General features: G+C 36.8%; 1 protein-coding gene and 1 long non-coding RNA gene across 4 annotated transcripts in view; one reads left to right on the forward strand and one right to left on the reverse strand.

Moving 5' to 3' along the window:
• LOC149771718 (uncharacterized) overlaps positions 1 to 2,510 on the forward strand; it is a 51,893-nt gene extending 49,383 nt beyond the window's left edge. Inside the window, exon 4 of the long non-coding RNA XR_016418162.1 lies at positions 1 to 2,510. This exon is cut by the window's left edge and continues 1,339 nt beyond it. This is a non-coding gene — a long non-coding RNA (uncharacterized LOC149771718).
• A 49,965-nt stretch (positions 2,511 to 52,475) lies between these two features.
• Positions 52,476 to 102,039, reverse strand: LOC149771719 (uncharacterized). 3 transcript variants are annotated; one of them, XM_089948184.1, is made up of 2 exons: positions 101,256 to 101,976; positions 52,476 to 53,834 (listed from the first exon to the last, which is right to left on the reverse strand). In XM_089948184.1, exons 1-2 carry the CDS (start codon positions 101,833 to 101,835, stop codon positions 53,407 to 53,409), a joined length of 1,008 nt encoding a protein of 335 aa, XP_089804310.1. In that variant the 5' UTR covers positions 101,836 to 101,976; the 3' UTR covers positions 52,476 to 53,406. The 3 variants fall into 3 exon arrangements, with proteins under 3 accessions (XP_089804310.1, XP_089804309.1, XP_089804311.1); XM_089948183.1 differs by lacking the exon at positions 52,476 to 53,834 and adding an exon at positions 85,549 to 86,129 and having other exon boundaries at positions 101,256 to 102,025; XM_089948185.1 differs by lacking the exon at positions 52,476 to 53,834 and adding an exon at positions 93,399 to 93,919 and having other exon boundaries at positions 101,256 to 102,039.
• Positions 102,040 to 144,179: the final 42,140 nt, after the last annotated feature.

Below are 144,179 nucleotides of genomic sequence, written 5' to 3' on the forward strand. Positions count from 1 at the left end.
CTGCAAATTATGCATCACACGTACATTATTAGCTACAGTGTCTTTTGATTGAGTGTACGGAATATTAACATCGTCTTAACTTTCGTATTTCTTGCGGTGTGAGGAATAACGAATTTATTTCCCTTCGTGTTCCACACCCCCTTCCCCAACATTACAATAAATGAAAACATTTTTTTTTCTTTCTGAACTGGTGGCAAATCATTTGTCATATTGATAAAGCAGACGATATCTTCTAGAGCTACTTCGCGTCGACGTAATGTTGCATTGAAGTCACAAGAGAATATTTGGATCAGCGTAAGTTATGTTGAAAACAATCGAAAATATTACAGATATAAATATAAAATAGAGGGAGTGAATATGGACTTTTACTTTATATTTACGCCGTTGCCATTAACGCTCTTTGTATGTTACATTATTTTTATTGTGTTTAATAAAACAACTGCAAATATAGAAACTGATGTATTGACCATTCACATGCCTAGAAAGGAATACAAAGACCACATAGACACGTTTGGTTAAAACGGGCACTGCAAATTGATTTTTTATTTTATTTTTTACCCCTGACCCCTACCGTAAACCCTAGAGGACAAAACCTATAATATCTTGCACAGGGCTCCTTTACGGAGAAATAATGTGTCAGATCTGGAGAAATTTGACCTAGTGATTTAGGATGAGATAGAGTTGACGACAAGCGTATGAACAGATGGGCGGAAATAAGATGGGTATCACAAATTCATCAACGACAAATGTATGTATGTATGTATGTATGTATGTATGTATGTGTATGTAAGCGTGTGTGTGTGCGTGTGTGTGTAGGTAGGTAGGTTTGGTCAAACCTGCCCTGAATGTTAACCTTTGTGAATGGTAACCTTTGTTAAGCAACCACCAGTCTGACACGCTTACTTGTTTGTATTCCGAAGTCAAATTATCTTAGGATTTTATTTCTTCTGCATAATCACTTGTATTGGAAATTTTTTGTCATATTTCTATCAGGTGACATATTTTTTTGAACGCCATTCTTCATACTTCCCAAAGGTAACTGTCCAGAGCTTGGAGAAATTTAGGCTCCATAGTAAACCCTTTCTTTGTATTCATCTTGTTACAGTTGAAAATGTTCATTATTTAGCAATGCATCTGTCTCTCCTGCCAGGTGATATATTTATGAAATAATGGATGGAGATTAACCCAGATTTAAAGTTAGATTATTCATTTGTAAGCGAAAGTCTGCTTTGATGATGAATACGTTAATTTCAATTTTTAAAAACAATATCATTATACATGTGTATTTTGTGTTACAATTCGAAATAAAGCAACATGTCGTACTAGTTAGTAATTCAGTTGAAATTGTTTAAATCATTTGTAATATTAGAATAAATAATGACTAGACATCGATCATCAAAATATCATGTAATTAATACTCAGTTTTTTCTTCGTTAGACAATCTCGGTGTCTCAGGCGTAATGGGTTTATGTCGCTTTTTACCATGAAATATTTTTTCCGTTACAGATACGGTGTTCTGATATGTTATTTCGTAACTCAAATTATTATTTCTCAAATTATGTGTACTATTTCTAATTAAACTTTTGATTTTATACTAAGTACAGATCAAAGCGTGATATTAATGACAATACAAATTACTATGAATAATTTAAAGGATTAATATAGACCAAGCCACTTTTAATTTCTTGTCTCGACGAGTCTTTTCGTTGTTTTAAAAAGTGTTTAGAAATATCCCCCCCCCAGCAAACGATAACCACCCAAAACATAAAAAGACAAACAAGCAACCAAGCAGTATAGCTTTGAGCTGGTAAATGTGTTACGACATCTCAAAGTGTACAAGTATTATCAGACACATGTGAGCGAGACATCTTCCGGTAAATAAGCAGGTTTGTGTGTCACAATATACTAGTGTTTGTTATCTCCCTTACAACGATCGTCTCGTTAGATGAGTGGTTGTCTGAGTCTTTAGTTTACTCACCACCAAATTAAAGTCACTGCAGCTATGTTAGGTCCAAAACTGGATGATTGCAGGAGTTATAGTGTTTTCACCTCAACCGAATGAAGTATGAGTTATAATACCAATACAGTCACCGACAGAAACTTATCTTTATTGCTTCTCTTCCTTCTTTCTTTTGACGTATGTATGTTATTTTTTTCTTGAGAGTAGAAGAGTTTTCTCCAACTTTCATACACGTGTATAGTCATTTAAAGAAAACTGTAAATCGTCTACCAATATGACAACTTTCAATACATTTTTCAATATAGCCTTTTTTATCCTTTTGATGTTTAGAAATAAGTTGTTATGAATATATTTACAATATAGCCGTGGTTGGTCATTTGATGTTTAGAAATTAGTACAACTATTCAGAAAAACATTTGAAGTTCTATATTAAAATAAATTTTCTGCAGATAGAATAAAAGGAAACAACGGATGCAATTATATAATAATACAATTCCAGTATATGTATTATGTAGGCATCATTTAAAGGTTAAATAAAGAATAATATTTATTGCCGTGTTCGTTTTCTACTTTCTTTCCTGTTAGCTTCTTATGTGCTACCAATGATGCAAGTGTTGAGTCGATCGAAGATTTTCGTGTTCAACTGAAGATATATTTTATATCTCAAATCTTGCAATTTTAACAGTAAAAAAATAACTTGAGCTATTCTCGATGGGCGCCAAGTAAAGGGTCCCACTTGCTACAATTTTATACAATGAATCTTAACCAGAGGAATCTTGTGGAAACAAAAGGGGCATTTATATTGCAATAATTGGGCACAGTGCTACAAATTGATGACGTAAAAAGCAGGCAGTAGCATTCCAAAAAAGTTCGACAATTTAAAGCCGGACATAGAATTCACTTGAAATATCCTGGATGACCTTGGTGCAAAAATAGAAATAGGAACATATGGGTAATGATTCCATTCATGTATATTATCGTAATATTACATAGAATTTAATGGAATGCAAAGATCTAATAGTTACTTCATCTGCTATGTCGTCGATAGAAAGCTGCATATCGAATTTGGTCGAAATCTGACAATCTTAGGTTTAGTTTTCGTGAGGAAACCAAAGCTAAGGAGTACGTGCAAGCAAGGACCATAACTCCTGTAAATGATGGCGTGGAACGCCGGAAATGGGTCTTGTCATCAATATGCAACCGCATGCCATATGCCATTGAAATCACTCAAAACGTTAAGAAAGTTATGTCTGGAAACCAAAATGAAAAAAAAAAAAATGGACAATCACAGTCCCAGTGTACTTTATGTCAAAAAGGACTTTCTGTGCATAAGCATCAGATAAATAGTGCTCAAAGTTAGCCAGGTCTTTTCATGGAACGCGTCTTGGAGAACGTTCATAATTTGTACTAATGAATCCAATGTTCTTGTCGTTGCTTATGAGTAGCGTTCGTACAGCAGTAGCAAGGCAATGGTTGGAATAATAATAATACATTCATCTATTGAGATTCTAGTCTCTGCGAGTAAACTGCATGGACGTTGTCCCATGATTCATAAAATGTTAGCTCCGTAGTCTTGTTGCTTTATTTACAATGTAACTAGATTCCACAAACGATAATATCAAAGGCATTTGTAATCGATGTTTCCCATATGTCAAGGAATCGGGTGAGTATAATGTAGCTAAACCGCACATTTGAAGAAAATCACTGTGTGTACAAATCCCAAGTCAAACTAAGTCACTATTCTTAAGTCAAACATAAAGAAAATGTTTCATCTGTAACCAGTCTCAAAAGCAAACAATAAATAAAGAAATAAATAAGAACAGAACAAACGCATTTGTTGATTTACACGGACAAATTGTACTCTTTTTCTCTGAGAAGAAATGGAGTTGGCCTAAAAGACTAACTACGCTTAATCACATCTTTGGGAAGAGATGACTTCGTCAGAACTATTTGGTCTGCGCGACATTATGCCATCAGTCTCCTGAATTATTAAGAACAAGAATATAATAATTCATATAATAATCGGAAATAGAAACCAAATACGTCTCATGTCGCTTAATATCATGGAGGGACTGCTGCATCGGGTTTAATGGGGATCTTTTTATCGGAAACTAAAGAGAAGATAGCGTAACTGACGAAAAGACGGAGACAATCACAGCATAGCAGACTCTTTTTCGAAACGCGTAGTAATATATACTTTTCTTTCTCCTTTTTTCTTCCATGAGCAGTTCAATCAAATTCTTTAACGATTATAGTTTAGGTCAACTTATTACAGTAGTATGAAAATAGTATAAAGATCAGTGCTATTTAACTTTCCTTTTTACTCGTGCACGTGTGTCTCTGTCTGTCTGTCTGTCTGTCTGTCTCTCTCTCTCTCTCTCTCTCTCTCTCTATATATATATATATATATATATATATATATATATATATATATATATATATATATATATATATAGTCACGTGTCAATAAAGAATAATATAAATAATATTCCTTATCATTGATACATGGATGGATGGATGGATGGATGGATGGATGGATACATAGATAGATAGATATACTAAACTATGTGTGAAAATGTAAATGTAATGTCGTGTATCAGCTAAGCAATATTTAAAACTTATTCATCATTTCTCATGAGATAAGCTTGACTTTCCGTTTAAATAATAATGTTTGATTTGTCCCCCATCTGACCATATGGCATTCCATTTAACTATGGCCTTGTTGTCTCTCCACCCAAGCATGACACTGCATGTAAGTACTGCCAGTGTTGTCTCTACATCTTAACCTATGACATTCCGGATAACTACTGCCCGTCTTGTCTCCGTATCTCAAAAAATGACGTTTTGTTTAACCATGTCCTTTTTTCTACCATCTAAACATATGATATTCCATTTAACGTATAACCATATCGATTCCCAATAAAATGAAGCCGGAGAATGACGTGCATGAATTTCTACATATGTACGTTCCGCAGTTTTCCTGCATCAGATTATCAGAAGCTGACTGACTGTCGACAAAAATGTTGAATAGGCACACTAGCTTCATGCCATACTTGACTAATGAGAGATAAGCTTGTGGTCACTTGGCTGGTGCCCTGCTGTTTCTGCTCTAACTGAAAAGTAGTACGTTCTTCCAAATATGAATATAAATATACTAGTTATGAGACCTTATATATACATATTTGGACTTTAGCAATATTTTATGACAGACATATTAAGCAATACATACTCAAAGAGCATACTTGTTTTTTCGATTAAGTCAGTTCAAATCATCTTCCTATATGTTTATCTAAATCGCAATATTGCTTACAAAAATTAACTTTTGACAAGATTCTTTCAAAGGTTTTGATGCACAAAACTAAACCAACATAGACCAACAAATGGCCGACTTTCTCTTATTGTAAGGCATTGAAAAGCATGACTGATACTTGTAATTTCTAATTCAGTCTTCTTTGTGCTGAAGACTCACACATGTTTACGGTTGCGAAGAAAATATCTCCTGTCAGAGCAAAGGGACTATGCAGGTAGGGACATCATATATAGAAAACAAGCAGTTATACGTTTGTCGAAGGCCATGTCTCTATATCGTTAATTGGGCAATAAACCTTTTACGTTGAAATGTTTACCCATTCGGGGGATTGACTTTTGAAGAGAGTAGTGATAGGGGACACCCTAGGGACTAGGGGACTTCCATGTTAAAAAGGGTATATCCACTCTAGGTACTATGTAAAATTTAACATAGGAGAAAAAAATATCCACTCTGGGGACTAGGTAATTTAACATGGGAGAAAAAAATATCCATTCTATGGACCAGGGGAATTTAACATGGGAATAGAGTGTGGGTCTATCTAGGGACAAGGGGAAATGGAACAGGGTCGGGACCCTATTTTAATAGGGTCCCGACCTGATGGGTCTATGGAAAGGGAACAGGTGAAAACTGAAACAGGGAGGGGTCTCTATTTTTAAAAAAAAAAAAAAAAAAAAAAAAAAAAAAAAAAAAAATGGGGTAGGCAATTGAAAGTCGATCTCTTTTCGAGAGATTGGAGTGGCCCTGAAAAGGGCCTTGGGTTTATGTTAATGTATCCATTAACATAAGGGGCACCGCATTGGTCTTCTTCTTGTACTTAGGCTGCGTCTCACTGTAGGACCGTAAATCAGGACTCTTTTGAGGCATCCTTGTCTTTCTACGTAGATCCTACGTATCCACAGACTGGTGTCTGTCCTATGGACAACTGTCCAGTTGGATCGGACATACATGGGTATGTCCGTCCGGAACATCATCGTTGACACAAGGGTGGAAGAGTGTACGTCGGTCCACATGTTGAGGCGCCGAGAACAGGTGAATCAATGCAGTGAACTGCGCTTATTTATAGGTAGAGGTAGGATTGAAACGGATTGAGTTTGTTGACCAATTCAAACACGCGTTACAAAATTCACTCAGCCCGCATCCAATCCGAAGAGAGCAGTCTGTGACGTCACGTGGTCTATATAGATTCGCTAGCGCCTGTGTGCAGTCAATCTATGCAACAGTTATTCAACATGACGGAAACTCAGAAAACGATCAATTGGGGTGCACCAGCAGTGGAGACCACCCAAGGGAACCCGGACTTACTTTCAGAAAAGGTGAATTGGGATTTTGTGGATTTTCTTACCTAGCAAGAATTTGTTCCGGAACCTTCGTCTCCTTCATTACCGCACGTGGAGAATTTTAGACAGAGACAGAAAGAAGAATTGGATAAATTTATACAACAGCAAAAGGAAGCGGAACAAGCTTTTCTCCTACAGCAACAACAGCAAGAAGAAGAGGTAAGAGAAAAACAACAACAAGAAGCAGCAGCAAAGAAACAAGGGTGTGAAAATCAAACGGTCACGGTATTGTTAGACATTTTAGCTGAGTTAAGAAGTCTGAAACAAATGTATCAGACTTCTTTATTACCACCGAAGAGAATACGACCTTCCCGAGCTAAACACTCCAACCCTGTGACTAAGCCTACCGTGCCACCCTTAGTGATTTCAACCAAATCATCATCATCATCAACAGTACGCAGTCCAGAAGTAGGCCTTGGCCGTGGCAAAGGCTTACGGCAGTTAAAGTTGATTGCTTAAACTCACCCCTACACCAAAAAAGGCCCTTTTCAGGGCCACCCACATTTCTCGAAAAGAGATAGACTTTCAATTGCCAATAAAAAAAAATAAAAAAAAAATAAAAAATTACCCCTATAGTACGTATTTATGAGTGTGTGAGTGTACGTTCTTATTTTAAAATCAAAACCCAAAGACACTTACCTTTTTATACCTAATTTATTCTTTTATAAATATTTACAATCCAATTCACAATTCACAACATAGCACTTTAAAAAGTTCATAGACTTCTTCTGTCTCATTGTTTAGTCTCTCTGTTTTTTAAATTTCTTCACCGTCACATTCTTTTCCTCCTCTTCCTCCTCACTTTCTTCCCTTCTTCTTTTCTTCTCCTGTTTCTTTTTCTTTACCTGGCTGCTTTCTTCCTCTGAAGAATCCCTCTCTTCTTCTGAAGAATCCCTCTTTTCTTCTGACTCCTCTTGTTTCTTTTTTGGGCAATCTGGGGACCAATGTCCTTTTTCTTGGCAATAATAACCGGTATCTTGACTTTTGTCTTTTCAAGCCCCCTTTTATTCTTTTTTGACGGTCTGGACACTCTGAAGACCAATGCCCTTTCTTCTGACAGATATAGCAAGTATCTTGACTTTTATTTCGCAAGGAAGGAGAGTAGTCCGTCGGCTGGTCTGAAGAGAATTTTCTAATGACCCCTCGCAAAGCTCTGATGAAATGTTCGATTTGTGTAGTCTGTTCCATCGTTGTGCTCGGTTTGAGAGTGAAATGAATAGTGAAAGGACAAGACACACACCCTTTTATATACGTTGGTCTGCCATGACTATAAATTAGTCTATGGTGTTTAAACTTTAGTCATTTGACGTTTTGCTATCAAGATGAAACGATCCAATTCATTTGAGAAGAAAGAAGAAGAAAGTAAGAGGCAGAAACATGATCTATCGCCTTGTACCAGGGCTGAAGTCTTGGCACAAATTCATGCCAGTGATTTTGAAGAGGACATGAGTGAACCAGAATCCAAACCCTCTAAACAAAGTTCACCACCCTTAGTCAACCCTGAAAAGTACTATTCCATTCGAGAGACGGAAAAGCGCTCCTCTAGAAAATTTAGAACCACGGCTTACAAATACACGGTGAAGTTTAAAGATTTCAAGGCTGAAGTACCGTTAGAGAAAGCAGAAGGGTTCATCAGCGGGGTGTGGGATTCTTTACTCACCACACTCAAGCGACAATGTCAACCCAAAGAAGACGATCGCTTGAGACTTTCCATACAACACGACGGTTTGAAATCCCCTGTTTGGATCGAGTGTAGCAGCCCTGCAGAATTGACCGGTTCCAATGTCATGGACAAGATTCAACACGTACAACAATCCAATGACCAGTTTGACATCACCGATGGAAAAGCCACACTGGACATGACCCACGTCTCTCCTCCTCAAGGGACTGGCCGCAAAAAGGTCTTATTGGTGGACGGCCTTCGTAACACCAAAACAAGCCTCGTCCGAATTAACAACCCTCAAGACCAGATATGTTTAGCCAGGGCTATCGTGGTGGGACGAACCTATGCCAACAAGAACGACACGGCAGAATGGAAAAAAGAATGGGAGAACATCCGAAAATCGAACCGAGCCAAACAACGAAACGAAGCAGAACTTCTGTTACAACAAACAGGCCTGTCCAAAGACTCACCCTGTGGCATTCCTGAGATGCAAAAATTGCAAGATACCCTAGCTCCACGCTACACCTTGAAAGTGCACCCTCAAGAAGTGCGTGGGCCTCTGTTGTTTCGAGGCCAAGATTTTAAGGACGGAAAATACATTCACCTTTATCATCACGATGAACATTTCGATACCATTATCAGTATCACTGGATTCCTGGGATACAAATATTACTGTGAGAAATGTGACCGTGGTTATAATAATCGAGAACAACACAAACATTGTGGATCGAAATGCTCAGGATGTTTGGCCTCTCAACCCTGTCTGAGCGAAGGGCAAGAACCAATGCATTGTCCTGCTTGTCTGCGCACGTTTGTCAGCCCTGCCTGTTACCAACAACATCTGAAGACGCAAGATTCACAGAAGAAATGTGCTTGTCAACTGCTGAGATTGTGCCTCACGTGTGGACAAGGCATACGTACCAATAGTGCCAAGGCACACGTATGTCGAGGAAAGAACAAATGTCACATTTGTCATCACATCGTGGACTTGGAACACCAATGTTACGTGCAAAAATACCAACCCCAACCAGAGAATGCGGACGATCACAAGAAGAAAGACAATTTCATCTTTTTCGATTTCGAATGCATGCAAGAGACTGGCATTCACATTCCTAATTTCTGCGTGGCTCATCGAGCGTGCGAGAAGTGCATTCAAGAACCTATCTTCAGTCATTGCCCTCACTGCAGCAAAATTCCTGGAGGGCGTGAAAAAATCTTTCGAGGACCAAAGACGCTAGATGATTTTGCCAAATGGGTCTTAGACCCCATCGACAAGACGTGGAGCCAAGAGGACATCGAACGTTACGGAGATTGTCATCGTCATGCCACGGTGATGGCTCACAATTTCTCCGGATACGATGGACAGTTTCTTCTCAGATACTATAAGGAACAAGGCACCGAGCGTCCTAAAGTCACTTTGAACGGAGCCAAAACCATTTTCATGCAAGTGGAACAAGTACAGTTTAAAGATTCGATGAGCTAATTGGCCATGCCTTTGAGCCGAATGCCTAAAACATTTGGAATGACAAAAATGGCTAAAGAGTATTTTCCTCACTTTTTCAATACCGAAGCCAATCAACACGCCGTTCTACCCCATTTACCTGAGGCTCACTATTACGACCCCGACAACATGCGTACCGAACAACGAGACGCTTTCTACGCTTGGTACCAGGCTCACGCCTCGGACCCTTTCGACTTTCAGGAAGAAATGCTAAAGTATTGTCGTTCCGACTTGGACATTTTACGGCGTTGCTGTGGAAAATCTCGAGAACTGTTCATGGAACACGGAGGGGTCGATCCTTTGAAAGAAGCTTGCACCATTGTCAAAGCGTGTTCCTTAGTGTACCGCCAACGATTCATGCCTGAAAACACCGTGGCTGTCATCAGTCCTCAAACGACCAACTATGTTAAACGTCAATACTCGGTCAAAGCCCTACGCTGGTTACATTACTTGTGCGACAAGGAAGACAAGTGGATTCAGCATGCCCGCAACGGAGGGGCGAAAAGACCATCGGAACGCATTCGGTCGATGGCTGGGACTTAGAAAACCCCAAGATCGTGTACGAGTTTAACGGTTGCTTATTTCACGGATGCTCCGTCTGTTACCCTGATCGTAGCACTAAAAATCAGTTTTTACAACGAGGTTAGGATACCAAGTGGTGGAAATGTGGGAACACGAATACGATCACCGTTTGAAAATCGATCCCGAGTTTAAACGCCTCGTGGAAAGCTACCAGTTCATGGACCACCTGAACCCGAGGGATAGTTTGTACGGAGGAAGGACCAATGCCACCTGTTTGCTGTACCAAGCCAACGAAGAGAAAGGAGAAGAAATCAAATACTTGGACGTGTGTTCGCTGTATCCCTACGTGTGCAAATATTGTCGCTTTCCTGCAGGACACCTGCAATTGTTCACCGAACACATCGACCTGAAAAACATTCGACGGGACGTGGGTCAGCGTAGACTTTTTCAAAGCTTTGGACATGGGATACCAACTGTTAGAAGTGTACGAAATTTGTCACTTTCCCAAGACACAACAATACCACAAGGGTGACCCCACGCAGAAAGGCATTTTCGCAGACTACGTGGATGGCTTTTTGAAACTGAAACTAGAAGCCAGTGGCTATCCTTCCTGGTGTCACACTCCCGAAGACCAAAAGACATTCAAAGAGAAATACTGGGCACAAGAAGGCATCACTTTAGATCACATCGAAAAAAACGAAGGCAGGCGATCGTTTGCCAAAGTGATGTTAAATTGCTTGTGGGGCAAAATGGCACAACGACCGTGTTTACCCAAGACGGAATATTTGACAGAACCTTCCCTCTACTTCCAGATGATTCTCGACAAAACCAAATTCATGAAACACGTGGACGTCGTTCGCGAGGATTTGATCTTAGTGAATTACGAAGAAGATCTGGACTTTGTACAAGACGACCCCTTTGGAAATGTCATCATTGCTTCTTACGTGACAGCTCATGCTCGCTTAAAATTGTACGAAGCTTTAGAACTGTTAGGGGAACGCGTCCTGTACTTTGACACGGACAGTTGCATTTACATCGATCACCCGAGTCAACAGCACCCTGACATCGAAGGAGACCGTTTAGGAGCCTGGACAGACGAGCACATCGACGACAAGATTCTAAGTTTCGCCAGTGGTGGTCCTAAAAATTACGGTTACGAATACCGAGACAAACAAGGAGAAGTGCACACGACGTGTAAAGTGAAAGGATTGACTCTGAATTATCGTACCAGTCGAGTGGCGAACTTTGGCGTATTGAAAGAAGCTTTGCAGTCTAGAGAAGATGAACACTTTAAAGTGACCACCTATCAACCCAACAAGATTGTACGTTTACCCACTCACCACATCGTCAGTCGACCCTTAGAAAAAGTCTATCAAATCGTGTACCAGAAGCGAGTGAGACTTCCCAATCATTTTACTTTACCGTATGGACACGTCGGTATTGGTCTGTATATAAAAAGGAACCCTCGGCAAGATCGATAGTTCATTGTGACTACCAAGACCAAGCGAACAAGATGAATACTTTCAGAGAAACACAAAACAAGTTCAGACAGGCACAATTCAAGTTTGGGGCTTCTGAAGTGGAATGCGATTGTGAGCCTTGCGATGGGAACGATGCTGTATGCTGTGACCTTAGCGATGCCGTAAAGCATCTTGGGAACTTTGTTCTCACTGCCCCTATCATGGAAAGTGATGCTGTGCGTGTCAAACCTGAGGGATGCGAAAGCGATGCCGCTCGTCCTCTTGGACACTTTACTGGGTTTCGTTTTAGAGGTGAATGTCGACCTTCACGTTTATCTCCCTACGGATGTCATCCAGCCCTGAGCAAACTCCTGTCCATGTCACCCAACCCTCATCGAAACGAACCTGTGAAAGACGAATATTCGTTCCCTGTGCGTTTGTCGGAATACTGCGACTTTGGAAATCGTCTTCAATCGTTCAAAGGAAAATGGCCTAAGTAACCGGGAGGACCGACCCCCGAAGAATTAGCCAGAGCCGGATTTTTCTACTTGGGCGAAGGAGATAAAGTCAAGTGCTTCAGTTGCGGTGTGTCACTTCACCACTGGGAACCGCAAGATTCGGCCTACCTAGAACATGCTCGTTGGTCACCGAATTGTCATTACTTACCCTTAGTGGGACCGAGACATTGAAGTAACTTACCATGTCGTTGACGAAGAAGAAACCAGATTGGCTAGGAATCAAATGTTGGACATCACCGAGACCGGTATTTAAACTTCGTTTTTAAAACGATATTGAATCATTACCTAAAGAACTGCAAGAGACGATTTACAAGGAAGTTTGGCAGGGGTTTGCCAGTGTGAAATCTCAATGGGTGACTGTAGAACTTTTGTGCCGAGAAATTCACAAGAGGAAAGTGAAAAAAGTCAACCAGTGTGTGTTAGATTTCTCTGGATCAAGTGTGCATTCGTCCTATTATATTACTCTAGACCGTTTACATCAAAAGAGTTCAATGAGATTCTTGGACGTTACCCTGAATGGCAGTGGCCAGAAATTACTCACTATGTGGATTACTTTTGCTCTAGGAGAAGATTGTGAATTGTACGGACTGACCTATTCATGGATACTTTACAAGGGAACATTCGTGCTTTGCCTGTGGAGTTGAGAGAACGCATTTACCGAGATCTGGTCAAAATACAAGTCAAACGTAAAGAACAATTGCATCCGTTACGTCACCAGATCTTTAACCACTGGTACCTGAATGGTATAAGAGGACTGATTCGTCAGAAATTGTTTCAGTGGTCAGACCTTGTTCATCACTTTCAGTTAGTGAATGAACTAAATGTTCGTAATTTTGGTTACTTCGAGATTCACCTAGAGCAACGTATTGAGGAAGACGAGTTAAAGGATTACCAACATATTTTACGTGGAATCTGCTTAGCGGAAGACGAAACATCTAGACAAACTCTGAAGTGTAGGTTACAGTATGCAAGATCTAGATTCCCTACTGGAGAACGAAGATGCCTAGTTAGAAAGTACCTTTATTGCTTCCGAAATAAAGAGACTATAAAATCAGGAATCCATGCCACGGTTTATGTCACAAGTGATTGAACAGATTCCGTGGAAGGAACTCAATGACCATATTCAAACCGTGGATCATTACCATCAATTATTACAAGAACTGTATCCATTCAATTTGGGTCGACAAGTGGTGTGTGTCTTAGTGACTTGTTTTCTGGGATTTCGTTTACCAGCCGATTCCTTTTGGACTCTTTACGAACAGTACTTACCACTCCAATGGCCTTAAATGGTCACGAAAGGCTCCTTTTGCTCAAAGCCTTGCGTTTTCATCTGGATACTTCTCGACCTCAACAGGAAAAAAAGATTCGTCAACTTTTAGCTACCCAAGACGTGTATGACGATGTGTGTGTATGACTTACACCCCCATTGGACAGATGTCCGTGACTGGAAAAAAGGGGGTTTTGAGGCTTGGACCCAAGAAGTGGCCCAGTATGCACGAGAGTTGTTCAAGGAAAAAAGTTACTTTTCAACCTGTGTTAGTGACAGTGCCAGAAGAACACGTCACCCAGGACAGGACTGTCGTGGACATGCCTGAAAGACCCTTTCGGGAGGACACTTGTGTGACCTTACCCCCTATAGAACCGGTCAGAACATTACCCAAAACATGTTGTACAGACACTTGTGTTTATTCCACGTTGATGGTTATCATGTGCCTTTTATCGTTGTACTTAAGCCTTTGGCTTTTATGTATTTTTGTCTTTCGTGTTCATGTTTTAAACATTCAATAAACGTGTCCTGAAAAAAGTATATAAACTCTTGTCTTGTTTGTTTTCGTGTCACAAGTGACATTCCTGACGCAATGGCTACTTCTGCTGTCTCTGCGCCCTCTTCCTCTACTGTCAAAGTCATCGACGAACACTTAGATCGAGCCAGTTGGGAGGCTTTATATCTTCGCCATCCCTTTAACATGCTCATTGCTGGACCTAGCGGTACAGGCAAAACCGAATTTGTCAAACGTTTGATCGAACATAAACATCATTTGATCGATCGTCCACCTCCACGCATCGTGTGGTGTTACAAAGAGTGGCAATCGGCGTACAGCCTCTTGCGAGAAAGTCAAGGCGATTCCATCGTGTTTGTGGAAGGCATTCCTAAAGAAGACGACGGCATCGTCTCTGACTCCCGTCAAACCCATTTGGTCATTTTTGACGACATGTTAGGAGAAGACGAAGAAGAAATTAAACTGTGGTTCACGCGCAAAGGGCATCATCGTAATGCAAGTGTCGTTTACATCACCCAAAATTTGTTTCAACAAAGTAAAGCCCATCGCACCATCAGCCTCAATGCACATTACGTGGTCTTGTTTAAAAGCCCTCGAGATAAATCGCAAGTGCAAGTCTTAGCCAAACAGTTAGGGACACCTTCGCTGACTCAGGCGTACGACGATGCCACTCAGACTCCACACGCCTATTTACTCGTCGATTTGAAACCTACGACCCCCGATGATTTGCGATTTCGTACCCACTTGTTTCACCACTGGTGCCAAGACGGAGGGCCTGTCCTGTACACGTCTCCGTCCTCGACTTAATTTCATTCGACAAAAAAAATCGATAAAAACCTCAGACACTTTTCGTATGTCTCACACAGTTTGAACATGACGTCCCTTCAGTCGCATCTTCCCGTCAAATTGATTCGTGCCTTGTATGGCATCAGTCGAGAAAATAATCCACAAACACGAGCTCGTGTCTTAGAAACTAGTCTCAAAGAAGTCTTACGATGGTTCACGGTGACGGCACGTCAATTACTACAAGGGATCATTCAGATTCCTCATCAAACCAAACGCTTTTTTGATCGAAACAAAGTCGCTTTGACCCAAATGGCCGATCCTCCCATCGACACCCAAACCAAAAAAACAAATCATTTTGAAACCTGGAGGGAGCGGTACTCTAGGAGGGGTCATCATTAGCTCTGTCTTAAGATGGGATCCTAATGCCCCCAAAGTTCTCCCCAAGAAAAAAGGTAAACGAAGCTTCAAGAAGAAGAAAAAGACCAGGTCCCCAAGGAGACGCGTGTCTCCAAGAACTTCTCCACTGGCGGGACACTCCTCTTACCAGACACCACCCCGGAAAAAGAAAAGAATCCCCCAGAAAAAGAAACAGAGAAAAAGCCCCCAGAAAAAGAAAAGTCCACAGAAGAAAACTAGTCGCAAGAGAGGCACTTCGGCCAGGACGCAACCTTACACTCGCAAACCACGACCTGCCACGGCGGTGACCGCGTCTCCGGTAGCCTCAGGTTCATTCACTTCTCCGTTGATGTCACCAAGAACTGAAGAGTACTTGGAGACGTTGATCACACCACGAACTTCTCCGTTGATGACCACAAGAACTTCTCCAGTGGTAGGACCCTCCAATTTAGTGGCAGTGGCCGCTGCTAACAAAGTACATTCTCCCAAAATCAAAGTCCAAGAAAAATCGGGCATGTTACAAAGTTTACTGGATTTGTCCAAGCAAGAACTGGCTCGATTTAGTCCGTTACGTACCCCTGCACGACGTGCCATACCTGTCCTGAAGTTAATACGACGTAAAGACAATCAGTGGCGACGCGTTCCAGTATAAAACAAAGGTGTGTGACCGACTAAGGGTATCAGTGTTTTGCTGTTCCTGAAGATGTCACCCTCCAGAAAACATCCCTCTTCTAAACAACCCCAAGGAAAGAAAAGGAAAGGACTACCTCCACGTTTAGTCAAACATGGGGACATGTTATCTGTCCTGTCCAAAGCTTCTCCACCTCTACGAAAAAAACTCATTCAATCAGCTTCCAAAGAGGTCATCGATACCGTGTGCGAATGTTGTTTGAACGTGTTCAAAGGCACGATCCCTTTGTCCAAACACCAGAAACAATCCTTAGGCAAACATCGTCACGTTCTTCGCCAAATGGTTCAAAAAAAAATTCCCATTCGTCAAAAGAAGATGTTGGTCCAACGTGGAGGCATTTTACCCCTCTTGCTAGGCCCATTGCTGAAAGGAGTCTTGGGAACCATGTTGGGAGGACTGGTGGGAGCAAGATAAAAAGGCCCTCTGAAGTCCCAAGATCTCAGAATCGACCCCTGACAACCCCATGGCAGGACGAAAACTAGCTTTAGTGCCTTACAAACGATGGATGGAATACCATCGTTGGCAAGAACAACGACCCCCTCATTTACCTTATAATCCCCATTTGAGCGAAATGTCCCAGTTACAACACGAATTGCAGTCCTTGATGGATCGCCAAGATTTATCCGAAACAGAAAAATCGCAAAAGTACGGTCAACTCTTGCAACGACTGCAACTCTTTCACCAGAAAGCCTCAGACGAAACAGCTCTTTCCACTCTGAAAGATTTTAAGACCTTGATGAAAAGTCCAGCACCATCACCAGTACCACCACCACCACTACCAGTGACCAAGACAGAAAAAGGAGAAGAAGAAGAAGGGTTTCAGACTCCACCAGAAAAAGTATGCAATTTAACATTACCACCTACCTCCAGAATTGGATGGATTAAAAAGATGATGGCCACCCCTTCTTCATCACAAGAGAAAAAGAAAGTGAAGACAGAAGTGAAACAAGAACCGATATCCCCTGTTCCGACATCCTCCTCTTCGACACCCATTGCTGGTCGCACACGCAAAGCATTGCAATCCAAGAAAGTACCCCAAGAGAAAAAGAGTAGCATCTTCCAAGAGTGGGTGCCTTATTAACACACAAACAAAAAATGGAAAAAGTCTTAGCCAGCATTTACTACGATCCCTCCCATCCTGCAGGTTACGCAGGAGTTCAAAAATTGTATCGTGCTGCCAAAACTCGACTGAAAAGTCTCCGTTTACCTCAAGTGCAACGATGGTTACAAGAACAAGCTACCTACACTTTAGACAAACCCATTCGACGCAAGTTTTCCAGAAGTCGCACCCAAGTGGAAGGCATCGATCATCAATGGCAAGCCGATTTAGCCGATGTCTCTCATTTGGCCAGCTACAATCGCGGCTACAAATATTTGTTTTGTGTCATCGACGTCTTTTCCAAATTTGCCTGGGTCGTACCCTTTACTTCCAAATCGAGCAGTGAGTTAGTGCGAGCCCTGCAACGAGTGTTGAAACAAAGTGGTCGTCACCCTCTTCGATGGCAAACGGACAAAGGCACCGAATTTCCGAACCAAGCTTTCCAAAAAGAATTAAAGAAACGTGACATTCATTTTTATACCACCGAGAATCCTGAAACCAAAGCCAACATCGTGGAACGTTTTCAACGCACTTTGAAAGAACGCATGTGGAAATATTTTACGCATCACCACACTCTGAAGTACATCGACATCTTACCGCACCTGGTTCAAGCGTACAACCAATCTTACCATCGAAGCATTGGACGTGCCCCGCAAGAAGTGACTCCCGAGAACGAAGTGCTGGTGTTTGAGCGCCTGTTTGGTACGTCCCCGACGAGGGCTGTCCCCAAGAAAAGTGGAGTGTTGGCCGTAGGAGATTCGGTAAGCATTGGCAAAACCAAACGCACTTTTGACAAAGGTTACTTACCTAACTGGACGACCGAATTGTTTCGTGTCACTGGACGAGTGCATGGCCATCATCCTGCCGTCTATAAATTAGAAGAAATGAACAGAGAAGTGCTCAAAGGAACGTTTTATTTGTCCGAGTTACAACGTGTCACCAAAAAAGAAGACAACGTGTACGACATCGAAAGCATTCTCGAACGCAGAACCCGTGAAGTGGGCAAACGACGTGTCAAAGAAGTCAAAGTACGTTGGAAAGGATATCCACCCAGTTTTGATTCTTGGATCGACGCTTCGCAAGTCATCGACTATAAAAAGAAGTGACCATCATGCCCTTTCACACAGACGCAGCTACGTCGACCACTCCTTCACCCAGTTCTTCTCTGCAAGATTTACAGAAACAACCCTTGTGGGTGTGGTGTGGAGAACGTGTGCCTAAAATGCAAATCGTCTTTTTCTGCCAAATCTTCGTGTTGTATTGTGTCATCGGTGCACCCATTGCCAATTTGAGTTTGCAACAAGGAGACAAACAATTGTGGACCATTTTGTTGAACAGTTGCATCGGTTACCTGCTTCCCAATCCCTCCCTGAAATTCTCTTCCAACGGGAACAACGGGAACCTTGTGTCCAGTGCTAGTGTCAGTCACCACTCCAATAACAACAACAACCCTATTTTGGGCGGAGACACGCCTTTGACTTCCAGTAACCCCTCGGACAGCCACAGAACTCTGGAATTATGAGTCACCAAAACCAATTTTACTTAACCTTACCAAGTGACAGTTCCATGGAGGTGTTTTCCAAGAACACGTTGTGCTGTTACACGGCCAAATTACCTCAGACCATCCCATTAGATCACGAAGCCCATTTGGGAAGTGGATTTAGTAGAAATCATTCACCCAACCCAAGTCCTCAATGTCCTTCCCAATCAAAATAAATTTTGATGTGGAAGTTCATGACGAACAATTGCAGAGTACTTGGATCCCTATGGCAAATATGACAAGAAAACCCCTGGCACAAAAAATCAAAAGTACACCACCCATCACTTGTTCGTTCCCCCAGGCTATTATTTTAGTGGTCAACATTTGGTGGGCACCATAACCTCCAGATTTAATGTCGTGTTTCTGAAAGCTTTGGAAAGTGTCAAAAAAAGTGTCACCATGGAATACCACAAATCAGCTCGTCGCTTCTTGATGAAATTTGACGGGAGTAAAATCGTGTCCATTTTATTTTGTCCTGAATTGTTTGACATGTTCGGCGGAGACATGGACATGAGAATGGCCATGCTCAAGAAAAACGAATTACCAATCATTTACGACAACGAGCCTTTAGCAAGTTATTTCGTGCCCCGGTAGAACTGAACCAAGGACTGAATTTGATGTTTGTGTACTCCGATGTGGTGGAGTATAACGTGGTGGGACACACCTCCGTACCGTTACTGCGTGTCATTCCTTTCAAAGTGCCACGAACGCTGACGAGGAAGGTGGAAACACTTACCACGTTCACCGCGAATTTGTACATCCTCACTATTTGCCTGTCAGCAAGTCGTATTTGGACACGGTCAACATTGCTATAAAAGGAGATCTGGGACAAAATATTTCATTCACCAAAGGAAAGGTCACGGTGAAACTCCATTTTCGAAAACGGTTCTCTCACTACTCGTAAGTCATGTATCCAGTGTACCGAGGGGTTGCTCGACAGCGAGGACACGGTTTAGGAGATATGCTGAAATCGGCCTTTCGTTCGGTGGCCCCGGTGTTGAAACCGATGGTGACACACGGATTGCACGCCTTGAAAGATGCGGCACTGACGCAAGGCAAAGAATTTCTCCAAAATGTCATCATCGACAAACAAAACCCTAAAGAAGCCTTCATGAGGGCAGGCAAAAATGTCTTGCTGCAAACGGGCAAAGACCTTTTGGGCCGACTAGAAACACCTATAAATGCCCTGCATGCTGCCGAGTCAGGCATTCAGCAAGGACAAGGCAGAAAGAGACGACGAAGAAAACACCCTTTCACCAGACTTCACACGTCTAAAGCTAGAAAGGCAAAGAAAAGAAGAACAGTTCGAGACTTAGACGTTTTCGATTATTGAGAAAGAGAAAAAAATGATGCACCGAGAGTCTTGCGCCTGTTCCAAGTCGGAACTGGATCTGTTTGCCATGCCCCCCACGATGATGACCATGTAAGAATCCCAGTGGGTGGAATTTCATCCCGTTTCCTCTTTGACGGATTCCGCTCCCATCGAGTTTGAAATCAAAGGACAACCCGAAGATTACATCGATCTGAATAGGAGTTACCTGTATTTGAAAGTGAAAGTGATCAAAACAGACAACACCAATCCAGGAGGCGATGCTAGAGTACCTCCTGTCAACAATTTCATGCATTCCTTTTTCAGCGAAGTGGACTTGTACTTGAATAACACACTGGTCGGCAGCAGCATGGATACTTACCCATATCGTGCTTACCTGGGAAATCTCTTGACGTACGGAAAAGAAGCCAAGAATACTCATCTGGATGCTTGCGTGGTATGGAAACCTGACACGGCAGGTGTAGCCACGTTTAGCAACACAGTCCTGACAGAAGATGACAATCCTCACAATGTGGGGTTTAACGACCGTCGTAAGAAAATTCTGCAAGGGCGAAGTTTAGAACTGATGGATCGTTTGCATTTGGACATGTGGTTACAAGAAAAGTATTTGCTGAACGGGGTGGGTATCCGTCTGAGACTGAATCGTAGCAGTGCCGCTTTCCATTTGATGGCCCATGCCAATGAATACAAAACTATCATTCAAGAAGCCCGACTTTACGTGCGTCGTGTGGAAGTGTTACCTAAAGTGGGAAACGACGTCAGTCAGACGTTGAGCAGAACGACTGCCAAGCATCCGATACGACGCGTAGAAGTGAAAACGTTCACCATTCCCGCTGGACAGCGATCTATGATCGAAGATCATCTGTTCCAAGGACAGTTACCCAAACGTTTGATTGTTGGTATCGTCAGGAATTCAGCCTTCAACGGAACCCACGATCAAAATCCTTTTGAGTTTCAACATTACAATGTGTCCAACATCGAAGTCAGTCGCGACGGCAAGACCTTGTGTACCCGACCCTTTGAGCCTAACTTTGGTGTCGCGAAGACTTATTTGAGATCGTACTTGTCCCTGTACGAAGCCACGGGACAGTTAGGAACCAACACCAGTCACGGTATTTCGTACGACGATTATGCAGGAGGCTATGCTTTGTGGGGTTTTGATTTCACTCCAGACCAAGGCAGCGACGAGGGACATTTCCACCCTATAAAATCGGGTCAGATTCGGGTGGAACTTCAGTTTGCAAATCCACCTCCAGATCACACAGTGAACGTCCTCCTGTATGCAGAATTTGACAATACCATAGAAATCAACAGTTTGAGAGAAGTCATTCTTGACTATTAGAAGCCATGGAAGACTGTTATCTGTCTTTGCCTAGTGGAGAAACTTTGGAGATGGAATGTGAGGAGACCGGGGAAGAAGAAGAATCCCAAGAGGAAGAAGTTATCATGATGAAGTCAAGATGGCCAGAACAAGAAGCCCATTTAGTCCCCTGTTTTGCCAAACACTTGGTCGAAAAAATGACGGAATTCATCAAGAAAGAGTGCTATGGAGTGCTATGGATGTCAAAACGATCATCCCAGTCAAATTCAACACGATAAATGCCTGATGCTGAGTCAAGAAGAAAAATTGAACGAGTATCTGGACGAAGCTTGGAGTCTCATCTCGGATGAAGTCGTGTTGCATCAGTGGTATAAAGACTTGCGTGAACATTCTTGTCCACCATTAACCACTCAAGAGATCCATCGTATCGAAGCTGTTCTGAATCAGAGTGGGGAGACGAAGCTAAACGCCTTTTACTTGTCAGACATTTTCAAGCAAAAAGTCAGGATCGAATTGATCACTTATCATTACCTGTGAAGAAGAAGAAAAAAAAACCACACAAAACATGGATACCTGGGAACTTTATTACCTTTTGAACCACAGCTCGTACACGGCTTCTTGGAATCCTGTCGCCTGTGCTAAAGATGAACTCCCTCATCGCAAACCTCAAGACCATCTAGCTTATGTCATCAACACGGACGACAGTCATCTCCCAGGAACCCACTGGGTAGCCGTCTACTTTCCTCAAGAAGTATGTGTGGAATATTTCGATTCGTATGGATTGCCCCCTTTGGAAGACGATATCATTGACTTTATGAGAAGAAATGCTCAGACCACCCGATTCAATAATGTGAAATTACAAGGCACAGATTCCTTGGTGTGTGGACAGTACTGTGTGTATTTTCTGCATCATCGCAGTCTGGGTTATTCCTTAGAACATTTAGTGACTCATTTTGATCCTCGTTCTTCTTCTAGAAACGATGTGAAAGTAGATCAATGTTTTTGTGACCATTATGCTTATCTTTTGTCTCAAGCTAGGAAACGTAGTGTCCATCAATGGCCTAATGACTTCCAACAGTGGAAATCACAATTTCATTCACAACGTTGTCAGCCCTGTCCAAAATAATGTGTAAGTTGCAAAAAAAGGTTTGTCATTTGAAAAAATGTTTGATGTCATATTGTTGGATTATTGTTAAAAATGTTAGAGTTGTTTGTTAGTGTTAAGTGATTTTGAATAAAAAAATGTTGTGTTTTGAAAAAATGCCTTTGTCTTTTGTTTGGCTATAGGAATTTTGATTCATGCTCTTTGACTTCTTACTATCCCTCTCATGACACTCATTGAACGGTCCGACTCGAAAACCGTGTGGGGATGTTTTCCTTCACGTCCGCGCTTTGACTTTAAAAACCGGGGTAATTTCCAGTCTAACCATCCATTGTCGACTCATCCTCCTACGAAGATGTGCTCCAAACTAGCTAAGCTAAACGAAGCCTACGTGAATTTGCATAGGGTCAGACACAGTCTGATACCGAAGCCAGAAGAGACAGAGAATTTGAGAATGTTAAAAGTCACTGAAGACCTGATAGAAGAGCTCTTCAGAGAAGAAGTGAACAGAGAAAAAGAAGAATGGACAGAGAAGTACAGACTTCAGAAACAGCAGAGAGAGCAGCAAGAGCAGCAACAACAGCAGCAGGAACCTGAACCTGACAGAGGCTTTGTCGGTTGTCGTATCGACACCAAAGAGTTCTTCTTCTCTTTCCGAAGAAGCAGACCTATCGTCAGAAAGTCTATCCTGAGAGGACGTCACATTCTTAGAAACTAAAAGATTGCCATAGCAAACAAAAAAAAACAGCCCTTTTCAGGGCTACCCAATACTCTAGAAAAGAAATAACAATTGATTTGCCAATGTATGTATGTAGAGTAGTGTGAATATAAACACTGACTCTTTTCTGGTGTGAGTGTATGTGTTTGTGTGGATAGTAGATAATGATAGTGGTTTTTTTTGCTGTTTGAGGTGTGTGGAGAGTAAATTTGGGGTTTGATTGGATTGCTTTGCGTATGTGGATAGTATATTGAAGTGATTAATGAAAATTTTTAAATTAGTAATGGATAGTAAAAAAGTGAGTGAGTGTTTCTTTTAGGTCCGCGCGTTGTTTGGTCATGATCTAGGTAAGATCAATTTTGTTTTAGGGGATGTTTTCCTTCACGTCCGCGCTTTTAGTATAAATTGAAAATCGCTCGGCAGTCTAGCTACCTTTGTTGATTGATCAAGAGAATGAACACCAGACTAGCAAAACTGCTTGAACTTAATGTACACCTGGAATATGCCAGGCGTATAGTGAATGAGCTGGCTGCAGAGGCCATAATAGAAGAGGGAAGAATGAAAGAGGAGGAGAGAAGAAACAAAGAAGAGGAGGAGAGAAGAAAGAGAGAAGAGGAAGAAAAGGAGAGAGGAAATATCAGAATCCCAGAGACAGAAGATTGGGATTCTGAAGCTACTTATCCCGCCTCTGCTCTCCCCTCAAAAAGAGTGAAAGGAGACTGGGAAAGAAGATGTGTGTGTGGTGCCAGGCCTGAAAGGTGCCATCATTAACCAGGTATCACTGGAGTTCAAAAAACAAACAGCCCTTTTCAGGGCTATCCAATACTCTAGAAAAGAAATAGTAATCGATTTGCCAATGTGTGTATGTAGATTAGTGTGAATATAAACACTGACTCTTTTTTCTTGTGTGTGTGTGTGTGTGTGTGTGTTTATTTGTAAGCGCTCATGTACGTTTGTGTGAATAGTAGATTATTGGGTTTCATTATAATGTTTTGCGTGTGTGGATAGTAGATTTGGGGTTTGTTTATTGCTGTTTCACTTATGTGGATAGTATATTATATGAAATGAGAAAAGTAGGGGATGTTTTCCTTCACGTCCGCGCGTTTTAAGTGATAATCTAGGTAATATCAATTTTGTTTTAGGGGGATGTTTTCCTTCACGTCCGCACTTTAACTATAAGAACCCACAGTGTTCGTCGATCGCACCATTCTACGGAATAAAAAAAGAAGATGGAAGTGTCCCAACTGTTTAATGATTTAAGGTATGTTTATTTTTGGATGGTGGATGGTGAATATGGAGTTGAAAGGATTGAAAGAGATTGGAGGTTAAGAACAAGTGTGCACTACGTGAACGAACTAAAATTAGCCAGGGAGATGATAGAGAGATTAATTGAAGAAGAAGTGAAGAGATTGAGAGGGCTAATAAATCCCCCTTATGTCAGAGTGGGGACATTAAAAGAGGCAATGGAGAAGGTAGAAGAAGTAAGAAGGTTTTTGGAAGAGATAGAAAAAAGGTCAGAGTGGCCCTTTATTAAAAGGAGTGTTGAAAGATTGAAAAAAGGAGAAGAAAGATGAGAGGTAATAGATGAAGAAGTGGAGAAAATAAAGGACAGGTGGGCAAAAGATAGAAAAGAAGAAGAAAATAGAAAGAAAAAGGAAGAACTAGAGAAACTGAATGCTAACTGGATGAAAATCCAACAGAAGTTCCGAGCCATGGGTCACCTGGACTGGATACCGGAAAATGAAAAGAAGAAGAAGAAGAAAGGAATGATGGAAAAAATAAGGGGATGGATAAAGAAGTTGAGGAGTTAGAAGAAGAAGAAACCCAAAGGCCCTTTTCAGGGCCACTCCAATCTCTCGAAAAGAGATAGACTATTATTATTTTTTTTTATTTTTTAAAAAAAATAGAGACATCTCCCTGTTTCAGTTTTCACCTGTTTCCTTTCCATAGACCCATCAGGTCGGGACCCTATTAAAATAGGGTCCCGACCCTGTTCCATTTCCCCTTGTCCCTAGATAGACCCATACTCTATTCCCATGTTAAATTCCCCTTGTCCCTAGAATGGATATTCTTTTCATCCATGTTAAATTACATAGTCCCCAGAGTGGATATTTTTTCTCCTATGTTAAATTTTACATAGTCCCCAGAGTGGATATACCCTTTTTAACATGGAAGTCCCCTAGTCCCTAGGGTGTCCCCATTCACTACTGAAGAGTCTTTCTAACTTTCAGAAGACGAAAAATCTATAAAACTGTCCACATAGTTCTGAGTTTTGGAAATTCTGTAAAATGTTAATGCTGTTTATAATAATATATCATCCGGGTAAACAGCGGATGTGGGGGGGATGGCGAACCCTACAAGGTTTTAGGGGCGTCCTCGACGTGAAATCGATCATTCTACCGTCATTTAGCCTCACGGCTGCCCTCCAGCGTACAAAACTGTAATATTTTCGTAGACATTTATCATTCACCAAACAAGCCCGCGTTATTGTCGCTTACCCTCCCCCCTGTTGCTATACTCGACCAGTGATGTGATCAAAGGGGTAAAATATCTTCGAACCCTTGCCAAACGTCAGATTCTTTTATGATGTCTCCTGATGTGTGGATTGAAAAAATATGTGAGCTGGTGTCTCAACCAAATATTTTATCGAGACCAATGCGATACCTCAGTCTGGGATTATGTAAATTTATTGTAACAAATCCATTAGGGGTCACTTGAGCGCGTGAAAAGAAATTCTTAAATCTAACAATATCCATATCACCAGAACAACAGATTTGATGAATATTTCGTGGCGTGTGAGTATCAACCCCATTAAAGACAACTAAAAGATTGCAGTTATCTCTGATCACCTTGGGTATCTGAGTGTATCGCTGGGTAACATACATAATGTCTGTGCTTTTGTGTCTCCCTCGAGAAAATATCCGAGCTGGATTTGATTGTTTGACTAGCATCACATCATCATATACAGCAAGATTTATTTTTTTCATCGCCAAGGTCATCACCTGACGGAGCATAATTAATGTCATCAAAAAAGTCAATAATATCATCAGCATCAATCTCTCTCGTGTTATCGTTAACCTCCTTCTACACACTGTATCATATTTGAGTAGTGAATGGGGCCACCCTAGCCTCAATGGGAATTATCATTACAGAGACCCCTGGGCCACTCTAGCCTCAATGGAAAATTAACATGGAGAAAAATCGTGGGCCACTCTAGCCTCAAGGGGAATTTAACATGGGAAATAGTCTTGGGCTACTCTAGCCTCAAGGGGAATTGAACATGGAGAAAAAACCCTGGGCCACTCTAGCCTCAAGGGGAATTGAACATGGGGGAATAAAGTGTGGGTCTATCTAGGGACAAGGGGAATTGAACATATGGAAATTGAACATGGTGGATCTGTATAGCGTCAAGGGGAATTGAACATGGTGGGACTGTCTAGGGACAATGATGATAGAGGGTCAAACACAACAGAGATAGAGACATACATACAGTAGTACAAGCGTGAGATTTATATATAAAGCATTACCAAGACCTGAAATCTTGATGGGGTGTTCAAAAATTTGCATAATTGTAATGATGCTATAAATAGCGATAATCAAGGAAATGCTCAGCGACAAAATGGATGTGACTAAAAGTAACGTTAAAATGACGAAATTGTCCCAGAATTTAAAGGAAAATAAACATATCCCCGAAAATTAAGTTGCAATGGTTTAGACTAAAATGGATAAAATTAGTAACTACTTACAATATCAACTTCTGTGACGATCGTGGATAAATACCTATGTATCTATAATCAGCTGAAATTCCTATGAAATCCCACTATCTATTTATAGCTCCAACTTGTGGGTTTTTCCTTTGGAAAATCCCACTATCTTTTTATAGCCTCAGCTTGAGTGACGTTCCTGTTTATGAATTCTAGTATATATTTATAGCTACAAAATGTGGAAATCCCCAAGTCGATATTTATAGTCTCAAAATTTCCAGCGTCAGTGACGTCACTGTACTGAACACTAGGGATAAACGGCAACAGTGTTGCAAGTGGCTGACCTGAATACGCGCTACTGTAGGTAGGTAGGTAAAGTGTATCTGATAGAGATAAAGTGAGTTTTATAGGGACAAACAGAGACCAATACACACACACACACACACACACAACATACGCGCGCAGACACACTCACACACACACACAGAGGGAAGATGAAAAAACAAACCCCAAATATACTATCCACACTCGGGAGGAAGAAAAAAAAACAACCAAATATACGATCTACACAACGTACGCGAACACACACACACACACACACACACACACACACACACACACACAGAGGGAAGAGGAAAAAACAAACCCCAAATATACTATCAACACAGAAGGGAGATAATACAAACCCCAAATAAACTATCCACACAAACGTACGCGAACGCATACAAACCCCAAATATACTATCAACACAGAAGGAGATAATACAAACCCCAAATAAACTATCCACACAAACGTACGCGAACGCATACAAACCCAAAATATACTATCCACACAACGTCGCTAACGCATACAAACCGCAAATATACTATCCACACTCGGGAGGAAGAAGAAGAAAAACAACCAAATATGCGATCTACACAACGTACGCGAACACAAACACACACACACACACACACACACACACACACACACACACACACACACCACAGAGGGAAGAAGAAGAAAACCATTATACACTATCCACACGCAGTGAAGAAATAACCCTTTATATATATACTATCAACAGAGAGTGAAGAAAATAACCCATTATATTCCATCAACACAGAGTGAAGAAGAAAAAGTTTTTTGAAAGCACCTAAGTCCTCACCTGCAATGACCAACTCTGCCAAACACCTACACCCCACCCACCCCCACTCCCAACACTACAAAACCCATTTAACCCGTTATTTTATGGCATCAGTGTGTGATTTAGGAAACATCAAGACACAAAATGATGGACGAATAGACTGACTATTGTTTACGGACTTGCATGCCTAAAGAGCGTGCGTGAAGGAAAACATCCTTCCATTTCAATTCTAACTAAAACATGATCCAGAGGGATAGAGAGAGGTGAAAGAGCACAATTTCATAAAGTGTGAGTAAAAACAAAACACGCCATCCTTATTATACAATGTCAAGACCAAGAGACACTTACGTTTTCTTTCTGGTCTATTCTCTTTTAGAAGGTAGTATGAAATTTCACATCAGGGCCAACGCATCGGCTCACATTGTCAATTTTTCCATTTCCATGTTTTTACTGGCACAAGTTCTTCATCATCTTCAATTTCTTCTTCTTCTGAATCCCTCTTCTCTGTTTCGTCTTGTTTTTGTTTCTTCTCTTTTCTCGTAGGGCACTCTGAATTCCAGTGTCCTTTCTCCTGACAACGATATTAGGTATCTTGACTTTTGTCTCTCTTTCTTAGACGAAGCAGGTATTCTGGAGACAAATACCCATTTACCTTTGCAGATATAGCAAACTTCATTAGCACTTACACACTTTCGTATGACTCTCATCAAATCAACGACCAAAAGAGTAAGTTTTGTTGCCACTTTCGCATGTGAATTATGCTTTCGTATGACTTTTAGCAAATATTTGACCAGCAGGTCGATCTGTGCTGACTCTTCCATCTTCTTGATCGTTTGAGAGCGGAATGAATACTCTGACGCTAAGACACTCTCCTTATATACATGGACCTGCTGCGTATGAAACCTAGTCAAATGTAATTTTGCAATAAGATGAAACGATTTCATTGAGGAAGTAAAAAGCAATGATGTACCGTATCGCCTCACACAAAACCTGAAGTTTTAGTTCAAATCCGTGTCAGCGATTTCGAAGACGACATAACTGAGCTTTAATCAATGCTCTCCAATTATGACACAAAACCACGAGTCCTGATTCACGCCAAAAGAAATTTCGTTCGGTCCATAAAAAATAGTATCACATCTGAGAAACGCAAAAACGAACTTCCAGAAAACTGAGAACGACGGCTTACACCTACAACGTAAATGTGTGAGTTCAAGTAGTGCGTAAAACTTAGTCAAATTAGATTTTTATAGTCAAGACGAAACGATCTCTTTTCGAACAAGAAAGCAGACACCAAGCGACAATGGCGATCCGTGTCACACAACACTTTTCAAAATGTATATTATCAGAGGTTTGTTCTAGCGATCTGCACGGTTAAATTAAATGTTGATGTATTTTGCAATAAGACGGACACAATTTCCATGGGATCGCCCATGGTACGATTGTTCGTGCATTAGTTTAATTTTTAAAAATATTTTTTTATATAAATCGCCTATAGGATAGACCCAGTAAAGCATGGTCATTCTCGTCACTGTCTGAATAGCTACTCAAGTCAATTCGAAGCGAACGCGGTAAGAAAATAAGTATAGCCAATGAAATGGCTTACAACGGGTGATGCATTGTTTTGTTCTAGGGCTGTGTGGCATAATAATCCCTATGTTCTTGCGTTGTTACCATTACAGTGCAGACAGACTGAAATGTGAACTTACAAGCCCTTTTTGTGTGTGTTGTACCATTTCCTCTTACCACATCAAAATACTGAGCGTCACAGTATTGGTTCGCGTTTTCAAACTGACCATTTTTTTATATCTCACTTAAACATTTCGACATAAACACTCACACTCACATCGGTAGAGTCAGAACAGACGTGTTACATTATTGAGGGGCATGTTATCTTTTCGTTTTCAAACTAATAAATTTGGGGCTTGTATGAAGTAAAGAACCGAAAGTACAGTGAAACTCAAGGATGATGACCCAATCTGTCTGTCTATTGATGCGTGTATTTACTTAAGAAGAAATATGACCTCTAAAACACAAAGAGATACGGCAAGCATGATTAGATTAAACACAACGATGTTTTCCTTCACGCCCGTGTAATTTAGAGTTTCAATCGTCTTTGAAGACAAACTTGGTCTCCTTTTGTAGGGCTTGAAATAATAAAAAAACTGAAAAATCTTAAGCACTTTGCTATAGATAATTTCATCAACAGACCAAACAACATAAATACCGTTACAACAATAGAAAGCCTTAAATCTTCTATCAAAAAGAAATGCATGAAAAAAATTAAAGATTAACGATAACTAACCAATGAAACCGAATTTAACAAAGGCAATGACATGTGAAGAAATGCCTCTCACTTTGGAAAGGTAGGCGAATGTACTCTGTCATGCACCGTCAACTTGAAAAAAATTATAAACAGAGAGAAACCTGAATTCAAAATTCAGTTGTTTCTTTTTCTTCAAAATTATTTCGTTTCTTTTTTCTTTTTTTTTTTTGGAACAAATCTAAGCACTAATATAGAGTGGAAAAGGGAAAATGCACATACAAGCTTTGATATTTCTGAAAAAAGGAGGGGATATTCCTAACGTTCATAACCACCTATATATGCGTGGACTTGTCTGTGAATTATCCACAAAACAAGATATACATATTTTTGGTCAAGCTGCAAGTGTGTGCGTGTTTTTGAAAATGGTAAAAATTGGATATACAATTTTCTCGTGACACTTATAAAGTGAAGAGTCTGTGCAAGTGTCAAAAGCCAAAGTCATATAAGTTTTGTATTTTGTACGGCTTGTAAAGATTTCTACTTTAGAAAATGTGAAGTATCACAATTTATTATCACAAACAGAAGTGGAACATAGGGGCTTGCAAGAAAGAAAATAACCCAGACAGTTGGTGTCATCAAGAGTGCTAGAGACGGTACCCGAACTTGCTTGCCTGCTTACTTGAATTAAAGTGATTTTCGCTCTAATGGAGCATGTATCACTGGTTTAATAACGCACCGCGTGATTTTTAATTACTCCTGGGGAAGGAAAGAGAGCCTCATCCCCCAGGCTTTTATGTACTCACAGACTATTTTTAAATTTAGCCACTCAGGTGTAGGACTAACTAGTCCTTAACAACCTGACTGAAAGACTTTAAACATGAGTGGGAATTGTCTCACCACACACTCATTTTTCTGTCCGAGCGTGGTAAAGGAGGAAAAAGGTGCTCAGCAAGACAGCCATGGATGTTAAGTACTCACCAGAACGCTAGCCCGTACTTATTTCAAATCAAGTCCCGTTTTTGCTAATGGACAATAAAAGGTACCAATAATGTGTTAACCACCTGTGCAATTAGTTCAAATCTAACGAGTCTGTTAAATTTCCTACTTCCTAACATATCTGTCTAATATTAGTACTTAGTGTACATAAAAATAGCCATACTGATCTTATTTTAAATTATTATGTCTAAGCGCCATATACCAGTTTGGTCACTGTTAGGTTTAAAAAGTTAAGTTTGTTGTGGTGTTCCAATGGGTCAAGTTTGTTTCGAGAATAGTTTAGTCAAGGAGGGATACCAAGCCAAATATGGTTCCCTATTTAATAAAAAGCAATCTTTTGGAGCCCTAAAAAAAAGTCTGTTTTTTCTGTTAGAAGGTAACACGTCTCTCTTTTGCTTTCACGTTCTTTCCCGCACTCCTAGTCTCATGATTCTTGATATCAGGAAATGCGTAGCCATGATGGGCGGTAATGTAAGCAGCGGTTTCTACCAGTTGACTGAGGGGGTATCCAGTGTAGGCTTGTCTGTAGAATTGGGGAAGAACTCTGACCCCTAATCCCCATTGAGAAGGTCTTGGTTTAAAGGTGTCTAGAGATTTGTAGGCAACGTATTGTATGGCTGTAATAAACTGCCCTGCTATGTTGACGTCATACAATGCTTGATCTAGCCCCATTTCGCTGTACTTCTCAACGAGGGTCAGCGTCCCCCTCCTCCTCAACCGCCTCAATTTCCTCTTCTGGTTCTGATACTAATTCTTCAGTTGAGGTAGATAGTTTCAAATCCGCTGCTATGGCGTCTGTCGCTGTTATTGTTGTTGTAGTTGTTCTTTCAGCTGAGATTGCCTGTAGTATCGGAGTGAGAAAAGAACGTAGTGCCTCCGATAATTACATTTGAGTTTGCCATACCGTTTGTGTAACATAATTGGACCTTTGTTTTGCCACCACTCTTTCCGGGACGGGTTGTTTGTTAGGTATAGTCGGCTGTTGACTAGCTGTTATTTGTGTTCTCGAGGTGGGTGGAGTGCTAACTGGCTAGGTCTGCATTTCTTGCTCCCGCTGCTGTTGCGTATATTTCTTCCCTCCACACCGAGTTCTGGACCTAATTCTTTAAATTTCGTTGTACCCGAACTTACATTATCCATATTATCACCAACAAAAGAAAACAAAACGCACAGACCTAAAAGAAACACTCATTCACTTTTTACAGAACATTACTATTTTTAAAATTTTGATAAGCGATCGGAAACGAACAACTTAGAGTCACACTTTCTAACCAAGATAAAGAAATCATGTGCTGATAGACTCACTTCTGTATTTTTTCTTCTAACTGACTAACGTATCATAGGCAATGGAATGTGATTTCTTTTCGAGAGTATGGGGTAGCCCTGAAATTTTTTTGGGGGAAGTTGAAGCTATGGCGATCGCTTAGGTTATAAGATGACGGCCTCCTCTGACGACAGGCTTTCTCACAGGATAAGGTCTGCTTCTTCGGAAAGAGAAGAAGAACTCTTTGGTGTCGATAAAACTGTTAACAAAGCCTCTGCCAGGTTCATGCTGCTGCTGCTGTTGCTGCTCTCTCTCTGCTGTTTATGAAGTCTGTACTTCTCCGTCCATTCTTCTTTCTCCTTCTTGAATTCCTCCTTGAAGAGCTCTTCTTTCAGGTCTTCAGTGACTTTCAACATTATGATATTGTCTATCTCTTCAGGTCTCGGTATCAGACTTGTCATGCAAATTCACATAGGCTTCGTTCAACTTGGCTTATCTTGAGCACATCTTCGTAGGAAGATGAGTCGATAATGGATGGACAGACTGGAGACACAACACAACACAACAATTTTGAATTCAAAAATGTTGTGTTGTGTTGTGTCTCCAGTCTGTCCATCCATTGTCGACTCATCTTCCTACGAAGATGTGCTCAAGATAAGCCAAGTTGAACGAAGCCTATGTGAATTTGCATAGGGTCATGACAAGTCTGATACCGAGACCTGAAGAGATAGACAATATCATAATGTTGAAAGTCACTGAAGACCTGAAAGAAGAGCTCTTCAAGGAGGAATTCAAGAAGGAGAAAGAAGAATGGACGGAGAAGTACAGACTTCATAAACAGCAGAGAGAGCAGCAACAGCAGCAGCAGCATGAACCTGGCAGAGGCTTTGTTAACAGTTTTATCGACACCAAAGAGTTCTTCTTCTCTTTCCGAAGAAGCAGACCTTATCCTGTGAGAAAGCCTGTCGTCAGAGGAGGCCGTCATCTTATAACCTAAGCGATCGCCATAGCTTCAACTTCCCCAAAAAAAATTTCAGGGCTACCCCATACTCTCGAAAAGAAATCACATTCCATTGCCTATGATACGTTAGTCAGTTAGAAGAAAAAATACAGAAGTGAGTCTATCAGCACATGATTTCTTTATCTTGGTTAGAAAGTGTGACTCTAAGTTGTTCGTTTCCGATCGCTTATCAAAATTTTAAAAATAGTAATGTTCTGTAAAAAGTGAATGAGTGTTTCTTTTAGGTCTGTGCGTTTTGTTTTCTTTTGTTGGTGATAATATGGATAATGTAAGTTCGGGTACAACGAAATTTAAAGAATTAGGTCCAGAACTCGGTGTGGAGGGAAGAAATATACGCAACAGCAGCGGGAGCAAGAAATGCAGACCTAGCCAGTTAGCACTCCACCCACCTCGAGAACACAAATAACAGCTAGTCAACAGCCGACTATACCTAACAAACAACCCGTCCCGGAAAGAGTGGTGGCAAAACAAAGGTCCAATTATGTTACACAAACGGTATGGCAAACTCAAATGTAATTATCGGAGGCACTACGTTCTTTTCTCACTCCGATACTACAGGCAATCTCAGCTGAAAGAACAACTACAACAACAATAACAGCGACAGACGCCATAGCAGCGGATTTGAAACTATCTACCTCAACTGAAGAATTAGTATCAGAACCAGAAGAGGAAATTGAGGCGGTTGAGGAGGAGGGGGACGCTGACCCTCGTTGAGAAGTACAGCGAAATGGGGCTAGATCAAGCATTGTATGACGTCAACATAGCAGGGCAGTTTATTACAGCCATACAATACGTTGCCTACAAATCTCTAGACACCTTTAAACCAAGACCTTCTCAATGGGGATTAGGGGTCAGAGTTCTTCCCCAATTCTACAGACAAGCCTACACTGGATACCCCCTCAGTCAACTGGTAGAAACCGCTGCTTACATTACCGCCCATCATGGCTACGCATTTCCTGATATCAAGAATCATGAGACTAGGAGTGCGGGAAAGAACGTGAAAGCAAAAGAGAGACGTGTTACCTTCTAACAGAAAAAACAGACTTTTTTTTAGGGCTCCAAAAGATTGCTTTTTATTAAATAGGGAACCATATTTGGCTTGGTATCCCTCCTTGACTAAACTATTCTCGAAACAAACTTGACCCATTGGAACACCACAACAAACTTAACTTTTTAAACCTAACAGTGACCAAACTGGTATATGGCGCTTAGACATAATAATTTAAAATAAGATCAGTATGGCTATTTTTATGTACACTAAGTACTAATATTAGACAGATATGTTAGGAAGTAGGAAATTTAACAGACTCGTTAGATTTGAACTAATTGCACAGGTGGTTAACACATTATTGGTACCTTTTATTGTCCATTAGCAAAAACGGGACTTGATTTGAAATAAGTACGGGCTAGCGTTCTGGTGAGTACTTAACATCCATGGCTGTCTTGCTGAGCACCTTTTTCCTCCTTTACCACGCTCGGACAGAAAAATGAGTGTGTGGTGAGACAATTCCCACTCATGTTTAAAGTCTTTCAGTCAGGTTGTTAAGGACTAGTTAGTCCTACACCTGAGTGGCTAAATTTAAAAATAGTCTGTGAGTACATAAAAGCCTGGGGGATGAGGCTCTCTTTCCTTCCCCAGGAGTAATTAAAAATCACGCGGTGCGTTATTAAACCAGTGATACATGCTCCATTAGAGCGAAAATCACTTTAATTCAAGTAAGCAGGCAAGCAAGTTCGGGTACCGTCTCTAGCACTCTTGATGACACCAACTGTCTGGGTTATTTTCTTTCTTGCAAGCCCCTATGTTCCACTTCTGTTTGTGATAATAAATTGTGATACTTCACATTTTCTAAAGTAGAAATCTTTACAAGCCGTACAAAATACAAAACTTATATGACTTTGGCTTTTGACACTTGCACAGACTCTTCACTTTATAAGTGTCACGAGAAAATTGTATATCCAATTTTTACCATTTTCAAAAACACGCACACACTTGCAGCTTGACCAAAAATATGTATATCTTGTTTTGTGGATAATTCACAGACAAGTCCACGCATATATAGGTGGTTATGAACGTTAGGAATATCCCCTCCTTTTTTCAGAAATATCAAAGCTTGTATGTGCATTTTCCCTTTTCCACTCTATATTAGTGCTTAGATTTGTTCCAAAAAAAAAAAAGAAAAAAGAAACGAAATAATTTTGAAGAAAAAGAAACAACTGAATTTTGAATTCAGGTTTCTCTCTGTTTATAATTTTTTTCAAGTTGACGGTGCATGACAGAGTACATTCGCCTACCTTTCCAAAGTGAGAGGCATTTCTTCACATGTCATTGCCTTTGTTAAATTCGGTTTCATTGGTTAGTTATCGTTAATCTTTAATTTTTTTCATGCATTTCTTTTTGATAGAAGATTTAAGGCTTTCTATTGTTGTAACGGTATTTATGTTGTTTGGTCTGTTGATGAAATTATCTATAGCAAAGTGCTTAAGATTTTTCAGTTTTTTTATTATTTCAAGCCCTACAAAAGGAGACCAAGTTTGTCTTCAAAGACGATTGAAACTCTAAATTACACGGGCGTGAAGGAAAACATCGTTGTGTTTAATCTAATCATGCTTGCCGTATCTCTTTGTGTTTTAGAGGTCATATTTCTTCTTAAGTAAATACACGCATCAATAGACAGACAGATTGGGTCATCATCCTTGAGTTTCACTGTACTTTCGGTTCTTTACTTCATACAAGCCCCAAATTTATTAGTTTGAAAACGAAAAGATAACATGCCCCTCAATAATGTAACACGTCTGTTCTGACTCTACCGATGTGAGTGTGAGTGTTTATGTCGAAATGTTTAAGTGAGATATAAAAAAATGGTCAGTTTGAAAACGCGAACCAATACTGTGACGCTCAGTATTTTGATGTGGTAAGAGGAAATGGTACAACACACACAAAAAGGGCTTGTAAGTTCACATTTCAGTCTGTCTGCACTGTAATGGTAACAACGCAAGAACATAGGGATTATTATGCCACACAGCCCTAGAACAAAACAATGCATCACCCGTTGTAAGCCATTTCATTGGCTATACTTATTTTCTTACCGCGTTCGCTTCGAATTGACTTGAGTAGCTATTCAGACAGTGACGAGAATGACCATGCTTTACTGGGTCTATCCTATAGGCGATTTATATAAAAAAATATTTTTAAAAATTAAACTAATGCACGAACAATCGTACCATGGGCGATCCCATGGAAATTGTGTCCGTCTTATTGCAAAATACATCAACATTTAATTTAACCGTGCAGATCGCTAGAACAAACCTCTGATAATATACATTTTGAAAAGTGTTGTGTGACACGGATCGCCATTGTCGCTTGGTGTCTGCTTTCTTGTTCGAAAAGAGATCGTTTCGTCTTGACTATAAAAATCTAATTTGACTAAGTTTTACGCACTACTTGAACTCACACATTTACGTTGTAGGTGTAAGCCGTCGTTCTCAGTTTTCTGGAAGTTCGTTTTTGCGTTTCTCAGATGTGATACTATTTTTTATGGACCGAACGAAATTTCTTTTGGCGTGAATCAGGACTCGTGGTTTTGTGTCATAATTGGAGAGCATTGATTAAAGCTCAGTTATGTCGTCTTCGAAATCGCTGACACGGATTTGAACTAAAACTTCAGGTTTTGTGTGAGGCGATACGGTACATCATTGCTTTTTACTTCCTCAATGAAATCGTTTCATCTTATTGCAAAATTACATTTGACTAGGTTTCATACGCAGCAGGTCCATGTATATAAGGAGAGTGTCTTAGCGTCAGAGTATTCATTCCGCTCTCAAACGATCAAGAAGATGGAAGAGTCAGCACAGATCGACCTGCTGGTCAAATATTTGCTAAAAGTCATACGAAAGCATAATTCACATGCGAAAGTGGCAACAAAACTTACTCTTTTGGTCGTTGATTTGATGAGAGTCATACGAAAGTGTGTAAGTGCTAATGAAGTTTGCTATATCTGCAAAGGTAAATGGGTATTTGTCTCCAGAATACCTGCTTCGTCTAAGAAAGAGAGACAAAAGTCAAGATACCTAATATCGTTGTCAGGAGAAAGGACACTGGAATTCAGAGTGCCCTACGAGAAAAGAGAAGAAACAAAAACAAGACGAAACAGAGAAGAGGGATTCAGAAGAAGAAGAAATTGAAGATGATGAAGAACTTGTGCCAGTAAAAACATGGAAATGGAAAAATTGACAATGTGAGCCGATGCGTTGGCCCTGATGTGAAATTTCATACTACCTTCTAAAAGAGAATAGACCAGAAAGAAAACGTAAGTGTCTCTTGGTCTTGACATTGTATAATAAGGATGGCGTGTTTTGTTTTTACTCACACTTTATGAAATTGTGCTCTTTCACCTCTCTCTATCCCTCTGGATCATGTTTTAGTTAGAATTGAAATGGAAGGATGTTTTCCTTCACGCACGCTCTTTAGGCATGCAAGTCCGTAAACAATAGTCAGTCTATTCGTCCATCATTTTGTGTCTTGATGTTTCCTAAATCACACACTGATGCCATAAAATAACGGGTTAAATGGGTTTTGTAGTGTTGGGAGTGGGGGTGGGTGGGGTGTAGGTGTTTGGCAGAGTTGGTCATTGCAGGTGAGGGCTTAGGTGCTTTCAAAAAACTTTTTCTTCTTCACTCTGTGTTGATGGAATATAATGGGTTATTTTCTTCACTCTCTGTTGATAGTATATATATAAAGGGTTATTTCTTCACTGCGTGTGGATAGTGTATAATGGTTTTCTTCTTCTTCCCTCTGTGGTGTGCGTGTGTGTGTGTGTGTGTGTGTTCGCGTACGTTGTGTAGATCGCATATTTGGTTGTTTTTCTTCTTCTTCCTCCCGAGTGTGTAAAGTATATTTGCGGTTTGTATGCGTTAGCGACGTTGTGTGGATAGTATATTTGGGGTTTGTATGTGTTCGCGTACGTTTGTGTGGATAGTTTATTTGGGGTTTGTATTATCTCCCTTCTGTGTTGATAGTGTATTTGGGGTTTGTATGCGTTCGCGTACGTTTGTGTGGATAGTTTATTTGGGGTTTGTATTATCTCCCTTCTGTGTTGATAGTGTATTTGGGGTTTGTATGCGTTCGCGTACGTTTGTGTGGATAGTTTATTTGGGGTTTGTATTATCTCCCTTCTGTGTTGATAGTATATTTGGGGTTTGTTTTTTCCTCTTCCCTCTGTGTGTGTGTGTGTGTGTGTTCGCGTACGTTGTGTAGATCGTATATTTGGTTGTTTTTTCGTCTTCCTCCCGAGTGTGGATAGCATATTTGGAGTTTGTATGCGTTAGCGACGTTGTGTGGATAGTATATTTTGGGTTTGTATGCGTTCGCGTACGTTTGTGTGGATAGTTTATTTGGGGTTTGTATTATCTCCTTCTGTGTTGATAGTATATTTGGGGTTTGTATGCGTTCGCGTACGTTTGTGTGGATAGTTTATTTGGGGTTTGTATTATCTCCCTTCTGTGTTGATAGTATATTTGGGGTTTGTATGCGTTCGCGTACGTTTGTGTGGATAGTTTATTTGGGGTTTGTATTATCTCCCTTCTGTGTTGATAGTATATTTGGGGTTTGTATGCGTTCGCGTACGTTTGTGTGGATAGTTTATTTGGGGTTTGTATTATCTCCCTTCTGTGTTGATAGTATATTTGGGGTTTGTTTTTTCCTCTTCCCTCTGTGTGTGTGTGTGTGTGTGTGTGTGTGTGTGTGTGTGTGTGTGTGTGTGTGTGTGTGTGTTCGCGTACGTTGTGTAGATCGTATATTTGGTTGTTTTTTTTTTTCTTCCTCCCGAGTGTGGATAGTATATTTGGGGTTTGTTTTTTCCTCTTCCCTCTGTGTGTGTGTGAGTGTGTCTGCGCGCGTATGTTGTGTGTGTGTGTGTGTGTGTGTGTATTGGTCTCTGTTTGTCCCTATAAAACTCACTTTATCCCTATCAGATACACTCTACCTACCTACCTACAGTAGCGCGTATTCAGGTCAGCCACTTGCAACACTGTTGCCGTTTATCCCTAGTGTTCAGTACAGTGACGTCACTGACGCTGGAAATTTTGAGACTATAAATATCGACTTGGGGATTTCCACATTTTGTAGCTATAAATATATACTAGATATCATAAACAGGAACGTCACTCAAGCTGAGGCTATAAAAAGATAGTGGGATTTTCCAAAGGAAAAACCCACAAGTTGGAGCTATAAATAGATAGTGGGATTTCATAGGAATTTCAGCTGATTATAGATACATAGGTATTTATCCACGATCGTCACAGAAGTTGATATTGTAAGTAGTTACTAATTTTATCCATTTTAGTCTAAACCATTGCAACTTAATTTTCGGGGATATGTTTATTTTCCTTTAAATTCTGGGACAATTTCGTCATTTTAACGTTACTTTTAGTCACATCCATTTTGTCGCTGAGCATTTCCTTGATTATCGCTATTTATAGCATCATTACAATTATGCAAATTTTTGAACACCCCATCAAGATTTCAGGTCTTGGTAATGCTTTATATATAAATCTCACGCTTGTACTACTGTATGTATGTCTCTGTCTCTGTTGTGTTTGACCCTCTATCATCATTGTCCCTAGACAGTCCCACCATGTTCAATTCCCCTTGACGCTATACAGATCCACCATGTTCAATTTCCATATGTTCAATTCCCCTTGTCCCTAGATAGACCCACACTTTATTCCCCCATATTCAATTCCCCTTGAGGCTAGAGTGGCCCAGGGTTTTTTCTCCATGTTCAATTCCCCTTGAGGCTAGAGTAGACCAAGACTATTTCCCATGTTAAATTCCCCTTGAGGCTAGAGTGGCCCACGATTTTTCTCCATGTTAATTTTCCATTGAGGCTAGAGTGGCCCAGGGGTCTCTGTAATGATAATTCCCATTGAGGCTAGGGTGGCCCCATTCACTACTTATTTGGCCATCCACTGATGGGGCCACTAAATATAACTTATCCCACTTAAGCCATCTCGTTATCATGCTGAGTGAAAATTAAGTCTTACCAGACCCAGATGGACCTATGATAATCGCTCAAATAGAATTTAGTGCCACCGGTAATGCTTAACAGGCTCGTTTTCTCTTGTCGCTGAGAGGTCAATTACATCCATATAATAATTATATGGAATCGGGTCACAATTAGTACTTCCAGTTCAGTACCCACGAATGTAGTTTAGTCTATTTTTAGAACATTTTGTCCTCTCTCTCATTTCGTTGGTGATAGAAGAGTTTTATTTATGCATTTTTGGTAGGGATTTAAAGATAATTGTTTAATCTTGATAATATGAGCTCAGATTGTAGTTGTCTGTGTGTATTTCGGCGACAGTGCACAGTGAGTAACAAGGCCTTGGTGATGATCCGGAAGTTAGATATGTGTTCTGTTTACATGTTGCTCTGTTGACAGTCCAGCATCACAAAAAAGAGCAGGTCAACCTTTGACAAGAACTACACCGTGAAGTCATCTTTGAAGGTATTTTAGATTAACATATGATTTCTTTTAATTGTCACACAGTGGAAAGGTCAGTACTGAGAAACAAATGTAGAGAACATATAGTAAAATTAATTGTGTTCTATGCCCATATGAATTTATATTGTGTTCGGTGCAAGGGCTTCACTGATACCAGTGGATTAACAGCAACTATAACAAAGAATCTTAGACATGCACTCACAGGCCAATGTGTGAAAATTGGTTCAAAAAGTATATGTTTATTTCGTGTCTTATATCGCTGCTTCACTCGGCATATTATCACGGGCCCCATGGGCTAAAGACTCAGGGGGAAAACATCATCCGGGATATAATTACTGTGGTCATGGAACCAGTCTTGATATCCGACTCAACGAAGAGGATCAACCGCGACCCGCTGAGTCGCCAGTGAATGCGATTGTTCAAGAGTGCCACGTTTATGATGTCGCGTATAAAAGTCCATATCAGAAACAACGACATATTGCAGATGCGAAGTTGATACACCCACTAAAGTCTGTGAAGAATAAATCTGTAAGAGAATCAATTACCAACTGGTTGATATGATCTGCGATGAAAGGTAAACTAGTGTTAGGGGATGGTAAATAATCGCCGGTAATTATTATACGGAGTCGATTTATGATAGCCCGAGAGGATACTGGAGGGGAAGAGCTGCAACGGTAAACTTGCCGACGCTGCAAGGGTCACATGTGCTGTTGCTGCAGATTGGTTAGAAAGACAAGCAATATAGCAAATGTATCTACCTCCCCCTAAACAAATTCAATACGGACATTTTTATGTCATTACCGCCAATGAAGTTCATCAGGCAGATAGTTTGTTTTTACCAGATAATACTATTAAAACATGTAGACGTCAATCGCGTGTGTACAAATATGCACTGACTCTCGTCGACGTTGTAAGTATATACACAAAAGCACAACCATCATCATCAAAGACAGCAACCAAAGTCGCATCTGCGGTTGGACGAATTTATCGACGAGGGCCCTTGCGATGGCCACAACTACTATTTATTCTATCCAAGGTAAACTGTCTTGGATAATTACTCGAATACTTGTCTTTCAAATACTACCACAACATTACTGTATTACAGGATTGTTTTGTTGTTGTCGTAGTGTTATAGTAAACTCAACATCAAGATCAAAGTCGCGTTTTTTTGTCGATTCGCATATAACCAGTTAATTTCTTCTCTAACAATAATGCGTTAATTTCCTGAATTTGATCCTTGTCCATCGTGCTGTTATCCTGAATAAATTCAGGAATAACCCTATTTGAGACATTCGTCGGACTCTCAAAGCTGCTAAATATACTAAATTTGACCATTCGATACGATCATCAATAATCCAAATTTTAGTATCAGAAATAGTCAATCCCTGGGACGAGTGAATGGTTATTGCATATCCCAGGGTCCCGCACTCAAGCTCGCTCTTCTCGACAAGATCAACGGCGACATCTACAGGAACAACAACAATATTAAGAACAAACTTGCGTTGCTATTAGTGCCAGGAAACTCAACATCAATATTCTGTCGTCGTTTATCCGCTGGGCGATAACACAATTGGACTGATGGATCTGAAAACTTCTCCTTGTGTAGCAGAAATAAATTTTGCTGAAGTGAATCATGAACACATTTCCGTAATGCAACTATCAGCTCGTTAGGGTGCTATAAATTCCAAACATTTTCGTTTGTTGTTTCTGGAATTACTTCACACATTATCTCGCACTGAATTTTATCCGGTTGTAGTCGTATCAACCGCTTCAACCCTTTCAGTGGTTCATCGAGAGCCCTATGGTCATCGACTATTTCCTCATAATAATCCACGGATTCTTTTAACCAGCGATGTGGGGATTTATCTGTAAATGGCGGTGGTTGTCCATGATATCCACACATAACAACATCAGTATTTTTTGTCTACAACCATTCAAGAAACCTTTTCAACACGTCTACGGGTACCGTGCATATCTCATCCCAGATTATAATTTTAGGAACATATTTCTCACCCATTCGCTTAAGTGTCCATGCATCTCCCTTCCATCGAAAGAAACTGTGATAAGTACAAGTCTCAACACCTCTATCGTTCATCTCCCTAACTAGTCTGTAGGTCGGAATCAGCACTGTCATATCAGATTTCCCTGAACCATGGTTCAGGAACAGATTTATCGCACGTGTTGTTTTACCAGAAATGCCGGGTCTATTAAGATAAACAGTTTTATGTCTATCCACATGATCGTATACAGATGGTGCAGATAATGCCTCTGTGATTTGACTATTTTTGTAATATTCAGGTAAAGGTTTATAATCCGCAGATTCGGAAAAGTCGAGTATCTTCTCATTCTTGACTCGCTAACTGCCCCATGGGACAACACTTTCATTGTTAGGAGCATCGGTTGCACTTATATCACATCCATCTAACGAACCTATATTTGTTTTGTCGATATAAAATGAATCTGTGGCGACCCTAACTGCAGTATCAGGAAATCTTTTTATCATCGACAGTAGGTTTATGTAAACGTACGTTAGCATAGAAGATCTCAAATGAGTATATTGCGGTGAATTATCGTGATAATAACATACAATAGTACCCAGCATACTTCCATCTTTCAGCATTGCACTATTTGTATACGCAATCGTGTTCTTGCTGGTTGTATCATTGGTTATAAAATTCAGTTCAGCATCGTCGATAATTAATCTTGTGCAACGACGTTGATGATGTGAAGATGCTCCTTATGTAAAATTACCTTTTTGTTCCGGCCAATATCATTTGCAAATGAGATTTCGCCCTTAACCTGAGGCACGACTCTAATTTGCCTATTCATCTGTGTCGTGCGATCTGCTGTATGTATGAGGAACATATGTGTTTTCCGGATTCTTACTACATTCCAGCATTATATTGCTGTCACAGTCTTCTACATGTCAAATGAAATCATGGGTGCATGATTTTTCCATATATATATATATATATATATATATATATATATATATATATATATATATATATATATATATATATATATATATATATATATATATATATAATTTAAATTTGGATCCTTAAGTTTCGCTAACATCACATTATTTGAATGTTAGAAAGGCACACGTTATGAATCAGTAACAGAGTTTCATTGAAGAAAGTTCTAATCTCAGTCTGAATAAAGTGTTCTAAACAGAGGATTTCATCCTATTACCAGGATCTTGTAACCCAACTGGTCACATTGCATTGATTTACAGAGTGTGTAAAACTAAATGCATATCCTATCGAAGACTATTGCTAGACAAATTGATAGATTCAAAGGAATCAAACGCAGCTCAGATATTGAATAGTTATGAAGGAAGGAAACTCACTTAACGGAACGATTATTGGTGAACCTGAAATGTTGGTTAATCAAACAGAAATATGTTTAATTTGCAATCAGTATCACAAGCTTGACCACAATGAGGTCCCACATTTTTAGAAGGTACGCTGCATTCACCAAGATATACAAGAAGAAACATGTTTTGTTTTCTTAAAATGCCATTCAATGAAAGTAATACAATTTTGTGAACAAATAACTCAAGCAATAATGCGATGTATGTTCAAGGGTACTTTGAAGATAAATCGAGTAGGTTTGATAAATCTCAGTTCAAATTTTTCAGGGCTTATAGAGGCCGAGCACTGAACTTACCATTACATTATTATGTCAGAGCTTGGATAATATCCGAATGCAGAGTGTTTCAGCGTTTGTATAACATCATTATCCACGTTTGGATAACATCAGAGTCCTTAATTCTCAAAAGCCTCTTGCAGTTAAAATACAAATCATGCGGAGCACAATACATGAACAGAAACGCATGCGTGTAAGAATTGTATCGGTACACTGATTTTTGTAATGCTTGTATTTCTTGGTAATTTTACATTTTAAAATTTCTCTGGGTCTGGAATTTAAAACGTATAAAATAAAAGTAATAGAAACAACGATACCGGTTTGAGAGGGATTTCTGCTGGTTTACGAAAGGATACACGGTGCTTTGCCAAGCAGGCAAGAAAGATTAGTTATGACAATGACAACACAAAATTCAATAATTATGTATCTTTTTGTAAGGATAGAATATTTATCACCAAAGAGGAATCAACAGGAGTGAGAGGCCTAAACGCTGTAAATACTACCTAAATTAGATACTTTTGAAAAAATTAATTTGAAATTCTTGCATCGTAATTTTCCGCATAAGAATCATTTTTTCCCATACTAGTGTTAGGATGTTATACCCATGTTTCCTGAATACAGGATTGTTGTACTTCTAATATTTATAGTACCGCGATTGTTTAAAGTGCAAAACAAAGAACATACAAAAACAGTTTCTGAAAATCTATGACCAAATTCAGAGAGCAAGATTTTGCAAACATTAGTATATTTAAAATATCTATGAAAAGAAGTTACAGAAAGAATCCTTGTAATGTCCCAAATCTGTATGCACGACTATCGCAAAAATGGGCGAAATTAAATTTAATGCCCTTGTCGTATGACTGTTCCCTGTAAATGACATCATTGCGAATTTCAATTAACAACTAACGCTAAGACACATATGTCTTGCATTTCAATCTTTGCTGCATTCTGTGTTATACATTTGACCTATTTCTCTTTTTATAGTTTAATGAACCCTTTCAAGTTCGTAGTTTGCATCTGAAATATTATTTATGGGAAAACGTGAATTTATTACTCCAGGGTGTTTACTACACTCATAACGTTCTTTATACATTTCCTTCATATTTCTACATTTTGCGACCAAACACCGAATACTAGTCAGATGTACCTGGCCTATAGTACTGGCGCTAGTGATTAACCTCTGCACAACATACAAATATCAGCAGAGGTTATTGTGCATTTTCTAAACATTGTTCTATTGGAATCAGAAGACTAGAAATTCAAATGCAAGTGATCATTCTGTAACAAGCCAAGAACCTGGACTCAATAAACATGTTATGCTTTGTTTAGGCTTTAATAATGCTTTGAATTTCATGCAAATAACATTTTAACTGTTCCTTTCTTATTCACTCATGTTTATGTTAATGAAATACATATTTGCTTCACCTCTCAAGACAATAATCGTCTGACTAGATACATCGCGCGCACAAGAAACTAATGAACTTCCTTGGGCAAAGAAAGACAAAATACAAAATGGACTCATAAAATAATTTTTTTTCTGTTTAGACATGTGTACTTTGTTCTGTTTCATGCATATATATTCTGTGCTAGTCTTTATATGTTGCTTCCAGTCTCAAGACAATATTCGACTAGCTAAATAAATCGCACACACAAGAAAATAATGTAATTCGTAAAACAAGACAAATATTGATGTTCATATAGTACATTTTCATACTACATTGACATAAAAATATTAATAGAATGAAACTTCTCGAGGACGAAACCTACCTAAACCCAAATAATCTTGTGTCAGAAACGTTTGAGTCGCCCATATTGTATCTTTTTTAATGTGTTAAGAGGTTTCACAACATCACTTTGAAACAATATCTGCATTCACAACATCATTTCTAAATAGTATCTGCATGAACAAACAAGTTTGTTTTCATGATTTTATCACAGCCATTACAAACAGACCATACTAGTTTCTTCTGCCGAAGAGAGAGAGAGAGAGAGAGAGACTACCAACAAAATATAATTTTGCTTGATGCAAATTAGTGGAATGGAAGTGACAGCGGATAAATCACCCGTAAATGTCGTTAGCTACATAAAATAAAACAAGCTTTCTCATAGAATGTCATGGTTTTTATTAACGTAGATGAAACACAGACATAAAAAACACAAATGTCATCAACTAAAATATCCCATATGCAAGAGAACCTACGTGGGCAGTGAAATTTATGAGCAAGACAAATGGACAATAATTACTTTAAATTGCTATATTTTCTGTATGTCCTCAACAATAATTCTAGTTTGATCGAATATCGTTCCGTGGAAAAAATAAACACAATGATAGCAATGGTACATATGACAGAGTATGGTTATAGGCAATTCAGACTGCTAAGGAAATGTTTTTCAAGCGAAGAATACTTGTAGACATTGGTACATGGTCAAAACGAACAAGGAGTATAGCGTATGAGAACTTTATCAAGACCATAACGAACTAAATTAATTCTTCTCTAACACAACCTTCGATGCTATTAACATACGTACTCAGTTCATAATGGATGTCCACTTTCGAAAACTAGGTAATTGGTGACATTATATCCATTATTTGGAAATAAAAGGTCATTATACAATTGTTAATTATTTTCACTCTTGTCCTAATGTCTGATGTGGTTGGATTTTCAGTCTTGTCGTAATGTCAGAAGTGGTTGGATTTTCAGTCTTGCCGTTGTTGTTGTTGTTGTTATAGGGTTTAACGCCATTTTGCAGCACAAGATAGGTTATACATGGCGGTCAGTATTAATGGTGGAGGAAGTTGTACGTTTGTCAAAGACATTGAATTTGTGCTGTTGTTTGGAAAATCGACGTTGTGGAACATGTTGATATTTATGATAATATATTATACGGATGCAAGCATGCCTTCATCCTAACCACGGCGTTATTTTAAGCTTATGGGTTTAAATTATATTAATACTGGCAAAAATCATGTATCCATTTCATAACCATTGTTTATCTAATAGGGGAGTGCGGACGAAAGAGCCAAGAAAAAGACAATCACTTATCAATGTCGATATCTCGTCAGCTCTTACTGAATGAGACTATTATGGTTCATCCACCATAATGTATGAAAATCATTATAAACTTGTAGTCCAGTACCTTGCTTTCTTTAATACGTCCCTTAAGAGGGCAGGGTACCAGGTTACTAATATATATCTTGATAACGGATGCCTTACCCATATCTCCGTATGCATCATATATGATTATCTTATTAATGCATATTACGTCACAATAACGCGCTTGTGTACGATTTCGTCATAAGAACGTTTAGCTTTTTGCATAACAGATTCCTCAAACATTACTTTTCTCGAACGAGGTTTAAGTGATAATCTATAGTGTTGGAAATAGCACACTGAGTTGAAGATTCATAAACTGTGTAGAGTAGAACAAATAGCTGTCTAAACTATTTGCAGATATGTTACTGGCTGATTTTAGAAACTTGGATTCTTACATTCAAATCATTTCTGTGTCATTCCTTTTGTACAAGATAATGCATGTATTCTTTAAACCACTTCAAAAACGAGAAATGTTGCATCGAGAACACGTTGGCATTTTGTGCGATTTTTCCATTATGATATACATTAATAGTATCGGTATTCTGAGATAAATTGTATTCCTTTTCACATAGAATACATTTTAACATTTCGTTTTGGAGATTTGATATCATAAAATATCCATTAAACGTTTCAATTTTCAGAATTGTTTGTTCAACTTCTCTCCGCCCGATCGTCCGAAAGATGGAATCATGAGAATGACATATAACTATATCCATATATGAACTCAGCGTATTGTAATCTGATCCGCACGTTTTGTTTAGTTTCACATCTGGTAACTGTCACAATATTACCTTTCTCATTCATGCTTCTTGTGTAACATGTTTTCGTTTAGACAGGAAGTGGTGGAGCAGCTATAATAGAATTATACTTAATTGCTTATGCGTAGTTCACAAAAATTATACGAGAAGTTACAAAATAGCAAAAATGGAAAATAATCAAGCAATTGTAAGTATTTCCACCGGGAAAACATACATCACAACTTAATATCTTTACTTTAATATATTTACTTAATTTAAAATATTTTAATTCATTTTGATTTCGTTTATATTTGCAATCTTTGGTGCACACCAGTCAGGACTAACATACAGTGAGTTAGTCGAATATACTAGGTAAATACTACACGAGCATGAACTTGTGTCTTGGCTTTCTTAAGTACCTACTACCATGCAAAAAAATGTCTTATATGGTTTGCATATCTAGTGATTAACCAATTAGATGTCAAGTTTTGTCAAGCGCAGGATACTCTTCTGTTACTGTCAGCTGGTGAAACAAATGGCATACGCTGGCTTGAGAATTTATTTTGTAGTCGCGAGATAACTTGGAACACGTTTGTAATTGTTTATGCATGTACTGTCAGTAATTATCTTGGTCTGTATTATATAATATCCATACTTGAGCAGTGAAAGTATTCAAAATCTATTCACTGTGCAAGTGCAAAAGGTTGAAATATGACTCCAGCCTCGAACGCTCACTCCGTCGGAAATCCACATCAAGGCAAAGCGATCGCCGCCAAACGACCATTAAAATATATCTTCATCACACTATATTGACATAATTCATTGATTATTCATGTCTTGCTTACGCACTAAAGGCACGTGGTGCAATTTGTTTCCGCCGATTGGACAAGAAAACAATATGTTTGCTTGTACTACGGATTTCATTCATTGCACATCATCGTATTATAGAAAATTGTTTAACCTTACCCTTGTTGATGTATTGGGACTCATTAGTTTTGTGTTTTAAAGCGACCTTCTTAAAGCCCGAACTTTGTTTTTGTTATTTTAAGACGCCTGATATAAAACATATCTCATTTAATATTTTTCTTATAAAGGTGAACAAAAGGATAAAAAGAAAGGAGTTGCTCGTGTGTACAACTCGAGACGTTAACTATTCTCTTTGACAGGATAACCTAAAACTATTAGTGGAGATTTCCTAGTCTACACAACCAAACAGGTAATCATTTTGGATAATTATCGGTAACGAGAGTAGAATAATGATTTTAATAGAAGTTTTAACTAACAGATTGTGAAGCTTCTCATGCAAGACGAGTAAGACAGTGTTTTAGTGTTCAAACTATATGTAATATCTGTCAATATAATTGAATGTTTAATACTTTAGGAAGAAGTAATCTTACGAACTATTTAATAAATTTAACAGATAGCGTTTTGGTTAAAAATCTTTTGAACGTGTGTCTATTTGTGTCCTCTGTATATGAGAATGAATTTTTGGGCAGCCAATGTTATTGTTTTTATTCTTAAAAATTACATTTTTCGCTGTATTTTGTTTTAATTTCCACATTTAACGGTATAAGTTTAATATTAGTTCAAAATCAGCCAATATTGTAGGCTTATATCGTTGATATTAAAAGGCTACCTTCTCGTCTACAAGACAAATGTAATAGACACCAAAAAGAACCCAGTTTGGATCAGATATTGACGTGAGTTAATGGGAATCAGTTTGTTTCTCAACAACACAATCCGTAGGTTTCATGTATATGGTTTTCCAGATCTACACTTAGTGAAAAAAAGAAGATGCACAATTTAAGTTCATATAACCATACACATACAGATTACAATCAAACAAGAATTTTAATTTTGCATAATTTGGTTGGACGAGACAGGAAAGGAAATCATCAGGATGGATAGTACCCTAATTGTTTTGCTGTTGACACATTTGTCAGTGACAATTGTTTTTATTGTAAATATTAATATGATTTGCTAAGTCATTATTACTTTTGTAATTGAAGTTTCATCTTACGTGATCATCTCCCATTTACTCTTTCTTGCTGATACACTCTTCAGAATTTAATTCTCGTCTAGTGATTATGAATATCATATATCATGCCTCCTGTTATGTATGTTTAATTTGCATTGTGTGTTGGCGTTTGTCCATGATTATATGCTATGTAATTCACCCTTGGTCATAACTGAGGGTAGGCGTTGGGTTTACCTGATGAATGGCTTTTTTCAACAACATAATGCGTAGCTAATTTGCGTCTATGAATTTCGACAATCTTATAAGATCATTATTACTTGTATGTAAACATAATTATAGATGTTGAGTTCAAGGTCTAGAAATTTTTTTCAACATTAAGGATGTTCTAGAAGCAAGTTGTTTACGAGTTTAATGACCATCATCATGGTTCGGTTATTGTTTCTTAACTTTTAATATTAATGATGTTTACTCCAGAATTGTTCACTTCTGTTTTAAAATCTGAAGTATAAGAGTGCAGTAATATGTTCGGACTAAATCGCTATACTGGAACTATTGTGAATTTATTCAAGGACATTTTGGATTATATATTTGCGATACATCCAGACTGTTAGCAGATCGGCACACTCCAGTCTATTGGTACATAGGTACATTGAAGATTGGAATTCATTTGGAACATCACTATAATTCATTCGGAATACTCTATACTTTTGGACTTGTCATGGATCTTTCATGACTATTTGGGATTTAATTCACAATATGGTAAGTTAATGACATATGTTACGTGTTTAGGCGCTTACAAAGTGTAACAAGAAAAAAGTGAAGACAACAAGCTTTGTAAAATTTAACAAATAATTTATTTCCCTAGAACAAAACAAAGTAAAAAAAAAATTAAAAAAAGGAGTCCTAGTAATAAATGGTCCCATTGAAACTGAGTTCGAATCCCGATAAAATCCAAAATGGAAGGCGATGACGTAGGCTGTGGTCAGCGTCGTACTGATGTATCAACAGTTCTTTGTTGAATCACAGAAAATAATATTCCAGCTTTTGAAATCTGTATAAATTTCTATAAATGTCTTTGTCCAAGAATTAATTTAGAGCACTAGTATTTCCAATGAAAACAAACTTGAAATCCAAATAATTTGAAGAAAACAAAATAATTAGCCCATAACCTGGTCACAACATAAAATCACAACATGAAACACTTTAACTTCTCATTTGTCAAGCCACTAAAAACTATTCTTTCTCAAAAACACCAATAATAAATCTAGCTACAGCGCAAAACAGATGCCTGGATGTGGGGAAATCCTGTGGAAAAACCTAGTTGATACATGTTACGTACTCCAAGTATTGTCTCGATTTCACTTTATGAATCTTACTCTGACAAAGAATAAAAGAAACTTTAAAAATGTTTACCACAACTCTTACTAGTTCTAATCAAGTTTACGAACTAGGTCAGCATTAGAGACAAAGTTTCTATTATTAGTTGTTTACTACTGAATTAAATTTCTGGACAATTTCAAATCCAGCAAATAAAATTCAATTACAATAACATGTAATGGAATAAAAAAAACAACTAACAAACAAACATTTAAATTATATCAAATTTTCAAAGAATTAGGCAAAAAAATAACTTGGTTTTGCCTTAGAACTATTTGACATTTTTTTGTTGTACATGCGTACAACGTTATCTAGGGTGAATAAGTGTTTTTCCAGGTAAGCGACTGTACTAACATATACCTCGCCGGAAATTACTTGCGACGAGGGACATTAAAAACATGATATGCACGGGTATTTTACCCTGACTATTACTCACTCTCCAATGGATTTAAGGAAGATCAATTTCTAACCGACACACTGGTCGTTTTGGATCTCGTCAAGGAGTGTGCGCTCTCCATTGTGTTCTCCAGCTATATGGGTAAGTGTTAAATTTATATTTCATTTGATATGCGAAGCTTATTCAGTTTGTAATGTTATATCGTGTAATGATGCATTTATTACAACGCATATTTGAAACGTTGTGAACTATGAATTAGAAGTTGCTATTAAAGTTTAATATATTAGCATTTATCTAGAGATTTTTCAGAACCCATTATTATGACCAGTTTGGTTTTATTATAGCTGACTAGAGCTGTCTGAAGCTGTCTAAAGCTATTTAGAGCTGTCTGGAGTTTCCAGAGTATATAGGGCTGCATGCTGTCGATACGTATGTATGTATGCACGTATGTCTGTACATGAAGTGGAGCCACGGAAGTATACGTAACTAATTCAAGGGTGCTGTATGCTGTCTGTACGTGTGTATACGTATGACTGTACATGTGGTGGATCCGTGAAGGGTGCGAGCGGCCGATAAAACTGTGGGCCAACCCAAGGACTCGGTGAAACTGTGCGGTTCATCAGTTTATGAATCGTACGACTGTACAATGGTCAAGAAGCATATGTTTGTTCCAATTGTTGTTTCAATTGGGTACATTTTTATTTACATGAGATTATTTTGAATCTTAGTTGTATTTCAGGAGATTATGTGAATCTCACTTACAGTGTATAACATTATTTGAAACACATTTGAATACCTTGAGATTATTTGAATCCTATTCGTAGTACCATACGTGAGATTATGTGAATCTCTCTTATAGTGCATAATATTATTTAAAACATATCTGCAGTCCATGAGGTTTCTTGAATCTGTATTTCATATTGAATTCATATTTTTAGTTTATTTTCAATGTGTGAATGTTTGTGTAGAGTGATTGGATCAATCGTATGTTGAGAGCGTGAGAGAATCAGTGTATTTATACACCATATATTTTTCTTTATTAATTCATTTCATAAATTTCCATCTTTCACACATTGTGTTTGTGTTATTCATTTAATCCAAAACAAACTCGGTTTGTATTCTGCGACACAAATATAAATTAAATCAAATATACATAACACATTTTCCACTGAAATATCCTGCAGAGCTGTGACCATTGTGTGTATTTTTGACGACCTTGTGCAAGAGACCTTCACTGCACAAAAGACGTCTCGTTTAACTACTGTTCGTTTCATCTCCCCATAGAATGAACCCGGTGAATGACGTGTATGACTCTCCATATACATGCATACCGAGGTCATACTGCAGCCAGATCTTTTGTCCTGCTTCGCATCTAGTTACAGCTCCAGTAGTTGACTGAGCGTTAACAGTAGCAACGAATAGGCGCACAAGCATCACACCATCCTTCACAAGTGAGAGAGATAGATACTTCCCATCGGCAGCATGTGCAGATGCTGAAAAGTAGTATGTTCCTCCAAATGGGCAAGTAAAGGCACTGGTCCTCAAGTCAAAACTATTTCCTTCATTGAATACAATTCTATCAAAAAGTAAAATGTGACCGGCCGCAATTGACGGTATTGTATTCACTAAGTTTGCAGTGAAAGCAACCTTCTTTCTGTTTATGCTGCGATTATCTCTTATGCCTGAAAATATGAATAATAGCCATCCATCAGTCCCTATTGTGATCGGCACATTTGTGGAAGATGTTTCTGCATTGTAAAAATTTAAAATTAGATCGATGAATAAGAACGTTTACGTTGAACATTTAGTTTCATATGAGTAACATATGACAATCGATACAAACACACGTACGTATATATATATATATATATATATATATATATATATATATATATATATATATATATATATGCAAGGCGATGGGTACCGCAAGCCGTCGATCCGGATTCGAATCTCATAGAGTACGAATTCAAACGCTCTGTAATACATATAGAGCGTTTGAATTCGTACTCTACGGAGATTTGAATCTGGATCTGCATGCACCAACTCAAATACCATCAAGACCATGCATGCTTCACCAAAGCCATGATACCACAAAAATCGGAGTTAGGCATTCGTGCGCAGCAGACACACCTGAATGTCGACCCGGATTCCTAACACTTCGTTCTATACCTGACCCTCTATCTCTGGTTGTAATTTCCGTCCTTGAAGGCACACGGTCATAATGTATAGTTTGTCTGACTCCTCAGTTATTTTTTCTATTCAGTTGTTAAAAATTTAAGAATTGTATGAAATGTGCCTTGCGAGACAAACTTACAATACCATTCAACTACAACTTGATGTACATACAGAGAGATATAGTGTATAAGATTCATTCCTTCATTGATCTGTGAACAGTGGTAGATGCAGAAGTAAGATTTTATTTGCTATTCACTCAAATAAACTCTAGGAATCCTGTTCTATGAAAGAATTACGTATGCATTTGTAAACGTTAACCCTATATTAAAGAAAAAACAAAATTCGCTACCTCCTGAGTGAAGAGTGCTTTAGTGGCAGACATATGACAGAAGCATGAAATCATTGGATCAAAAGTTAATATTTAATGTAAACACGATTGCAATACATTCAATTTCAATTTACAACAAAATGAAGTTAATAACGAGTCCATTAAATGTAGTTTTTTTGCTTGCTACAAAATATCAATAATAACTTTTGAGCCAATCATCTTACGCCTCTATGTTGCGCGTGCCACACAAGAGGTTTCAAGAAACTATATATTAAATTCGAAGCAAGTGGACTTCAGCTGACAGCTGTATAGTTCTTTCATGGAACATGATTCCTAAAGTTGATTCTAGTGAATAGTTAATAGAAACATTCATTTGCATCTAATATTCTTATAAGATTAATGAAGGAGCGTATCCTACACTGTCTCTGTCTGCAAGCAGTATATGAGCGTAACTTTGTCGCTGCAGCCAACATTTTTACGTTTTGGTGCCAGCAACTTCAGTTTGGTGCAGCGCAGAAAAGTCAACGGTGGCTCGATGAACAGAAAGTTACATCAGTAGTAAAACAAGCCATAGATGATGACCGAATGCCTTCATGGACGGAAATAGCAGCGTGAGATCCAGGGTATAGCATGGTACAAAGTTTTGAAAAGTTACTTACCTTCTCTCTTTTATAGTATGATAGACATGTCCGGTGTCTGAACTGAGATATTATTTTATTCCTTCATGATGCTGCGTTTTTCAACCTTAAGCTCGCGTCAGCTGCCCTAGTACGGTATCTGCATCTAGAGCTTTTTTCGGCAACAACTTTAATATGGCAAAAAAGATTAGTTTAATTGGATATACGTACTATGTTCAACAAACGTGTAAAAAGGAAAGAATTTCTAAATGCTGTAATCTGTCTAACTTGGGTATGAAATTGAGTCAGACAAATTTAATTATGTAGAACATAATCAAAACACCGAAAACAGCATATTCTACGCCCGGAATGTGTCTGGTAGTCATGTATATAGGAACTATTAGGTTTGGTGGACTCGGGAAGTATTTAAAAACTGGTAGCGATTACATGTGGTCAAGGTATATGGTCTTCGATTAAACCGAATGAGTAGAAACCATTATTTTCTCGTTCGACTTGCCATCGATCTGGTCTCTATCCATTAGGCTCCAGAATCTATCAATTTCTTTGTTTTCATAAGTGCAATCTATCCACAAAAATCTTTTGAACGAGCTTTATTCCGCAAAACATACTGCCTTTTTTAAAACTCACAATAGTTCTCATCTTAACCTAAAAAACAATTAGATTCTTTCATACATTACATGCAAGCCCTGCACAAACGTTAGTCATGTCACTTACGATAGAAATTATTAAGAAGAAAAATACTTTCTTTGTTCAGTATATGTGATCCTTATCGTCTGATCTGCTGTATGTATGTGGAACTTTCTTTCGGCATTCTTAATCCTGTTTATCATTTCATTGCTGTCTTCTACATGTCGATGAAAATTTCCTCAAATCTGATAAGCAATGTTCTACGTTCAACAGGTGCTTGATTTTTTACATTTAAAAAACAACAACAATAAACATAACTTCAGCGCCTCTAAATTACGCTGGTTAAATGGTAGAAAGAAACAAGTTGTAAATGAGCTAAAAACGTCCATTCAAAGAAATTCAAGTCGCCGTCTAAATACAATGTTCTATACAGAGGGATTCATCCAATTATACAGAACCTTTGAAATCAACTGGACACATTGCATCAGTTACAGAAAGGGTTAACTTAGATGCATGTACTTTCGACGACGAATGCTGGATACATGTACATATTTGAAGAAATCGAACGCAAGACAGGTATTGAACCTTCATGAAGGAATAAAACTCAATGTATGGAAAAATTATTAAAGTCAAATGTCGGTTAATGATACAGAAATATGTTCAATTTGCAATCAATATCACAAACGAATGATCAAATGTGATAATGGTTAATCTATCAATATCTTGTACAATAGACGCTTTGTACTTTTCTGTTGAAAAGGTGTAAAACAACATTAGATTATCATACAGGTTTTTGATTTGTAGTTCTTTTGGTGTTTAACGCCATTTAAGATTGCGGCTAGTATAACTGGTGAAGGAATAACCAGGAAGAAACTTTGTAAGAACCAGCAGCCCACGGAAAGCTAATGGCAAACTTTTTCACAAATTCGCATTGGCCAAGCCCAAGACTCGAACCCACGGACAGAGGTGAGATGGCAGTGGTCGGTAAAGACGAACGCTTTAGACCACTCTGCTACCTGGGGCTCCCACTATTTTGAGAAGTATGCATCATTAATCAAAACATATAAGAAGAAATATGCTTTGTTTTCTTAAAATATCATTCAATGAAAGTAATAAATTTCTGCGTAAAACAAATTCAAGCAATAACAAATGTATGTTGAAGGGTAATTATAATATAAATCGATTAGGTTCATTAAATCTCAGTTCTAATATGTTAGGGTTTGTTGAAGCCGAGTTTTGAAATATTTATTATTGCCTATCGGTTATACATATTTTTTTCTTACTGTTTAAATCCTTTAATCTGACGCACAAAAGGTTAATAAACCACCTTATATCGCCTGGATAACACCATTATGTAAGTATATGGATAACATCATTGTGTCAGCGCTTGGATAACATCAGCGGGCTTCACCCTCATAATCATAATGCAAGGAAACAAAACCCACGCGGAAGACAAGAAATGAACAAAAACTCCTGGTGTAAGAATTGTACGAGCACACTAATTTTTGTAATGTTTGTATTTCTTGCTAATTTTTCATTTTATAATTTCTTTAGGTCCGGACTTAAAAACGTGTACATACAATTAATAGCAACAACACAACTGGTTTAATGATGGTTTTAGCTGCCTTACGAAAGCATGCATATAAATTTATTGAGCATGCAAGAAAGTTAAAATGTGAACAGGAACTAAAGTTATTCTGTCTCAGTGAAGGGCGTAAAATCTGTACACATTACCTAAATTAGATACGTTTGACAAAATTAATTTGACATTCTTGCATCGTAGTTTAAGGCATAACAATCATTGCTCGTTTCTTATGAGCGTTAGGATGTATTCAGATTATTCCTGGATATGTTGAGCCAAACAAGAATGTTGTACTTTCAGGATTTCACGTGTCGCAATTGTTTAAAGTTAAAAATAAACCAACAACATATACTACTACAAAGCGTACATTAAGCTATAGTGGTTGGACTATGGACAAGTAAATATACGTGAAACAATTCTTTGCCAAAAACAGTTTCTGACATTTTTTCACCAAATTATGAGAGTCAGCCAGATGCACTTATCGTATAGGGTTAGTAACACCTCTGCATAACATACACTCAATCAGAAAACGTTATGGCGCATGTTCTCAATAATGTTGCATTGGAATAAAAAGATTGGAAATTTATATGCAAGTAACTTTTCTGAAACCAAGAAAATGGACTCGATAAATACTTTTTTCTGCTTAGACTTTAATACTTCTTTCTATTTCACACAAATAACGATTTTAGTCTTTATTTATTCCTTCATGGTTATTTTTTAAGCAATAAGTATTTGCTTTCTGTCTCTGGACAATACTTGACTAACTAAATAAATCACGCACACGAGAAAATAATGAACCTTCTTGGGGACGAAAGACAACTCATAATGCTCATGTAGTACATTTTGAAATTAAATTGAAGTCCAAAAATTGTACAGTGAAACGTCTCGAGACCGAAACCTCACTAAACAGAAATATTCTTTAAACAGAAACATTTTTCTGGATCCAAAACTGTTCCTTCTTTAATTTCAGCAAAGATTATTCAGGAAGCCGAACCCTCTCCACTCTGATAACAGGAACAAATGTTTGGCTTCAAATTTGATTTTTACACTGAAATGAACCCCTTATGACCATGTAGCTGCTATTATGCTTCTCGGCTACCGTATTGAACCTCTTTGTTTAAGGTATATACATCCACATACAAATGGAATGGATATATAATAAGAGTTTTTATTAAAACATAGGATCTTTATTTTCATTTAAGTATCATCTCATTTACTCGTATAACATTAATAATCCTGAAGAACAATGTTCAATTTTGGAAACTTTAGTAAACCAAAAGCCATTCACAAACGAAGATGTTAATTGGTCGGATGAGATTTCTGTATTGAGAGGTTTCATAGCATTAATTTGAAACAAATACATCCCAAAATATGTTTGTTTTCACTGCTTATCTATTACAAATAGACCATGCAAATTTATTCATCGCTGAACTCTTGTTTGAAAAAGCTAACATTTGAAATGGACCCTTGTACTCTTTGACATTTCAAGTGTTTCTTTTTATATTTGGAAAAACAATTGGTTGCCGTTCCCTTATAACTTACTCTTATGATTGTGTTTTATATGTTTTGCCGAAAGTTGAAAAATATACAAATGTCCCCTGTGGGAACGGTTATATCGTGCAAAAGGTTATTTGATTAATCACTATTCCGTCGAGCCTGAAGCACTATCTGCTCATCAATCTTGAGACATGTGACAAGGTGCGTATGACCCCTTTTCGATCCCCAAGATCTGATAGGGATTAAAAAATGATGCATGATTACAACTGTTGAATATATATATATATATATATATATATATATATATATATATATATATATATATATATATATATATATATATATATATATATAAAGAGAGAGATAGGCAGGCAAACAGACAGAGGCAGATAGACACAGACAGACAAACAGAGAGAAAACCAGAACAAAATAATCCTCTTGATGCACATCAATGGAACAGAAACGGTAAATGAATAAGCCTTAACTTTCTTTGACTAAATATAATAACACGTCATTGATTATGGAAGTTATGAATCAGAAATGATTTCTTATGTAATATTATAAATATTTAACCTGGATCACAAAAATAAACAAAACAATTTAGAAAATATAAGACTAAAACATGCCTAATGCATGAAAATCTACGTAGTCCGGAAATGTTGCACCATTGTTAATATTTCAAACGGACTTACTTTGAACTTATGAAAATGATTTTGTGTCCCCCAAAATATTATAAATTTTGACATTTGCACACCATAAAATATGATGGAGAAATTGTTTATTTATTAGCGTTGGTTGTGAACCGAAAGTATGTGACAATCTAAAGTTGGAGACAGCGTCTGCTACCGAACGAGAATGCAAGCTTGCCATGGGCACTAAAACAATTCACGCTTGAAAAATTCACAATCATCAATATCTGTTTTCGATAAATGTTACACCCTGAAGGCTGTCGGGTACAATCGCTCTGTTATGACTCAACAGTATGTCTAACCCACCCCCACATTATCAATCCGGGCATGAAATATGGTAATGAAAATATATATTAAAAATCGCTTCCTTTTTGTACGAATGCAGCAATTCGTTTGGCAGAATACACAAGTGGATGCATGATATCTAAACGCTAAATTTTGTACGACGTCGCTGTCCCAAAATTATTGTAAAGTTAAGGAGCTTTTTGGAACAATGTAGTAATGCAGTTGTGAATGGCATTGCAAGGAATGGCGAAAATCCATGCAAATCTCAGCAACATGCACACCAATTGAAAGAATTTTTTTTATTACAAAGTATACAGTATCGTCTAATTGGTTTAAATAAGTATATTTTAATTCATTTTAATTTTTTTGTTTGCTAACGTAAGTACATAATGCCTACGACTAACATACTGTGGGTTAGTTACTTAGTAGGTAAATGCTACACGAGCATGAACTTATGTTTCAGATGTCAGGACGTTCTGTTACCATGTACATAGATACAGTAGATAATACAAGGAATGTCTTATCTGCTGTGCACTACAAGTTACCGAAACAGTTGACGTCAGACGTCAGCTGATGGCAATACATAGGTTACTCTGCTGCATTGACAGAAGTTGGTTGAGAGTCTATTTCAGAGTCAAGATATCACTCGAACCACATTTTTGAGTGTTTATGCATGTAATATCAGTAATTATTCCGGAATGTGTTAAATACACGCCCCGTCCTGAGCAATGAAAGTATCCATACTTTATTGACTGAGTAACTGCATAACGTAGAAATATGACTACATCCTCGATAAATCTCATTTAGTCAGAAAAGTTGCGCTAAATTGCTTCCTTGCATGTAGCTCTCATTTTGTTCGTTGAACAGAAGCGTGTCAAACATAATTGTTTGAACAAAAAGAACTTTCTCGTTCGTATAACTTCAGACGTTAGATATTATCTTTGACAGCAAATACTAAATGTGTTAGCAGAGATTTACTAAAGTTCACAACCAAAACAGGTAATATTTTTGTATAATTCTTAGTCAACAGAGTAGAAATATAATTATAATGAAACGTATTACTAACAGATTGTAATGCTTGCCGATGCAGAACTAACATTCGAAAAAATTGGGATATATATATTGTATATTTTACAATGAAATGTTATGCAGAATTGCGACCCATCTCTATATTTATAAAGGCCCCGTAAAAGGGACTTTCACTCTACAGCAGATGATCAGTTTAACTACTGCCCGCTTCATCTCCCCATAGTACGAGTCCGGACAAAGAAGTGAATGAATTTCCATACACAAAAGTACCGCTGTTGACTCGAAGCCAGATCTTTTGTCCCGCTTCGCATCTAGTTATAGCTCGAGCTGTTCACTGAGCGTTATCAACGGTAACGTATAGATTCACTAGCAATTCACCGTCCTTCACAAGTGTGATCGATACTTCGTACCCATTTGGAGCTTCTGCGCTGAACGAAAAATAGTATGTAGAAAGCAACCTTCTTTCTGTCAATGCTGAGATTCTGGACGCACACAATATAACAAACATTGGTTGCCGGACTTGGTCTTAAGTAATCGGCCGACACGCTCTACCATTATTCTATTAAATGGTTCGTCAAATGTCGGATAAGGTGGAAGATGAGCTATATGCATCTTCTGAATGTGTTTTCATGCCATTTGACACGTATTGCAGGATCTAAAGTATTTACAAACATCACTTTCAATTTTTGGCCAATGCAACTGATTTCATGACTTGTAATAAGTCTTAATGACTCCTAAATGACCAACGAATGGATTTTTATGAGCTAGACTACGAATTTCCTGTCAGTTAGAATTCGGAACAACAATCGAATAAGTTGCTGAATATTGATCACAGGCAGGTACTTGTGTTGCTTCCGGTTCGCTAATAGCCTCTAAAAGAAACAGTATATCTCTGTATCTTGTTAATGTGAGACAGCTAGTGGTTATCATTTATCACCATGATTAGAATTAATAGAATGAGTAGGAAAAAGGGTATTACTGTAACCAATAAGTCTCTGTTGATCCATACTAGGAACAAAAGTTACCTAATTAAAAGATTAACAAATAAAAGTAAGCTAAAGGAATAACATCCTGATCAACATTATTCTCAAGCATTTCTTTGCCACAGGTCTATTAACTGCACAGCTGGATATAATAGGCATTTCAGTTATAATCAAATGATTTCTTTGATCCATGCAAAGCTTTCAGTCATAAGCGGATTAATCATGACCTAACATCCAGATATGTCATTACTTAGTAACAAATGAACACCCCGAATTGGCAATGAGAAAACCATTTCTACAGGCACGGGTCGTGCGATTAAGTCTGATGAGAGCTTAACACAGTGAGAAGAACATTAACACATCCGCAACTCTCCTCCCTGAAAAAGAACACTTTCACTGCAGAAAACGTCTCAGAAAAAGACAAAGTACTCCACATTACAAGACTCGGGGAAGCTCCTGTGTCTCTTAATATTTTAATATTAATAGGCATGGCATAATCACCAACAAGTGATACAGAACCTTTCGACATGAACGGTTCCTAATTCTCCATAATAAATTCAGGCTGGGGTTTGCTAGACCCAACAATCTGATTCATAATTATTGCACCAGTTTTAGATACTGAAGTCCTCGCGTGAGACTGAAATTTGAAGCAAAATCCTTTTGAGAGGAACATTTACAAATGAAACCTTATCAGTCAAAGAATAGTCATCGGCTATACCAACCGCCTTCTCTAATGTTTCACCCTGTTTCTCATCAAGATAGGTTCTGACTTCATTATTGACACAACTCTTGTATTCTTCAATGAATATAAGTTGTCTGAGGCTTTCATAATATTTGTCAACATTTTTGGCTGTAAACCCTTTATTAAAACAGTTGTTATTTTTCCCATGGAAATTCATCATGAATTTGAGTAATTTCTTTCCTACAATTCATACACCTTCAGGCACCAGCTCATAGCCCTTCAGATACATTCCTTGACCACATAATAATCAACAGCGTCATCTTATACGATTAAAGTGCAGGCTTCATTAGCTTTTCCAGTAAGTACACATTGTAATAACACAGTCAGATGCTCTCTTGGTCATTTCGAATTATCAGCAATTTTCTTAAAACTATTTTCTGAAAACATTTACTACTTCCTTCTTTGGAAATGGGTGTAACAACCTAATATGTTTGGCAGCATCACAACCTGAACTTATGTACACATGGTAAGTGTGCGCTCTACTTGTCAACTCTAATTGCTTTCATGTAAATTGCATTTATCTCTCTTCCTTTTGCATTTGCTTTCTCATTTGCATTGTTTCTTTCTGCATTGCATCTCTAGCGTTTCCCTCTCACTCTGCATTCGCATTTGCATTACTCCTCTTTGAAACATCCATCTCTTTTTTTATTACACCTAAAGTAAGTTCATTTCCCAACCAGGTGGAAGCTTCATCATCTCAGCCTTTAAGTTCATTTCCCAACCAGATGGAAGCTTCCTCCTCTCAGCCAAAACACTTTTATCTAGAATAGCCTTGTTCACAATATATTATATCCGCATATTCTTGATCTCTTGCTCAGTTAAAGAAGCATTCGCGTCAGAAAGATCATAATCCTTGGCAAGCTCAAGTAACTCATCTTTTTGTAAGGACTCTAACCCCGCCTGTGTAAGCTACAAAATTATTTACTTTCCATGTCATGGTGAAAGTTTCCTTGTCTCACTATAAATTTCCTAAAGTGAAATTGAAATTTCAAAACAATATTTACATCTCTGAATTATTCAAATCAAATTAAAATCTCTGGAATATTCAAATCAGGACGAACAACTCTGATCTTAAAATAAGGATCAAGAAAGATCAAAATTAAGACCCTTTCTCCCATTTCAAATATTCATTTATTTCCCTAAAATACAAAGGGAAACAATTTAAAATAACTTGCATTATGGTAAATGAAATTCTAATGTCCTAAATGTTCTATCAGTTTGAATAATTTTGCGTAACCCGTTCCGAATGATGGTCATCAATATAATGATATTTCAAAAGTACCAGAGAAATCATTGGGAAATAATCCGAGAATTTCTTTACATGGACTCACGATAATTCTATAAATCCAAGTGTCTTTGTTTCACAGTAATTCTGTAGAGTTATTATTCCAATTAATCTGAAGTATTTCGGCTCTGTAATTCCAAGGAATAGTTATATTAAATAAATGAGTTTCTCTCAACAGTTCTTCCAAGATTGTAGTTTCTAAACATTATCGCACTGGAAACAAAGACTCCAAATTTGTTTGCAAGTGACCACATACGAATGGAATGTATGTGTAATGAAAATGGCTATTCAAACCAAAGAATTTTATCTATATTTACTGATCATCTGATTAACTCCAATAAAATACACCCAAATAGTCCTGAAGAAGCTAGTTAGGATTTAAGAATCTATGTAAATCGGAAACCATTCACAAACGAAGATTCTAGTTGGCCTAATAAGATTTGTTAAGAGAGATTTCAAAGCATTAATTGTAAGCAATAAACGCATGCCAAAACCTATTTTTCTTTCAGTGTTTATCACATCTATTATAAATATACTATACAAATGTCTTCTGCGCTGAAAGCTTACCTTTAAAAAGTAACATTTAAATTGCACTCTTGTATTCTTTGAGAGTTCAATTGTTTCTTTGGCATCATATGAAAATATAATTGCTTGTTGTTTCCTTATCAATGGGAACAATGCTTTTTTATAAATTGTGCAGAAAGTTACAAAACAGGTGAAAAGATATAAAAATGTTCCCTGTGTCAACAGTCATGTTGTGTAAAAGCTCATCTGTCGTATGGCTGTTCCGTCTAGCCTGAAATAAGGTAGAGAATTCCCACTGCACTTCATGCTTATCCATCTTACGACACGTGACAAGGTGAGTATGACACGTTTCAGAACCCCGAAATCTCATAGGGATCAGATAAATGATGAATGAATACACCTGTTGAATACAGAGAGAGAGAGAGAGAGAGTACCAGCAACAAAATAATTCACCTTGATGACGCACATTAACGGAACGGAATTGACAGGAGATGAATCTACCTAAACTTCCTTTAACAAAATTAAATAACACAAAGTTTCAGATGGAATGTTATGAATATTTAAATTAGATCAGAAAAATACAAAACAAATGACAAAATATAATGCTTAAACAGCCCAAATGCATGAAAATCTACCTGGTCCTTAAATGTTCAAGCAATGATAGTTTTTCAAATGGGCCATATGTATTTTATATTAACGAAAATGACTTATATGTCCTCCAGAATAATGCAGATTTCATCGGTTAACGATCATTGAAACGGAGGAAAAATATGACACTAATGGTACATATTATACAGCAGGATTATAGGAACTAAAGACTGCCACCAGATGGGTTTTTTCAAGCGAGGAATATTTTAGACATTTGCGCATGATCAAAACGAACATGGATTCCAAAGTGTTATAGAATAGATATCGTTCACTCAACCTTTATCCCGTTCATGAGGATCTACATTAACTCTTCTCTATCATAGCCCTCGGTACTATTGACAAGCGAACTCAGTTCTTCATATATATATATATATATATATATATATATATATATATATATATATATATATATATATATATATATATAATCTGTCGCAATCTCATTTCGTTCACAAAAGTTTGCCTTGAGGTAAAGACGTGCGTTGTGATTAGACAAAGACAACAATTTATAAACTTTAATGTATATTTCTCTTTCATGTTATATCCAATATTGATTTAAGTAAACTATGTATATAGGAACACCATACAAAAGACAAAGATGGTAACTCGATATTGAATGAATGTTTACAAACAGAGAGAAGAAAATCAACGTTGGCAATACAAAAAAAATTAGAAATATTTATAATAAAGAAAACAAAAACAACAGACCGCTCCGGTGGACTGGTGGTTAGAGCGTCCACCCCCGATGCGGGAGGCCGAGTCATACCAAAAACTTCTAAAAATGCTAGGCGCTCAGCATAAAGAGGTTAGTGTTAGGACTAGTCGGCCTGGTGTCAGGATAATGTGACTGGGTGGGACATCATGCTACATGTCTGCGGCATAATGTCCCAGTGTTAGACATCACTTTAAACTGCCACACTGCAAACATCGATATTGCGATATGACTGTAAAATTGTTAAAGCTACGTTAAAAATCTAATTCACACACACACACACACACACACACACACACACACGCAACAAGGATCAATCGAACCCATGCGTTTTACAGAATATTTTTTACAGCTTTCACAACTTTGTACTTCTTGTGCAGCACTGACTCAGCTAACAAAACCGCATCTCTTTTATTAGCGATTTGGGATGTAACCTCGAGAATAAATAAGGAAATGTGTATTGTATTTATTATTAAAAATTTTAGTGTTAATTTTTGAGGGGGTATTTATTTTTTCCTAGTGTTATCTATTGGGTTGTTCGTCCAAGCCTGGTTTTATTCACCTTGCTAGGAGTCCCTTCCCTGAAAATTTTGTGACCTTTGCTAGAGGTCCCCTAAGTCTCAGTGTTTGCTATTTGTGTTAGTGCTATATTGTGTGTCTGCTATATTTTCTGTATGTTTGAGACAGCAAGTATAAGTCAGGATTTTTCCCCAGTTGTCTTATTTCAATTATTTGGATTTAGATTTTATATTATTTATCTGTTAGTTTACTTTCAATTTAGAATTTTAGCGATCGAAACGGTTTGCTATATTAGTTTAAGAAATAAAAATTATATTGTTTTATTCGAGTGTTAATCTGTGTCGTTCCTCGTAATAGGTTCTTTAAATATATAGGTAGGCTGTGCCCGATTCAAGGTCCACACTTCTTTATTCTTCTAGTATTTCTCCTGATACGAGTTAGACCTCCTTTAATTAGTTCAACTATTTCTTAGAAATTTCCAAAATTGTTTAAGACACTACAAGAATGTATGTCGGTTGACGATACAGTACGGGAGCTGTATGGTTAGAGAAGAGGAAGATAGTCGGTGGGGGTTATACTGGATTATCTGTGTTTGTATTTGGTCTGTTTATGTTCTATATGGGGTGTTTTTCCAGGACTCTTTCATGGGCTTGTCTACTTCGCGTAGCGCCTTGTGACGTAGCCCCATGATGTCATCGCCTGTACTTTCCCCACATAGATTCCCTGTGGATTCCCTATAGTTTCTTATTTCAGATAGTATTTTTTTTCCAAAGTATGACATCATATGACTCTTTTGAATTTTCAAGTGTTAATTGAAGATTTAATAAGTATGGGTTCCTATCTAGAATATATTATAATATGATAAATTAAGAATTTTTAATTCAAATTTAAAATTTTATTTTTTTAATTTGATTTTTTACGTTTTTTTTATTTAAAAAGAAATTTTAAAAATTTAAATCATATTTATATCTTGGGAAAAGATTTTACTTTTATTTTTATTTATTTCCCAAAACATATTGCTGATTTAGAAATGTAAGTTCTATGTAGTTTTTAATCAAATGGTTTTAGGTTCCTATTTAATATTATTTTGGTTGGGGATTTAGAGACGTTATTATTATTTATTTTTTATTTTTTATTTTTTTTTAAATTTTAAAATTTGAATTGGATCCTGGGGTTTGTAGGTTCCATGTACGGGTCAAGGGATGAGTTGGGTGCTCTTGCCTGCTCACTGGCAGTATCACATCCCTAGTGGGTAGCTAACCAGAGCTCCCTCCCATCGCCCTTTCCATCCATATTCTGCCTCCCCTCCAGGTACCAGTTCTTTATTAAAATGTTTCATTGTTATCTACTTATTACAACTATCTGCCCACAGGCCCTTATTATTCCTATAATATAATCTGTAATTTTATAGAGCGTAGTTTTATCGAAATTCCCGTCTAGAAATAAAATACTTTCTCTTTTATATATCCCTTTTCACATATTTCCCCAATTAATTTTATTCTATCTTCTTTTTTCTTATCACACTGTGTCATAGTGTGTTACTTACTAAAGGGGGCATTTTTACACAGTGGATATTTTGGCGATACTCTGATCATGTGCCGTCTCACTGCCACCTCTCTTGTCAACCATGCATTATGCATGTGTTTGAAGCAGAGAGTTTGAATTTTTAGAGATCCTAGTTTATTCCAGTGCCCCCAGGCCCTTTCCCAGTTAACTCCTAAATCTTATTGTCCTATTTTGTTCTTGGCATGTATCTTTCTCTTCTTTTTCCCATAACTCCGTTTTTTCACGACATTTAATTAATAATTCCTTAATAAGTCTAAATTTCCTAGGCATTTCAAGATGTTTAAAACATTTATTATTTTGGTATATCTTTCTCCTATTTCTCATGGTAAAACCGTACCAATATATGTATATCCCTTCCCTTCCCACGGTAGGCTGGGTTCAAATTTAAATCTTTTAAACCTATTTAAAACATTAGCATATTTAATTAAAATGGGATTAAGTAGTGCTAATCCCCCTCTTTCCCTCGCTCTATATAAAGTTTCTTTATTTATGTAGTGTGTTTTATGATCCCATATAAAATTAATAATATCATTGTCTATTTTGTTTAATGTGGCATTTTCTATTTCTGTAGATTTTAAAATATAATTTATGTTAGAATACATGTATGTTTTGGCCACCTAGGCCCGTTCCATAATACATAGTTGCGTTAGGGCCCAGATATTCACATTTTCTTCTATTTTCTTTTTCATATTGTTACAATTTTCCTATTCGTTTCTTCTCCCGAAGTAGACTCCCAGTGCTTTAACTCGTTCTTGAATGAGGTGGGGGAATGTAGTCCGTACTGGTTGCCCCACCAGTTCCCTATCTTTAGAATTTCTGTTTTATCGTGGTTGATTTTAGACCCTGAGGCTTTTCCAAATTTTTCAAATTCTTTTTCCAGATGTTTAAAGGAGTTTGGGTCTTTTAAAAAGTTAGTGCAATCATCTGCTTGTTGTAGCATCTTGATTTCATCTTTTATATTTGGAACTGTTATACCTTCAATTTTACTGTTAAGTCTTATTCTTATACTTAGGATCTCGATCGCTGTTATGTATAATAGCATAGATAGTGGGCATCCTTGCCTCACTGATCTTTGTATGTCGAATTTTCCCGTGTTTGCCCCATTTACCTGTACTCTTGAGGTTATTATTTTGTACAGGATTTTAGTCCATTTTTGAAAATTTTCTCCAAATCCAAATTTTTTCAAGACTTTTTGCATATAGTTGTGTTCTAATCTGTCAAATGCTTTTCCCTGGTCAAAATGTACCATAGCACCTTTTAGCCCACATTATTGTATGTACTCTATGATTGTTTTTATACTTAAAATATTATTTTGTATATCCCTCCCCTTGGCCCCACATGTTTGGTTTATGTTAATAATTATATCCATTCCCTTTGTTATTCTTTCTGCTAAAAGTTTACTTAGTATTTTATAATCACTATTTAGGAGGGAGATGGGCCTCCAATTTTTAGATCTTCCCTATCTCCCTTACCTTTATATATGTTATGCTTTCCGTCATAGTATCATTTCTCAAATGAATATTATTGTATAAACCTTCCAGATTGGGCGACAACTCGCCGCGGAATTTCATATAAAATCTGCGGTGAGTCCATCTCTACCTGGGGATTTTCCTTGGTCAGATTATTTATGCTATTTAGAATTTCTTTGCTTGAGATGAAATCATCACACAAGTTCTTGTGTTCTGATGATATCATCTCACAATCTATCCCTTGTAAATAATCATTTATTATATTGGCATTAATTTGTTGTGAAGTATATAAATTCATGTAAAACTTTTCGATGTATTTTAAAATTTCCTTCCTGTCAGTTACCCACTTTCCCTCATTATTTTTAAGAGTTTCTACATATTTTTGACCCTCCTCCCTCCTTAACTTCTCTCTTTTGTACAGTCCCTCTGCTTTTTTATATATAGCAGTGAATTTTCCAGCCCTTATTTCCCTCCCTTTGTTTTCTTCATCTAAAATCGTGTTTAGTATATCTTTTAAAATTCTTTCTCTTTTAATTGTATTTACTTTTCCTAGCTGCCTAATAATCGCGTCTTTTCCCATTTTTTGTTTTTCCTTCCTAATTTTTGAATATGCAATGGCTTTTTTTTTAAAGTAGTTTTTAGTTTATCCCAATCAATTAGAATATCTGTGTTCCGCTTTTCTATAAAGTTTTTAATTTCTAGTATAATTTCTTAAGTGAAAACTTTCTTCTCCAGAATTTTGTTGTTTAATTTCCAGTTCAGTTTGCCCCATTTGTGTTTATTTTCTAAAGTTATTTCTAGATATATTAAATTGTGATCTGAAATTTTGAAGTCTTTGATGCCTGCTTCTTTATATATATACTTTTCAACATTAGTACAATAACATTTATCCAATCTGCTCGCTTTATTTATGTTGTAATTATATGTATATTCCCACCTTTGTAAATTAAATTTTCTATATATATCTACCATTTTATGTTTTCTTTTAAAAGAATTCGAACTCTGGTTTAAACCTTATGTCGTTGGTGGTTAATTCCCCATCTCTATCTACATTTTCCCCCACCCAATTAAAATCTCCCACTAAAATTAAAGTTTCCATGGTGTATTTTTCCATGTATTTAGATAAGTTTTCCAAAAATTGTTGTTTGCGGTATTTATTCGCTGGCATACATACATTTAAAAAAATGAAATTCTTCCATTACATTGTGAATCAATCTCCTTTTAACAAAAATTCCCTTCATTTTCCCTTTTCCAATTCACCCCCCCCCCTTTATTTTTTATGAAAGTTGCTACCCCTCTTCTTACATCTTCTCCCTTAAAATCATTTAAAATCAAAACTACATTCATTTTATCCTCGTATAATGCTTTTAATTCACTGGTGAAACCATTATGTGTTTCTTGTATAAACAAGACATCATTGTTGGTTTCATTGCATAGTTTTGTTAATTTTTCTTTGTTGATCCCATTTGCATTTATAGATGAAACGCGGAAGTTTTTTCCTTCCATTTTTCATTTTTCTTCCAGGCTGCCGCATTTCTGTTATACATAGTTATTTTTAACTTACTTTCAAATTGAATATGTGTGTTTTTTGATTTACTTAATTTGTATTGTTGATTTGAGGGGGCACTGAACACCCACCCCCCAAATTCTTAGATGTTGGAGTAGTTTCTTCTGATGTATTGTCTTCTGTCTTGTCTATGCTCGCTTGGTCTTTGGTGTTTTCCGTGTCCATTTCCGTTCCGTTGTCGTTTTCTGTTAATTGAGATTCCGTTTCGTTTCCTGTAATGTTGTCATTTTCGCTATTGTCATTGTCTCTGTCGTTGTCTTCGTTGTCATTTCCCTGTCTCAGTTTTTTTGTCCATATCGTCTTGTCCTGTTTAATTTCATATATAGTTACAGGGCTCTCTCGTTCTGTGTCGCTACTGCCCCTCTCCTGTGACGAGCTTGACCTGGAGAGGGCTTTCCTTTTGTTTATTCTATTTATCCTTATTTTTGGCAAGGGAGTAGAGGTCAGATGCTTCAAACTCACATGTGACTCCTCACCATCCATTTTGTCATTGTCCTCTACTACTGAGTTTTCTTCTTCTTGTAGAAGGGAAAACCTGTTGGTCAAAGTAATCACAGGCCCCTTGAAGGGGTTTTGGATGTTCCATGTTTTATTCGGGCTGAGTATTTTCTCCCACTCCGGGGTTAGAGAGTTTCCCTTTATTTCCGTTAGGTCTATTTCTGGGAGTGACATTAGCTCATTGTTTTTTGTGGTTTCGGCTATGTCTCCCCCTTTGTTTTCCTCGTTTCTTATTTCAGTTAATAGCATCCCTATATGTGTGTCGATGTCTATTTTTGTTTGTTTCTTGTTTTTTGGTTTTTTTTGGTGGTTTTTTTTTTTTTGGGGGGGGGTCCGCTACCTTACTAGCATATGTTGTTGTTTCTGTCATTGGTGCCTGCTGGTAAAGAACATTATATTCTGACCGGTTAAAGTTCTCTGATTTAGCAATGAAAGCAACCTTCTTTCTGTCAATGATGCGAGTCTTACCCTCGAAAATATTAATAGTAACCATTCATCAATCTCTGTATTGATCGGCAAATGCATGGAAGATGTTTCTATATTTTAAAAATTTAAAATTACATCAAAGAATGTACAATTTTATATAGGTTACATGCGGTAATCTACAAACGTTCTTAATTTTAATATCGAAGAAGCGTTTTCCAACTTCCATTACTTATAATAAATGAATATTATTTTCTAAATTCTATTCCACGATTCTTTCTATCTATCTATCTATCTATCTATCTATCAGTTTGTGTTTTTCTGACTCACTCTGCCAGTCATCATACTTTGGACTGGTCTGTGATCTGAAACTAATGTTACTGTGCAGAAACCATTATTCTTATTTTGTTGACATCGGAGTTGACATTTTGGCCTTGAATTTTTTGGGTTCCGTCTTTTCCAGAAGTACAAGCCATCCACACAGTTTGATAAATGTAGATTTTGGACAACTGGATTCATTATGTGGAAGCGAAATTGGTAACATCCATCTCGTTCCATGGTATTTTTTTTTACGGAACATAGGTCAAAAGATATGTCAACATCTTATCTTTAGAGAAATTAGCTTTTTCTATTTAAAACAGTATGAATAAGATTTTAAAACCAATGATAACATTAGATATGAAGTATAGATTTGTAGCTCCAGGTCATTGTTCGCATTCATTTATTCTGGTATGACATTAACCAATGTTTAAAATACATCTTTCTTTGTTGGAGTGGGAACTCTAGTTGTTATTTTATAAAAAAAAAATATACCAACGTTATACCAACAATCAAGAGGTCCGCATCCTTATTTTCTAACCATGCTTAGCCACCCACCCACCCCGTCTTAAATTTTATTTTATGATATGTCTGCTTCTGTGTTCATCAGCCTGTCTGTCTGTTTTTCTGCCTCGGAGTTGCACCTATGCCATAAAACGTCAACGTATTGGCATAAAATGTTGCAGAGCGCAAAAATATTTGGTCGATGTTAAAAGTGTTTAATTATTACATTTTATACACGCACATTATATTATACTGCAGACGTCAATAATCTTTATAAACTGTACAATTTTCTTCACTCTCCATTTTGGACCGCTCCGGTGTCCTAGTGGTTAGAGCTTCCGCCTCGGATGCGTGAGGTCGCGGGTTCGATCGCCGACCGAGTCATACCATTGACTTATAGAAAAGTGGTACTTACAACTGCCTTGCTAGTCATTCATCATTAAGAGGTTTAAGTGTTAGGACTGGTCGGCCTGGTGCCAGGATAATGTAACTGGGTGGGACATCATGCTATTGTCTGTGGGATGATGCCCCAGTGCTAGACATGACTATAAACTGCCAGACTGCAGACATCGTAGCGATATGACTGAAAATGTGTTAAAACTACATTAAAAGTACAAATCAATTACACACACACACACACACACACACACACACACACACACACACACACACAAACTCTCCATTACATATCAATTTTCTATAATTTAACTAGTCATTTCAGAAAGGGCATACCGTTATATTTTTGATGAAAATAATGTAGGTGTGATTTTAAAAACATGACAAGAGATGAACTTGTCCCAAACGTCACGTGGAACCCTTTCAATTAATAACATGCTGCATAACAGAGTAGAGTCTTGGTGGAGATAGCGAAGATGGTCTTTTTATTTTCCAGCGTCTTTTATTTTACTTTATATGTTTATGTATTTACTTATTTATGAATCAACATCAATCATAGAAAAGAGTTTTCTGTCATAAGGTTTCTCTTACACATAGTTTATTGGAATATCTGAAGCATCAAGATGTAAGGTGACCAATATGACTGTATGAAATGAAGTATTGACTATTATTAGCTAAGTTATACTAACCTTATTTTATGTACTTTATGAAACATAAGGAACGTATATATACAAAACGATGCGTTCAGAATTCTCTATTGCTACACTCCATCAAACAAAGCAGCAGCCGAATTTGTTTTCTTTCTCTCAAAGCTCAATATTAGTTCAACTCAAAGATTGCAAAGTTTCGATTGCAATAAATATATATCGTCCATAAATTTTACAAGAGCAATAGCGTATCTAGCCGAAAGGAACAAAATAAATATTATGTAAAACTTAAGATGTTTTAGAATCAAGATTAATGCAAAACAAAAACAAAATTTCGATTCTCATGAGTTCTACCTATTGAGAGAGGAAAGCAATATCGGCCCTGCTAAATTTTGTCCAAACAAGGAAACAAGTTGTAAATTTGCCGTAGGGTCTTGTTTCTTTTATATTTAATGAATGCGACATTTTAACAGAGTGGTTGTTTTCAACATCAGTTGTAGGTAACGCGTATCAGTGCTTGTAAAACTAGGTAACTAGTATTAGTACATGCAAGGAATAGGCAACGAGTATCTTACTCTGTAAAAATAGGTAACGAAGGATCTGTTTTTGCAAAAATAGGTAACGAGCATGTCCTTGTAAAATAAGGTAACGGGTATTATTCCTTGTAAAAATAGGTAATGTGTACATGTCCTTGTTAAAATAGGTAACGAGTGTCTGTCCTTGAAAAATAGGTAACTAGTATGTCCTTTTAGAAAAAAAGGTAACCAGTGTATGTAAAGAATGAAAAGATTTTAGCCTTATCTGTGGAAAAAGGGACACAGGGTTTATGGCTGTTTCAGGAAGCTGTGACAAATTATTTTAAAAAAACAGCAGCAACATTATAATTGAGTCAAACCGAACTTAGATAAATAAAATATAGTTCTTACTGAGGGAATCATTAAATATTTCCACAGCATGACCTTTTTTATGTGATTCAAGGCTGTCAATGTGGCAATGTAAATATAAATATGACCCAGCTTTAGCATGGTGTTTTCTATACATGAAGTCATATGCCTAATGGTTTGCTTTTTGTTGTTATTGTTGGACCTATTGAAAATAAAGATTCACTGTCCCTTAGATAAAGCTGAGGCACGACTCGAATTTGCCTATTCATCTGTGTCGTGCGATCTGCTGTATATATGAGAAACAGATATGTTTTCCGCATTCTTACTTCATTCCAGCATTGCACTGCTGTAACAGACTTATACATGACAAATGGAATATTATTTAAATTTAGATCCTTGAAGTTTCGCTAACATCACATTATTCGAATGTTAGAAAGGCACACGTTATAAATCAGTAACAGAGTTTCATTCAAGGAAGTAATAATCTCAGTCTGAATACAGTGCTCTAAACAGAGGATTTCATCCTATTACCAGGACCTTGTAACCCAACTGGTCACATTGCATTGATTTACAGAGTGTGTAAAATTAGATGCATATACTATCAAAGACTATTGCTGGACAAATTGATATATGTGAAGGAATCAAAAGCAGCTCAGATACTGAATCGTTATGAAGGAAGGAAACTCACTTTACGGAACGATTATTGGTGAACCTGAAATGTTGGTTAATCAAACAGAAATATGTTTAATTTGTAATCAGTATCACAAGCTTGACCACAATGAGCTCCCACATTTTTAGAAGGTACGCTGCATTCACCAAGATATACAAGAAGAAACATGTTTTGTTTTCTTAAAATGGCATTCAATGAAAGTAATAAATTTTTGTGAACAAATAACTCAAGCAATGATGCAACGTATGTTCAAGGGTCCTTTGAAGATAAATCGAGTAGGTTCGTTAAATCTCAGTTCAAATTTTTGAGGGTTCATAGAGGCAGAGCTTTGAACTTACCATTACATCATTCTGTCAGAGCTTGGATAACATCAGAATGCAGAGTATTTCGGCGTTTGGATAACATCATTATCCAAGTTTGGATAACATCAGAGTCCTTAATTCTCAAAAGCCTCTTGCAGTTAAAACACAAAGCATGCGTGCGTGCGTGCGTGCGTGTAAGAAATTGTATCAGTACACTGATTTTTGTAATGCTTGTATTTCTTGGTAATTTTACATTTTAAAATTTCTATGGGTCTGGAATTTAAAACGTATACAATAAAAGCAACGTTACCGGTTTGAGAGGGATTTCTGCTGGTTTACGAAAGGATACATGGTGCTTTGCCAAGTAGGCAAGAAAGATTATTTATGACAATGACAACACAAAATTCAATAATTCTGCATCTTTTTGTAAGGATAGAATATTTCTCACCATAGATGAATCAACATGAGTGAGAGGCCTAAACGCTGCAGATACTATCTAAATTAGATAATTTTGAAAAAATTAATTTGAAATTCTTGCATCGTAATTTTCCACATAAGAATAATTTTTCCCATACTAGTGTTAGGATATATTGATGTTTCCTGAATATGAAGAACCCTACATGGTTATTGTACTTCTAGTATGTATAGTGTTACGATTTTTTAAAGTGTAAAACAAAGCAACTTACAAAACAAAAACAGTTTCTGAAATTGTATGACCAAATTCAGAGAGCAAGATTTTGCAAACATTAGTATATTTAAAATATCCACGAAAAGAAGTCAGAGAAAGAGTCCTTATAATGTACCAAATCTGCATGCACGACTATCGCACAAATGGGCGAAATTAAATAGTATGCCTTTGTCATATTACTGTTCTCTATAAATGACACCATTGCGAATTTCCATTAACAACTAACGGTAAGACATAATTGAATTGTATTTTGATCTTTGCTGCATTCTGTGTTATACATTAGACCTATTTTTTGGATAGTTTAATGAACTCTTTCAAGTTTGTAGTTTGCATCTGAAATATTATTTATGGGAAAACGTGAATTTATTATTTCATGTTGTTTACCACACTGATAACGTTCTTTATACATTTCCGTCATATTTCTACATTTTGTGACAAAATACCGAGTACTAGTCAGATGTACCTGGCCTTTATAACCTCTGCAGAACATACAATTAACAGTTCATGTTGTTGTGCATTTTCTAAACATTGTTGTATTGGAATCAAAAGACTGGAAATTCAAATGCAAATGATCATTCTGTAACCAGCCAAGAACCTGGACTGAATAAACATTTTATGTTTTGTTTAGGCTTTAATAATGCTTTGAATTTCATGCAAATAACATTATGAATGTTCCAATCTTATTCACTCATGTTTCTGTTTATAAAATACATATTTGCTCCACCTCTCAAGACAATATTCGTCTAACTAGATACATCTCGCGAACAAGAAACGAATGAACTTCCTTGGGCAAAGACAGACAAAGTAGAAAATGGACTCATTAAATATTTTTTTTCTGTTTAGACTTGTCTACTTTGTTCTATTTCATATAAATATATTTTGAGCTGGTCTTTATATAATGTTTCTCGTCTCGAGAAATATTCGACTAGCTAAATAAATTGCACACACAATAAAATAATGTAATTCCTTAAAAGAGACAAATATCGATGTTCTTAACCTACGTGGGCATTGAAATTTATGAGCAAGACAAATGGACAATAATTACTTTAAATTGCTACATTTTTTGTATGTTCTCAAAATTTTAGTTTGATCGAATACCATTTTGTGGAAAAAAGAAACACAATGACGTCAATGGTACATATGACAGAATATGGTTATAGGCAATGCAGACTGCAAAGGAAATGTTTTTTCAAGCGAAGAATACTTTCAGACATTTGCACATGGTCAAAACGAACAAGGGGTATAGCGTATTAGAGAACTGATGTCGTTCAGACAAACTTTATCAAGACCATAAGTAACTAAATTAATTCTTCTCTAACACAACCTTCGATGATATTAACATACGTACTCAGTTCCTAATGGATGTCTACTTTCGAAGTCTAGGTAATTGGTGACATTATATATATTATTAGGAACTAAAAGGTTATTATACAATTGTTAATTATTTTCGATCTTGTCGTAATGTCTGATGTGGTTAGACGTTCAGTCTTGTCGTAATTTCTGATGTGGTTGGATTTTCAGTCTCGTCGTAATGTCTGATGTGGTTGGACTTTCAGTCTTGTCGTAATGTCTGATGTGGTTAGATTTTCAGTCTTGTCGTTGTTGTTGTTGCTATAGGGTTTGGCGCCATTTTTCAGCACAAATTAGGCTATACATGGCAGCCAGTATTAATGGTGGAGGTAGAACCGCAGACAGAGGTGAGATGGCAGTGATCTGTAACAGTGAGCGCTTTAGTCCACTCGACCACTCAGGGCCCCATCAGTCTTGTCGTAATGTCTGATGAGTTTAGATTTTCAGCAACAAACCGTGGGCCTTGCTCAGTGCATTATTACACTTGCTTTCTTCCTCCGGTACGAATACAAGCATCTGGGGATTTATCAGTTTTCATCAGACGTTTGAACACATTATTCTCGTTTTGATCAGCATCATTGTAGTTTAATCCATCTTTCCTTTGATCTACTCTTTGGACTCGTTTCAAAAGACTATACTCACTCTTCTGGAGAAGCATTAAACGCCTCTCTAAGGTGTCTATTCGTCGCTGTGTCATACGCTCGTCTACCTGTACGAGGGACAGGTATTTCTCTGCATTCTCTACACCTTCTAGATTTTCTGTCTTACTGTTCATTATGGAAAAGAGCTTATTTTCCGCATATGACATACGATGATTCAAGTTAGAATGGTGTCCGAGTTTTTCATTAAACTCATCCTGGAGTCCTTTCACATTTTGCTCCAAGACCTCTAGTGTCTTCTTAATAGCTTCGGCATTAGAATAATATAGTGGGTGGAAGGCAACAGTTAGAACGAGCACATAACATCCATCCATTGCGACCAAAGTCTTCTCGTGCTCACGACCCTATAATATGGATGGAATTTGTGTCATGACCGATACTCTTTTAACTTCACTTAACACGTTGCTTCTATTTACGATATGTCGAAGTCTGCAAACTGACAATCTCAAGGGTATTTGTTATAGAGGTTCACATTTTACAAGGAAATCGGTGAAAGCTTGTACAACTGAAGAAAATCACTTCATTTAAAAGTTAGAATCATATTGACTAATGCTCCAAATAAAACATAAACATCAACTGAGTTTTAATCAGTATCATAAGGGAATAATGAGACATATAATAAACTGCAGTTCTTTCTCTTCGATGTAACAAAGTAGAATATGCATGTTTGATATTTCAGCGTACAAAACGCGATTACAAGGCAAAGTCTACTTATATATATACGATTTTGATAGGAGATACTTAGTTTTTAAAAATATTGAATTAGTATGACTTAATTCCATCCATGTCATGTTAGATAGATAGTGATATTATAAGAATTGCAGTACACCTGGTGAAGTTTCTTTGAAAATGTATAGAGTGATAACATCAAACACCAGTTTTCATGTTAAGGAAGGTTTAATATGAATGTTTACCTCATAACATAAAATATCTATTACCTGTGCTCACCTGTGCCAATCACCTTCCGTTCAGAATAGTTTGCCGTTGAAAACAGAAATACCGTGGGATTATGCAACAAAGTATAAAAACATATCATCAATGGTCTTCACTCATTCGGTTAATATCCAATATATATTTAAATAGACTACGTAGTGAATAATGTGAATACCTTACACAAGACAACGGCGACAACCCAGTACTGAAACAGGTTTCAGTTTAGAAACAAAATGAAGAAAAACAAGAGACGTTGACATGAAAAAGAAAATTAGAAAGATTTATAGCATGCAACAATAAAACACTAAAAGGATCGATCGAATCTATCAGTCTCCTGCGCATCAATTTATACGGAGTTTTAAAGATAAATATAAGTGGGAGAATAATTATTACGTTTATTTGATTTAATGTATATTTGATTTAATTTGTGTTCGATTTGATTTGACTGTTTGTGGGTTTTGGAATCTTTTCTTTTTCTTTACATGTCAATGCAATGTAAAAAAATTTACTTGGAATTTTTACCTGAATCCTTCCATAAATACATAATACTAGAAACAATTGTTCACTCAGCTTCTGGCCTTGATTGAGGGACAAGTAAACAACTTTTATTCTCGGATTAAAATGATTGGTTCTTATCGAGGACATGCAATGCCTACGTAATTTATATATGTAAACATGATCACGTGATCCTCTATTTCGCAATAAGTCATTTCCAAAATTTCGAAATACGTAGCATTAATAGTGCTGTTTAGAAAGAGATCTCAGAGTTTTGGGGCTTTTAAACACTTGATGTCAAGTTGTTTTCTTATGTTGTGACCAGTATTGAATGTTTTAGTATTTGAGTTTTATTTTAATTTTTCGGATTCTAAAAGATTAATTCGTTTCTTTTGAAATATTATTGTGTCCATACAGATTTCTTGAACAAAGACATTTCTTAAAAACTTGATTTGGATGTCCAAAACCGGAGGATTAATTATTGTATTTCTACAATGAACTGTAGACTTCAACACGGTACAGTTTAAAGCATATGTCATCGCCTTTCATCTTGGATTTTTCGTCGGGACTCGAATTTGTATTCAGTAGAACATTTTATTATTAGGACTTCTAAAATTTTATTCGTGGATTATTCTTCGATTATTTTTGGATTTGATTCTTGAAACCTTAATTTCTTTTGTTTCCTCTTTATTTTTACACTATTTTCCAGGGAAATAAATTATTTATTATAATTTTTCAAAGCTTATTGTTTTCACTCTTTCTTGTGTTGCTGTTTATTTGAGCCTAAACACGTAACATAATCAATGCTACCATTTAAAAGTTTGAAGGTAGTGACAAAAAGAAAACGCAGAAAGCGTACATTTTGTACGTTTATCAAAGACAATGGTTTTGGCTGTTCTTTGAAAAATCGAAGTTTTGGAATGAAAACTCCCTCAGTGGGGATAATAAATTATAACGTGTTTATCCTCTTCTTATGAAAATAGTGGAACATGTTAATATTTATGATAATGTACTATACAGATGCACACATGCCTTTATCCTAGCCACGGCGTTATTTTAAGCTTATTGGTTTAAATTATATTAATACTTGCAAAATTCTTGTATCCATTTCATAACAATTCTTTATGTAATAGGGGAATGCGGACGAAAGGGCCAAGAAAAACAGATTCACTTATCAATATCGATATCTCGTCAACTCTTACTGAATGAGACTCAAGGCCTGGGTACGTGGGAAAGCCTGCCAGTAGCTTCTCGTGGGTCGGTGGTTCTTCCCTGGGTTTTCCAGGGTTCTTCCTCCACCAGTTATACTGGCCGCCATATATAGCCTATCTTGTGCTGAAAAATGGCGTTAAACCCTAGATCAACAACTGAATGAGACTAATATGGTCCATCCACCATAATTTATGGAAATCATTGTAAAGTTGTAATCCAATACATTACTTTCTTTAATACGTCCCTTAAGGGAGCAAGGTGTCAGGTTACTAATATATATCTTGATAACGGATGCTTTACCCATATTTCCGTATACATCATATATCATATATTAATGCATATTACGTCACAACAACACGCTTGTGTACGATTTCTTCATAAGAACATTTAGCTTTTTGCATAACAGATTCCTCAAACATAAGATTTCTCGATCGAGGTTTAAGTGATAATCTATAGTGTTGGAAATAGCACACCGAGTTGAAGATTCATAAACTGTGTAGAGTAAAACAAATAGATGTCTAAATTATTCGCAGATATGTTACTCACTGATTTTAGAAACCTGGATTCTTTCATTCAAATCCCTTCTGTGTCATTCCTTTTGTACAAGATAATGCATGTATTCTTTAAACCACTTCAAAAACGAGAAATGTTGCATCGAGAACACGTTGGCATTTTGTGCGATTTCCATACATTAATATCATCGGTACGCTGAGATAAATTGGATTCCTTTTCACATAGATTGCATTTAACATTTCGTTTTGGAGATTTAATATCATCAAACATCCATTAAACATTTCAATTTGCAGAATTGTTTGTTCAGCTTCTCTCCGCCCGATCGCCCGAATGATGGAATCAGGAGAATGACATATAACTATATCCATATATGAACTCAGCGTATTGTAATCTGATCCGCACGTTTTGTTTAGTTTCACATCTAGTAACTGTCACAGTATTACCTTTCTCATTCATGCTTCTTGTGTAACATGTTTTCGTTTAGACAGGAAGTGGTGGAGCAGTTATAATAGAATTATACTTAATTGCTTATACGTAGTTCACAAAAATTATACGAGAAGTTACAAAATAGCAAAAATGGAAAAATGATCAAACAATTGTAAGTATTTCCACCGGGAAAACATACGTCACAACCTAATATCTTTACTTTAATATATTTACTTAATTTAAAATATTTTAATTCATTTTGATTTCGTTTCTATTTGCGATCTTTGGTGCACACCAGTAAGGACTAACATGCAGTGGGTTAATCCCATATACTAGGTAAATACTACAAGAGCATGGACTTGTGTCTTGGCTTTCTTAAGTATCTACTACCATGCAAAAAAATGTCTTATATGGTTTGCATATCTAGTGATTAACCAATTAGATGTCAAGTTTTGTCTAGTGCAGGATACTCTTCTGTTACTGTCAAATGATGAAACAAATGGCATATGCTGGCTTGAGAATTTATTTTGCAGTCGCGAGATAACTTGGAACACGTTTGTAATTGTTTATGCATGTACTGTCAGACATTATCTTAGTCTGTGTTATATAATATCCATACTTGAGCAGTGAAAGTATTCAAAATCTATTCACTGAGTAAGTGCAAAACGTTGAAATATGACTCCAGCCTCGAACGCTCATTCTGTCTGAAACCCACATCAAGGCAAAGCGATCGCCGCCAAACGACCATTAAAATATATCTTCATCACACTATATTGACATAATTCATATATTAATCATGTCTTGCTTACTCACTAAAGGCACGTGGTGCAATTTGTTTCCGCCGATTGGACAAGAAAAAAGTATGTTTGCTTGTACTACGGATTTCATTCATTGTACAGAATCGTGTTATAGAAAACTGTTTAACCTTACCCTGCTAATGTATTGGGACTCACTAGTTTTGTGTTTTAAAGCGACCTTCTTAAAGCCCGAACTTTGTTTTTCTTATTTTAAGACGCCTAATATAAAACATATCTCATTTAATATTTTTCTTATAAAGGTAAACAAAAGAATAAAAAGAAAGGACTTGCTAGTGCGTACAACTCGAGACGTTAACTATTCTCTTTGACAGGATAACCTAAAACTATTAGTGGAGATTTCCTAGTCTACAAAACCAAACAGGTAATCATTTTGGATAATTATCGGTAACAAGAGTAGAATAATGATTTAATGGAAGTTTTAACTAACATATTGTGAAGCTTCTCATGCAAGACGAGTAAGACAGTGTTTTAGTGTTCAAACTATATGTAATATCTGTCAATATCATTGAATGTTTAATACTTTAGGAAGAAGTATTCTTACGAACTATTTAATAAATTTAACAGATAGAGTATTCGTTAAAAATCTTTTGAACGTGTGTATATTTGTGTCCTCTGTATATGAGAATGATTTTTCGGGCAGCCAATGTTATTGTTTTTATTCTTTTAAATTACATTTTTCGTTGTATTTTATTTTAATTTCCACATATAACGGTATAGGTTTAATAGTAGTTCAAAATCAACCAATATTGTAGGCTTATATCGTTGATATTAAAAGGTTATATTTTCATTTACAAGACAAATGCAGTAGGCACCAAATCGAAGCCAATTTGGATCAGATATTGACCGTGGGTTAATAATAATCAGTTTGTTTCTCAACAACACAATCCGTAGGTTTCATGCATACGGTTTTCCAGATCTACACTTAGTGAAAAAAAGAAGACGCACAATTTAAGTTCATATAACCCTACACATACAGATTACAATCAAACAAGATTTTTAATTTTGCATAATTGGTTAGACGAGACAGGAAAGGAAATCATCAGGATGGATAGTACCCTAATTGTTTTGCTGTTGACACATTTGTCAGTGACACTTGTTTTTATAGTAAATATCAATATTATGATTTGCTCAGTCATTATTACTTTTGTAATTGATTTTGATCTTACGTGCTCATCTCCCATTCACTTTTTCATCCTGATACACTATTCGGAATTAAATTCTCGTCTAGTGATTATAAGTAATATTTTATGCCTCCTGTTATGTATGTTTAATTTGTACTGCGTGTGGGATTTTGTCCATGATTATATGCTATGTAATTCACGTTTGGTCATAACTGAGGGTAGGCGTTGGGGTTACTGATTAATGGCCTTTTTCAACAACATAATGCGTAGCTAATTTGCATCTATGAATTTCGAGAATATTTTAAGATCATTATTACTTGCATGTAAACATGTTTATAGATGTCGAGTTCAAGGTCTAGCAATTTTTATATAAAAAAATTAAGGATGTTCTAGAAGCATGTTGTTTACGAGTTTTATGGGATAATGATCATCGTCCTGGTTCGGTTATTGTTTCTTAACTTTAATATTGTTGCTGTTTGCTTCAGAATTCTGCTTTGAAATCTGAAGTATAAGAGCGCAATAATATGTTCGGACTAAATAACTATACTGGGATTATTGTGAATTTATTCAAGGACATTTTGGATTATATATTTGCAATACATCCAGACTGTTAGTACATCGGCACACTCCAGTATTTTGGTACATCGGTACATTGAAAGTTGGAGTTCATTCGGGACATCACTGTAATTCATTCGGAATACTCTATACTTTTGGACTTGTCATGGAACTTTTATGACTATTTGGAATTTAATTCGCAATATGGTAAGTTAATGACATATGTTACGTGTTTAAGCTTTTACAAAACGTAACAAGAAAATGGTGAAGAAAACAAGCTTTGTAAAATTTAACAAATAATGTATTTCCCTAGAAGAATAAAAGGTAAAATGAGAAAAAGAACTTATGGTTTTACAAATCAAATCCAAAAATAATCCAAGAATTAAAAAAAGAAGACCTAGTAATAAAAGGTCCTAATGAAACTGAGTTCGAATCCCGATGAAATCCAAAATGGAAGGCGATGACGTACGCTGTAGTCAGTGTCGTACTGATGTATCAACAGTTCTTTGTTGAATATCAGAAAATAATATTCAAATTTTTTGATTCTGTTAAATTTCTATAAATGTCTCTATCCAAGAATTAATTTAGAGCACAAGTATTTCCAGGGAAAACATACTTGAAATCCAAATAATTTGAAGAAATAAAATAATTAGCCCCAAAACAGGTCATAACATAAAACACTTTAACTTCTCAAGTGTTAAGGAACTAATGACTATTCTTTCTCAAAACATCAACAATAAATCTAACTACAACGCTAAACAGATACCCGGATGTGGGTCAATCCTCTGGAAATACCGGATTGATACATGGTACGTACTCCAAGTATGGCCTCGATTTCACATGGTCAATCTTACTCTGAGAAAGTATACAAGAAATTTTAAAAATGTTTAACACAACTCTTACAAGCTCTAAATCAAGCTCAGGAACTAGGTCAGCATTAGAATCAAAGTTTCTATTATTAGTTGTTTACTACTGAATTAAATTTCTGGACAATTTCAAATCCAGAAAATAAAATTAAATTACAATAACATGTAATGGAAAGTAAAACTAACTAACAAACAATTAAATTAAATCAAATATAAATGAAATCAAACACATAACACATAGAACGCCAAAATAATTGTTATAAATAGTGCATAACCATTGGTTAGGATTTTCTACCAATGAAAACTTCATTTTACACTGAAATATCCTGCAGAACTGCGACCAGTATGTGCATTTTCAACGATTATGTGCAAGAGACCTTAATTGCACAGAAGACGTCTCGTTTAACTACTGCCCGTTTCATCTCCCCATAGAATGAAGCCGGTGAATGACGTGTATGAATTTCCATATACATGCATACCATAGTTGTACTGCAGCCAGATCTTTTGTCCTGCTTCGCATCTAGTTACTGCTCCAGTTGTTGACTGAGCGTCATCAAAAGTAACGAATAGGTGCACAAGCATCACACCATCCTTGACAAGTGCGAGAGATAGAGATTTCCCATTGTCAACATGTGCGGATGCTGAAAAGTAGTATGTTCCTCCAAATGGGCAAGTAAACGCACTGGTCCTCAAGTCAAAACTATTTCCTTCATTGAATCCAATTGTATCAAAAAGTAAAATCTGACCGGCCGCAATTGACGGTATTGTATTGACTAATTTTGCAGTGAAAGCAACCTTCTTTCTGTCTATGCTGCGATTATCTCTTATGCCTGAAAATATGAATAAGATCCATCCATCAATCCCTATTGTGACCGGCACATTTGTGGAAGATGTTTCTGCATTGTAAGAAATTAAAATTAGATCGATAAATACGAACGTTTACATTGAACATATAGTTTTATGAGTAACATATGACAATGTATACAAACACACGTATATATATATATATATATATATATATATATATATATATATATATATATATATATATATATATATATATATATATATATATATATATATATATATTACAGGTTAGAGCGTTTGAATTCGTATTCTACGGAGATTCGAATCCGGGTCCGCGGCTTGCGGTACCTATCGCCTTACCTGCATGCACCAAGTCAAATACCATCAAGACCATGCATGCTTCACCAAAAACATGATGCCACAAAAATCGGATTTAGGCATTCGTGCGCAGCGGCCACACCTGAATGTCGACCCGGATTCCTAGCACTTCATTCCACACCTGACATTCTATCTCCAGTTGTAATTTCCTACCTTGAAGACCCACGGCCATAATTTATAGTTTATTTGACTCTTCAGATATTTTTTTCTATTCACTTCAGCAAGTCTTCGTTGCCTTTTCTGCGTTGCAATGAATTGAAGTTACTGGCTCCAAAACTTAAGAACTGTGTGAAATGTACCTGGCGGGGCAAAGTTACAATCACCTTCATCTACAACTTGCGGTACTTACAGAGAGATACAGTGTATGAGACACATTCCTTCATTAATCTGTGAACAATGGTAGATGCAAAAGTAAGCGTTTATTTGTCATTCACTCCGATAAACTCTATTAATCCTGTTCCATGAATGAATTACGTATGCGTTTGTAGATATTCACCCTAAACTAAAGAAAAAGCGAAATTGGCTACCTCTTGAGTGAAGAGTGTTTTAGTGCCAGACATATCAAATAAGCATGTAATCATTGGATCAAAAGTTAATATTTAATGTAAACCCGATTGCAATACATTCTATTTCAATTTACAACAAAATGAAATTAATAACGAGTCCGCTAAATTTAGTTTATTTGCTTGCAACAAAAGGTCAATAATAACTTTTGAGCCAATGATTTTACACCTCTATGTTGTGTGTGCTGCACAAGAGGTTTCAAGAAATTATATATTAAATTCGAAGCAAGTGGACTTCAGCTGACAGCTGTATAGTTCTTTATGGAACATGATTCCTAAAGTTGATTCTAGTGAATAGTTAGTAGAAACGTTCATTTGCATCTACTATTGTTCACAGATTAATGAAGGAACGTATCGTACAGTCGCATATGGTATCACGGTACCAATTGTTTTTCCATATACCTCAGTGCTAATGTTTTGTGAAATAAATATACTTTCTGTCCTACTTGGGCATGCATGTCACACACTGTCATATAGAACAATGCTAGATTGTCAATTTGACAATGACATAACCCAGTACTCCATTGCATTTAAGAGAGATAACTCTACTGGAACTAGACAGGGGTAAGAGTTATCTAGCACAACAAGCACATTTTCAGCCATGTGTACCATATTTTAAAAAAATCATAAAAAATACAAAATATGATCTAGATAGAAATTAACACAAACTCACATGTTGCCAAGAGGCTCAACTTTTTTTTTAAGCCAAACAGAAAGTACAACTCTTACATAATGCACCAATCACAGCTAGTGTTGTTCTTTAATTCTGAATACAATGTTCCATACACCTTAAGCTCCGCCCACCTGGACTTGCGCAATTCGTACCATTATACCATATACTGTCTTCGTCTGCAAGTTGTATGTGAGCGTAACTTTGTCTCTGCAGCCAACATTTTTACGTTTTGGTGCCAGTAACTTCAGTTTAGTGTAGCGCAGAAAAGTCTACGGTGGATCAATGAACAGAAAGTTTCATCAGTAGTAAAACAAGCCATATATGATGACCGTGTGCTTTCATGGACGGGAATATCAGCGTGAGATAGAGGGTATGGTGTGGTACGAAGTTCTGAAAAGTTACTTACCTTCTCTCTTTTATAATATGATAGACATGTCCGGTGTCTGAACTGGTCACAAGAGTAATCTGAGATATTATTTTATTCCTTCGGGATGCTGCTTTTTCAACCTTAAGCTCGCGTCAGCTACCGTAGTACGGTATCTTTATCTATATATTTTTTGGACAATAACTTTAATATTGAAAATGAGATTAGTTCAATCGGATATACGTACTATGTTCAACAAACGTGTAAAAAAGATATTCTAAACGCTATGACCTGTCTAACTTGGGCATGAAATTAAATCAGACAAATTTACTTATGTAGAACATAATAAAAACACCGTAAACACATAGTATACGCCCGGAACGTGTTTAGTAGTCCTGTATGTAGGAACTATTAGGTTTGGTGGACTCGGGAAGTATTTAGAAACAGGTAGCGATGACATGCGGTCAATATATGTGGTCTTCAATTAAACCTAATGAGTAGAAACCATTATTTTCTCGTTAGACGTGGCATCGATGTGGTCTCTGTCCATTAGGCTCCAGAATCTATCCATTTCTTTGTTACCATAAGTGCAATCTATCCACAAACATATCTAGAACGAACTTTATTCCGCAAAACCTATTGCATTTTTAGCCTCACAACAGTTCTCATCTTAACCTAACAAGCAATTAGATTATTTCATACATTACATGCAAGCCCTCCACAAACGTTAGTCATGGCACTTAGGATAGAAATTATTAAGAAGAAAAAACTTTCTTTTTTCAGTATATGTGATCCTTATCGTCTGATCTGCTGTATGTATGAGGAACTTTTTTTCGGCATTCTTAATCTTGTTTATCATTTCATTGCTGTCTTCTACATGTCGATGAGAATCATCTCCACTCTGATAAGCAATGTTCTACGTTCGACAGGTGCTTGATTATTTACATTTTTTAAAAACAACAATAAACATATGGATTGTTAGTTAAATTTTGTATTCATAACTTCAGCGTCTCTAAATTAGGCTGGTTAAATGGTAGAAAGAAACAAGCTGTAAATGAGCTAAAACCGTCCATTTAAAGAAATTCAGGTCTCCGTCTGAATGCAATATTCTATACTGAGTGATTCATCCAATTATACAAAACCTTTGAAGGAATCGAACGCAAGACAGGTATTGAACCTTTATGAAGGAACAAAACTCAATGTATGGAAAAATTATTAGTCAAAGTCAAATGTCGGTTAATGATACAGAAATATGTTTAATTTGCAATCAATATCACAAACGAATGATGAAATGTGATAATGGTTAATCTGTCAATATCTTGTACAAGATACATTTTGTACGTTTTTGTTGAAAAGGTGAAAAACAGCATTAGATTATCATACACATTTTTTTATTTCTAGTCCTTTCGGTGTTTAGCGCCATTTTCTCAGCTAATGATAGCGGCTAGTATAACTGGTGAAGGAATAACCCAGAAGAAACTTTGTAAGAACCACCTGCCCAAATGAAGCTAAGGGCACACGTTTTCACATATATCGGTTATATATATTTATATGTTTCTTACCTGCTTAAATGCTTTTATCTGACCAACGAAAGGTTAATAAACCACCTTATATCGCCTGAATAACACCGTATTGTAACTGTATGGATAACATCATTCTGTCAGAGTTTGATGTCATCGTTTGCATAACACCATTATGTCAGCGTTTGGATCTCATCACTGTGTCTGCTCTTGGATAAAATCAGCTGGCTTCACGGTCATAATCCTAATGCAATGAAACAAAACCCGCGCGGAAGACAAGAAATAAACAAAAGCTCCTGCGTGTAAGAATGGTACTAGCACAATAATTTTTGTGGTGATTGTATTTCTTGCTAAGTTTTCACTTTATAAATTCTCTAGGTCCGGACTTAAAAACTTCTACATAAAATTATCAGAAGCAACACAGCTTGTTTAATGATGGTTTTAGCTGCCTTGCGAAAGCATGCAAAGAACTTTATTGAGCATGCAAGACAGCTAAAATGTAAACAGGAAATAAAGTTATTCTGTCTCAGCGAAGGGCTTAAAATCTGTACACATTACCTAAATTAGATACGTTTGAAACAATTAATTTGACATTCTTGCATTGTAGTTTAAGGCATAACTATCATTGCTCGTTTCTAATGAGCGTTAGGATGTATTCAGATAATTCCTAGATATGTTGAGCCAAACAAGAATGTTGTACTTCCAGGATTTCACGTGTCGCAATTGTTTAAGTTCAAAATAAACAAACAACATGTGCCATTGCAAAGCCTACATTAAGCTATAGTGGTTGGAATATGGACAAGTAAATATACATGAAACAATTCTTTGCCAAAAACAGTTTCTGACATTTTGTCACCAAATTCTGAGAGTCAACCAGATGCACCTATCGTATAGGGTTAGTAACACCTCTACACAACATACACTCAATCAGCAAACGTTATGGCGCATGTTCTAAATAATGTTGTACTGGAATAAAACGATTAGAAATTTGGATGCAAGTAACATTTCTGAAACCAAGAAAATGGACTCGATAAATACTTTTTCAGTTTACATTTTAATGCTTCTTTCTATTTCACACAAATAACATTTTTAGTCTTTATTTATTCCTTCGTTGTTATTTTTTAAGCAATAAGTATTTGCTTTCCGTTTCTAGACAATACTCGACTAAGTAAATAAATCGCACACACGAGAAATAATGAACCTTCTTGGGGACGAAAGACAAATCACAATGCTCATGTAGTATATTTTGAAACTAAATTGAAGTACAAACATTATACAGTGAAACTTCTCGACATTGAAACATCACTAAACAGAAATATTCTTGAAACAGAAATATTTTTCTGGATCCAAAATTGTTCCTTCTTTCATTTCAAAGATTATTCAGGAAGCCGAAACCTCTCCACTCAGAAAACCGGAACAAATGTTAGGTTCCAAATTTAATTTTTATACTGAAATGAACCCCTTAAAACCGTACTCAAAATATGATTATGAAACTGCTATTGTGCTTCTCGGCTACTGTATTGAACCTCTTTGTTTAAGGTATATACATCCACATACAAATGGAATGGATGTATAATGAGAGTTCTTATTAAAACATAGGATCTTTATCTTCATTTAAATATCATTTCATTTACTCCTGTAAAATTTACCTAAACAATCCTGAAGAAAAATGTTGAACTTAGTAAACCAAAAACCATTCACAAACGAAGATGTTAATTGGTCCAATGAGATTTCTGTTTAGAGGGGTTTCAATGCATTAGTTTGAAACAAATACATGCCAAAACATGTTTGTTTTCACTGTGTATCTATTACAAATAGACCATGCAAATTTATTCATCGCTGAACTCTTGTTTGAAAAAGCTAACATTTGAAATAGACCCTTGTACTCTTTGACATTTTAAGTGTTTCTTTTTAATATTTGGAAAAACAATTGGTTGCCGTTCCCTTATAACCTACTCTGATGCTTGTTTTTGTTTTTTTTGTATGTATTGCCGAATGTTGAAAAATATACAAATGTCCCCTGTGGCAACGGTTATATCGTGCAAAAGATTATTTGGCTTATCACTATTCCGTCGAGCCTGAAGAAGTTAGATTATCCCCACTGCACTACATGCTTATCAACCTTGGGACATGTGACAAGATGCGTATGACCCCTTTTAGATCCCTAAGATCTGATAGGGATCAGAAAATGATGCATGATTACAACTGTTGAATATGATTATGGAAGGTATGAATCAGAAATGATTTCTTATGTAATGTTATAAATATTTAACCTGGATCACAAAAAATAAAGAAAAAAATTTAGAAAATATAAGACTAAAACAACCCTAATGCATGAAAATGTTCCAGTATTGTTAATATTTCAAACAGACTTACTTTGAACTTATAAAAATGATTTTTTTTTGTCCTCCAAAATATTGTAAATTTCGACATTTGCACACGATCAAAAATGATGTAGAAATTGATTTTTATTAGCGTTGGTTATAAACCGAAAGTAAGTGACAATCGAAAATTGGAGACAGCGTCTGCTACCAAACGAGAATACAAGCTTGCCATGGGCACTAAAGCAATTCACGCTTGAAAAATTCAAAACCATCAAAATCTGTTTTCGATAAATGTTACACCCTGAAGCCTGTCGGGTACACTCGCTCTGTTATGATTCAACAGTAGGTCTAACCCACTCCCATATTATCAATCCGGGCAGGGAATGTATTAACGAAAATATATTTTAAAAATCGCTTCCTTTTCGTACGAATGCAGGAATTCGTTTGGAAGAATGCACAAGTTGATGCATGATATCTAAACGCTAAATTTTGTACAACGTCGCTGTCTCAAAATTATTTGTAAATTTAAGGAGCTTTTTTGAACAATGTAGTAATGCAGTTGTCAATTGTATTGCAAGGAATGGTGAAAATCCATGCAAATCTCAGCAACATGCACACCAATTGAAAGAAAGTTTTTTATTATAAAGTAATCAGTGTGGTCTAATTGGTTTAAATTGGTATATTTTAATTCATTTTAATTTTTTTTATTTGCTAACGTAAGTACATAATACCTACGACTATCATACTTTGGGTTAGTCACTTAGTAGGTAAATACTGCACGCTCATGAACTTATGTCTTAGATGTCAGGACGTTCTGTTACCATGTACATGGATACAGTAGATAATACAAGGAATATCTTATCTGCAGTGCATTACAAGTTACCGAAATAGTTGACGTCAGACGTCAGCTGATGGCAATACACAGGTTACTCTGCTGCATTGGTTACATGATTGGTAGAAGCTGGTTGAGAGTCTATTTCAGAGTCAAGATATCACTTGAAATACATTTTCGATTGTTTATGCATGTTATATCAGTAATTATTCGGGCCTTTGTTGAATACACGCCCTTTCTGAGCAATGAAAGTATCCATAATTTATTCACTTAGTAACTGCATAACGTAGAAATATGACTGCATCCTCGATACATTTAATTTAGACAGAAACGTTGCGCCAAATTGCTTCCTTGCATGTCGCTCTCGTTTTGTTCATTAAAGAGAAGCGTGTCAAAAAGAAATGTTGAACATAAAAACTTTCTCGTTCGTATGACTTCAGACGTTAGATATTATCTTTGACAGCAAATACTAAAAGTGTTAGCTGAGATTTACTAGTGTACACAAACAAATCAGGTAATTTTTTTAGTATTCTTAGTCAACAGTGTAGAATTATAGTTATAATGAAAAGTATTAATAACAGATTGTAATGCATGCCGATGCAGAACTAACGGTCGATAAAAGTGGGATATATATTGTATGTTATACAATAAATGTTATGCAGAACTGCGACCCATCTCTATAGTTTAAAGGCCCCTTAAAAGGGACTTTCACTCTACAGCAGATGATCAGTTTAACTACTGCCCGAATCATCTCCCCATAGTATGAATCCGGACAAAGACGTGAATGAATTTCCATACACAAAATTACCGCTGTTGACTCGAAGCCAGATCTTTTGTCCTGCTTCACATCTAGTTACAGCTCCAGTTGTTGACTGAGCGTTATCAACGGTAACGTATAGATTCACTAGCAACTCACCGTCCTTCACAAGTGCGATCGATACTTCGTACCCATTTGGAGCTTCTGCGCTGAACGAAAAATAGTATGTACCTCCAAAGGGGCAAGTAAAACCACCACTCCTTAAGTCGAAACTACTTCCTTCATTAAATACAATTGTATCAAACACTATAATCTGACCAGGTGAAACCGACGGTATTGAATTCATTAATTTTGCAGTGAAAGCTACCTTCTTTCTGTCAATGCTGCGATTCTGTCTAATGCCTGAAAATATGATTAGTCCCTATTAATTATACGCCAAGACTAGTCCCTATTAATTAAAGTGCCATTATGGACAATTACCTACGTCAAGACTAATCCCTATTAATTAAAGTGTCATCATGGACAAGTACGTACGCCAAGACTAGTCACTATTAATTAAAGTGCCATCATGGACAATTACATACGCCAAGACTAATCCCTATTAATTAAAGTGCCATCATGGACAAGTACGTACGCCAAGACTAGTCACTATTAATTAAAGTGCCATCATGGACAATTACCTACGTCTAGACTAGTCAGTTCTTGTCAAGCAGAATGACATTTAACAGCTGATCGATCACAATTCCAAATCCGGGTCAAAAAGTACATTGTTTCTGACCATATTTCAAACTGACGTTACATGTGCACTATCGCCACACAGCTTTCACAACTACAAGAAAATTAATCTAAAAAATAACGAATGTCTGTTTCCCAAAATAAAAGGCACATAATGGATGCATTTTATCCTGGTCTGGCCTATTCTAAGCCACCGGCTATGTTACTAACTAATGGGGGAGGGGCACGTATTTTAATAGGTACCGACCTATGATATGGGCATGAGAAATTAGGCAGGGTACCAACAATGTAAACTGACACGCATGTGCACTACTAAATTACTGTCTCATATACGTGTAGGTGAGACGTGCCAGCTTTTCGTTACAGTGGTTTTAGATCTCTAAGAATGTGTCAATTGTATACGATGTGCAGAATCAAATTGTTACATGTAGTTTTTGGGGACATACCAGTACCAGTTATGCAGTCCATGTAATGTCAATTTTAGTCGGTAAACCAAAAAGTCACTTGACTATTTTTAAATTAATAACATGTTGCATTACGAGAAGAGTGTTTGTGAACACAGATACATTTCTTTTGATTTTCCAAAGCTATTTATTTATTTATTTATTTATTTATTTATCAACCATATAAAATTCTTTTCTTCAAACTAATTTATTATAACGTATTTTATGTACTTCATGAAAACTAACAACCCCATATATATAGCACGGTGTGTTCAGATATGTTTGTTGTCACCTTCCCTTAATCAAAGATACGGTTGGATTATTATTTTGTTCACAAAGCTTAATATTAGCTGATCACATGAATATCAAAATTCAATTGCCAATAGCTATATATCTGACATTAATTTTAGAAAATATATAGTGTATCTAGTCGTATGGAGCAACAAAAAAAGTATATGTGAACGTTGGGATGATTTTTAATGAAAACATGAATGTTTGGAAATTAAGATTTGCGGTTTTCTTTTATAATTATTCATGTCAACTTCACGAATGACTAGATTTAAAGGTAACACAATAAGATCAATTTCAGGTAAAGAATTAAAAAATATCGTCGCACTGCTTGACGAACAGTTATATTAAGTAAATGAGTTCCTCTCAATATTTCTTACAAGAATGATACTACTATTAAAAATGCCTAATTTTAAGTAATAATTATCTTATCTAGGATGTTAACACGCTATAGCGAGACATCACTCTTATCAGCAAACACATCAACTGTTATAACACCGACCAGTAACAAACTAGGTCATCTTAGCCTCTGACATTAAAACTCATGTCATTGTCAGATCACGTGATGTTTACTTTTACTGAGAGTACGACTCAACCTTGAAATCCATGAATAAATAACACATGTAACGAATTATACACTTCTCATACACACGTAGGTTAGACGTGCCAGCTTTTCGTTACAGTGGTTTTAGATCTCTAAGAATGTGTCAATTGTATACGATGTGCAGAATTAAATTGTTACATGTAGTTGTTTGGGACATACCAGTACCAGTTATGCAGTCCATATAATGTCGATTAGGTTCATTAAATCTTAGTTCAAAGATTTTCTATAATATCCAGACATATCCAAAACTCGCATAAATTGGTTCTTACTGACAGGTACAGGAGATTTAGAGATGGCATTAACAGTAACTTCTATATCCAAACAAATGCAGTACAAGCAGGGCAAAAGTCACATTTACTTAAATTCATTGTCAAATTTGCATCACTGAGTCGATCAAAGAACTTCCGAATTGTCTTCAAATGGACTTTTCATGTGTCCTTGTAGATTATGGCACCATCGACGTACGCGTCAGAATTACATATATCAGGCGTTATTGTGCTCAGCAAAAGGTAGAAAAGTACTAAGGGAACCTGTCTTACCGAACGGCATGACTTTATATTGGTAAAGTCAATCTGGAAGTACGAATGCTGAAACATATTTTCCGTAATTGGAATTTGCCAGAATCCCTTCAAAAGATGAAACTCGGTAACGTTGTTTGCATTTCCAATTCTGCAAATGCATTCATCAATTTTGGGTATTGGAAATCAATCTGTCTTCGTGATAGTGTTTAATTTCCTGGAATCGGTACACATACTTAAATTATTATCTGGTTTCGGCACTAACATGAACGGTGAAATCCAGTTATTTTACTTGGTTCGTTGAGGCCATCCTCCTGCGAATATTTAAATTCTTTCGTGAAAAAGATAAGTCTGAGAGGATTCATTTAATAATGATGCTGTTTCACATCAATCTACAATTTCAATGTTATGGTAGCTTGTATTTGTTCTTGTTGCAATATCTGGAAACAAGTGCTCATATGATCTTATTAGATGTCTAAATTAGTTATTCTATTGTTGCATCAGATGCGAACGTTTTTGGTCCTGTCCAATTTTTCCGAATTCCGAAGACTGATCACATCAAAGTCACTACAATCCGATTTCACATCCTCATTTGTATTCTCAGTGTGTGTTACAAGTACAACTATAATGACTGAATACTTTTCAGGTCTATCCCTCTCAACATACGCTTTTAACATATTCATGTGTCCAAGTTGTTCTGTTTTCTCCTCCCGTGAGCAGGTATTATGTAATTTAAGTCACTAACTTTCTTTTAAATGGTGTAAGGATCAAACTACTTAGCCTGAAGAAGATTTTGAGGTATGTGTAATAGAACCAAACCTTTATCACCAGGCTGAACACTCATATCTTATATATCATTATGAATGTTATATGTTAAATTCCTTTTTGACGGAAGACACTGAAGGTTAGTTCCTGTAAGCATGTGTTTTCACGCCATTTGACACGTATTGCAAGATCTACAAACATCACTTTCAATTTTTGGCCAATACAACTGATATCTTGTAATAAGTTTTACTGACTACAAAATGACCAACTAACGGATTTTTATGAGCTAAACCAAGGGTGGGCAAACTACGGCCCGCGTGCCGCATGGGGCCCGCTTAGGACTTTCATGCGGCCTGCCAAGGGTTTTCATGCGGCGTAGGAACAAGTCATCATTCGCACTGACTCTGTTTATGTTACTCTGTTTATCAAATAAATGTGCTTCTTTTGAACTTTAAGCTTAAGTTTTCCAATATTAACAACATATTAACAACTGAAAATTAATTATGTTATTTAGAAAAACCTTTTGTGTTTGCTATTTCAAATATTAATTATTTTACTTAATGAACTATGTGGCCCGCGACAAGGTGTAAATTTGTGTATGCGGCACTTGGACTGGAAAGTTTGCCCACCTCTGAGCCAAACTAAGAATTTCCTGTCAGTTAGACTTCAGAACAACAATCTAATAAGTTACTGAAAATTGATCACAGGCAGGTACATGTGTTGCTTCCGGGTCGCCAATAGCCTCTAAAAGAAACAGGAGATCTCTGTATCTTGTTAATGTGAGACAACTAGTGGTTATCGTTTATCACCCTGATTAGAATTAATAGAATGAGTAGGAAAAAGGGTATCACTGTAATCAATAAGTCTATATTGATCCATACTAGGAACAAAAATGACCTAATAAAAAGATTAACAAATACAAGTCATTTAAAGGAACGCCATCCTGATCAACATTATTCTCAAGCATTTCTTTGCACATGTCTAGTAACTGCACAGCTGGATATAACAGGCATTTCAGTTATAATAAAATGATTTCTTTGATCCATGCAAAGCTTTTCAGTTAGAAGTGGATTAGTCATGACCTAACCTCCAGATATGTCATTACCTATTAATAGATGAACACCTCGAAGTGGCAATGAGATCACCATTTCTACAGGCACGGGTCGTGTGAATAAGTCTGATGAGCGTTTAGCACAGTGAGAAGAAACTTAACAAATCCGCAACTCTGCTTCCTGAAAAAGAACACTTTCACTACAAAAAAACGTATCAGAAAAAGACAAAGTACTCCACGTTAAAAGACTCGGAGAAGCTCCTGTGTCTCTTAATATTTCAATATTAATAGGCATGGCATAATCACCAACAAGTGATACAGAACCTTTCGACATGAATGGTTCCTAATTCTCCATAATAAATTCAGACTGTGGTTTGCTAGACCCAACAAATATTTTTTGAATACATGACCATGTCGTTTTATCAATAATTTGATTCATAATTATTGCACCAGTTTTAGATATTGAAGTCCTCGCGTGAACCTGACATTTTAAGGGAAATCCTTTTGAAAGGAAGATTTACAAATGAAACCTTACCAGTTAAATAATAGTCATCGGCTATACAAACTGCCTTCTCTAATGTTTCAACCTGTTTCTCATCAAGATAGGTTCTGACTTCATTAGTGACACAACTCTTGTATTCTTCAATTAATATAAGTTGTCTGAGACTATCATAATAGTTGTCAACAGTTTTGGCTGTAAACATTTTATTAAAACAGTTGTTATTTTTCCCATGGAAATTCAACATGAATTTGAGTAGTTTCTTTTCTACAATTCATACACCTTCAGGCACCAGCTCATAGCCTTTCAGATACATTCCTTGACCACATAATAATCAACAGTGTCATCTTATACGATTAAAGTGCAGGCTTCATTAGCTTTGCCAGTAAGTACACATTGTAATAATGTAGTCGGATCATCTCTTGGTCATTTCGAATTATAAGTAATTATCTTTAAAAATATTTTCTGAAAATATTTACTACTTCCTTCTTTTGAAATGGGTGTAACAACCTAATATGTTTGGCAGCATCAAAACCTGAATTTATGTACACATGGTAAGCGTGCGCTCTACGTGTCAACTCTAATTGCTTTCATGTAAATTGCATTTATCTCTCTTCCTTTTGCATTTGCTTTCTCATTTGCATTGTTTCTTTCTTCATTGCCTCTCTAACGTTTCCCTCTCACTCTGCATCTGCATTTTCATTACCTCCCTTTGCAACTTCCATCTCTTTTCGTATTAAACCTAACATCCTTTAAGTTCATTTCCCAACCAGATGGAGGCTTCCTCCTCTCAGCCAAAACACTTTTATCTAGAATAGCCTTGTTCACAATATATTATATCCATATATTCTTGATCTCTTGCTCAGTTAAAGAAGCATTCGCGTCAGAAAGACCATAATGCTTGGCAAGCTCAAGTAACTCATCCTTTTGTAAGGACTCTAACCCCGCCTGTGTAGGCTACAAAATTATTTACTTTCCATGTCAAATTTCAAAAGAAGTTGTTACATCTCTGAAATATTCAAATCAAATTCAAATCTCTGGAATACTCAAATCAGGACGAACCACTCTGATCTTAAAATAAGGAAAAGGAAAGAGCAAAATTAAGACCCTTTCTCCCATTTCAAATATTCATTTATTTCCCTAAAATACAAAGCGAAACAATTTAAAATAACTTGCATTATGGTAAATGAAATTCTAATGTTCTAAATGTTCTATCAGTTTGAATACTTTTGCGTAACCCGTTCCGAGTGATGGCCATCAATGTAATGATATATCAAAAGTACCAGAGAAATCATTGGGAAATAATCCGACAATTTCTTTAAATGAACTTACGCTAATTCTATAAATCCAAGTGTCTTTGTTTCACAGTAATTCTGTACCGTTATTATTCCAATTAATCTGAAGTATTTAAGCTCTATAATTCCAAGGAATATTTATATTAAATAAATGAGTTTCTCTCAACATTTCTTCCAAGTCTGTTGTTTCTAAACATTATCGCACTAGAAACAAAGACCACATACGAATGGAATTGATGTATAATGAAAATGGCTATTCAAATCAAAGAAATTTATCAATATTTACTGATCATCTGATTAACTCCAATAAAATACACCCAAATAATCCTGAAGAAGCTAGTTAGGATATAAGAACCTATGTAAACCGGAAACCATTCACAAACGAAGATTCTAGTTGGTGCAATAAGATTTGTTAAGAGAGATTTTTCAAAACATTAATTTTAAGCAATAAATGCATGCCAAAACATATTTGTTTTCAGTATTTATCACATCTATTATAAATATACCATACAAATGTATTTTGCGCAGAAAGCTTGCCTTTAAAAAGTAACATTTAAATTGCACTCTTGTATTCTTTGACAGTTCAGTTGTTTCTTTAGCATCATAGAAAATATAATTGCTTGTTGTTTCCTTATCAGTGGGAACAATGCTTTTTATAAATTGTGCAGAAAGTTACAAAACAGGGGAAAAGATATAAAAATGTTCCCTGTGTCAACAGTCATGTCCTGCAAAAGGTCATCTGTCTTATGGCTGTTCCGTCTAGCCTGAAATAAGTTAGAGAATCCCCACTGCACTTCATGCATATCCATCTTACGACACGCGACAAGGTGCGTAGGACACGTTTGAGATCCCCGAAATTTCATAGGGCTCAGATAAATGATGAATGAATACACCTGTTGAATGCAGAGAGTGTGAGAGAGAGTACGAGTACCAGCAACAAACTATTTCACCTTGATGATGCACATTAACGGAACGGAAATGACAGGAGACGAATCTATCTAAACTTTCTTTAACAAAATTAAATAACACAAAGTTTCATATGGAATGTTATGAATATTTAAATTGGATCAGAAAAATTAAAAATAAAAAAAAAATAAAAAAATGTTTAAACAGCCCAAATGCCTGAAAATCTACCTGGTCCTTAAATGTTCTAGCCATGATAGTTTATCGAATGGGCCATATGTATTTTATATTAATGAAAATGATTTGTATGTCCTCCGAATTAATGCAAATTTCATCGGTTAACGATCATTGGAAAGGAGGACAAGTATGACACTAATGGTACATATTAAAGAGCAGGATTATAGGAACTAAAGACTGCCACCGGATGGGTATTTTCAAGCGAGGAATATTTTAGACATTTGCGCATGATCAAAACGAACATGGATTCCAAAGTGTTAGATGTTGTTCACTCAAACTTTATCCCGTCCATCTAAATTTACACTTCTCTATCATTGCCCTCTTTACTATTGACAAGCGAACTCAGTTGTATCCAATGTTAGGGAAGAAATGGTTATTTCATAAATGTGTTTTATTTTACCTGGGTTATTGATTCTCTTTTCTGTCCTAGTCTCCGGTACGGTTAGATTTTCAGCAACAGCTTGTGAGCCTTCATCAATGTATTCTAGCACTTGCTTCTTTGCTCCAGTATGAACAGCAGCATCTGGGGATTTCCCAGTTTTCATCAGAAGCTTTCGCAAATCATTCTCTTTATCATCTGCCTCATTGTTGTTTAATCCATATTTCATTGGATCTGCTCTTTGGAGTTGTTTTAAACGACTATACTGGCTCTTTTGGAGAAGCATTAAACGCCTCTCTAACGTGTCTACTCGTCTCTGTGTCATACGCTCGTCTGTATGTACGAGGAACAGACGTTTCTCGGCATTATTTATACGTTCTAGCATTTCCGTCTCAGTGTTCATTATGGAAAAGAGCTTCTTCTCCGCATATGATAAACGTTGCTCCAAGTCAGAAAGGTGTCCGAGCTTTTCATTAACCACATCCTGGAGTGTTTTCATATTTTGTGCCAATACCTCTAGCGATTTCGTCGTTGCTTCGGCATTACAAAAGTACAGTTGGTACAAGGCATGGGTTAGAACGAGCATATAACGTCCATCCATTGCGATCCAAGTCTCATAGTGCTCGATAATATGGACGGACTTTGTGTCCTGACCGATAACCTTTTAACTTCACTTGTCACGTTGCTTCTATTTACGATATGCCATAGGTCTGCAAACTGATAATCTCAAAGATATATGTCACAGAGGTTCACATATAGCAATGAAACTAGTGAACTCGTGTTACACTGAAGAAAATTACTCGATGTTAAAAGTTATCGTCAGGAAGATGGCTGCCTCAAATAAAACATAAATATTCCTTGCATTTAGTATCAGGAGGGAATAATGCACAAAGATAATAAACTGCCCTTCTTGTTTTGGTGTACCAATGCAGAAAGTGCGCGCATTAACCTTTAGCATGCAATTATAAGGCAGTGTTTACTTTATCTGTGAGCATACAAGATACGATTATAAGACGGGGCTGCTTAAGTTTTCATAAATGTTGAATTTTTATTCAATTAAAGGTATTCATATCATGAAAGGTATATAGCGATATGGTACGTATTATATATAGTACACCCGTTGTGGCGTTCTTGGAATATATATATATATATATATATATATATATATATATATATATATATATATATATATATATATATATATATATATATATATATATATATATATATATATATATATATATATATATATATATATATATATATATATATATATATATATATATTGATTTATTTATTTATAAACTTTAATATATATATTTCTCTTTCATGTAATATCCAATATTGATTTAAGTAAACTATGTATATAGGAAAACTATACAAAGATGGTAACTCGATATTGAATGAATATGTTTAGAAACAGAGAGAAGAAAACCAACGTTGGCAATAAAAAATATTATAAATATTCATAATAACGAAAACAAAAACAACAGACCGCTCCGGTGGCCTAGCGGTTATAGCGTCCGCCCCGGATGCGGGAGGTCGTGGGTTCAAACCCCGGTCGAGTCTTACCAAAGACTTCTAAAAATGGTATTAACAGATGCCTTGCTAGGAGCTCAGCATTATGAGGTTAGTGTTATGACTAGTCGGTCTGGTGTCAGGATAATGTGACTGGGTGGGACATCATACTACATGTCTGCGGCATTATGCCCCAGTGCTAGACATCACTTTAAACTGCCACACTGAAAACATCGTAGCGTTATGACACACACACACACACACACACAACAAGGATCAATCGAACCCATGCGTTTTTCAGAATAATTTTTACAGCGTTCACAACTTTGTACTTCTTGTGCAGAACTAACTCAGCTAACAAAACCGCATCTCTTTTATTCGCGATTTGGGATGTAACCTCGAGAATAAATAAGGAAATGTGTATTGATGCTTGACCATCATATAATTGCTGACTGTACACTTCTTGGCTTCCGCCAGAGCTCCAAGCATCCACTAACATTTTTCTGTGTGTTTTGGGGGTTAATATTTGCCATTATATAAAAATATGCTGTAACAGCTTTTTCCATGAAACACGTGAATTTTACCAATCCAGCCAGCAGAAAGAAATATGCTTGCTCAACACTATTGTACTAATAACTAATGTTACTGAGTCGAAAAGTACTGACTTAGAATATCAAAAGGAAATACAATTCCCACATACAAACCACAGTCTGTATTAAAATAATGCATGTTTGAATTACACGAATAAAAAATGATTTTAATACAATTTGCTGACAAAATCAGTCATGACAATAATAACTTTTTCTGTTCGCCATGTTTTTTTCGATGTAACCAAATTGATATATGTTTTAGGTACATTATGTACAAATTTGTTGATAACATTATACATTTTTTGTATTCGCTTTTTGTTATGAAACCAAAATTGATATTTTGGGATTCCTGACCTATACCGCACACGGTTACTAGGAATAAAAGTCGTTGACATTATTTTCTGTTTTACTGCATTAATTTTTTCAATTCAGATACATAACATACTACTAAATATACAATGGCTGCACATATCAAAATTATTACATTGCACAAGGAAAGCACAAGTATTGTATGATTTTCATCAAGATCATTTGTGTACACCGAGCAGCTTTAGCCGATTAAGCTACTTAAACGATTAGCGCGTCCCAAAGAGAGATTACTTACAGTCACACAATGTATAAGACAACACTGGCACCGATTTCTATAGATTTTTGAAGCAATGAGCAGACATTCGTTAGATTTTCCTAGATATGAAAGTTTCTTTGAACACAGATGTGTACTGCAGAATTGCAACCATTTTCTGTATCACTAATGTCATTGTGAAAAGTGATTTTCTTTCCCACACGAAACATTCATTTTAACAAGATATATATATATATATAAACTTATTCATCTCGTAATATCTATATCTATATCTATATAGATAGATTGATATCACGAGATGAATAAGTTTTTCTTTAAAAGTATTAAGGTTATCTGAGATTCCATTTAATGAAAATTTTATACCACGAGTGGTATATCAAAGTTACAGCGTACATACTATACATGTATTTTATTAATATTAAATGAAAATACACATACTTGCTGCACAACCCCAACGTTTGTTCGGGGGGTGGGCAAAACTAGATGGGGGGACAACATTGACAGGTTTCTAAATTTTCTTAAATAGGCGACACATTTTTTTACAGCACATGCAAATTTAGGGCAAATGCACCCCACCCCCCGCACCCCCCCCCCCACCATGACGTTTCTGCACAGTCCTGTCAATTGTGACTGCTAAAAATATAGTTCTTAACCTTTTGCGAATAATCGCTGGTTCACAATTTGATATTTGAAAGATGGAGATGTTCCTTTTTCATGCTGAACCCATTTTGATCGAGAAGGTTGTAAAAATGTGATTTTTAGAAGGGTGAAGAAATTTAGGACTATCTCACAAGAAAAAGAAAACGAGCTCTGATGATGTCACAGATTTTTTTAATTAATTTGACAACCATCCAATATCGAGTAAAACATCAGGCAATAAAAATAGCCAAAGAAGTAGCAAACGTTTCTCAGTAATCATCTATTAATATTTTTTAACTCAATCTTCACTACACGATCGTCCCAATATATGTCACGTGTACGTTATAAGTACATTTGATTTACACACTGGCATCTTATTATTTCTCTCGATACAATATAAATCACATTTTCTGAGGAGATAAGTATTACAGAACATATCTTCTCCACGATGTATGTATGAAGCTAGAACGAAGCACGACTGCGATCGATCCATCGTTCCCACTTAAGATCTAATGCACTGGAAGAAAATTAGTATATTCCTCCCACATGACAAGTAAAAATACCAGTCCCTAGGTCGAAGATATTTCCTTCATTGTATTTAGTTGTATCAAACATTAAAACATTATATTTTAACTAAGTGAAGGTGACAAAATTGCATTCTGAAAGGCAACAGTGAAAACAACCTTTCGTCTGTCTATGCTGCGATTCTGTCTTACACCTAAAAGTACTTTGAGAATTCGGCAATCTCAGTGTTTATCGGCACATGCATAAAAGATATTTCTACATTTTTTAAAATTTAAAATTACATCAAAGAATATAAATGTTGAAACTGGGCATTAAATTTGATACGAGTAACATATTGCAATATACACCTATTATTATTTTAATGCCAGATTGTTTCTTATACTTATAATTTATATTTACTCAATGATGGTGATAAAGTTACTACGCCATATTTTTCTCTGCGTCATAGCGCGGGGTTAAAATTTTTTTGGAATGATTGTCTAGTAACTAGTGAATAAAAACATGTAATTATGCACAGCATAATGAAAGTACCATAAACGACAAAATTATTAGTACGCCCGTGTTTAGTAATCACCTATGTAGACACTGGTAGGATCTGGTAGACCCTGCAAAATTATTGACCAATGGGTCTCGATGACCTCCACATGTGGTCAAGGTATGTGGTTTTAAACTAAACCTAATGTGTATAAACCATTATTTTCTCTTTGGACTTGCCATGGATGTGGCCTCTGTCCTTTAGGCCAGAATGTATAGATTTTGTCATTACCATACGTGTACTCTATCCACAAAGTTTGGTCAGTGAAATAACTCTAGAAGAAACGATATTCCGCAAAACGCATGCTCATTTCAGTCACAATTACCATTGTCCTTCTCATTTTAACCCCAAAATCAATTGAACTCTTTCATAAATTACAAACGTTATGAACAAAATAATTTATTTTGCCTTATATGTGAACTTGTTACGACTCGTTGACTCACATATCAGGACGGTTTTGCTAGCCATCCTCGAAAATGAGCCCAGGTCTGCGATCTGGAGATAATGTTAGTGTGCACACACAACGAACATACTTCTTCTTTAATTCTCATCGACCGTAACATTTTGACACAGAATTCAATGGGTTCAGTCTTTTCTCGAAGCGCAATCCATTAACAAAGTTTGATAAATGTAGATGGTGCACAACTTGAGTCATTGTGCAGAAACGAAATTGGTAACAGACATATCATTCCTTTGATGTGAAAGGATAGGCAAATATCTTATCTCAAGAGAAACGAGTTTTCTATTTGAGACAGTATGAATGAGATTTTAAAATAAATCAAAATGATAATAATTTTAGATATGAAGTATCGATTTTTATTTCTTGATTATTATTCTCATTTATTTATTCTGATCTGAGATGACCAAAGTTCGAAATGTAACTTGCTTCATGGACATGACAACTAGTTGTTGAAATAATAATTTTAAAAACAAAAGCTGTATTAACTTTAGACGTCCCTAACGTCATAACCAAGAGTCCCATTTCTATGGTACTAAAATACTTGTAAATATGTGGACATTATTTAAATGCATCAGGAATGCAACTTATATTTCATAAAGTATTTGACGTCGACTTTTTATTTTGATGAATCAATCACAAAAGCGATATGGATAGCTATTTATATTGCATGTTGATGCTGTACATATAGAGACACTATGCTATGTCAATGGAATCCGTGAAGATGATCTCAAATTTATTTCTGTCAATAAACGTACGAACCGTATTGTGCACTTGATTTATGCCTGTGTTTTGCCACCCACCCATCCCGTCTCAAATTGTATCTTATGACGTGTCTATATAAATGTCCTTCAGCATGTCGGTCTGTCTTTCTAAGAGTTGCACCTATGCCAAAAAATGTCAACATCTTGGAATCAAATGTTACAGTGTGCAAAGTTTAATCGTCGTTACACTTTCAATTCATTATATTTTATATGCACATCATACACTGAATTGCAAAAGTCAATACTATTTTACTCAAATTCTATGCCAGTGTTTAGAAAGTAATACAAAAAAACGTCTGTATACCAAGTATAAATGCTACTTATCGATTTTCTATTCTCTTTACGAGTAATTTCAAAAAATGGTATGTGATCGTTTCGATGAAAATAATGTAGTGATCTTAAAATACGATAGGAGATGAATTTGTGTCAGAAGTCACTTGGACGCTCTTACAGTTAATATCATGTTACATTAATAAAGTATTTTCCAAAGCATTTTATTTATTTATTTATTTATTTATTTATTTATTTATTTATTTATTAACCACATAAATGTCTTTTCTATTCACCAGTTTCTTGTAGCTTTATTTTGTCTTGGAAGCGAGATTTAGCATGATCATGTACTGAATTAGTTTGCTTATGAACCAAGATCTTCACTGAGTAAGAACCGAGAGCTACAGTGATAAAGAGTCAAGACCTGGTTTGCTTGTAAACCAAGATCTTCACTGAGTACGAACTGAGAGCTAGAGTGATAAAGAGTCAAGACCTGGTTTCCTTATGAAGCAAGATTTTCACTGAGTACGAACCGAGAGCTAGAGTGATAAAGAGTCAAGACCTGGTTTCCTTATGAACCAAGATTTTCACTGAGTACGAACCGAGAGCTAGAGTGAGAAAGAGTCAAGACCTGGTTTGCTTATCAACCAAGATTTTCACTGAGTACGAACCGAGAGCTAGAGTGATAAAGAGTCAAGACCTGGGTTGATTATGAAGCAAGATTTTCATTGAGTACGAACCGAGAGCTAGAGTGATAAAGAGTCAAAACCTGGCTTGAATATGAAGCAAGATTTTCGAGTACGAACCGAGAGCTAGAGTGATAAAGAGTCAAAACCTGGCTTGAATATGAAGCAAGATTTTCGAGTACGAACCGAGAGCTAGAGTGATAAAGAGTCAAAACCTGGTTTCCTTATGAACCAAGATTTTCACTGAGTACGAATCGAGAGCTAGAGTGATAAAGAATCAAGACCTGGTTTGCTTATGAACCAAGATTTTCACTGAGTACGAACCGAGAGCTAGAGTGATAAAGAATTAAGACCTGGTTTTCTTATGAACCAAGATTTTCACTGAGTACGAACCGAGAGCTAGAGTGATAAAGAGTCAAGACCTGGTTTGCTTATCAACCAAGATTTTCACTGAGTACGAACCGAGAGCTAGAGTGATAAGGAGTCAAGACCTGGTTTGCTTATCAACCAAGATTTTCACTGAGTACGAACCGAGAGCTAGAGTGATAAAGAGTCAAGACCTGGTTTGATTATGAACCAAGATCTTTACTGAGTACGAACCGAGAGCTAGAGTGATAAAGAGTCAAGACCTGGCTTGAATATGAAGCAAGATTTTTATTGAGTACGAACCGAGAGCTAGAGTGATAAAGAGTCAAAACCTGGTTTCCTTATGAACCAAGATTTTCACTGAGTACGAATCGAGAGCTAGAGTGATAAAGAATCAAGACCTGGTTTGCTTATGAACCAAGATTTTCACTGAGTACGAACCGAGAGCTAGAATGATAAAGAGTCAAGACCTGGGTTGATTATGAACCAAGATCTTTACTGAGTACGAACCGAGAGCTAGAGTGATAAAGAGTCAAGACCTGGTTTCCTTATGAAACAAGATTTTCACTGAGTACGAACTGAGAGCTAGAGTGATAAAGAGTCAAGACCTGGTTTGATTATGAACCAAGATCTTTACTGAGTACGAACCGAGAGCTAGAGTGATAAAGAATCAATACCTGGTTTCCTTATGAAATAAGATTTTCACTGAGTACGAACCGAGAGCTAGAGTGATAAAGAATCAAGACCTGGTTTCCTTATGAAACAAGATTTTCACTGAGTACGAACCGAGAGCTAGAGTGATAAAGAGTCAAGACCTGGTTTCCTTATGAACCAAGATTTTCACCGAGTACAACCGAGAGCTAGAGTGATAAAGAAACAAGACCTGGTTTGCTTATGAAATAAGATTTTCACTGAGTACGAACCGAGAGCTAGAGTGATAAAGAATCAAGACCTGGTTTCCTTATGAAACAAGATTTTCACTGAGTACGAACTGAGAGCTAGAGTGATAAAGAGTCAAGACCTGGTTTGCTTATGAACCAAGACCTTTACTGAGTACGAACCGAGAGCTAGTGTGATAAACAATCAAGACCTGGTTTGCTTATGAACCAAGATTTTCACTGAGTACGAACCGAGAGCTAGTGTGATAAAGAATCAAGACCTGGTTTCCTTATGAAACAAGATTTTCACTGAGTACGAACTGAGAGCTAGAGTGATAAAGAGTTAAGACCTGGTTTGATTATAAACCAAGATCTTTACTGAGTACGAACCGAGAGCTAGTGTGATAAACAATCAAGACCTGGTTTGCTTATCAACCAAGATTTTCACTGAGTACGAACCGAGAGCTAGAGTGATAAAGAGTCAAGACCTGGTTTGAACATGAAGCAAGATTTTCACTGAGTACGAACCGAGAGCTAGAGTGATAAAGAGTCAAAACCTGATTTCCTTATGAACCAAGATTTTCACTGAGTACGAACCGAGAGCTAGAGTGATAAAGAATCAAGACCTGGTTTGCTTATGAACCAAGATTTTCACTGAGTACGAACCGAGAGCTAGAATGATAAAGAGTCAAGACCTGGGTTGATTATGAACCAAGATCTTTACTGAGTACGAACCGAGAGCTAGAGTGATAAAGAGTCAAGACCTGGTTTCCTTATGAAACAAGATATTCACTGAGTACGAACTGAGAGCTAGAGTTATAAAGAGTCAAGACCTGGTTTGATTATGAACCAAGATCTTTACTGAGTACGAACCGAGAGCTAGAGTGATAAAGAATCAATACCTGGTTTCCTTATGAAATAAGATTTTCACTGAGTACGAACCGAGAGCTAGAGTGATAAAGAATCAAGACCTGGTTTCCTTATGAAACAAGATTTTCACTGAGTACGAACCGAGAGCTAGAGTGATAAAGAGTCAAGACCTGGTTTGCTTATGAACCAAGATTTTCACTGAGTACCAACTGAGAGCTAGAGTGATAAAGAGTCAAGACCTGGTTTGAATATAAAGCAAGATTTTCGCTGAGTACGAACCGAGAGCTAGAGTGATAAAGAATCAAGACCTGGTTTGAATATGAAGCAAAGCTTGTTCAGTGATGAAGCTAGACAAAGATTAACCATGAATAAAAAGATCTACTTTGAATATTGATATGAACTGATTGTTTCTTTATTCATGATGCAGAAATGAATATCAATATCATTATCGACATGGAAACTAAATTGGTGGAAACCTAACCGTTTATAAGATCTCGATGAGTTTAGTGATTTAGTGAATTTGTTGCACGAATTGAGATTCTAGTCTGTTCTTACAGATCATCAGATATAACAGATGTTGTTTATGTTCTGTTGTTTCGTGTCGTGTCGTGTCGTGTCGTTTCGTGTGTGGTTATGTTATGTTATGTTATGTTATGTTATGTTATGTTAGGTTAGGTTAGGTTAGGTTGCATTTTTTGTCAAGTGAGATACATAATATTACATCAAATTTTATGATTTTCATACAGTTCCATTTAATGATTACATCAAATTTAAATCATATAATTTATAGAAAAAGATGACACAAAACGCCCCAAATATTATAAAGAATGTAAAACAATGATTATGATTTTATAGCCAGGAAAAGTTCATTTTACACTGAAATGTCCTGCTGAATTGCTACCACATTGTGTATTTGATTGCCATGTAGAAGAGTCTTTCACCGCACAGAAGAAATTGCATTTAGCTACTGCCCATTTCATCCCACCATAGAATGAAGCCAGACAATGACGTGTGTGAATCACCATATAAATGACTACCGCTAATGACTCGAAGCCAGATCTTTTGTCCTGCTTCGCATCTAGTTACAGCTCCAGTAGTTGACTGAGCACTAGCAGAAGTGAAAAGGTTCACCAGCATCACACCATCCTTGACAAGTGCGAGATCTAGCCTGTACCCAGCTAGTGCGGTGGCTGAAAAGTAGTATGTTCCTCCAAAGGGGCAATTAAACGTACCAGTCCTTAGGTCGAAGCTATTTCCTTCATTGTATACGGTTGTATCAAACAGTATAGTCTGATTTATTGAAAATGATGCTATTGACTTGTGTAAGGTAGCAATGAAAGCAACCTTATTTCTGTCCATGCTGGGATTCTGTCTTATACCTGAAATTGTGAAAAATAACCATTCAGTAATCTCTAGCTTGTTTGGTCCTTGTGTTGACGATGTTTATACATTATACAAATTTAAAATTAGACTGAAGCATATAAAGGTGTAAAATGAACAACAAGTTTGATATGAGTAACATTCTGCAATATACAACCATTGTTAGTTTTAAGGATGAAGTGTACTTTTCCTCCTATATAAGATGCTATGACATAGTATGCGCCGCATCGTAGCGCGTGATAAATAATTTCATTATGTGTCATTAATTTTTTAAGTAAATGTACGAAAATGTATGGACTATGAAGCACACTTATTGACTGAGGAGTCAAATTGATTCGCTGACAACTGGGTCACATTTTCCTTGCTCCTGACACAGCAGTTAATTGTCATCCTCCGCCTTAGTAAAAGTATGGAATCGCTGTATATTTATTCCCATGATGCACCACGCCCCATAATGTAGTTCATTACTCCGTTTGATCTGTGCTGGGGACAGACCACCATTAATTTTCATATATATTCCGTACATATGTTTATCAAAGCTGAACTCAGAGCAATATTTCAATCATACTAGGATACCTAGCGACGACAATACTATCATAGACCATTACATACGTCAAGACTATTTAGCTGCTGCCCAGTATAATCTACATTTAACAGCTGATCCAAGCACTCCAGGGACACAGATCAAATTCTGGGCCAATCAATACATAGGTTCTGACCGTATCTTACACTGCTATCACGACACTGCTTTCCTTTCACAACCACAAAAAAAAAAATGAATCTCAAAAAAAGATTGTCTGTTTGCCAATTCATACATGTTATAAATGGATCGTGATGAACGTTTCACAATGGGAGGTACCTAGGTCTGACCTATTCTAACTGCTCTGCTATGCAACAAAGAAATCGGAAGACACAGATTTGGTTACCTGCCGACCTATTATGTTGGCTTGCCAATTTATACCGGGTACCAGCGAAGTAATATGACACCCAGGTGTAATACTAAATTACTATTTCATATAGATTTAGGCTAGACATGCGGATTTTTCGTCACAAAAGTTTCGTTTTATTAAGAATTTGTCAATCACAGACCAAGCACAGAATGTAAATAGTTATATCTGTACATTTCCACACATCAGCAGCAGCCATGCACATGTAGCTGACGCGAACTTATTGACAAAAAGGCAATAACCTGAAGGAAATAAATCATACAGAGCGACTAAATTATGTCAGACGATTCATATGACACATTCAGACACCCGACCCTCTCTGCCATATTATCAAAGAAGCAAGGTACGTAACTTCCAAACACATCGTTCCACACGTGTCTCTCGAGCTCCGACTGTTAATGCTTAGAAGGCTATCATTTAAGGCTTGTTTTACACTGATGTATATTTCTGTTCATGAAGCCATGGTTGAAATTTCTGCATTGCACCAAACTGAAGTTATCGGCTCCGAAACTTACGAAATCTGCGCATTTTGCCCGCCGGGACAAAGTTAGGCTCACCTACAACCTGGGGTACTTACTGAGAGATACATTGTATGCGACTATACGAGACATTCCTTCGTTAATATTAGAACAGTGGTAGATGCAATAGTACGTTTCTATTAGCCATTCGCTCAATTAATGTTTGGAATTTTATTGCATTAAAGAATTGCCAGACATCCACTCTGCTTTAAATACTAAAATACAATTTTCACTAACTCCTGAGTGAAGAGCGCTATTGTGGTGCCTATAACAGACTCTATCAAACTTAGTCTATTTAATTGCTCATCATCATCATCATCATCATCATCATCATCAGTCCCGTAGTATGGAAGACCGTTGGGGCACCGCACACGACCTAACAATTAGCTTCCTCCATTCCTCTCGATTTTCCGTCCTTCTCAGTGAGTCGCTCAGTGTCAAGCCTGTCCACCCTCGAATGTTTTCCCACCTCTTTCTTTGCCTGTCTCTCTTTCTTCCTCCTTGTACAGTGCCTTGTAGGATTGTCTTGGCAAGTCATGATGATCGTGAGACATGCCCATACCACTGCAGTTTCTGTTTTTTTTTTTCTCACTATGATCAGGAGGTCATCGTTAGGCCCAATGCCTTGTCTTATCCTTTGCCGTATTTCTTCATTGGTGATATGGTCTTTTTATGTGACGCCAATGACCTTTCGGAAACATCTCATCTCTGTAGTCTGTAGCCTTTTCTCCAAGTCCGCTGTTATGGTCCATTATTCGCAAGCATAGAGAAATATGGAGATCACCAATGAGTACATCAGTTTGACTTTCGAGCTGAGTGCGATGTTCTTCTCCTTCCAGAGGGGCTTCAGTTTTGTCAGTGCTGATGTTGTCTGTGCAATCCTGGAGAGTATTTCAGGCTTCGATCCTTCATCTGTTACAGTTGCCGCCAAATACTTAAAGCTGTGGACTGTTTCTAGCTTTGTACCTTGGACCCTGGTATCAGTGCTGATGCTCTTGATGTTGTTGGTCATCATTTTCGTCTTCTCTGCACTAATTTCTATGCCATAGGCTGCAGAGGTTTTGTCAAGGCTCTCTACTAAGCTAGCTAATTCTTGCTCATTTCCTACTAGTCCATCAATGTCGTCAGCAAAACGTAAGTTGGTGATTGTTCTGCCTCCAATGCTGACTGTCCCTGTATGCTTATCAAGCGTATCTACCATGGTTCTCTCCAGAAGATATTGAATAGTGTGGGCGAGAGCAGACAGCCTTGTCTGACTCCGACTGTCGTTCTGAATCAGTCCCCTATGCTGCCGTTGAAGTATGCTGCACTGGTGGCCTTGTCATAGAGGTGCTATATTACTGTGATCAGGTTGGCATTGATGTTGTACAGTATCATGGTCACCCACAATGCTGCATGCCCTACCCTGTCAAATGCCTTCATCAAATCCACGAGGACGTGGTACAGATCTTGCTGTTATTGGAGGTACGTCTCACACAATATCCTGAGGTTGAAGATCTGCTCTGTTGTGCTGCATCCTGCTCTGAACCCCGCCTGCTCCTCGGCAATGATCTTTTCAGCCTGTGGTTTTAGTCTGTTCAGTAGTATCCTTAACATGACTTTGCTTGGATGGCTTATAAGACTGATTGTACGGTGGTTTTGACACTGTTGAAAGTTGCCTTTCTTACGGAGGGTGATGATCAGTGATTGTGTCTATGGCGATGGCCAAACTCCTGTTTGCCAGATCGTGTTGCAGATGTTTGTGAGGTCGCTAATCATTGCTTCTCCCCCAGCTTGGATTAGTTCTGCTGGGATGTTGTCCACTCCTGCTGACTTACACTTTTTTAGTAATCTCACTGCGGCTTCTACTTCTTCGCGTATGATATGGTGGTTGTCGTTGTTAGTTGCTGGAGGGACGTTCAGTACCTCTGGATCTATTGTGGCTCGGTGGCAGTAGAGTTTTGCGCAGTACTCTGTCCATCTTTTCAGAATATCGTTTTCTTCTGTGAAACAGTTTCCGGCCTTGTCCTGTAAGGAGGTAACCCGCCGTTGTTTTGTGCTTGTTAGAACATGGATCAGTTGGTATGCTTTCCTGCTGTTGTTCCTTTTCAAGTTTCCCTCAATGTCTTTGGCATTTCTTCTGTCGAGTTCTATTTTGCTTTTTTCAAGCTTTCCTCGACTTTCCGGTTGACTGCCTTGTACTGCTCTGCCCCTTTTATATCGTTCTTTTTCTTCTTCAGTTCCATCCTCTTGTCACACAGGTTCAGAGCCTCAGCTGTGACCCAGGGTTTCTTGACTGGGCGATGTCTACCGAGGATATTGCTGGCTGTTTCGGTCGTTGCTGTATTGAACGTGGCGATCAGTGTGTCCATGTCGGTATTGTCAGCATTGAGGATAGTGAGCGGTACAAATTTCACACCAATCATTGCCTGGAAGGCGTTTGCTACCTCAGGATCCTGCAATTTCTCGAGATTAAATTTTATTCTTGTGTGGCTCTCTTTCTTGACCTTCTTTAGATGTAGCTGAAGGTCATCATCATCAGATCATGGTCTCTTCCTATGTCCGCTCCGGAAAAGCTTCAAGTTTGGGCGATGTTTATACTTGACTGTAGGCGCCTCTTAACCACGATGTAGTCGATATGACTGTGATGGTCTCAGATTGGAATGTGACATGTCCATCTTCTGGATACTTTGTGCTGGCCGAATGTGTTTGCCAGCATAAGGTCGTTGTAACTAGCGAATTCCAGGAGCCTTAGTCCTCTCTCATTCGTCTATGCATTTCAGCAGCGACAACATGTTCCTTTCCAGTTCATTCAAGCGTCCTCGCCCATCTTGGCATTCCAGTCACCTTGCACAACCAGAATGTCTTTTTTCGGTTTTTGTCCACAATTTCTTGTATCTGGACATAGAAGTCTTCCACATCCGCGTCATCATAGTCTGATGTTGGGGCGTATGCCTGTATTATGGTGATGTTGAATGGAGTTGCCCTGAGGCGGATGGTGATGAACCGGCTGGATACTGGCCGACATCCTATGACAGTACTCAAACTGTCCTTGTGTACAAGGAGCCCAACTCCCTGCTCATGTTTGTCTTCTCTGCCACTCAAGTACAGTTTGTGTCCTTCCAAGGTAGTTACTTCTCCAATGTTCTTTCATCGTATCTCACAGAGTCCTAGGATGTTACAACTGTATCTGTTCATTTCATATGTAAGCTCCTCAAGCTTTCCTGTTGCTCTCAGTGTTCTCACATTCCAGGTGCCAATGGTGATGTTGTTCCTGACACGAATCTTGCTGCTCTGAGCACCAGTCATATACTTTCCACTTCCACTCTGGTGCACGACGGAAGGCTCGGCCCTTGTTGAACCGGGCGACGACCGAGCCGGTATGGGATGGGTAATGGTTGTCTTTTTTCATGTGGTGTGTCTAGGGCAGCTGTCGCCTGGCGGAGCACAACCCTCTCCAGGCCTGACCACAGCTGATTGCCTCCAACCTGGTGGCTCGCCTTGGCCACACAAGTATTCCGCAGTCGACAGGTTTCGAAAAACTGTATATTATATTCGAACCGAGTGGAATTCATCTGACAAATGAACTATTTAATATAATACAATTGTTCCATGGAACAGGATTCCTAGAGTTTATTCGAGTGAATGTTAGTAGAAACGTACATTTACATCTACCAATGTTCTCAGATTAATGAAGGAATGTGAATAGATTTTCAAACACAGCATTTCTCTGCAAGTTGTTCGTGACTTTTTATGGGCACCCAAAGTTCAGCTCAATTGTTACGTTTCGGAACTGGTACCTTCAGCTTCTTGCAACGCAGAAAAGTCGTCAATGAATAGAACAATGTCTCAGGAGTAAATCAACCTATGGATTAAGGGTGAATGGCTTCCTCGACGGGAACAACAGCATGAGATCGATGATCAGGAGTGAATCAAAGTATATGAAAGTTACTTACCTTGTCTCTTCTATAGAATGATCGACAGGGTCCGGTGTCTGAACGGGTCATAAAAGTAATCTTAGATACTGTTGTCACTCTGTGTGATTTTATTCCTTCATATTATTGTTGTTTTTTCTACCTTAGTGTCGCCATTATAAGCAATAAAACAATTGATGGTTCCTTGAGTGTTTCGATGAATTAGGATGTTTCCTAAATATGTTGAAATACAGGTTTGTTCTACCTCCAAGATGTCTAGTGCCCCAATTATTAAAAGTCAAAATATAAACAAAAATACAACCTTGCAAAAATGTACATTAAGTTATCATAATAGGAATATTGCCAAGTGAATATATATGAAACAATTCTCTGCCGGATAAGTTTCTTAAACTTTTTGAAGAAATTCTGAGACTATCCTTCTACATAATTTATTATATATAAAGTCTCCAAGAAAAATAAGTTGCAGAAGTATCTGTTACAATGTTCCAAAATCCAAAAACGGACGAAGTTAACTTTAATGCTCTTGTCATATTAATGTCCTCTATACATGACATCAATCGAACTTCAATTATCAATATTGTATTTCAATCTTTGCTACATTTTGTACTACTTATTTGACTTATTTATTATTTACTATTTAATAAACTCTTTGAGGTTAATACTTTACTTGAGTATCTTAAGAAATAATATTTATGGGAAATTTAAATTTCAAGATTTTTACTACACTGATAACGCTCTTTATACATTTCCTTCATTTTTCTCCATTTTTTGATGAAATACAGTGCATTAGTCAGATGCACCTGGCCTATCGTACTGGTGTTAGAGACTAATCTCTACACAGCATACAAAAATTAGGAAAGGTTATGGAAAAGAGCGAAAATATGACAAAAATGTTTCATGAAACAGAGTAGGGTTATAGGCACAAAAGGCTGTCACAGATATGATGTTCCAGCGAAGAATACCTTTAGACATTTGCACATCATCAAAACAAAAATGAATTCCAAAGAGTTATATGATATATGTCATTAGACAAACATTATCGTGTAAATCACTATCTAAATTAAGTCTTCTCTATCACAACCTTCTATACCACTGACAAACTTACTCACCTCCGAATGAACATCCATTAACAGAAGTCTAGATATTTCTTTACATTATGTCCACATATAAAATATAAATGGTTATTTAATAATTGGTATTTATTTTACCAGAGTTAGTGATTCTCTTCTTTGTCCTCATCTCTGATGTGGTTAGATTTTCAGCAACAACTTGTGTGCTTTCATCGGTGTACTCTAGCACTTGATTCCTTGTTCCAGTATAAACAGCAGCATCTGGGGATTTCACAGTTTTCGTCAGAAGCTTTCGCAAATCATTCTCTTTATCATCTGCCTCATTGTTGTTTAATCCATTTTTCTTTTTATCTACTCTTTGGAGTCGTTTCAAAAGACTATACTGGTTCTTTTGGAGAAGCATTAAACGCCTCTCTAACGTGTCTACTCGTCTCTGTGTCATACGCTCGTCTGTCTGTACGAGGAACAGACGTTTCTCGGCATTATTTATACGTTCTAGCATTTCCGTCTCAGCGTTCATTATGGAAAAGAGCTTCTTCTCCGCATATGACAAACGTTGCTCCAAATCCGAAAGGTGTCCGAGCTTTTTATTAACCACATCCTGGAATGTTTTCATGTTTTGTGCCAATACCTCTAGCGTCTTGGTCTTTACTTCGGCATTACAATGGTTGAGTTGATGCAAGGCAAGGATTAGAACGAGTATTAAACGTCCGTCCATTGCGATCCAAGTTTCATACTGCTCAAAATCCTATAACATGGATGGACCTTGTGCCATGACCGATAACCTATTAACTTGACCAGTCACGTTTCTATCTATATATGTCATAGGTCTGCAAACTGATAATATCAAAGATAATTGATATAGAGGTTCACACATGTCAAGAAAACTTCTTGTACCACTGAATAAAATTACTCGATGAAATGTTTAGCGTCCGGATGATGACTGCTCCAAATGAAACATGACTATATTTCCTTGCAATGAGCACAATATAAAATCTGCACTTTTTGCATTTGTGTACAAATATAGAATGCACTCATTATCTTTTAGCATAGAAGACACTATTGTAAAACGGGGTTTAAATTTATAGCCACAACCTTGATAGGAGATGCTTAATTTTTCAAGAATGTTGATCTTTGATGATCGAATTCTATTCTTATCATAAAAGGTGTATAGCGATATGTAACGAAATGTACCACACCCGTTGATGCGTTCTTTGAATAGGTATAGGGCTAGACTATCAAACATCGGTTTCCTTGTGAAGGAAATTTCAATATAACTTTTAACTAGATAATAACTATCTATTAACTGTTTAGAAAAAGATTGCCCTGAGGTACAAAAGTGCGGTGGGATATGACAAAGACATAAATTAATAAAAACTTGTAAATGTCCATTTCTTATTCAGGTAATATTCAATATTGATTTAAGTAATCTAGGTATGAAATGATAGGAACACTATACAAAAGACAAAGATAGTAACAATATTGAAAGAATACGTTTAGAAACGGAAGGAAGAATATCAACGTTGGCATGAAAGAGAAATTTAAAAATATTTTTAACGTGCAATAACCAAAACAAAACGATAAGTATCAATTGAACCCATCCGTTTCCTGAATAATTTTTACAGTATTTACAACTTTTTAGTTCAGCTAACAAAGCCTAATCTCGCTTTTTGAGATTTAGGATGTACCATTGAGACCAAATAAGGACATGTGCTTTCATACTTGCTCATCTTATAACTGCTGACAGTACACTTCTTAGCTTCGCTAAAACTCAGTTGATCCACAAACTTTATACCGTCTGTTCCCTTGGCTTGTATACGTCATTACATGAAAATCTGTTGCGAAAGTTTTTTTTCCCATGAAACACGTGAACTTTTTAATTGATATCTTCGGCAGAAACGAAATTGCTTGCTCAACACTCCTTGTACTAATGTTACTGAGTCTAAATATGCTGACTTAGAATATAAGAAGAAATAAAATTCTCGCATAGAAGCACAGTTTTATTTAAATAATACATATGTGCATTACAAAAATTACAAGGTTTTAAAAATTTGCTTATAATACAATTTGCTGAAATCATGACGGTAATATCTTACATGTGTTCTCTGTGCTTTTTGCGATGTAACAAAATTGATATACATTTTGGAATTCGTGTTCTGTACCGCATACGGTTACCAACTATAAAAAAATCATTAATATTGTTTTCTGTTTTACTGCATTCTTTCAATTCAGCAAAGTAACATATTAACAAATCTACAAAGGCTTCTTATATCAAGATTCTTAAATTGTACAAGGAAAGCATAAGTATTGTATGAGTATCGTCAAGCTAATTGGTGTAAACAAAACATGATTTTTGTGCCAATTCGGCTACTTAAAAGATTAGTGTATCACTACTCCATGAGAACATCGTAAGAGATTAATTACACTCGAACAATGTATAAAACAATGGCACCGATTCCTCTAAATTTTAAAAACAATGCACAGAGATTCGTTGGGATTGTTTCTAGATATGAAAGTTCTTTGTACATTGATATGCACTGTAGAATTGCAACCATTTTATGTGTCACTAATGTCACTGGCACTCTACAGGAAGCATTCATTTTAATAACTTCCCGTTTCGTCCCTCTTTAGATTAAAGTCGGTGAATGGCGTGTGTGGACCTCCAGTTACAAGTGTACTGTAGTTGATACGAAGCCTGTTCTTTTGTCTTGCCTTGCATCTAGTTACAGCTCCAGTAGTTCGCTAAGTTTTATCAGAAGTAACGAATATGTTCACCAGCAACTTACCGTCCTTCACAAGTACAATGCTGAATTGGAACTACTGCGGTGGTACAAAAGTAGTACGTTCGTCCTTGTGGGCACGTAAAAGCAGATGGCCTTAGGTCGACGCTATGTCCTTCACTGTATACTGTTGTATCAAACACTATAATCTAATCAGATAAAACCGACTTTATATATATATATATATATATATATATATATATATATATATATATATATATATATATATATATATATATATATATATATATGATCACAAAAAGAGTGTTCAGTTGCCTTGACAACACAAAAGAGGATACATACATTCTCAGTAATATGTATTGGAGAGAACGTGGTTGTTATATTTATTTACGTAGGCTTGGAAATCTGATTTTAAAAAAACTGTATAATTTGATTAAACCATGTGAAGTTTTGTTTTTGGTAGAAGATTAATATCGGAATCCCCGGTTATGACCACTTATGACCGAATTCAAGAAGTGTTCAAATGATATATAGACAAACATTTATTTCAATAAATTGTTGAAGTCGTGGCACAATTTTGTAATTGTTATTGGTAGTAGGTGGCACGTAGATAACACGAAGTGTGCAAGTTCTTTATCATTGAACTATTTTTCTAAAGCAGTTAAACTGAAACCTTTCAAGTTTAAATTTAGTGCTAGAAACACTGTTATACCTCTAACACAATTCCCATTTTTCAATTTGGAGGGCTTTTGAAATCCATCAGTAGCGAGATGATAGTGGTGAAAATTAATCATGTAAATCTGGATAAAAAATATATACTTACTTCTTCTCTAATATGATAAACAACGGACACTTTCGATCGGATACTTTGAATATTTCAATGAGATATAGACAAGTTTTGATTCATGGAGTTATAGTCGCGACACGCCAGCTGTACAGGAGAAGGGTCAGGACTAATTCCATAAATGAACTAAGGAAGCCGTAGAATACGTCAAAAATGTATTTTTTATCAAAGTTAATATCATCCCAAAAGAGTTAACAAACCAATACTGCATGAATTGAACGAGACACTAAATTTATCCTATTTAAAGAGTTCTTTATTTTTAATACTAACATATAACGTTTATTCTTAGTTTAGGCCAACGTACATTGTAATATGATATATATAGTTTCAGGGTACACATATGTACATGGTATAACAATTTCGTTTCCATACTCTGTAGACGTTATAATTCACAAGATTTGGTGCATCTTGGTACTACTAAATTAAATCTTAGATGATGTCGATTATGCATTATAATAATAATAATAATAATAATAATAATTGTATTATTATTGTTACTATTATTATTATTAATATTATTATTAGTATCATTATTATTATCAGCATAAGCATTTTTTATCATGTTATTCATATCCGCATTCTTTTCGAATAATCAGACTACATCAGGACAACTCATAAAATAAGCATTAAAATAGTCAATTGTACTGTTCATCTTTTCTATGCAAAACTGTTCTTTTGCAGATACGTAGAGATATGTTTCAAACAAATGAACGAAAATCAATTTGTCACCCAACTCAAATTTACGACGCATCTGCTCCCTGTCCAGATGGCTGAATCTAGGATCCGAAATATTCACTGTCATTTATTCTAGTGAAACGGCATACCATTGTTGTAATTATCCGTCTCTATCGATGAACTTTATGTTTGAAACAGAGGACATAATACCCACGAAAAAGTGAATTTGCACCGCACACACGCAACGTTCCCAGCCAATGGCATCCAGGATCTGAACTGTTCACTGTCATCTACTCACTATTGTGAGGTATCCTATGAAATATGATCACTCCTCCCCAGAGCTCTGTGGATGGTACTGAGATGACTACCAGTTTAAATTAAGATTTGTTTTTACAAAGTATATAGTGTAGTGTAATTTGTTTAAATCAGCATATTTTGATTCATTTTATTTGCTGACTTAAGTACATAATATCTACGACTAGCATGCTATGGATTAGTTACATAATAGGCAAATACTCACTTCAGGATGTTATGTTACTAAGTACATAGATACGGTATATCAATAATTTATTCACATAATAGCTAAATAACGTGGAAATATGACTGCACCCGCGAAAAATCTCATTTAATCGGAAAGCCTGCATTAAATTGCTTGTTTGCATGTTGTGTCCATTTCTTTCTTTGTACATAATCGTGTCCAAAGGAATTATTTAACCTTGTCGTGTTGTTTTATTGGGATTATCCAGGTTCCTGTTCAAACCTATGTTCATACTGCCTGGACATTTAATTTGCTTTTCCAAAACGTCCTATGAGTAACATATATAAGTTACAATTTCTCTTAAAACGTTAAACTGAACATTGAGCACAAATCACTTTCAAGTTTGTATAACCTAAAACATTAACTATTCTCCTTATTAGCTAAGCTTGAAATTACTTGCAGTTATTTCCTAGTCTACACAATCAAAACGGTAATCATTTTGTATAATTATAAATGAAAATTATTACTAATAGATTGTGACGCTTGCCTATGAAGGTAGAAAATAAACAACAATCGCAATATCCCGACCTAATGAAATCCATCGTTTATGGTACGAAACAAAATTCAGCATTACAATTGTGTATGGTTTGTCAACTACAGTTGTATCAGTTTAAAAGGACAAGCATCGAACTCAAAAATAAACAATCATTTCAATTTTCATTCGTTTTTATTTTGTATTTTCAACCAACAAACATTATTTAATGCGAAGTTAATGATTCTTTATTTTATTTGAATTTGATTCGTGGATATGTTCCAAAAACTTTGAACAAAAATTGATAATGTAATAGACATTATTTTTTGACTACTTCTAATTATGTGAGAAAAAGATAATACCGTTTGAAATACTATAATGTACCTCACTGTGCCATAATATTCCGATGAAAGAAAATCATATTAAATTTATATTCAAGGGTCGTTAAATAGAAAATCATATAAAATTTATATTCAATGGTCATTAAGTAGAAAATCATATAAAATTTATATTCAATGGTCATTAAATAGAAAATCATATAAAATTTATATTCAATGGTCATTAAATAGAAAATCATATAAAATTTATATTCAAGGGTCATTAAATAGAAAATCATATAAAATTTATATTCAAGGGTCATTAAATAGAAAATCATATAAAATTTATATTCAAGGGTCATTAAATAGAAAATCATATAAAATTTATATTCAAGGGTCATTAAATATTTTGCCTTACATGACGAAGTTACTTCAGTTTCCTATAGTAAAATATAATTTGAAATTATTATTTCTGTTTCAACTTTTCTGTAACCAAGCCTTCTAATTAGCTTCAGGATTTTTAATAGTGTACGGGTTTATCTGGCAAACTAGTCAGACTTTAGTTTCAGCCCAGTTATTTCTGAAGATTAGAAGCAATACCGCAATTTACGGATTTCTTTGTAGTTGGTTCATTGCTTTTGAAATTGGTATTGGAATGGGTGGTGGGGTTTAGTTCAATTGAATTGTCCATTGCTCGTTAAAACAGACCTTAATTATTTTCTTTTCTTTTCATCCTACCCTAAGCGGCATTAACAAAATTAGTCGCTGTCCTGTGTCATTTTTCTGAACCTTTTCAGGAAACCGTGCCTAATATTTTGAAGACGAATAATTCTTGGGATCATGTCCCCATTTTGATAAGCATTTCTTCGCAATGATAATACGGAGCTTAATATCGAAGACACGTATCAGTTTGTTCATAGAATGCAGTCTAAAGTTCATTATTCTTTTCTACCAAACATTTAAATGTCTTCATAAAAGATTCTGTATTGCATATAAAAGATAATATGAAAAAATAAATTATAATAAAGACAGGTATTCCGTCCATCCTTTTTGTATGTCCATACTTTCACAATGATCTTGCCTGACGGACGTATTTGATTACAGAGTCTGTGTTATCTCCCCTAGTCACGCGGCTTCTTCAGACATCTGTATGGTTATGATCTTAAGGACTTCAGGTTTTTGCGTACGTTGTGGAAGAATGGACAACAATACCAGATGAATCATTGATTGTTTTTTATTAGTGAAGATAGACATGTCCCGGCTACATCAATGTTTTTAAATCAAGCTAAAACTATATTTATCGAGAAGGTTATAAAAAAAACCTCATTTTTTAACAGGTGAAGACAAAACAAAGTGCACTGATGATGAGATATATTTTCTAATGTTTTGACAGCGATTCAATACGGAGTGAAATCTTTGTCCTCTGATATTAATTTGTTTAACTCATCCTTCACGATCTCAATATCTGTCAAGCGAAATTTATGGTTTCATTTGATTTACAGATATACAACTTATTTGTTTCTCTTGATATAAAAGAAGTCATGTTTTCAGAGGCGCTAAACATTAGAGAATATTTCATACTCGGTGTTATATTCCATCTCCACCCAGAGCAACTTCCACCCTTTAGTCCGCTCTCTGTCTAAACCTTAACTTCAGCATAATAAATTTACTAATGTATTCCAATTAACATAGCGCTGATGGAACGTCCACTTGAGATTAAAATTAAGAAACTAAAATCAAGAACAATCTTATCGTTTTAGTTGAAATGCATTTGTATACTTGTATATATTTTTACATGTATGTGCTTTCGCTACCATTATTACATGCAGGCTAGTTGTCACACATCAATGCATTACACACACGCGTTCGCAAGCACATTAGAAAGAGAACAGAACAAAAATTCGAATTCTTGTTAGAAAAATCAGTCTATACAATTTGCTAGATCCGATTAAAATTTAAATAAATTAATATTTGCTACTCGTTTGAGTGTCATTTTATATAATCATATATTAAATTTATATCGTGATTTTGAAAGAATTGGATTTGAGTTGTAGAAAAATAAAAAAGCAACAGACAAGATACCCTATAAAACATGACATCTTAAAAAAACAGAAACATTAATGTGTGTGTGTGTGTGTGTGTGTGTGTATCACGGTTTCATATATATAAATAAGACACGCTATGCATGCACCGTATTCTTGAGAAATGATATCATGGGCGCTTGCGCATAGTGGCAAGGAGATTTCACCTTCAAACATGTTTTGTCCTACAACAGCAAAACTTAATAGCTTACCACAACATTTGTACCACCCCCACCCAATGGCGCCAATGAATGATATATATTTCTTTATCACGTGGTCGGTACACTTTAACTACAGTGTGTGCAGTTTCGTATTTGTATATTAAATATGTGAACATATCACTTTATGTGATTCTTATTGGTCCAAATAAACCCATGAAATTATTGTGCAGTATTCTCTTTCCTGACTGGCTGCAATCGTGGAATTTTATTTGGAACCCTGCCTTCTGGAATTTTTTGTTTTAACTGAACATTTTTGCCGCCATTTTTGTATTCGACTCGCGAAAGGGATTTGGGAAAAGATGGTCTCGTCTGTTTCAATATTGCCAATTTACCCCCATAGGGGTTTGTTATATCATGTATAACATATCATAACATGAACAATGGCTAAACCTCAAGACAAGAACAATAAGAATAAGTTCAACTACTGGAATTGCTTAGATGATAACGAGTGTGGTGGTGGGGATGGATGGGCGGAATATCTGTAGCATGGAATCTCCCCTATATACAAGCTTAGTTTAAATGTGAACTTACTGGAGTAAATAAACTCACCTTTGTTTACAGAAGAATGTAGACATAAACCGGTCTCCCCAACTGACATAACATTATCCAACCACATCATATTTACGGTAAATATATGATGCAAGTCCGACTCAAACAGAGATTTGTTTACATCTTCTGTACAATCTAATGTTCCAAATCAAATACTGCAAATATCCGGTCACAAATACATTACAGTAAATATGTGTATGTCTGCATCCAGTAATTGTTTCACAAAAGTATCACAACAATCTAATGTTTAGTTGTGATGTAGAAGTTCAACGTTAAAAATGACACTGTGTTGTGTAGGCCTGCTAAAACCGGTACTGTACACCGTATCAAACAATATGACATCATACGTATTGGACATTTTGTGTTGACAAATGTTTTGTCTTTTTTAAACAGTTGTGTTTTGGATGGACGCGTATTCTTTGATTTATAGTTATCAAAAATGTATAATCTACTTGATTTGATGTATAAAAACAGAACATGTAGGCTTTATCTTTAAGCGTACAAAACATGAATGAAAGACAGGGTTTACATTTTTATCATACAAGGCACAGTTGTAAGACAGTAATTACATTCTAGCATACAAGACACGACTGTAAGACAGGGTTTACGTTTCAGATTCCACGTTGAGATTGTAAGACAGCATACAATTCACGATAGTAAGAAAGGTTTACTTCATAGCATACAAGACACGATTGTAAGAGAGAGTTTACCTTTAGCATACAAGACACGATTGTAAGACAGGGTTACTTTTAGCATACAAGATACGATTGTAAGACAGAGTTTACTTTTAGCATACAAGACACGGTTGTAAGACAGAGTTTACCTTTAGCATACAAGACACGGTTATAAGACAGTTTACTTTATAACATACAAGACAAGCTTGTACGACAGTTTACCTTTGGCATACAAGACACGGTTATAAGACAGAGTTTATTATATAGCATACACGACAAGATTGTAAGACAGAGTTTACTACATAGCATGCAAGACATTGTTGTAAGACAGAGTTTACTATATAGCATGCAAGACAAGATTGTAAGACAGATTCCTTTTAGCATACAGTACACATTTGCAAGACAGGGTTTACATTTTACCATACAAGATACTATTACACTGGTCAACAGTGAAATCATTACTGACTTGAAAAGGCCCTAATCTGTAGTATTTTGGTGTGCCGAACACGAATATAACCGTGAAAAATTTGTATTGGCTCTAGTTTTGAAGATATTCATATACCTCATTTTCTATGTTTCACTGTGTAAATTTCTCCAGTAGGACTGCAGCAACATCCGGAATAATGATGTAACATTGCATAATACCATCATGCTCACATCATCCACAGTTGATTGCATCATTTTCTGATGCAATGCAATACTAATGCCATGCGGCTGCTGAAGTAAGTTGACGTCAGCAGTGTACTATACATGTGTAGGCCTATTATACTAATGCCAGGCGGCTGTTGAAGCTGACGTAAGCAGTGTACTATATAAAGCCCAATCAGATAGGTTCAGCATTTAAAATATTTTAGACGTTGTGCGAGACAGTTCAAGCTACTGTTACATAAAACTTATTATTTTATCCATTTACGTACAATAAAGAACAGTAATGCCTCGAAAGTGTGTTAATACCGCGGACAATTTTTGCTATATTTGTGGGGAAGTGACATTTGCCAACCAGAAGAAAAGTATCAATTCTCAAGTGAAGAAGGCATATCATCTTTACTTCGGATGCAAGGTTGGTGACCAAGACAAGCCTTGGGCTCCGCATATATGCTGTGCTACATGTACAACACAGCTTTCACAGTGGTTGAATTGCAAAAGGTCATCAATGCCGTTTGCAGTCCCAATGGTGTGGAGAGAGCCAAGCAACCACCTAAATGACTGTTACTTCTGCTTGGTTCCTCCTCTTTCCGGCCGAATAACGAAGCGAAAGAAGTCGAGAATAGTCTACCCAAACATTCCGTCTGCATTGAGACCAGTTCCACATGGTGAGGGACTTCCTATTCCAGAACCTCCAGCAGAATATTCTCTTGATTCATCTGACGAAGACAAAGGTGAGTCGACCTGTTCTTCTCCTGGTCCATCAGCATGCAGTGATCCAGATTTTCACTGTGGTGCATCATCAACCCCACACAGAATAACACAGGAAGAACTAAATGACCTGATTCGTGATTTGGACTTATCAAAGAACAAGGCAGAATTGCTAGGATCAAGACTCCAACAATGGAATCTTCTAGAAGAAGATGTCACAATTACTGCATATCGAAAGCGCCACCAGCAATTGGAGCCTTTCTTCAGAAAGGAAAGTAATCTGATATTCTGTTCCGATATTGAGGGCCTCATGAATGCTTTAAAAATCACTCATGACCCACAAGAATGGAGACTATTTGTGGACTCTTCGAAACTGAGTCTCAAGGCTGTGCTTTTGCACAATGGAAACATTCTTCCATCTATTCCAGTAGCGTATGCTGTCCACATGAAAGAGACATACGATAACTTAAGGCAGCTACTGAATTCCATTGAGTATAACAAGTACAGCTGGCACCTCTGTGGTGATTTGAAGGTAGTTGCCCTTTTAATGGGACTGCAGCAAGGATATACAAAATACATGTGTTTCTTATGCGAGTGGGATAGCCGAGCAAGGGAAATGCACTACATGAGGAAGGAATGGACTCACAGGCAGAATGTAGCCATTGGAGAGAAGAATATCCAACACCCAGCTCTGGTTGAGGCTCAGAAAATCTTGCTACCACCCCTTCACATCAAACTAGGTTTGATGAAGAACTTCGTGAAAGCCATTGACCGGACTTTGCCAGCATTCCGATACCTGCATGAAAAATTCCCTCGACTCAGCGAAGCAAAGATTAAAGAGGGAGTTTTTGTGGGTCCTCAGATTCGAGAGCTTTTCAAAGATGACCGGTTCAACAACTTGCTGGAAGGTGACGCGAAACAAGCATGGAATGCTTTTCGCCTAGTTTCTACAAACTTCCTCGGAAATGTTAGGGCAGAAAACTATAAGGAACTAGTAGAAGACATGTTGATGAAGTATAAGAAACTTGGCTGCAATATGTCTCTAAAGATTCACTTCCTTCATTCCCATTTGGATTTCTTTCCTAGCAACTGTGGTATTGTTAGTGATGAACACGGCGAACGTTTTCATCAAGATATCGCAACAATGGAACAAAGATACCAGGGAAAATGGTCCACTACAATGCTGGCTGACTACTGCTGGACACTCCTCAGAGATGCTCCCGAACAGCTGTACAAGAGACAGGCGAAGAAATCTAAGATGTAGTCAATGACTTGATTTTTTATAGGTAGGCTATTACAGTTGACCTTTTACTATTGGAATGCATTTCGTTATGTAAACATTAATTTCTTGCAGATTACAAAAAAACTAGAGCCAATTTTGCAATTTGACTGTCATATTCGTGTTCAGCACATAAAAATTGATAAGAATTGACTAATTTTATTTCAGTAACATGACTTTTGTAAAAATTTGTTGTCCAGTGTTATGAGACAGGGTTATAGCATACAAGGCAAGATTGTAAGACAGATATTACTGTTAGCATACAATACATGATTGTAAGATAGTTTACTTTTAGCATACAACACACGATTGTATGACAGTTTAATTTATAGCATACAAGACACGATTGTGAGACAAGATTTACAGTTTAGCATACAAGACACGACTGTAAGACAGTTTACTTTTAGCGTACAATGCACGATCGTAAGACAGGGTTTACATTTTACCATATTATACACGATTGTAAGACATGGTTTACTTTTAAGCATACGATTTTAAGACAGGATTTAAAATTTACCAAAGAAGACACTAGTGTAAGACATGGTTTACATTTTACAATACAAGGCACAATTATAAGACAGGGTTCAAATGATACCAGACAGACATGATTATAAGACAGGTTTAATTTTACCATACAGGACATGATTGTAAGACAGGGTTTAGATTTTAGTCACAATCTTATTATAAGATGCTATTTTTTCAAAACTACTGAATTTTATATCCTTGACATCAAAAGTATTATACGATATTTAAAAAAAAATAGTACACCTATTGAAGTTTTCTTTGAACACATAGGGTGATACCATTAAACATCAGATCCATGTAAAGGAAGCTTTACGATAAATTCAACTTCATAATAAGTTATCACTCAATAATCTGTGCCAATCTCTTTTAGATCGGAAAAGTTTGGATTTTTAATATGAGGTGGGATTTGACAACAATTTATATATAAAAAAAAACTGTTAATGGTGTTCTCTTACCAAACTAGTACCCAGTATAAAGTTAAGTACACTACGTATGTAATGATGTTAATCCCACACAAATGACAAAGACATTAAGACGACACTGAGACAATACGTTCAGAAACAAAATGAAAAAGCAAGAAATGTTGACACGAAATGCTAAATTAGACATATTTATGACATGAAATAACCAAAACCTAAAAGGAATAATCGATCCTATGAACGTCGTGAATATCAATGTTTATGTTTTTATTTAGGATAAGGTCATTGTAAATTGGAGAGTAATCATTGCTACCAATAAAATGTTTCAATGTAGTGACAGGAACAATATGTCGAATGGTATCAATCTAATTCTCCGTTACTGGCAATTGGGATTTTCAGATAAAGAGTGTATAGATGTTTCAAACTGGAATATTATTATATATCTATATATGAAGATGGCCGCTATAGCTTAACCGGCTTGAAGCAGCTGTTCTGATTTTTATTGCCGTTTTCATGATATTTATGTTTGTTGCCTGTTTTCATCTACGTTATTGTGTTCATTATGTATTGGCTGTTAAATTCGTATGTGTTTTTTCATCTCTTTGTTTTGTAAATGAGAACAATTAGACTTTTTCTCAGCTGTCTTGCTCCACTGTTTTTTAACAAACCGCCATCACGTGATACTCGCCAGTCAACCCGTGTATGATACGATGGGAAATTGCTTTAAATGATCACTCCTTGGCTCTCCACACTACACTGTGCTCTAGACTAAACGAAATGGGACTACATTCATCATTACCTAAATGTAAACAGAAGCGTAAAAAGAAACGTTGTTTCAAAGCTAGCCGGCGTAGAACAGGAAGAAGAATTCCAGTTATCTCCCTTATTTCGGCTCAACAATTTAAAAAAAATCGACCGTTAATTTAGATAACCTACTTCAAATCCCTATTAATTCGTCAACCTTTGTGTCAACTATCCAGGAGATACCTCTGCGTATTGCATTATTCAATGCCCAGTCAGTAGGACCACCGGAAAAGCGCACAGAAATACTTAATTTTATCAACGACCAGAATATTGACGTCTTTGTCCTGACAGAAACATGGCTAAAAACATCAGGCGATGAGCCCAAGTGTGCGGATCTAACACCCACTGGTTACTCCATCAAGTAGTTCCCCCGTAATTCTCGCGGAGGTGGAATTGCTGTCATCACAAAGAACTCCATGATAAAACGTCTTAACCACACCACAACATTCAATTTCGACCATACATCGTTTGAACTAGTCCAAACCACACTCCCACTGGAGCAAAGGTCAATCCATTTTGTATGCCTATACCGCCCTCCTCCTAACAGAAAAAACAAGCTGACTGAATCTCTCTTTTTGGAGCAGTTTCCGAATCTCCTAGAGTATGGAAATTCGATAGGTGGCAACCTGGTTATTCTTGGAGATTTCAACATTCACTTCGACTGTCCCGGAAACCCAAACACATCACAACTCATAGATTCCATTAATGTTTTCAGCCTCAAACAGTCAGTTAGCCAACCCATCCATAAACATGGTCACATTTTAGATTGGATTCTTTATAGACCTGATGATAACATTCTACGGTCCTCCCTGGAATCTCATGACCTTGCATCAGATCACTTCTGCATTATATGCCATCTTGACGTATCCGTTCCAAATCCTCCACCCTTATCTGCTACTAAGAGAAACCGCCTTATGATAAATAAAACCAAACTAATGCACGACATCCAAGCTAACCTAACAACTTGCTTACCTCCTACCGCAGAACAACTCGATAACTGCCTGCGTTCATTGCTTGACAAACATGCACCAGCTACCAAATGCAGAGTATCAATTCAAAAGTGTTCTCCATGGTATAGCAGTGTTAGGGACCAGCTTCGCATTGCGAGAAGAGACCGCCGTAAAGCTGAGAGGCTTTGGCTTTCCACCAGATTCACTATTCATAAGCAAATCTATGAAGCCGCTAAGAAGAATGTCACAAATATAGTCCATGCAGCGAAATCAGCCCACTACACTACTGAGATCATGGAAAGTTCCAGCTACAAAGAGCTCTTCGAGATTACTAACAAGCTAATGTCAAGGAACAAATCTACACCACTTCCATCTACCTTCTCTCCAGTCGACCTTCCGGACATGTTTGCTCATTTCTTCTGTAACAAAGGACAAACCATTAGAGATAAGCGACACCACAATTTCAATTGACTCGTCGTCACCATACAGTTGGGATACAGAATTTGAGCGGCAACCATTAGCAGCATTTGAACCTGTCTCTATGGATTTCGTACGTACAATCGTGATGAAGAGTACACCAAAACTCATGTAAACTTGATCCAATTCCAACATAACTGCTGCTTGAGTGCTTAGATCCAGTATTGCCTTCACTAACTGATGTTATTAATACTTCTCTCTCATCCGGAGAATTACCATCATTTTTCAAAACTGCCATTGTAAAGCCTCTGCTGAAGAAACCAAAACTAGACCGTAACGATTTAAAGAACTACCGCCCAGTTTCTAATCTCCCATTCATATAAAAAAAATCGTAGAAACGGTTGTTCTCTCCCAGCTTGTATCTCATCTAAATTCAAACAGTCTTTTTAGAAACGTACAATCTGCATATCGCACTTGCCACAGTACTGAAACTACTCTTCTAAAACTAGTTCATGACATTCTCTCTGCTTTGTATAGCGGAAAGATTACAGTCCTCACCGTCCTTGATTTATCTGCAGCATTTGACACAATAGACCATGATATATTACTTCACCGTCTCCAGCATGTATTTGGCATTCATGAAACAGCCTTACTGTGGTTCAAGTCCTACTTGGTCAACAGGACACAAAATGTATCTGCAAATGGAATACACTCCAGCCCAGTTGATCAATGTTGTGGTGTTCCACAGGGGTCTGTTCTTGCACCTGTTCTCTTCATTATGTACACTCAGTCGCTCTCAAGTGTCATATATCATCATCCAGTGTTTCACCAATTGTACGCTGACGACACCCAAATATACAAATTGAGCCACCCAATTGAAGTTGAAGCTACCATCCAATGTGTAGAGAGGTGCATTTCTGATGTGAAATCATGGATTACATGTAACACGCTGCAGATGAATGATGATAAAACTGAGGCCATTCTGATCACAACACAAAGACGTTCTCATTCACATCCTTTACCTCAAGCAATAAATATCAGCAACACCAACATTAATTTCAAGCAATCAGTACGAAACCTAGGTGTTACTCTGGACTGTACTCTCACATTGCACCAACATGTCATGCACATATGCAAGGCTGCATATCTTGAGCTGAGACGTATCAGCTCAATTCGCAAATATCCTTCAGTTGATGCCACTAACACACTTGTATGTTAATTAGTACTTTCAAGACAGGACTATTGTAACTCAATTATGTCTGGTTCATCTCAATATCTGCTCCAGAAACTTCAAAACACAGCTGCTCAGATCATACTTAGAGTACCACGATCAGAGCACACCTCCCCGCTGCTCTGTACCCTACACTGGCTATCTCTTCGATCCAGAATCAAACACAAAATGTGTTCTCTGTGCTACGTTTCAGTGTCGGACTCTAGTCCAACATAACTATCCGACCTACCCATGTGTAGACACCAGCAAGATACTTACGCTCCTCTTCTGACAATCATATACTCATTATTCCCACTATGAAAACAAAGTCATATGGACAGAGTTCTTTTGCATACCAGGGCCCAGCAACGTGGAATGAATTGCCCACTGAACGTAGACACAAAGACACAGTGATCACATTCAAGAGTGCTCTCAAAACTCACTTATTTTGACTGCAAGAATAAACTTAAAGACCTGATAGTGTTTCCTAACTTAAATATTCTCGGCCTGTTTTTTTTTAAATATTTTCTAATTTCATGGTGTTTGTTTTTGAAATCATATCATTATATGTTTTTTTATCTTATAGGTGTTGTCTAATGTTGTAAAGCGCTTAGAGCTTGTAAAGATTAGGCGCTATACAAAGACCTCGTTATTATTATTATTATTATCATTATTATATATATATATATATATATATATATATATATATATATATATATATATATATATATATATATATATATATATATATATATATATATATATATATATATATAGATATATATATAGATATATATATATGAACACTAGATTTGGAGTGTAAGCTTCGTTGAATATGGATCATCTCTTACAGCGGACTTCATATGAATAAGACAGGTGGTGTGTTTGGTTCATTTGACATAGATCCGCTTTCAGACTGGAATCGATATGAATATGTCATGCGGTGTGTTCCATACATTAGACATAGATCCGCTTTCCAATTGGAATCAATATGAATATATAATGTGGTGTGTCAGGTTCATTAGATATAGATCCGCTTTCCAATTGGAATCATTATGAATATATCATGTGGTGTGTTAGGTTCATTAGACATAGATCCGCTTTTCAATTGGAATCAGTATGGATATATCATGTGGTGTGTCAGGTTCACTAGACCTATATCTGCTTTCCAATTGGAATCAATATGAATACATCATGTGGTGTGTCAGGTTCATTAGACATAGATCCGCTTTCCAATGGGAATCAATATGAATATATCATGTGGTGTGTCAGGTTCATTAGACATAGATCCGCTTTTCAATTGGAATCAGTATGGATATATCATGTGGTGTGTCAGGTTCATTAGACATTGATCCGCTTTCCAATGGGAATCAATATAAATATATTATGTGGTGTGTCAGGTTCATTAGACATAGATCCGCTTTCCAATGGGAATCAATATGAATATGCCATGTTGTGTGTCAGGTTCATTAGACATAGATCCGCTTTCCAATTGGAATCCATATGAATAAGACAGGAGTTGTTTTATGTTCATCAGACATAGATCTCCATTAAAGATCTCCATTAAAAGTACTTCATTTCGATAATATTACATATTATATGGTCTCTAATACAATATCGTTGTGGCTTTCCGATGTTAGGTTAAACAGAGTCTGTTTCTGGCTATATTAATATGCACAAGGACGGCGATTCGCAACTTTGAAGCAATAAGCAAGTGGGAGGTGGGGGAAGGAGATCTCGGCATCTTATTCTATTCGGAGCGAAGGAAGGAAAACTTTGAACCTGTACGGAGCTGCTGTACGATTTGACAGAACATATATGATTTCTAAATATTTCCTCTTCATTCTAATGTTTCACATTGTTTCAAGTAAAGAACGTTGCAATCAAAGTAGATTGGCAGTCCTGTAAACATTATGTCGCTTCAAGTTGACTTGTCAGTACACGAGTCAGATTCAGAGAGATATAATGATGGTCTCGAAACAAAGTCAATGTCTGTATATTATATATGGATATTATAGATATGGGTACTGTCCATTTACAGTTAGATATGGGTATTGTCTATTTACAATTAAATATGGTGACCGACCATTTACAATTAGATATGTACACTGTCCATTTACAATTAGATTTGGATACTGTCTATTAATTAATTAGATATGGATACTATCGATCTACACTTAGATATGGGTTCTGTCCATTTACACTTAGATATGGGAACTGTCCATTTACAGTTAGATATGGATACCGTCTATTTACAACTAGATATGGATACCGTCTATTTACAATTAGATATGGGGCCCCGAGTGGCCGAGTGGTCTAAAGCGCTCTCCGTTACGGATCACTGCCATCTCACCTCTGTCTGCGTAGGTTCGAGTCTCGGATTCGGCCAATGTGAGTATGTGAGAAAGCTTGCCAGTAGCTTCTCGTGGGTCGGTGGTTCTTTCCGGGGATTTCCCGGGTTCTTCCTCCACCAATAATACTGGCCGCCATGTATAGCCTATCGTGTGCTGAAAAATGGCGTTAAACCCTACAACAACAACAACAACAACAATTAGATATGGATACTGTCTATCAATTAATTAGAATGGATACTGTCCATTTACACTTAGATATGTGAATTGTCCGTTTACAATTAGATATGGATACCGTCTATTTACAATTAGATATGGGTACTGTCTATTTACAATTAGATATGGATACCGTCTATTTGCAATTAGATATGGGTACTTTTCTTTAAAATTAGATATAGATACTGTCTATTTGCAATCATATATGGGTACTGTCCATTTACATTTAGACGTGGATACTGTCTATTTACAATTAGATATGGAATATCTCCATTTACAATTAGATATGGGTACTGTCTATTTACAATTAGATATGGGTACTTTTCATTTAAAATTAGATATGGATACTGTCTATTTACAATGATGTATGGGTACTGTCCATTTACAGTTAGACGTGGATACTGTCTATTTACAATTAGATATGGAGTATCTCCATTTAAAATTAGATATGGGTACTGTCCATTTACACTTAGATATGGGTATTGTCTATTTACAATTATATATGGATACCGTCTATTTGCAATTAGATATGGAGTATCTCCATTTACAATTAGATATGGGTCCTGTCCATTTACACTTAGATATGGGTATTGTCTATTTACAATTATATATGGATACCGTCTATTTACAATTAGATATGGGTACTGTCCATTTACAATTAGAAATGGGTACTGTCCATTTACAATTAGATATGGGTACCATAAATTTACAATTAAATATGGGTAATGTCTATCTGCAATTAGATATGGGAATTGTCTATTTACACTTAGATATGGGTACTGTCCATTTACACTTAGATATGGGTATTGTCTATTTACACTTAGAGATGGGTATTGTCTATTTACACTTAGATATGGGTATTGTCTATTTACACTTAGATATGGGTATTGTCTTTCTACAATTAAATATAGGGACCGACCATTTACAATTAGATATGTACACTGTCTATTAATTAATTAGATATGGATACTGTCTATTAACAAATAGATACGGATACTATACATGTACAGTTGGACGTGGGTATACTATCCATGTATAGTTAGACGTGGGTATACTGTCCATGTATAGTTACACGTGGTATACTGTCCATGTGCAGTTAGACGTGTGTATACTGTCCATGTGCAGTTAGACGTGTGTATACTGTCCATGTGCAGTTAGACGTGGGTATACTGTTCATGTGCAGTTAGACGTGGGTATACTGTCCATGTGCAGTAAGACGTGGGTATACTGTCCTTGTGCAGTTATACATAGGTATACTGTCCATGTGCAGTTAGACGTGGGTACACTGTCCATGTGCAGTTAGACGTGGGTATACTGTCCATGTGCAGTTAGACATGGGTATAATGTCCGTGTACAGTTAGACATGAGTATACTGTCCATGTGCAGTTAGACATGGGTATAATGTTCATGTACAGTTAGACATGGGTATACTGTCCATGTGCAGTTATACGTGGGTATACTGTCCATGTACAGTTAGACGCGGGTATACTGTTCCTGTACAGTTAGACGTGGATATACTGTCCATGTGAAATTAGACGTGGGTATACTGTCCATGTGCAGTTATACGTGGGTATACTGTCCATGTACAGTTAGACGCGGGTATACTGTTCCTGTACAGTTAGACGTTGATATACTGTCCATGTGCAATTAGACGTGGGTATACTGTCCATGTGCAGTTAGACGTGGGTGTACTGTCCTTGTGCAGTTATACGTGGGTATACTGTCCATGTGCAGTTAGACGTGGGTATAATGTCCATGTACAGTTAGACATGGGTATACTGTCCATGTGCAGTTAGACAAGGGTATAATGTCCGTGTACAGTTAGACATGGGTATACTGTCCATGTGCAGTTATACGTGGGTACACTGTCCATGTGCAGTTAGACGTGGGTATACTGTCCATGTGCAGTTAGACATGGGTATACTGTCCATGTGCAGTTAGACATGGGTATAATGTCCGTGTACAGTTAGACATGGGTATACTGTCCATGTGCAGTTATACGTGGGTATACTGTCCATGTGCAGTTATACGTGGGTATACTGTCCATGTACAGTTAGACGCGGGTATACTGTTCCTGTGCAGTTAGACGTGGATATACTGTCCATGTGCAATTAGACGTGGGTATACTGCCCATGTGCAGTTATACGTGGGTATACTGTCCATGTACAGTTATACGTGGGTATACTGTCCATGTGCAGTTAGACGTGGGTATACTGTCCATGTACAGTTAGACGCGGGCATACTGTTCCTGTGCAGTTAGACGTGGATATACTGTCCATGTGCAATTATACGTGGGTATACTGCCCATGTGCAGTTAGACGTGGGTATACTGTCCATGTGCAGTTAGACATGGGTATAATGTCTATGTACAGTTGGACATGGGTATACTGTCCATGTACAGTTAGACATGGGTATGCTGTCCATGTACAGTTAGACATGGGTATGCTGTCTATGTACAGTTGGACATGGGTATGCTGTCCATGTACAGGGTTCGTGCACTAAGCACGTGCTAAGTGTGCTTGATGTGTAATCCGGCACTGCAGTCCGAGAAGCTTCAGTAAAATAAACGTTTAACATGAACCCTGATATTCGTGACCCTGTTACAGCACTTGCCTTCTACTCACTGAATAGACTACACAAGTCCAGTATTTTGTTCATTATTGGGTTTACTGTGCATTGAGGTTGATAAGTGGAGATTGATGTATTTCTCCTGCTTTACAAATACAATAAAAAATACATTTACTACAACAATAAATAATATCGTCATCAGTGCATTATTGTTCTGCATGTTTACATTGATTCTGTTTACAGTACGTTCAATACGAATAACTTACAACACCATATATTTATTAATTATCCATCATAAATAGATCAGATAAAGCTAAACAACAGTGTTTAGAGCAAAAGTAGAGAACAGACAGACAGGCACACAAGCGTATAGGCAGAACGATATGCTAATAAAAGAATATGCAGGTTGATAACCTATTAAAATGTACTAAAATACATCAACATACATTCCAGAGAAATATACAGAGTACATATAAAATAAACTGTTACATTAACCATATTATAAATCTATTAACCTTATCATATGGGACAATGACCAATTCACATTTTCTTGCAACCAAAAGAATCATCAGGCACTTTAATGCAATGCCATGTCCAGCTCCCTTCAGAAGCTCCAATGGACTGACCACTAATATGCTGTTCATACTATGTTGTTTATACAGACAAGTAGTAAACTAACCAATCAGAAAGTTACTTACTAATTGTCATTCAACAAAACAAACCAGCATGGACAGTAATCAGGGTAGCTTAATTACTCAGTGAACAAAACTCAACCGGTAATCCTGGTTCAAGGTTACCTAATTGGCTGAATATTTGTAAAATGAGAATAAGACAATAATTGCAACTGAATGATGACTTTGTTTCACTCATTTATTAACATCAACTACATAAAATAATAAAATACCTACTTATGCCTAATTAAAACATGAATATATAAAATTATAAAATATATGCTCCTGCAACAACACCATCAACCCAGACGATGGACATTCCAAAGGTAATGGTCAATGTCGTAACGGTGGGTGGAATTATATCTCTATACCCGGGCAAACAATAATGGATGTGTTAATATTAATCATGCACAATTGTACAGCAAAGCGTGTGTGAGTGGTTGCGAATGAGAGTGATTGGTTAAGGTTTTAAGTTGGGAATGGATGTAATTTGTATTTTGATATTTCCTTTAGTAAAAGTATGTCAGTATCCACGGAATGGCGTTTTTCTAACATGCGAAACTTGTATCAATTACTGATAATATTTAGCACTTTGTGTACATCATATTTAATAATGTATTAAAACTATATTTACGTCTCTGCGTTTCTACTGCTTGTCAAATGACAGTTGTTAACATTGATTGAATTCCGAAGACTGTTGTGTGAAAGTAACCTTTCGCCCACGTGTGTGTGTGTGTGTGTGTGATTGACTATTCGACTAATATTTGATAACAGAAGAAATAAGTAATTAATAAGAATTTAACTGATCGTGGGTACGAAATATTGACTTATTGCCTGAATATGGGAGGTTGTGAAATTCTGAAGTTTGTTCAGTTACAATAACTCTGTAGACACCAATGTGGGATTATGAGGAAGTTTGCCAGTAGCTTCCCGGTTTTTCTTCTACCAGTAACTCTGGCCGCCATGTATAGTCTATCGTGTGCTGAAAAATGGTGTGCAACCCACAACAACAACATTACTCAATAGACCACGTGTGTGCTTGCACTATACATACAGGCATACTCATTCAAAAGAGCCCAGAATGAGGAAGTAGACCTGGTTACCCCTAAGTTAGATCCATATCGGTATCTTATATTACACAAACGTGATCAAGTCTAGACTATCATAACCCACTTGCTGTCCGCTACGTGTGATCTCGGCATGTTTCAGTGAAAAACAAATAAAGCTTATCTTCGTCAGTTTTTCTGTGTTATATTTAAGTAAACAAAACCGTAGTTTTATCAATATCTGATTATAATTTGGTAGTTCGTACTGGAAATATGGTATTAAGCATTATCGTCAATATTAATGCTGACCACCACTCCCACCCCTAACTTACCTTTATGGAGAATTTTACTATCATACCTTGCTATGTGCCGTCTTTCAGGGCCGGCCTTTATCCGATTGGACCGATTTGACCCCGCGCGTTAGTAATTTTTAAAAATATGTCGATAGAGAGAAAGTAATTTTAAAGCTATTGAAGAAAATTACTTTTTTAAAGTTCCGTATCATATAAAACTTGTTTAAGAGTTTAATTCCAAAAGCCGTGCTCACAGGGGCCCCTACGCGTAAATCAAAGGAGCCACGTATAAATGATTCAAATCGGGACCAGCGTTTGCTAAGGCCGATGCTGAAAATATATAACAGTGGCATTTAGTATAAATGAATACCCATTTTATGCCGCGATATTACTACATCAGGCTTAATTTAAAGAAAACAGTACTGGACCCAAGGTCGAACAACATTATTTGTTTTTGTAAAGTATACTGCTTAAACGTGTTCATCATAAATGTATTAAATATTAATGGTGATTTATAATGTCACATTAAGTAGATATTTTCTATTGAATCTCAATTACTGTATCAGATACAGAATTCACTGATTAAATTTTCTCATACTGTGCAGTGTGTGAGTTCAATGGGTTTATTGCAAACCGAAATATGGTAACTTGTATAATTCTTTTTTTTTCTCACTCGAATGATGTACAATATAAGTGATTTACGTATTTTAAAAGCTGCTTTTGTGAAAATTTTAATTTAATAAGATGCGTTTGAGGACGTACTCTTTTAAAACGTGCGGGTAATATCACGTATTGTATGTAGTACGTGTATATAGCTCTATTGGTAGCTACCCAGTAGTGAAATCGCATCAATTACGTTATGCTTCGCTTCTCATAATGCAGTATATAACCCACAACAATATTTCCTATTTAACTATATGTACATTAAATTTAGTATATTACCTGTAGGCTGTAGCCGTCGAATTGTGGAACTTTTCTCTCTCACTGATGCAAAGGTTCACCTCCATTCTGGCGTATAACCAATAGTGTTGTCATTCGGATGTATCCAGCAGCAGAGAGGGCGAACCCACCTCATTTTATAAGCGTTATTTTGGTAAATTAACCCTTATTACAAAAACAAGAAGAAAAAAATGCGCTGATAACGTGAAACCGAGACCTCTAACATTCCGAGAGTGAGTCTCTCTACGAGTTAGTCTTTTTCTGGGTTTTTTTTTCTTCGCGTAATCGTTTTTGAAAAAACATATACGTGAGTTTTACTACGATGATGCCTTATCGAGGTCGCGCCCTCTCTGCTGCTATCAATTGAAAATTTTATCAAGACCGATTCGATATCGTGACCGTGGGTTATGCAAGTTTATCGTTATAAAACAATGCGGGGATAACTGAGCCTAACTCAATAAATTTTTTAACTTAATTATGTCCATATCTCCGCTGCACCAAGTCTAATGAATATTTCGTAACGTGTGAATATCAACTCCGTCAAACACAGCAAGAATATTAACAATTATCCCCAATCACTTTAGGGATTTGTGTAGATCGTTGAGTTACATAAATCGCATCTGTGTTTTTATGCCTACCGCGTGAAAATGTTATACCGGGATTGAACTGTTTATCCAGCATTACATCATCGTACACAACTAAATTATTAATAAACCCATCAATATGATCTACATATGGCGCTTCATCGATATCAGTAATGAATTCAGTAACATCATCACCGTTTTCATTTAACAACTTTGCGTTTTCATTAAAGTCTTTTAATACTTCGTAACATCGCTGGTCATCTACAGATGGAGCAGTTAAGTACAACCTATCCCATTTTAATCATCTCATTATCAAATTAAGTAATAGTTGCGTTTTACCAGACCAGATGGACCTATGATAATCATTCGGACAGAATTTGGTAACGCAGCATGATGCTTGACCGGTTCTCGTTTTCTTGTCGCTGAAATATCAATTTCATCCTTATAATTATAATATGGATTTATAGTGTGTGAAATGCATGACGCGTAGCCCCCCCCCCCCCCACGTGCACTAACAACTATTACAACAAAAAATGACAGGTTAGCAGTTACAGGTAAGTGTGAACGATGCGGTACAAAGAAATTTAAGTTTATTTCTGATCCAAACAATGTTGTAAAAAAAGAGGAGATGATATTGCCGCCTAGTTAGCCAAACTACCAGGAACTCCGTGGGTCAAGTACACAGGAGAAAAGCACCTCCCAGGATATAATTACTGTGGCCCTGGAACTCGACTTGATATCAGACTTAATAACCAAGACCAACCAAAACCAGGTGAGTATCCAAAAAATGCTTTTGATAAAGCGTGTCATGCTCATGATGTAGCTTATAAAAGTAAAGATCTGCAGCATATGCACATAGCAGATGTGAAATTAATTCACGCGCTAAATTCCATAAAAAATAAATCTTTCAAAGAATCATTAGCTAATTGGTTGTTGAGATCGGCAATGAAGGGTAAGCTTGCATTGGGAAACGGTAATTAATCAACCGATTATTGAAATAATGAAGTCGATTTATTATTCCCTAAGATGATACTTTAAAAAGTTAGAGCATCAATTAGTAAACTCGCTGAAGCAGCAGGTGTCGAACGTTCTACTGCTGAAAAATGGTTAGCTCGACAGGCAATATGGCAAATTTACCTACCACCGCCTGAAACAATACAGTACGCGCATTTTGTTGTCAGCGTCCCTAATGAAGTTCATCAGGCTGATATTCTATTTTTACCACATGATACCATTAAAACTGGAAGACGCCTATTAACGTACAAATACGCGTTAACTGTCGTTGATGTTGCAAGTAGATATAAAGAAGCAGAGCCGTTATCAACAAAGACAGCTGCTGACGTAGCTTCTGCATTTAAACGAATTTATCGACGTGGTAGTCTACCATGGCCACAGCTGCTACATGTTGATCCTGGCCAATAATTTCAGGTCGCATTATCATCGCTGATGAAGCAACATAATGTCAAAATACGACGAGGACATACTGCAATTCACCTCAATCAGGCAACTGTTGAGCGATTTAATCGAACACTTGCTGAGCGGTTATTTGGATATCAATACGCGAAGGAAATCATTTAAGATACAAGATCTCGCGAGTGGGTTGCAAGATTATCAAATGTAATAGCTGCGCTAAATAATGAAATTACTCGAACAACCAACATGAAACCTATTAACGCGATCACAAAAACACATATA

The sequence above is a fragment of the Sinohyriopsis cumingii genome, unplaced genomic scaffold, assembly GCF_028554795.1.
Source record: "Sinohyriopsis cumingii isolate HCF-2022 unplaced genomic scaffold, ASM2855479v2 utg001710l, whole genome shotgun sequence".
In the NCBI taxonomy this organism is placed as follows: domain Eukaryota; kingdom Metazoa; phylum Mollusca; class Bivalvia; order Unionida; family Unionidae; genus Sinohyriopsis; species Sinohyriopsis cumingii.

What these genes read in the sequence shown, in the direction of transcription:
- LOC149771719 (XM_089948184.1), bottom strand. Translation starts at nt 101,835, where the DNA reads ATGGATGGACGTTATATGCTCGTTCTAACCCATGCCTTGTACCAACTG. An exon ending in AAAGAGAATCAATAACCCAG is followed by an intron (nt 53,835 to 101,255) that starts GTAAAATAAAAC and finishes TCATATTTTCAG; the next exon opens with GCATAAGAGATAATCGCAGC.